Source organism: Lepidochelys kempii, chromosome 7 (genome assembly GCF_965140265.1).
Source record: "Lepidochelys kempii isolate rLepKem1 chromosome 7, rLepKem1.hap2, whole genome shotgun sequence".
In the NCBI taxonomy this organism is placed as follows: domain Eukaryota; kingdom Metazoa; phylum Chordata; order Testudines; family Cheloniidae; genus Lepidochelys; species Lepidochelys kempii.
Genome location: NC_133262.1, coordinates 19,601,709 through 19,723,604, shown reverse-complemented (window position 1 = coordinate 19,723,604; position 121,896 = coordinate 19,601,709). Strand labels below are relative to the sequence as shown.

The 121,896-nt window shown below is 40.7% G+C and overlaps 3 protein-coding genes and 1 long non-coding RNA gene across 12 annotated transcripts; 2 read left to right on the top strand and 2 right to left on the bottom strand.

Annotated features, from left to right (window-relative positions):
• The first annotated feature begins 655 nt into the window (after positions 1-655).
• Positions 656-67,000, top strand: NR2C2 (nuclear receptor subfamily 2 group C member 2). Of its 8 annotated transcripts, none has more exons than XM_073351279.1 (15): positions 656-940; positions 10,905-10,988; positions 24,786-24,896; positions 28,806-29,006; positions 31,756-31,858; positions 33,339-33,518; positions 36,213-36,360; positions 40,942-41,035; positions 41,761-41,894; positions 43,450-43,627; positions 45,550-45,671; positions 46,184-46,323; positions 51,516-51,653; positions 53,926-54,031; positions 55,647-67,000. In XM_073351279.1, exons 2-15 carry the CDS (start codon positions 10,929-10,931, stop codon positions 55,819-55,821), a joined length of 1,890 nt encoding a protein of 629 aa, XP_073207380.1. In that variant the 5' UTR covers positions 656-940; positions 10,905-10,928; the 3' UTR covers positions 55,822-67,000. The 8 variants fall into 8 exon arrangements, with proteins under 8 accessions (XP_073207380.1, XP_073207382.1, XP_073207384.1 ...); XM_073351280.1 differs by lacking the exon at positions 656-940 and adding an exon at positions 1,829-2,469; XM_073351281.1 differs by lacking the exon at positions 10,905-10,988.
• LOC140914141 (uncharacterized) lies at positions 66,862-73,697 on the bottom strand. Its single transcript, XR_012159782.1, has 3 exons — positions 73,468-73,697; positions 68,365-71,850; positions 66,862-67,853 (listed from the first exon to the last, which is right to left on the bottom strand). It is a non-coding gene; the product is annotated as an uncharacterized lncRNA (long non-coding RNA).
• Positions 73,698-74,022: 325 nt separating this feature from the next.
• MRPS25 (mitochondrial ribosomal protein S25) lies at positions 74,023-77,084 on the top strand. The gene is given in 4 exon segments (XM_073351289.1): positions 74,023-74,470; positions 74,752-74,858; positions 75,945-76,032; positions 76,678-77,084. Coding segments are annotated over 4 exon segments (522 nt in total). The 5' UTR covers positions 74,023-74,336; the 3' UTR covers positions 76,871-77,084.
• A 1,238-nt stretch (positions 77,085-78,322) lies between these two features.
• Positions 78,323-101,205, bottom strand: RBSN (rabenosyn, RAB effector). Of its 2 annotated transcripts, XM_073351277.1 has the most exons (12): positions 101,091-101,205; positions 98,591-98,906; positions 92,534-92,677; positions 91,023-91,123; positions 90,233-90,278; positions 89,958-90,119; positions 88,508-88,749; positions 87,416-87,486; positions 86,508-86,594; positions 84,153-84,255; positions 83,409-83,513; positions 78,323-81,874 (listed from the first exon to the last, which is right to left on the bottom strand). In XM_073351277.1, exons 2-12 carry the CDS (start codon positions 98,751-98,753, stop codon positions 80,726-80,728), a joined length of 2,373 nt encoding a protein of 790 aa, XP_073207378.1. In that variant the 5' UTR covers positions 98,754-98,906; positions 101,091-101,205; the 3' UTR covers positions 78,323-80,725. The 2 variants fall into 2 exon arrangements, with proteins under 2 accessions (XP_073207378.1, XP_073207379.1); XM_073351278.1 differs by lacking the exons at positions 92,534-92,677; positions 98,591-98,906; positions 101,091-101,205 and having other exon boundaries at positions 89,939-90,119; positions 91,033-91,115.
• Positions 101,206-121,896: the final 20,691 nt, after the last annotated feature.

Below are 121,896 nucleotides of genomic sequence, written 5' to 3'. Positions count from 1 at the left end.
CACACTCCGGAGTGACATGCAGTTATACTGACCTAATTTCCTAGTGTAGGCCAAGCCCCTAGACTAAAGATATCTTGAGTACGCCTACTCATGCTGCAGTCACACCTCTGATTGCTGTGTTGACACCACAGAAAAGCTTTGGGAAGCAGCCACACTGGCCTTTACAAACACATAGTTCACCTTCAGTTAACAGACCATCAATTATCTCGAAGTAGAAGAGTACAGGCAAACCTTATGGTCCAGGAGGTAAACCATGACTGCCCACAGTACCAGTCTGGGATAAAGAGTTTCTCCTCACAGCAAGGCGATAAGGGTTGGGAGAGGGTGATCTTCACGTCTGGGAAACCTCCTCAGATGCTCTCCCTGTCACAACAGTAACTGGGGTGAGTGAACGCATCTGCTCACCCCCCAACCAAACAACAAATGGAGGGACACACAGCTTTGAGCCGCCTCTCCAGCGGCACGTGTGCGGGGGGAAGCACCGCATACCGCACACCTCCCTCCCCGTCTCCAGCAAGGCCGGGGAAGGGGGGCGGGAAAGCGCCCGTTCGGCCCCCGGGGCCGGCTGGAACGTTGGTGTGCGAGCGTTCCACCCAGGCGCTCAGGTAGCCCCTCCCCGCCGCTGCCGTCCCCCGGCCCCGCCCCGCAAGGAGGCTGGAGGAGGGGGCTGTGGCCGGCGTGGGGCTGGGAAGAGGAAGCGGGGAAACGCTCCCAGGCGGCAGCAGCGGCGGGCGGGGTCACGAACTCTGACCTTTCACAGGGGCACGGCACAAAACCCAAACAAACCCCCCCCCCCCCATAACAAATAATACTAACCCGAGCGCGCGCCCCCCCTCCACCCTTCCCTCCGCCCTCTCGGGGCCGTCGCCCAGCATCGCTGCCGAACAGGCCCGGTTGGACCCGGGTCACCGTCGGGGCACGTTTGGCGCCAAAACCGGAGGTAAATGGTTTTTTCCTAAATTAAAATACCCCGCGCCGGCTGAGGTTAACGGGGCCGGGCGGCGGGATCGTGGCCAGGCGGCCCCTGGGGAAAAGAACACGCTCGGTTTAAGCGGCGGGGGCCCGGCTTTGCGAGCACCCTTGTTCCGATTCCGGGTGTCGGTGGCAGCTGGGAGCCGGCCGTGCCTAGGTCGGGGTGGGCTGACAGGTGGCTCCCTGAAAGGGTCTCGGGGAGCCGCCGGGCCGATCGAGCCGGAGTCCGCTCCGGAGCCGCTCAGCGGAGTCGGGCCCGCCTAGGTTCCGAGCCGGTCTGGCGTTCGTGCGAGCAGCTTGCTGTCCGGGCGGGCTGGGTGGCTGCGGGCGAAGGGGTCCGGCCACACTGTAGAGAAGCCCTGGCCACACACAAGGAAGATGGAGTCTGAGCGGGCGGAGGCGGCGGCTTGAACCCGACCCTTTTACCTTTGCCACCGGGAGGGCGGAGGGGAGGGGGCGGTGGGTACTTTGCATACGGGGCCGGGACCGCCGCCATCTTACCGGCCGCTCCCCCACAGCCGCGGCCGGGCCCTTCAGAGATCGACAGAGCGCACACCGGAGGGGAGGGGGGGTCGGTCTAATGGCGGCGGCTCTGCCTGGGACTTGGCCGTCAGCCAGCACCGCCATCTTGTGTTTTTCCGCGTCCCTCGAGTGTTTTTCCTCTGAGGCGGGAGGCGGGCCAAGTGGTCGAATTGGCGCACCCGTTCGCCAATCCGCTCTTTGGGGCTGGGCATTTTTGCCTCTAAAATGAGCCGATTGGTTGGGACAGGACGCGGGAAACGGAGGCGTGGTTTCCTTGCGCGCAGGGCGAAGGCGCGCTCGGGGCGGGTTAAGGGAGGGGGCGCGGGAAGGGCTGGGAGCGCGGCGCCCAGCGTCGGCCTAGGGGGCGCGCGAGTGTCGCGGCCGACGGGAAGAGAGCAGACCAGACCGGTCCTCCCTGAGGAGTATGCCCCTTCCCTGGGTCCTGCACTGCCCGCTCTTTCCTTCCTGTCCCAAGTAGCGAAGTACCGGGCTGCTGGAGTAACTGTGTTCCACTACAGGCTGTCAACCTCCACTCCGTGGCCTAACTGAGGAGAGCCGTGATGGTCTGGCCTCCTGGCTACTTTGTGTCCTGAGTGTCTGCTTTGAAGCACTCGGGTTTCTTGGGACCTCCAGGTGTAGATCCCAGCACTGTTGGACTAGGTGTCCTTCCTCCCTGAAATGACACAGCTTCACTTCCACCCAGTGGAATACATGGAGTATTTCACCTCAGCGCTTGGAGTTTGTGGCTGCCTTCTTCTGAGATTAAAGATTTGTGGCGTTTTTGGTAGAACAGATTTTACCCTAGGTTCTTGGCCGACCCTGTGTCCTTTGCTGCATAACGAGTTGGCTGCTTCTTCCACCTCTGTTGAGACTGCATTAGAGTGATGTTGTACTTAAGTATTTTGCAAAGCACATGTGGATCTGTCACAATGAAGTGTGTCACACAGCTGTTGGTTGACTACGAAGATAGAAGGGGTAGGGAATGAGCTCCTATTCGTTCAGTGTACACGCTTCTTGATTACTTGTTTTATTTAGCTGTTAGAATTTTTATAAAATACAAAAGGCACCAGGAATCTACACTATATGATTTTAAAAAAACTAATGGAGTGGGTGAGATTGCATCCCATGAAACACAAGCCCAGGGGGCCTTGAAGAGAATTTGTTACTGAATAGGGTATCTGGTATTCAGGTCTTCTTTCGTCTTTGTTACAGAACTGAAAAAATGTGATGAGCACATATTAATATCGTTTTCTCCTGAGCTAAAGATATTAAATGTCCTGATGGAAATGGTTTGTAAGCTTATATGTACAAGTTGAGCAGCCTGGGGAAAAAATGGAGAACTAGAAGACAATTCTGAGAAATACAAATACTGTATGGTTTTAACAGAAAACCTGTCTTATTTTTGGCTTTGTTTTGTGTTATGTCAAGTATTCTGTCATATTAACATATGCAAAGTCATTATTTGCATGTGCAACTGACCACATTATGATTCTTATTTTCCAAAGCTAATGTATTTTGACATTTATGTCTTTCAACAATGACATTTATTAATTTGGTAGCATTTATGCCATAAGGATTTTTTTCTTTATGTTGAATAAATGCATTTTTCTGGTAGAGTTTTGATACAGGTGGTCACATTTTTGGTGTAAATGTGCAAATTATTTTAAATATGACTAGCTGGTTCCCAGTAAAATAATACAGCACAATGTAGGGAGATGAGGAATTATTATCCCATTTAACAAGTGCTGCTGATACAGTGCCTCTAAATATACTATGGAAATTTTAGTGTATGGTAGCAGAATCCACATGACAATTTAGGGTGTGGCAGGTTAGTGTACTGTAGCTTTACACCCGTGCTTGCATGCACATGTCTTCGTGTAGACTGGTCCTAAGTGTGGGTTCCAGAATTGGACTTAATGATGTTAAATAATTTATCCAAAGTCACACAATGCCAGAGCCAGGATTGTGACTCGGGAGCCCCTAGTGTTCACATGCATGTTCAGTTTACTAGATAATGCTGCCTAGTTTAAAAATACCGTTTTCCAACTGTACATAATCTACAGATGTTTTTTAAAGGAAAGCTACAGCAAAATTAACATTCAAAAATCAATTATTTCTGAAAATCTGCAACTTTTCAGTAACTAGGTAACCACACATTCACGTATTCATGACTAGATGCAAGTACCATGCGTATGACTGTGTAAATACTTAGCTAGCTATGTGTGTTCTCAAGTCAGGCATTGGTACTCATGCATTTGATAGACAACAATTTGTATGCATGCATATGGCTATGTAAGTATTCACCGAGCCATGCACATACATGAGTCCGGGATTTGTACTCATGTACTTGCTAGACACCCATTTATGTATATGCAAATGGTCACATACCTATAGGCAGTATAGTCTAGTGGTAGGTCTCTGAACTTGATCTCAGCAGATCTGATTTCTGTTCTTAGCTCTGCCATTGGCCTGCAGGGTGACCTTGGGCAAGTCACTTCACCTCTTGCCCTCTGCCTCTGTTTCCCCATCTGTAAAATGGGGTTAATGATACCATCTTTGCTTTGAGCTCACTGATAAGAAGCTCTATATAAAAACTAGATATTATTTATTTATTACTATTACCGAAACTCAGTGCCTGCCAGAAAATGACAACATCTTCAGTGTGCTGGCAAATCAGGTGGATCTTAAATCCTCTTTTTGTGTGACATTTTCTTTGTTGAAAGACCCTGACCCATATATTTATTTTCTTAACTTCTTTTTTTCTGACAAACCTTTAAAGTTTCTTTTTATAAAAGAGTGTATGGTAGATAGTTGTTCAGATTGATTTGAAAGGATTGTAAGCTGTGGTCAACCTAATACAGTGAAACATTAATAAATGTTCTGTTCAAGTCAGAAGATTTCCCTAATTTAAAGTTTTGAAAACAAATATCAGAACTAATGCCTTTTTAATACTTTCGTTTTGAGTTAACTGTATCAAATGCTGCTAGACACTGTGCATATGTCAGCAGCAGATTTTCAATGGAATATCAAGCGGTAGCATGTATGTCATACCAGTCTAGTGGAACATGTTTCCAGATGTCCTTAATTGTACAGATCAGCCTAAACAAAACCTTGGATCTAAACTCTATCTCCATAATTCTGAGATGCAATCTCAATCCCAGATGCAAATCTGAATTTTTGGATTTGAAATCTGAATTTAAATTTCCCCTAGTTTTGGAATGTGTAGATCTAGTGTTCAGATTCTGTCCATTTTAGAGAAGGATTTGAGCTGGAAACTCTTAGCCAGATCTGGTGTTTAGATACAGGGCTTGGGGTTAAGCCTCTCTCTACTTAATATTTGATATGGAAGGAGTACATATAAACATGGATTTTAAATGTTCTTAGAAAAATCATATCATGTCCTTGCAAGTTAAGATAAAGATGAACAAAACTGCAGTCTTCAACTAACATATAGATCCAGGGTGGTCAAAATAAAGATTATAGGACAATAAACAAAAGCCTGCATAGAGATTGACTGTGTTTAATATTATTATTTATTAAAATTGCTTGAATTTTTCCATTTATTTATAGAAGTCAGTATCAGCCAGCAGAATTTTTAAATTTGATCTCATTTAGTATTATCTAAGACAGTTGTCACAGTCCAACAATTTTATATACTATCCAATGGATTGTGTTGTCTTTTCTAATTCAAAAGAAACCATAACCAGGGGTGTAGTTCACTTGTACTCAACATTCAAATTGAGAAGTTAAGTTGCTCAGTATTGAAAACTAATAAATCAGTGTAATCCACACTACATTCAGTGATTCCAAACATGTTTTAAGATGTTCTGTATCTATTGTAATGAGATAATATTTTGATGCCTGTCCCATCTTTCTACTGATGACGGTATGATAAGTGGAACAGGAAAAAGAGGGTCAGGCTTCAGGAGGCCTTAGTGTGGCATGACACCAGGTGTTCATGGATCCAAGTCAGGCCCAGGCTGATTGCACATAGAACTCCAGAGCTTCGTTACATAACACTGGCCACTCATCATGCTGAATAAAGTTCTCTTTTCTGTAACTCTGCATGCATGCCTGCCAGCCGCATTGCCTATTGCTAATGAAACAATAACAATATAAACACCTGAGAAAGTATGATATGCCAAGGAAGTGAAGAAGGATGGTACGAAGGAGAAAATATGTTTGCCTTTTTTTTTTTTTTTTTTTTTTTTTTTTTTAGATTATTTGCATTCAAAAGCTGTGGTTGCCATCAAGACAGATTTTTCTTCTTTTTGGAGAATGTGTGCTAACATTATGTCTGTCAATCAGCAATGGTTTTAATCAGAGGAATCTAATTTGACTAGCTAGCCACTTATATTTCTTGGAGTAAGCACTTTCTCTTATCAATATTCATCTTCCCTAGTGTAATAGTTTGTTTACCATCTCATTGCTTCAGTTGCGGCCCCATTTTCTCTCCCTTGTTAGAAAAATAGTTTAGCCCCCTGGCTAAGCCAAAAATACTTCACCCCTTCAGGATAATAAAAGTCCAAAACCTTCATCTAGACTTCCTTGGATCACAATCTTCCATGAATCTATCAGTCTTCTCCCCTCTCAAAGAATAACAACACCTCACCCAATCTTTCTCTGAGTCTGAGCCCTCCTTCAGTGGATTATGTATATTCTCTTTCCAGGATCTATATGCTGCCTATTTGGTCTCTCAAAGGGTTGCTCATGCTCTCCTTTTGCAATCTCCAGCTTTGGGCCTAGATTGCCACAGTTCCTTTATTCCTCTCTCAAGATATGGTTTACTTTTTGACTGTTTTACCAAATCAACACCCCCTCCTAAGGGTCCTTACTCATCTGTCTGGCTGTCTTTATAGGTCTTCTATTGGGCATTGTCACCTCCTTTTTCAAAAATCCATCCCACGCTTTCCCAGGTCCTTCAACTGGAGAGACTCTAGTCTCTATCTCCCTCTCTCAGAAGGGAGATTCACATTCTTTCCCTGTTTGCTCCCTGTTCTGAGGAAAGGATTGCTTATACCTCATAACACTCCTTACTGATATTCCTTGCTGCAAGGCCTACTACTGCCATCGGCCTTGGAAATTACATCCCTTCCTCCCTCCCCCAAAATTCCCCTGCTTGGGCTGAAACTGGGAACAGGGCCCAATTTTTTTAAAAGGGTTCCAGTAATTACAGGCCAGTAAGCCCAATTTCAGTGCTAGGCAAATTGGTTGAAACTGTAACAAAGAACAGAGTTATCAGATACACAGATGAACATAATTTATTGGGGGAAGAGTCAATACAGCTTTTGTAAAAGGATATCATGCATCACCAATCTATTAGAATTATTTGAAGGGGTCAACAAACATGTGGACAAGGGTTATCCCACGGATATAGTATATTTGGACTTTCAGAAAGCTCTTTTGACAAGGTCCCTCATCAAAGACTCTTGCTCAAAGTAGGCAGTCATGGGGTAAGAGGGAAGGTCTTCTCATGGATCCATAATTGGTTAAAGGATGGGAAACAAAAGGTAGGAATAAATGGTTAGTTTTCACAGTGGAGAGAGGTAAATAGCAGGGTTCCCCAAGGAGCTGTACTGGGATCAGTGTTGTTCAACATATTGATAGATGATCTGGAAAAATGGGTGAACAGTGAGGTGATGAAATTTGCACATGATACAAAATTACTCAAGATAGTTGAGTCCAACTTGAGTGTGAAGAGTTACAAAGGGATCTCACAAAACTGCATGACTGGACAAGAAAATTGCAGATGAAATTCAATGTTAAATGCAAAGTAATGCACACTGGAAAACATAATCCCAACTATACATACAAAATGAGGGGGCCTAAATTAGCTATTACCACTGAAGAAAGAGGTCTTGGAGTCATCATAGTTCTCTGAAAACATCTGTTCAATGTGAAACAACAGGCAAAAAAAGCAGAAACAGTATTAGAAAGGGATATCCAGAAAAAACTTCTTTTTCCGCAGACCACTTGAAAATTGCTGAGGGTCTCGGCGGACCACTTAATGATCTTTCCAAATGTTGTTTGTACCGTTAGCTAACTATTGTAAAGCGCTTTGGATAAAAGCACTACATAAAAAAAACGTAATAATAAACGTTTTTGTTCTACAAATAAAAGCACACAACTCATGTTTTAGTACCAGTAGTCTTATCTTTCTAATGCAATGGCTATGTCCTCTCTCCCCTGCTGTGGCAGCCCTCAAACTGGGGCTGGGAAGGAGGGGGGGTCTCTCCCTCTTTCTCCCACCTCAGGAGCCCCCAAGCTGGGGCTGGGAAGGCAGGGGGTCTCTCCCCCACCACAGCAGCCACAGACCTGAGGCTGGGAAGGAGGGCTGTCTCTCCCCAGCAGCTGCAGCCCTGGAGCTGAGGAAAGTCACCACTTTCTCTGCCCTCCGCAGCCCTGCACATCTCAAATTCTCCCCACCCCCTCTTCTCACCCCACTTCACCTACCCACTATTCTTCCCAAGGCCACTACCCCACCGTACATGTGTGTCTTCTCCAGGGTACAGGCACCTAATTTGTGGAGCCATGTCTGCACGCATCTTAGAGGGAACTATCTGCAGATCACCTGAATGGAGCTTGCATAACACTGGTGGTCCACAGACCACAGTTTGAGAACCTTTGGGATAGATCATAAGATAGAAAATATCATAATGCCATTATATAAATCCATGGTTATGGATATGGTTATATCTTGAATACTGCATGCAGTTCTGGTCACCCCCTCTCAATAAAAGTATATTAAAATTGGAAAGAGTACAGAGAAGGGCAACAAAAATGATTAGGGAGTATGGAACAGGTTCCATATGAGGAGAGATTAAAAAGACTGGAACCGTTCATCTTAGAAAAGAGATGACTAAAGCGGGATATAATAGAGGTCTATTAAATCACAAATAGTGTGGAGAATGTGAGTAAGGAATAAGTGAATTCTAATATATTTTTTTTTGAGCTGGGATGACCAGAACTGCATGCAGTATTCATGGTATGGGTGTACCATGGATTTATATAGTGGCTTTATGATATTTATTGTACAGTGCATAGCATAATGGGGCCCAACCTGTGTTAGGCTTTTTAACACTACTGCAATATAAATAATATACAACACCGTGGAAGTGAATTAAAAAATTCACAGGAACAGGAGAAGGTGGACCCCAAATCCTAAAATGTAAAGAGTTAATTCTTGATGAGCAGGACTTCAGCTGTGCAGTTTCATTTTAATGCTTAACAGGAGATGCACAGATAAAGCTCTGAACACTGCAATGTCTATACTCCTACAAATCACTGGTAAAGAGGAGGAGACCATTTAAAGATGAACTATGAAATCATGGCCCCACTGAAGTCAGTTGCAAAGCTCCCATAGACTTTAATGAGTCCACAATTTCACTTGGAATGTGTAGAAAAGGACAAACTTTATTCAGCTGTTTCAGCTAATCATTGGTAGACACTGCTCACCAGCGTTTAACAATGGCTAGCCAAAATGGTACTGAACATAATTTGTTCTTTTCTAAGCTTACTGCTGCACAATATTCAGCTGTTACTGTTGCAAACAACTGTCATCTATTTCATAGTATCAGCAGGTCCCAGTGCCCTCATGCAATCAAAACCACATTTTCCTTTGACTTCTAGACTTTTTCATACACTGTAAATACAGTATTAAAATAACCAGTTATAATTTGGTATGTTTAAGAGGTCTGTTTCTCTTTTCATCAGAAAGTTATTTAAATCCCTGCCCCAATCCCGCCATCTATTTACATCATAACATTGTATGCCTATCATATTAGCAAGCTCCACTGGTATATAATTCAGCATTTTATTTAACAACCTAACTCATAATAATGCTACAATAAAATGATGCAGCAACAATTTATAATTCATAATGTAAATACAGACATGCAGTTACAATAAGTTCTAGTGGTATCTTCTGTTGGGATAGTAATTGACTTGTCACCACTTTTCCACATATAGTCTGGCATCTAGTTTGAGGAATTAAACTGATATAATAACCAGGAAGAGTCCACTGAAATTAAGGTCATGACTTTCTCTAAAAATGACTTAAGATGAAAAATCAGAAATGTTTATTTTCACATTCCTAGCTTCCATGCTCTACCAGGGATTTTTACTACTCCTAGTCAATTTCATGCTTGACTAAGATGTGCAGTGATTGTCTGTGAAGACATGGTACAAAATATTACTGGAAAACTGGAACATTTTTCTTCCTCCTTAAATATTCATTTGCCATTCCTCCAATTTCTTCAGAATCGATGTGCAAAGCTTTAAAGCTCAAGGTGAATATTTTGACCTTTTGAATGGTTATTTAGGTTAGGGTTCGCAACCATTTTAGTAGCAAATTGGGACTAAAAATGATTACAGACAAGTAGAGAGTCTGTTTAACATGGATATTGCAAGAAAGAGAGGAGTTGATTATCTTAGCATTATCAAGCACTACATTTTGCCAGAACATTGGCCAATGGCCATCATTGGCTTTTGCTGATACTTAACTTTCTAGGGCTGATCATGCAAAGTTTTTAGTATAATCATTTTAAAATAGATTATTTCAGCTGTTAAGTTTTCAGAGAGGGCACAAAAGACTTCTTAATTTAAAATAGGAATGGAGAAACGAAACTGTATTAAGGACCATCGTTTTAAATTTTTCTGGACGTGCTTGTGTGCTGGTGATTAATCCCTTCTTTTTGTTTTACATCTTGTTTTTATTTGTGAGTTTGTCAGAGAATTAACTTGCAGTTACATTCACCAGAGTTTCCGTCTCACAGTTATAATGGTATCATAGTATCATTGTAAAATATAACATAGAAGTTAAAGATTGAAAAGATACATTAGATATTCTAGGCCATTTCCCTGCCAATGCAGGATTATGACAAAAACACAGGTGATAATGGTAGTCTGGCAAAAGAGTTCAATAAGAATGTGCTCAAATACCTTCCTCTGGTAGCCACCTCCTTGCCCAGCACAGCAAGACATAGAGGCTTTTCATTTAAGTGTATTTTTTTCTTCACCTCACAAACTAGGAATTAATTAAAGCTTTTTTAAGAAGTGTGAATTCCACAAATTGGACCAATAGTTGAAGTTCAAATTTGCCCTATCTCATTTTCAAAATAGAGATCTCTTAATTGCCAGTTTTTAAATGGTGGAATACAAATATTTTATAAAATTTAAAATTATAAAAGTAAAATTATATTTTTGCTTATAATTTTAGAATATCTGTGTCTTGAAAACAGTAGTCCCATATTTGCAGTGAATATGTGCACTGCTTTCTTATTTGTCAGATGTATTTGGCAGTGGTGTAAATTCATGTAAAGCTGCACCACAGATTTAATTTTAATTAATAACAGTGACAAAAAGTCTCATTTTCTTTGCCTGATGGAAGTTGCTGGCATCTTTCCAAACAGGTTCTCTAATGATCTTGCTTCACCATGGCAACCAATATGGAGGTGCTGGCTCAGCAGATAGTGGAGACACAGCAGGTGGCTGAGGTGAGTGGCAGATGATACTACAGTAGCTGGCATACTTGATTTTGAAAGGAAAAATATATCAGTGTTTTCCGTTGTTTACAACTGATCAGAAATGAAGCAGAAGGTAATTATAGAACAGCAATTATTTTACATGAGAACATGTAAGAAATGTAGCCAATATTTGTTTCAGTCACCTTACTTCATTCTAGTGGATTCCATATTAGATGTGTAAAACAAGAAAATTCACCCGTGACCTACATGGAAATTTGGTTCTTTTGCCTATTTTATAATTCTCATAATTTGAAATAAAAGATATGAGAAAACCAGTGTGTTTAAGTGACATAGTTTAATAAATAAGGGTTTCTACTCTTTAGTTGATATGCCGTTTAAATCTTGAACAATGTTTCAAGTACCATGTATACTACTATAGTGAATATGGTGAACATGCATTAGAGAGAATCTTGTGAATCAGAGTTTGGATTTTTGTCCCAAGTATACATGTATAACAGCACAAAAACAGTTTTAAGATAACATTAATTAATGGCCTTACTTATGTTTGCCATAACTTGGACAGCTGAAGGCTAAAATGTCTAAATCAGCTTCTCAGCACTGAAAATGCACTTTATCATGGAAATAGAAGATAACCTACATATTTATTTTAGTTTGCTAATTTTAATCAGGTCCTTAACTGTATAGGGTTTGTGGGTTTTTTGCTTGGCTTAATATTCTTGAGAGTTACTACAGCCTATCATATAATTACATAATGAAGGGATTTTGTAGATTATCTGTACTCAGTAGTCCGTGACATCTCCATAGTCAAGGCCATGTTAGAGATTTTAGTTCATAGATCTCTGACCCAGTGAACTGTAATTACACCTTGAAGATACTCGGTTTGGTGGGCTAATGTGAGAGCTGCATATCTGAGGTAAATCCACTGGCAAAAATACTTTCAGAAAAGGATTTGCAAATGTATTTTTATATCCAATAACTTTATTCTACAAAGAAATATTAATTTGTTCTTTTAAAAATATATTTTATGGCAACAGTGATTAAGTCAAAATCTGGACTAAGGGCTACAAAGTACAGTCGAATCACTTTTAAGGACTGTTTAAAGAACAAACTAAAATTTCACCTTAGAAACTGACAAATAGAATTTTTTTTTGTTTTATTTTGCTCTTTCAGGTGTTTGTATAGCAAGTTTCAGCCCAGAATTAATTTTTACAAACTAGTCCTAGAAGAGCCCCCAAAAAAGAATTTGTAATGGAAAGACAGGCAAACACTTAACTATTCTGGTATGAATGGTGATGCTATAATCACATCTAAGGCACATAAAATATGTGACATTTGTAATTCCTCGTGCAGGAAATGCACCGTGGTAACATAATGTGATGGTTGTATCTTGCCACTGGAGAGCTCGGTCCTTCCCAAGAGCATGTGAAGCTCTGTGATTTCTTCCTGGCCGGTGGGTAACTAGGGCTTCCTCTCTTTACACTATTCAATCCCTCCTTAAATTATATGCTTGTCTAATGCATAACACCATGATATTTTTGTTCATGGAAAAATATTTATAAAAAAACAGCATGGTCACAACATCTGTTAATTCTTAAATAGATAATGTTCCTTTTAAATCTTGAGCCATCTTTGTTATAAATGACTGGCTTACTGCTATGTGTCCTTCTAAGTCAGATACATTTTTAGTCCAGTTTAATAAATGACTAATCTTTTTGAAATATATTAGATCTGTGTATTTGTATTCATAGTAGTTTCTTGGCAAGAAGGGAAATGATTAATTGGTTTAGGGTAGTGTAAAAATTTGGCATTGGCCTTAAAAAATGAGAGCTTTCTTCATAAGCCAGATATTTCATCAAGGAAAATTGAATTGGGGGAAGGGAAATATAGCCATTAATCATATACTGAATCCTAAAACATGAATTTTAAGTGGTCAGTTATGAACAAGATAATTTAATGCAAATACTGGCATGTTTAGTTATATATACAGTAATTCTTCAAACTGATTGCTGCCTATGTTGCACGTGGGTTTACTGGGGACCAAGATGTCAAGCAGCAAACATTAGATTGTCCTGTAAGTAGAGAGTCAGCAGTGCTGTGTTTTTCAGTCCTGTGCAGTAATTTTTCAGGTTTTATTGTCTCTCTGAATTATTGCTCCAACATGGCCATTAATGACACAACACCCCAATACCGCTTGTATTTTATATACTCAGAATAAGTGAAAAACATGGAATCAGTTCTTGTTTTAAGAATGATTTTCTAAAACAGCTCCTATGATGGTTTCATCTACTGAGTAGTTCAGAGTTCACTGCTTATCTTTTTTCTTTTCTTTCTTTAGAGCTTATTATTGCTTGTTCCATTTCTCCAACTTTCTACTTCCAGCTGGATGAGATGGGATGACACTTTATGTCATTATTTACACCTTGAGCTGTTATTCAGTTGGTTTTACTCAGAATTCATCAGCTTGGAGTACAGAGAACAGCTATGCCCAAGAAAGGAAATGTCAGCAGTTGTTTCACATTTTGAGCAGCTTTTGCAAAATGTCATTCATATTTTATCCTTCGTGTATAAACTACTAACACTACTTTTCTCAAGGTTTCATCTTGTACTCTGAGTATGCTATACACTAGTAGTGTCCAATTTGTAGCTGAGGGGCCACTTCAGGCTTCAACTTCAGCTCTTGAGAGCAAGTCTGTTAGGAAGAAAATTTGTGTGGAAGTATGTTTTCTGAACTGTGTCCTGCAATTTTTAAACTGAAGTGTTTGAATCAGGCCTGTCACTCCGGACCGGAGGCAGAGGGCACTGCCTCCCACCTCTTTCCCTGAAGCCTCAGGACCAGCTCTGATGGGAGAAAGGAGCACTATGAACAGTTGCTGATATTGTCCCTTATCCTGTTCCAACTGCTCACTAGCTGTCCTTCTGCATCACGGTAGAGGGAGGTCAGGATAGCATTAGCTCCTCCTTTGCCTGCTTGCCTGCCAAACTGTAAAATCTAAGATCTAATTTAAGAAGTAATGGTTTTGAATACAGAACTTTATAACTGTTCCAATTAAATATTTACTGTAAGCTGTAAATTTTGTGAGAGTAAGTTTGTAAAATATTTTAAATTCCTGTGGAACAGTTGGGTACAATATAGTCTGGGTTTGCTGTAATTATTTCCTACTTTAACTTTTATAAGAATCTCTTTTGCACTAACATTGCTTATACCCAGATTATGACAAATTAAGAGAGATTGATCACTGTATTTAAGAAATACAAATACTTTTGATCTTTAGTGATGCTTATAAAGCAAATGCTCTTCTCCTTAAATCAGAAACACTAAGTGGCATCAGTAAAAATATCTGTAGAGATTTCTATGAAAAAGTATGAACTCAAAAATCAATTAACTGTATTGACTATTGATTTATTCTGTCAACATATTTCTCAAATAATGTTCTCATAATCAATGTAGTTGTTTGCCTTTGCAATGACGTGTCTGGTAATAAACTATTGAAAAAAAGGATTGAAGGTTCAGTGTATAAATGTGTAGAGTTATAACTTTGGAAAATGAACCTTCGTTCACAATTGCAAACTGAGATAAATATATATCTCTATATAGGTACATGTACATAAAATCATGGAAAAGTCACATTGGTGAATTAGCATATGAACTAGGTATGCAACTGCAGCTATGGAGAAATCTTGTTAGTTTCAAAGGATGTAAGAGTCATGAAATGAGTTTGGGCAATCTAGGTTTCTGTTTATGCAAATTTGAATACAAGTAACTAGTCCTTTTGTTGCTGACTGGTTTTTCTAGCAGTTTTCAAATATTTAAAGCGGTCAGTTTTAGTTCCACATTCTAGTCATGATTACCTTATATGGACGTTCCTAGTATGTAAAGTGGGGAGGGGACACGGGGAGAAAGATAAAAATCCTTTCTTTAGTATTTTACAGTGTGTATACTGCATGCAGATTTGTTCGCCCCATCTCCAAAAGGATACATTAGAATGGAAAAGTTACAGAGAAGGGCAACAAAAATGATTAGGGGTATGGAACAGCATCCATATGAGGAGAGATTAAAAAGACTGGGACTTTTCAGCTTGGAAAAGAGATGACTAAGAGGGGATACGATAGAGATCTATAAAATCTTGACTGCTGTGGAGAAAGTGAATAAGGAAATATTATTTACTTCTTCACATAACACAAGAATTAGGGGTCACCCAATGAAATTAATAGGCAGCAGGTTTAAAACAAACAAAAGAAAATACTTCTTCACACAACACACAGTCTACCTGTGGAAATTGTTGCCAGGGGATGTTGTGAAGGCCAAAACAATAACAGGGTTTAAAAAAGAACTAGATAAGTTCATGGAGGATAGGTTTATCAATGGCTATTAGCTAGAATGGTCAGGAATGGAACACCATGTTCTGAGTGTCCCTAGACTCTGTTTGCCAGAAGCTGGGAGTGGAGGACAGGAGGATAGGTCATTCGATGATTGCCAGTTCTATTCATTTCCTCTGAAGCACCTGGCATCGGCCACTGTCGGAAGACAATATACTGGGCTAGATGGACCATTAGTCTGACCCAGAATGGCCATTCTTATGTACCCAATGAATTCAGTTGATGGACTCAAACGTTGAAATGGGGGACGAGGGGTTTACATAATTTAGTCCATCATCATACCAGTGTAGGATTATTCCTTATTTGTAGGTTTTAATAGTGCATTGTGCAGTCTAGATTTAAATGACAAAGGTGACTTGGTAAATTTAAATAATACTGAATGTGAAACAGTAATCTTGGGTATTATGTATGAAAAATTAAGGTAAATGTTTGAGGTATTCGAAACATTATTTATGTTTTGAATACATTTACTGCTTGTCTGTATTCAAATAAGTCCTGTATAATATATATACGTTTGTTGTGGACAATAGATTGTAGAAGTATTTCTCATATTCCCAAACCATGACACTTTAAATCTCATCCTCCTTTCATTTGTCAGGAAAGGAAGAATAATTGCCATATCCAGGCATGTTTGTTAGTTTGAGGCTGAGTCCGCTGTTTATCTAAGTTCTCTCTACAGAGGCTAGAGCTGACATATTATCATGTCTTATAAAAATCACACATGGCTTGCTATTGTAGCTGTATATCAAAAAGAAAACCAATATACTGATTAATTCTGCTTAGAAAAATATTTCTAAGTTGTGCTCAATAAGCCTTCAATGTAGTAAATTACGAACTTTTGTTACTATAACCCTTCTATTGTATTTTTTAGGCACCTGTCAGCTAGGAATGCAAAAGACAAACATAGTTATGTAAAGAATTCACAGTTTCCAAGAAGTTTCAAGTTTTTTCTGTGTTAAGTTTATGAAGGAAGTTGTTGAGAGAGGAAGGCAGGTTTATCATAAAGATGGGACTACAGTTGTGATCTGAACACAGTTAGACTTGGTTGCACAGCTGGCATCCTGCTATGAGGGCACTTTGTCCCTGGTGCTGAAGAGTGGTACCCATGCATTTGACATTTCTGACTTTTTTTACAAAGATCCAGAATGGTATTTTAAAGACAGTAATCTAAAGCTATTCCTCAGTGAGATAAGTATTTTTTTATCCCTGTGGAGCTGGGTTGGATTCTAACTGGTGACCTACAGTTGAAAGGCATCTGCCAGTCAGACATTACAAACCTATCTAAACAACACTTTCCTTAGCAAGGTAGACACGTTAAGGCCCAGTTCAACATGGTATTTAAGTATGCATCAAACTTTAAGCACATGAGTAGTACAATAGACTTCAATAGGACTACTTGCATGCATAAATTTAGGCATGTATTTAAATACCTTTCTGAATCTGGACATAGGTTTGTTGACTAAATATTGCTGTTGGGTCTGTGCTGCAAATATGCACCTATAATGAGTGAGGAGAAATTATTCTATAGATGTTGCCTATAATTTTTAACCTTTCCAAATTAGTAATGTTACACAGTACATAAATTGTATCTTCAGTATTTCCTCACTGTTGTGAAAAGGGCCTAATTTTAACAGTGAGCTCATTTCAATACTCAGGTTAGGAGTCCTTGAAGTTGAAATAAAATATTTGTGTTACTTAAAATCAGCTAAGTCATGTAGTTGTTACATAAGCTTGTGTAATGGAAATTCACTGTAATGAAATTCATTATCATAAAACTTTTCAAAGAGTTCAGCTCCCCCTTTCCCCCTCAAAGTGTAGTCGATATTATGAGGGCAAAAAAAATTCCTCCTTGCAGATATTTCAAAATGTTCTATTATTAATAGTGTGTTGTTGCCTTAATTTGCCAGATTTCACTGTAGTCTGATCCAAATGTTTTGTCAGGGAATTAAAATAATGAATCATAACTTTCTCACATGCATCATGTATTTAATATATTAAGTCTTATATGTAATAAGACTGATTACATTACTACATGTGTGAGGGGCACATAGGAATTTAGAGAGGCCCATGTTCCTTTAAATACATTAGCTTAATGAACTATAAAGATAAAGATGCTCCACAGGGAACATGGTGGTTTTCCTTTTCCACTTACTGATTTGCAAATAATTCAAGAGCTGGGCAAACTCTTTTCTCATAGAATTCTCTTTTTCTGCCTTATGGAGAGGTAGCAGGTTTGGGGACTGAGGAAGAGAAACAGGGGAGAAAGCTTTGTAACCTGGGTACATCTTCTCCAAATGAAATTAATCGTATTATTAGACAAACTGCTTCAGCAGCTGGCAAAACAGCAGGAACACGTCGATTCTGCTTCCTTGGTTACAGGGAGTGATAGTACACTTGACCTTCAGAGGAGCAGGGTCACAGAGAGGGCATTTTTAAACAATTCTGTCTGGTTTCAGTGATTGGAATCTTCACTAATGGAACCTGGATGCAAATGTCTGTGAATAGATTGTAATTGACCTCTGTATTCTTGTTGGATTGTTTTGGCCTGAGAGGTTTGCTGAGAAAAAATGTAAATAAAGCTGCAGGAAGGATTTGACACTGTAAGTACTAGAGTCTGTACAAAATATAGGTAGGCAGCACCAGGAAGCAAACAGTACAAAGGTTATTGAAGCAGTTTTTCTATCTTCTTTTAAAATATGTATATTCAATAATTTTGCTTAAAGAAATCTATTTTTAAAGGCCTTTTATGTAGCAAATGGATTAATTTCAGAGCAAATGTTCATTAAAATATTTAGTGATTATTTTTAAATACTTATTGATTAAACATGTTTAAAATTTAGTATGTTGAAGTTTCTTACAACTTAAGGCCTGTTTTATTTATTTTATCATCTACTGATAGACTTCTAATTAGTTGATAATTTTTCTTTAAAAATGACAAAAAATAGACGTCATTGATTTTTTTAACTCATTTTCATTCTTTGCATAATAGATTATACCTACCTTACTTAAAATTGGTGGAGTAGATATTTGCTTACAGTTTATACAGCTTCCATTGTGGCTGCTTTAAACATGTGGTACAAGTTTCATAGTGTGTGATGTCTTTTGTACTATAAATTTGAATAGTGAATGCTAGTTATGATCTCAAATCTTAAAAATAAACTTAATATAAAGCAAAACTGTTATTTGTCTCAAATAAATATTCACAGACCCTTTTTGTTGAGAATATTTTTCTCATATAAGCTGAATTCTACTTACAGCCAAATATGGTAGAAAAAACATTCTTGTTATAATAGCCATATGAAGAGAAGCTGGACAGTTTCTGATAGTAACATTACTTAAATCCATTCAAAAAAGTTATATATTTTTAGAGTTGTATTATTTTTCTATTAAATATTTAAAACTTGTGTAGGTGTAGCTAATTGGTTAGAGTGGTAATATAGCATTTTAGTGTTATACATTGTAATCCTTTGTATGTGTGTGGCAATGGTTGGGGAGAAACTAAGCTTTAATATAGGAAGCTGCTTGATCTTTTCTCAATCCTATAATTTGATTATTTCAGAAAAACTAACCTTTTGTGCTTCTGATTCTCTAATACACATGCTGTTCTGCTGTCAACAATTAACATTTCATTGAAATCAGTGGAATAGTAAGAGGTATCTTGTATATTCCGTAGCACAGCAAGTGTGTTCTGTAGATGCACCTGAAATGTTCAGCAGTTGTGAGGCATATAAAATTATTGTTATTTCATATGGCATCATGTAGATGAGTCTAAAGAAGCTGTACATTAATAAGGACATAAAGAGAATCCTAAAATATAAGATATGCATTCAGACAGCAATTAAATAAACAAAATATGCAATATATCCTTTATTGATACAGCATATGTTTTTTCAACATAAGTTTTTGGGGAAAAAAGTGTTTTGTTTTTCAGGTTAATAAATTTAGGTGCATAAATATTTTTCGGTTTCTGAAGAAAAATGAAAACGACACATCAATACATCACTTACGCAGTGGTTCTCAAAATGTGGTCCACCAGTGGTCTACAAAGCCCTTATTGGTGGACACCTGGCTGATCATATTGTACTAGCTTTCTCCTTGTTGCTATCTGTTGAATTTTCTTTAAAATAGTTAAAAATAATTCCCATAAATACTTACTAATGTTGCTTTTTCATATAAACAATCCCACAGGGAAATTATGTGATGATGGTGAATAGGTGAGGTGATTTGTTAGGCACTATACAATACAGAACACAAAGGCTGCCCCTGCCCCAAAGAGTTTACAGAGGAGTTATACGCTAGTTCCTGTTTACATAGTGACATTATTTCATGCATGCCTGTGCAAATCCCCATACATTAGGGCAAGAGTAGACTCCAGGTGCTTTTGTAGTCTAAAAGGTAATTAAAATACTTCAAAAAGGATTAGCCTTCCACAGGTGAGGATGAAACATCTAAAAGATCCTAACAGCTAAAATGTACATCTTTTAAAATGTGTGGATCTCAGTTAATGACTTGGCACACAGGATAAGGAAATTACTGTTAAATTAGATCTTCCAGTAGCCTTCTGATACTATCAGTTAAATTTTTGTTGGTCAGACATCTTGTTTTCAGCTATAGGATATACTATATCTGCCAGTGATTTAGAGATCCTTCTAATTGTATTCCCCTCCCTACAATTTTGTGCCATTGTAATCTATGTATGTATGAAAGATAATTATATGAGGTATTGTCTTGCTCTTTCATGATTTAGTTTATTGGATTTGACTTCCACACTACACGTATTACCTAGGACTTAAAAGCACAAAAGAGTGAAACTGCCTGATTCAATTAACGTAGTGTTTATTTTAACAGGTTTGTCTCTGAGATATTATACAGTAATGTCTGACTTGTGCCTTAAGTTCTTTTCTTTTGTTTAAATCGTAGAGTAGCTAAGCTAATTCTTTATGTTAACCACAAAAGGTCACAGAAGATTAGGGCTTCCTATACAAACTCAGTTTATGACTAGGTGCAGAGTTAACTGTTCTCTAGCAATGCAAACATTGATCAACAGGTACTTCTGGGATTGTCGTCATCACTTAAATTGAATAGATTCATGTACTTCAGTTTGGAAACTCAATGGTTTTATCTCCAAGTAAGACCATTCAGGGAGATAGTGAATCCAAGAACAAGTCCCAAAACTACAAAAATAGTGTTTAATTATTCTCTTGAGAATTTCCAGAAAAGACATTTCCACTCAGCAATGCTAATATGAAGCTGTTAGGGTCAGTCATGCACTGTAAATACAGGATTACAGACTCTTACATCAGGACAATATAAATGTGTGTTTAAAAACTGTTTAAGAAACCCCATAATGTATATAATTTTATTAGAAGAGGGGACTGGCTTACATATGATTCTGAGTTAACCAACAATTCAAAATCTATGTGATAATGTTTGTGACAGGTGTCATTTAATATCGGGATAGACTTAACTAAGAATCCCAAGCTTTTAATTAATTAAAATGAAAGAACAGCTATGAGAAGGGCAGAATTGTGGACAATTTGTGCCTCATTGGTTTCAAATAAATAGATATGGCAGAAACTGGAATCTTCTGTAACCCTTATTATTTAAGTTAAGTATGAGGCACTATGGTTGTCTATCTTGTCTATTTCTATGGTCCATATCACCTTACTATCTGAGTTCCCTGAGTTCCCTAACTGACTGTTTAATTTGTAGATTAAAAGGGATATTTTAAAATAAATTGTCATTTTGTATCACCTGTAATAATAATCTACGGTATTAGTTATTCAAATTATGCCATGTATATAAAATCTATTGTCAGTTTTTCTACAACAAGATAAAATGAATCAATAACAATATTAATTACTCTCAATAAAGCATGTGACTGAAAAAAGTAAACATGTTGCAGACTATTGATTTGACAGATTGTAATGACACCTCTGGAGCTTCTAAAGTCTGTTGTGTAAATATTTATTAACTAATTAAAATTATATTAACTTCTTCTGAGAAGCTGTTACAATCTTTCATGTGAAAGCAGTGGCTTCACATCTATATAAAATCTATATGTTAAAGATATTTTAAGATTTTTTTGTGGAAATATTGTTGCACATTCATGATATGTGATTTTCTAATCAAATTATCACCATTGTTTTAAATTTTCTGAGAATAGGCAAAGGCATTTGTCCACATCATGGATTATTGACCTGCAAAATTTAAAAGTAAAATAGAGCCATTTTTCGTGAATTCTGCACAAATAAGTATATGTAATGTTTGTACAAAAATTTTCTATAATTTGGAACTAGCTGAAGGGATTTTTGAAATTTTTTACTGAAAGTATTTTAACCTGAAATATTTTACACTAACTGTAAGCCAGGGGATTCAATCTTGCAAGCCATCCAAGTGTAGAATTCCCATTGATTTCAGATGGCATCTTTTGTGTGGAAGGTTTGTACGGCCAGGTCCTGAATTATATATATAATATATACACAATGGCTGTGAATTTTATTTGGGCTTAAACACAAATAGGCTTGAAAATGTTTCTACAGCATCTTCCAAATAGTGAGGAATTGTATACTAGGCCCAGTTCATATTTAGATATGAATGAGCCAAGTAAGATTAAGTAAGCTGGTTTTTAAAAGGCCATAGTGGGCCCTAGAACTGAAGGAAATCTTAACAAAAAGAGAGTGTTGAAGGGCTCTGGGGATTAGTAATGGCATATAGGCACCTTTTATCTGTAAGTTGATTGTGACTGAAAGTTATTACCATCAGATAGTCTCTTAACTGGCCTTTGTGAAATCCATTTGGAGGTCTTAGTCTGTTTCCTCGGGGGAAGGTGTCTACCTCAAATAACCAACAATCAAAATCAGTACTAATTGTTTCCTCTTGTTGCCACTTGCATCAACAAGGGTGAAGATTGAATAGGACATGGAGACTGAACTTTCCGGTTGTGATGGTTCCTCCGGGTTGGGGTTTAATCACAATTGACCGAGTTGTACATGTGCAAATTTGCATTGCTTGTGCTGTATCAGTTCTGCGGATTAATAGAAGTCTTCAAGATTGTCAAGCCAACATCTTTCATTCACTCTTACTTCAGTTAAAGCCCTCACCCTCAAAAAATCTTCTATGGGGCATTCTGCCACCAACATCCAAATCATACATATCCTTCTAGGGTCACAAAATTCCTAGAGTCTGATTCCAGTTTATCCAGGATCTTCCAGGGTTTGAGATAGCTGCATTTCCTAAACATCCATGGGGCATCCTTCAACCTCAAACAACTGTATTTAAAATCAATTTCTGCTCTGAAAATTAACTGTAAAAATAGCACTTGTTATGAAATTTATCTGCTTCCTGCATGTATCCAGAGTCAGATATGCTTACTAACATGACAAAAATAGATTTATGCTGCATTTTACACCTGTTAGTCCTGCAGCAAGGCCAATGCAGACAGGTGTTGTAGAGGGAGATGATATCTGTTTGTTTTCACACACCAACAGAATTGTTAACTGAATTCCAATTGGAGGGTCAATTTTTACCCTCAGTTACATCTGTGAAACCCTCACTAAGGATAATAGTAATTAAACGTGTAACTAAGGAGAGAAATTGGTTTCCTAATATTAATTTCTAGTGATGGTGTGTGGGAAGGTAGATCCAAGTCTGCAGCACTGATAGCTAGTATAAAACCAACTTTTTTACATTTGCATACTGAGCAAACAATAAAATTCAAACTTTGCCAAGCCATTTTTATAGAGTTGCTTATCCAAACACTACTGTACTCTAAATAAATGTCTAAATAACACTCACTGCAGTTGAAAATTGCTCTCACAACAGCTTCGAAAATGAGGCTGCCACTTATTCCAGGCAGGCTACATAGTTTAACCAGATATTATGAGAGGCTTTAGATTGACCACATAAAATCAGGGAAATAAAAGGGGTAAATGCCAATTTGGGCAGATTGGAGGCATGTGGACTGCCCAGAACATTCTCCTCCTCCTCTATCCCCAAATACCTTTTTATTTAGGTCCAGGCTAAGAGTCAAGACATCTCCTGACTCCCAAGGATATTTTGGAGCTATATAACAAAAGGTAGGATGGAGGAATGGAATCTGAGACAGAAAAGTCTTTCTCTTCCATCTCCAACATTGGAGAGGGTGGCTTTAAAAGCATGGTCTAGTGGATAGAGCTGTGGTCTCAAAACTCTGCACTCTGCAGGTCACTAACCTCTGTATGCCCAACTTTCACCCCCATCTGTAAAATAAAGGTAACATTACTTGTCTGTTTCCAAAGGATTGTTGTAGGATCATAGCCAATACTTTCCAACTTGGTTGCTTAAAATTAAGCATCTAAATCCATATTCAGGCACCTAACCAAAAGCCGTAAATTTATTAGATGCTGAGCACTCACCCATTCCCTTTGAAATTAATGGGAGAGTCAGGCACTCTGGTCTCTGGAAAGTAGGCCACTTTTAGTTAGGGTCCTGAGTATTGATTAAGGTGTCTAATTTTTGGCAAACAGATCTGAAAATTTTGGACTTCATTGTTCATAAAACATTTTAAGATCCTCAGATGAAAGGTGATACATTAGTACAAAATATTATTACTAATATGTCGAACAGCTTTATTTTAAAAAGAAGCAAAAAAAGATTTATCAAGTAAATAACTGGAAGTTGAAAAAAGGTATGTTTTTTCATTTCAGTAATAGTGACCACACTGTTTAGATTATATGCCTCTTCTGAGAAGCTTGATCAAGTAATATTATACCTAGACTTGGAAAGATTAGATTTTTACTGGTAACTGTCGGTAAACATCGATTTCACACCATACACATACAAACCTATGAAAAAATATTTCAATTGATATTAATAGAAACTTACTGATAGACAAAGTAAGAAAAATGCTGCTTGACAACTTAATAGTTTGATTTAAGTGTATTTTACATTGTATATGTTGTCATATGAAGTTGACAATTTGTGTTTTAGTGGTTATGCAGCTTTAACTTTTTGACTCTCAACATCTATTATCATTTCAATAATTGTCTGACCTGCCCATAATTTCCTGCAATTGTGAAAATTTTAATAGATAAAAGTTGAAAAAATGCTTAATATCCATAATTTTGCACAACTGTGAAAATTAAAGTAGATAAAAATAGAAAAATACTTAAAAATAAACATTGATATTATCCATCAAAATAAAAAATAAAAATTGAATTCTGCCAAGTCTAATTATGTAGTGATTATTCTGGAGCATAATAGATTCATTCTTGCCAACAAAAACGTACTCTGACAATTCAGTGAAAGCAGATACTAGTGTGTTTTAGCTACTGAAACTTTTTATTATAAGTCTAGAATCCACGATGGAGTTGTATAATGTTTAAGATAAAAAATATCCACTATGTTATAATAGTACATTAAGTGAAATTTCTATCTTGTTATTTACAGGTACAGACTGTTCAGACTTCATTATCTGAATCTCCAGTGATGACCAGCCCCTCTCAACGCATCCAAATTATTTCTACAGACTCTTCTGTAGCTTCACCACAGCGCATTCAGGTAAATTCTTTAATTTAAATAACTCAATCAATGGGCCCTTATTATGAAAGCAAATATCATCCAGTTATTGTCCAATTTTATTTCTTTGTTTGAAAAATATAGTTAGCTCTTGTTTTTAATGTACCAGATATCACAGAGGTCCTTTCAGTGATTAGAATTCAAAATGACCTGTACAAATTGGAGAATTGGTATGCATTCAACAAGATGAAATTCAATAAAGATCAAGTGCAGATTACTTCACTTAGGAATGAAAAGTCAAATGCACAAATACAAAATGGGGAACAACTAGGTATGTGGTAATACTGATGAAAAGGATCTGGAGGTTATAGTGGATCACAAATTGAATATAAGTAAACAATGTGATGCACTTGAGAAAAGGGCTAATGTTCTGGGAAGTATTAACAGGAATGTTGTGTGTAAGACATGGGAGGTAATTGTCCTGTTCTACTCAGCACTGGTGAGGCCTTAGCTGGAGTAACATCTCCAATTCTAGGTACCACATTTTAGGAAAGATGTGGAGAAACTGGGGACAGTCTAGGTAGAGCGACAAAACTGATAAAAAGTTTACGAAACCTGACCGGTTCGGAAACATTAAAAAAACTGGCAATTATTTAGTCCTGAGAAAAGAAGACTAAGGGGGCACCTGATAAAAGACTTCAAATATGTTAAAGGCTGTTATAAAGAGCACTGGGCTCAATTGCTCTCCATGTCCACTGATGGAAGACAAGAAATAATGGGTTTTATCAGCAGCAAAGGATATGTAGGTTAGATATTAAGAAAAACTTTCCAAATATAAGGGTAGTTAAGGTTTGAAATAGGCTTCCAAGAGACGTTGTGGAATCCCCATCTTTGGGAGTTTTTCAGAACAGGTTGAACAAACACCTAGTCTAGGTCAGGGATGGTCTAGGTTTACTTGATCCTGCCCCAGTGCAGAGGGTAGTACTTGATGGCTTCTTAAAGTCCCTTCCAGCCTACATTTCTATGAATCTGTGATTCTATCATTGTCAGTTGTAGATAAGCACTGAGAGTTGTCCTCTAGTGTATATATATTACCTGCAGTTTTGGCCTATATATTCCCTCTAAATCTAGGAAAAGAAAAATCAGGCAATTTATGCCTCTTCACTGTCTTACTTTCTAGAGTCTATCACTATGGGAGGATTCTCCTTTGCAGACATATTTCTGGTTAAGTAACAATAGCAAAAAAACTTTTTTATCTACTGGATCTACAATATCAGCATATATCTCACCACCCCATCAAAGGATTTATATTTCCTCAACATGTATGACTGAAGAATACTAGGACATTCTGAAGTTCATAGAGCAGATCCTCCCAGCATAACTTTAGTTTTGGCCCACTTGGGCAGAACAATTAATCTTGTTCCTCATATCTCTACTGATTGTAAAGGAACTAACAGTCCGTGCTGAGGGAGAATACTGGAAAGGGAAAAGACAATTCCCATCTCTGTAAAAAATTTACAGGCAGCATCATAGAGGTATCAGTCTTGATCCCACAGACAAGATTTCACTGTGACTTCATGCTACCAGCTAAGATTTTCAATATAAAACACTGTGATGGCCAGTAAGAGCTCTGTGGAGCAGCAAGATAGCCCAGAGATCTTTTGCCTAGTGAGCTCCTTAATTATCATAATTGGCTATTCCATATGCTTAGATTTTTTTTAAATGGTGATGATAATATGTTTATTTGTTAAGGATTATGTGTTCTATGCTACGAAACTTTATTCACACAAGTGATCAGATTAGCATATAAACCTTAACTGTAAATTAACTACACACAAAAAAAATGTTTTGACATTGTGTATTTATTTTTAACCAAAACAGAAGAAATCTCAACTATAGTCATGAGGTGGAATGCTTTTAATTTTCTGTCTCTAGTATTGTGTGCACAACACCAAAAGACAAGCCTGGGAGCTTAAATTCATAATTCTGCTAGACACTAAAAATGATGGACTGAACAGAGACACTGGATTTATGGCTTATTACAACAATCTGTAGCTCACTAACCTCCTCTTTTTGTCCTATGACTCAGAGGCGTTAATGGGCCACGCAACCTCTAATGGTCCCTTAGAAAATGTGCTAACTACTTGTGCTAAACAATCTGTTCCACCTTGCATTTAGCTGTGACACTCAAGAGTACTTTCCGAGACCCAAAGAAGAGTTGTGTTTGCTCAGAAACTTGTCTGTCTCACCAGCAAAAGTTGGTTCAATAAAAAGATATTACCTGACCCACCTTGCATCTCTGCCTGTAGTATTGACCAGAAGAGGCTAGTTTCACAGTTTACTAATATGTTTCCCTTTTTCAGAATGAATGAGTTTGACCTCATAGAGTTTTCCAAAGTATTTTTACTTTCACTTTTAATTCTTTAAGTGAGGAAACTTTGTGATTATATCAGATTAGATTTTCTGTGTATGTGTACTGGATATGTGCTTGGTCATACATAGCCATGTACAATATGTTACATATTTTTCACTTAGGTGAACATAAGAACCTTGGTCATTATACTTCATTGGTATTCATTTTATACTATTTGGATCACATAAGAACATAAGAATGGCCCTACTGGGTCAGAACGTCCATCTAGCCCAGTATCCTGTCTCCCAACAGTGGCCACTGCCAGGTGCCCCAGAGAGAATGAACAGAACAGGTAATCATCAAGTGATCCATTCCCTGTTGCTCATTCCCAGCTTCTGGCAAACAGAGGCTAGGGACACCATTCCTGCCCATCCTGGCTAAAAGCCATTGATGGACCTATCCTCCATGAATTTATCTAATTCTTTTTTGAACCCTGTTATGGTCTTGGCCTGAACAACATCCTCTGGCAAGAAGTTCCACAGGTTGACTGTGCGTTGTGTGAAGAAATACTTCCTTTTATTTGTTTTAAACCTGCTGCCTATTAATTTCATTTGGTGACCCCTAGTTCTTGTATTATGAGAAGGAATAAACATCACTTCCTTATCTACTTTCTCTACAACAGTTATGATTTTATAGACCTCACTCGTATATCCCCTTAGCCATCTCTTTTCCAAGCTGAAAAGTCCCAGTCTTATTAATCTCTCCTCAGACGGAAGCCGTTCCATACCCCTAATCGTTTTTGTTGCCCTTTTCTGAAACTTTTCCAGTTCCAATATATGTTTTTTGAAATGGGGCGACCACATCTGCACACAGTATTCAAGATGTGGCGTACCATGGATTTATATAGAGACAACGTGATATTTTCTGTCCTATTATCTATCCCTTTCTTAATTATTCCCAGCATTCTGTTTCCTGTTTTGACTGCTGCTGCACATTGAGTGGATGTTTTCAGAGAACTATCCACAATGACTCCAAGATCTCTTTCTTGAGTGGTAACAGCTCATTTAGACCCCATCATTTTATATGTATAGTTGGGATTATGTTTTCCAATGTGCATTACTTTGCATTTATCAACATTAAATTTCATCTGCCATTTTGTTGCCCAGTCACCCACTTTTGAGAAATCCTTTTGTAGCTCTTTGCAGTCTGCCTGGGTCTTAACTATCTTTAGTAATTTTGTATCATGTGCAAATTTTGCCACCTCACTGTTTACACATTAGAGAGATTCCTTCTTGACCTGTTTAATGTGATTTACTATAGTTCAGCTACTTCCTCACCTTTCATATCACCAATGCTTCCCATTCCACAAGCACCCTTCTCTGCAGAAGCACTATATATACATAAAGGCCTGATTCCACTGCCTTGCACTTTGTGTCATCATTTACACCTATTTTGCACAAGTATAAATGACTATGTAAGTTGCAAGGCAGTGAAGAGCCATTATCAGGTAATAAGATATAATTCTGAGATAGAACCAAAGATTTTAGAATGTTAAATCTTATATTATGCCTTATAAAATCCTTCAACATTTCTTGCAGATTGTGACAGATCAGCAAACAGGACAGAAAATCCAGATAGTGACAGCAGTGGACTCATCAGTGTCTCCGAAGCAACAGTTTATCTTGGCTAGTCCAGATGGAACTGGAACAGGAAAGGTGATATTGGCAGCACCTGAAACCTCTAATGCCAAGCAACTTATCTTTACCACCACTGACAACATTGTACCAGGCAGAATTCAGGTAAATACAATAATTAAAATAGGCTATACTGCTTCAATTATTGATTTAAATAGATTTAATTGTATAATAGCCCTAAACCCCTAGAAGTTTTGATAGTTTTCTAAAAGCTAAACTTCCTGTGCACAGGTTTTTGAAAATGTTATATAATCATTTTGTTCATTTCCATGGCTAACTTTCCAATTTACTTCCTAAAATGCCACAGTAAACTGCAAGAGAGGGCTGTTATAGGTTCATAAAACAGCAAATTATAACACTTCATCTATGCAACCTTGTGTCCTTTTACTATTATTTGTCTCCCTCTTCTCCCCTCACTCTTTCTACCGTGTTCCAACACCCATTGTTGCATGTTCTCCTTATTAAGGTCCTAATTCAGCAAAGATTTAAGCAGATGCATAATTTGATGCCTGTGAGTAGTTCCGCTGAAGGCAATGGGCAAAGTTATTTTAATCTTTGCAGGGCTCAAGGCCTTGGAATGTAATCTCTTTGGGGCAGGGGCTGTCTTTACAATATGTTTGAATGGGGTCCTGGTCATGATTCAGATGTCTGGGATCTATCATAATACAAATAATACACATTAATAAACATAGATCAAACTTTTTCTACTAAAGTAGGAGCTTTTTTCCCCACATCCACCTCTTTAAAATCGATATCTACTCCCTGTTGCTATCAATATGATAGAACTATCATTTTATTTGACAGTAAAATTAAAAGAGTGATTTACAGGAGAGAAAATTTCCATCTGTGCATAAACATCTAAATAACAACAATTGTTTTTAAGAGATTTTTAAAATAACAGTTTATTGTAAATTACATTTCTTATTTAAATGCCTCAAAGCAGAAAACCTTCTGTTTTGAATCATATTTTTATTTAATGTCTGTGTTTAATGGGATGATTTGGGCATGAAAATACAGACAGACCCATAAAAGAAGGAAAAATAATCATGTTATATTCAGCACAAAGACAGTGGAAATGTACCAAAATAAACAACAACTCCTAGGAGTTAACATGAACTGTAAGTGAATATTTAAAGATGAGACCTTGTTTCTTTCCAGTACTACAATGGTCTGTAACATATTATAATACACTGATTCTATGCCCCAGTTAATAAAAGCCAATAAAACCAAGCACAGTGCTAGTATAAGCTGAATACTGTATATGGTTGGAAGTTTAATTTTTTAAATTAATAAACATAATTAATTTAAAGCTGTTTGTTTTTTAAAAGTTTTTTAAAAACTTTGTCAGTGAGATTAATTTTGTCAGGATTAACTTCCTTGCTGATACCATGAAAAAAGTATGAGTTTATTGGATTATACTCCCCCACTTCCCTCCATCCACTCTCTCTTCCTTTCCCCTCTCTTCCCTTTTCTTCTCTTTTAGGATTTAATCCTGCCTCTGATTTATTGGTTTCCAAAGGGTTAAGGACGGACTATTTTCATCCTGTATTTTGAACTGAACAGAATTTTATATTATTGCATTATTTAACTTCCTTTAATATAGCACTTTGTCTTGCCAAGCATTCTTGTTTGTATGTTCGCATCATTGAATGATATCCCCAAAGTTCTAAAACAGTGGTGGGCTTGCACCTGCCCACCTCCCAGGTTTTCCAATAGGTGCAGACAGTCAATGTAAACAAACTGTCTTACCTCCTGCCAGCGGATTACCCTGACAGGCTGCGTGCAGGCCGCAGGTTGCCCACCACTGCTGTAAAAGGAGTGGGAATGAAATAGAGCTAATGTGAGGTGCACAAAACGTTGTGGGCCAAGTCTTCAGCTGCTGTAAACCAGCATAGCTCTATTGAAGTCAATAAAGCAATGCTAATTTATGCCAACTGAGGATCTGGCCCTCTATTTTCATAGGAACTTCAAAACTAGTGGATATACTTTGTTTATGGTGTCTAAAAAGAGGAGTAATAACTTTAAAACAAAACTGGACAGGCCTATATTTTCAGAAGGCCGTGTTCCCTTTTGTGAGCAAAATTTGTGTCCACAACATTTGTACCTTCTTTTTTTTTGTACTTACTCTTTATTGCAGGTATGAGTATTAGCAGTTAGATGTTTAGCTATCTGATTTACAACTCCAAGTGACCAGTTAGCTATCCAAATGATAATATTTGCTCCTGTGGTGAAGTGCTGTCACACAGTGATCTACCTATGTGAATGGTGTCAGAGGCTCAAATGCAGTGAAAGGGGAGGAGCAGAAAAAAACTCAGATATTATTTTATAATATTAATCCACTTTGGAAGTTGATTAAGCTAAACTGGAAAAAGGCACTGTTATTCCAAAATAAAATTACCTATATGGGGAAGTTATTCCAGTATAGCTATTACACTTAAATTTCTTTATTCTGCAATAACTTCTCTATGTAGACAAGCCCCGAATCTTTGAAGGCTAATGCAAGTCTCTGCTTAAGATGAGCCCCAGTCAGGAATAAATCTTTCAGTTCTGGATCAGGCCTCTGCCTAAGCTAAACTCCCAGACTGGACTCTGTCTTTCTAAACTGCAACAGGCCTTTGCCTAAACCAGGCTTCCAGACTAAATTTAGGGGCAGATTTATAAAGGTATTTAGGTGCCTAATGGGATTTACAAAAGTGCCTAAGCAGGTTAGGTGCCAACTTCTATCGCAAGTACTAACCTGCAAGAGTTAGCAACGCTAAGCCAATCAGTTGATCTGAATATGAAATCTCTTTAGAGCTTGATTTGATGTGATATATCAAAGCAACACCTTAACTGTTCTGGCATTTTGTTTTAGATTGTGACAGACTCTGCTTCAGTGGAACGTTTGTTGGGTAAAGCTGATGTCCAGCGGCCACAAGTAGTAGAATATTGTGTTGTTTGTGGAGATAAAGCATCAGGTAAGCAAATATACTCTTGTAACAAATGTGTTACTAGTAAAGATGGAGTGATGATGTGTTTATGTATAATGAGAATAGCAATTGAGACTTGGTCAAAAGAGGATGAATTTACAGTACAGAAATGTGTTAGCTATCACCACCTATGGCTGGTATACTTGTGGTTTGAACACAATTGTGAACAAATAAGTTAAAGGACATGATACTTGATCATAATTATGGCAAGCTGTGCTTGGTATCACACTAGTTAAACCCTCCTTGAACCAGTACTAGTCTGAACTCCAATATTGGCAAGAAAACTTTCACTTTTGACCAGCTAGCAACAACACAGTGTGAGGGGTGTAAGTGCCAGGGAACCAGCTGCAGCATGGTCAGTATCCTAGCAACATACTGGACACAGCTGATCCTAGTGGGGCCGGGGAGGGGGGGAAGCTACATGATTGATTGCACTTCTTGATTGGTGGAGGGGAGGACCTGCCTATTATTTAGCACAGCAACAGAGCTCACTGGGTCCTCGACGTGTTCCATGTACACAGCTGCGCATGTTCCTGCTTCCTGCCCAGCCTGCTCTTGTGACTGCTTCAGCCCCTGCCCTTCTCCATCGTTGGCACCCCTGGCTTCCTGACCACATCTCTAGCTCACCCATTGGCTCTAGCATTCGGCTGTTGATCCCTGTCACTAAACATCAGCTCTGCTCTTAACTGTGCTCCCAGTGTATCCTGTAGTCCTGATCCTTAACTCCAGGCCTGACTACCTCCCTGGCTCCAACTATTAGGCCTGACCACACACATGCCACTCCTGTCCCTGAGAGTAAGTTTGGGGTCCAATGCTCTTTCATTTCCTGGGCTGGCTTGGGCTGAGAGTATAGTGCAGGGAGTTTGCAACTCAACTGGTCAGTGAACACTTTCCATCCATTTAATGCACTAAATGAGGCGGAGTCCTGTGAAAAAAGTAGTATGTGATCATGTAATTAAAGGCAGTATCACAATGCATACACAAAGGAATCTGAATTAATGTCCCCTGGATAACCTTTATTCTGGAGTTTTCTATGCTTTGAGTGATTGACTTGCAACTTTAATGTTCTTTTAATGTCGTTTTTGCATGTAATATCCTTTGTATATTTTGTATCCATGCATGTGACTTCATTAGCAGTTATGTAGCTACACTGATGGACTCCAAGAGGAACCATTAGTCCTGGGCAGAAGTGGGTGTTGCCATTATGCATACTCTTTGAGGATGGTGGGAAATGGGCTGATCCTGGAGGATCTCCTGAAAGAAATGCAAAACAAAACTGTGACATCAGACTAGAATAGTGCTTTCACCATCAGTGCCTGCAGATATGAGGAATAACCAAGAATATAAAACAAATCTAAGGTGTGATTTGTCAATAGGCTCTGCCTGCTATAAATAAAATGTTGGTATTAAAAATATAGATAATTTCCTTGTGGTAACCGAGCTGAACATGCATTTCCTTTTCCTTTAGGTCGTCACTATGGTGCTGTCAGTTGCGAGGGATGCAAAGGTTTTTTTAAGAGGAGTGTAAGGAAGAATTTGACCTACAGTTGTCGTAGCAACCAGGACTGTATCATCAATAAACACCATCGGAATCGTTGCCAGTTCTGTAGGCTTAAGAAATGCTTAGAGATGGGCATGAAAATGGAATGTGAGTGTTCATTACCCAAACCGATACTCTGTCTACCAAGTAATAAATATGTAGACGACCGGTACTGTTAAATATATTTTCAATTTTCTCTCTCTGTCCATGTGAAACACCAAGTTCTAAGACATCCACAATACTTTCCTGAATACAAATCAAGAAGTATCTTTGTTACAGAATTTTTGTCATCCCAAATATCTGCCTCACATTTTCTTCTCTAAACCTTTTATTTAGTTCACTTTTGTAGAGGAAGTTCAAGCTACAGTGATGAATAACTTTGAAATCAATCTCTTATGTGTGATATTATATCACATCCCCTAAGAAGGGGTAGATAGCGCCTCACTTTTAGTGCATTTTACAAGTACATTGTTTGTAATGGAGAATGACACTCCTATTTTCTGCCTGTGGCATGTGTTTGTGTGGTTTCCTGTGGGTTGTAATGCTTTGGTCTAGTTTTGGTTGTTGGGTTTAGTGTGTGGATGTTGGGTGGTGTTGGTGGCATGTGATACACAGAAGGTCAGACTAGATGATCTAGTAGTCCCTTCTGAAACTCTGTGGCCTCATTTTGGAATAACTTCTTGTGTATGGATAGATTATTTTTTTTTGCTGTCAGATTTGGGATTTATTTCTCCTGTTATAGAATAATGTACCATAAATCCCACTTGGTGCAGATTTCCCATTAAATAAGGCATGTTATGTTCTGTGAGATGAGGTGCAATGTTCTCTACCTTTGTGGCATACTATTGCATAACAATGTACTTACCCCAAATTTGTTTTATTAAAAGAAAAAACATAAAGCTAAGTTTTATATTCATTGCAAATATTATTCCAATACCTTCTTTACAAATCTGGGATTATTTTATTGTGAATATTATTTAACTCTAAAGTACCTGGAGTCAAAGGCTGTCACCAAAGAGTATACAATGCAGCTTAAGAGGGAAGTGCAAAGATATCTTTAAGACATCTTTGTGTTCTCTTGGTCCTGGGCTAGCTGTGTGCCAGTCCCCCCTTCATGTAAATTAGAACAGTCTGAAAACTGCTCTGAATTTCTCTGCCTGCCCATGATCCTAAGGGGCTGTTACACCTTCTGGGATCTATGGGGCACAGGGAAGCACCAGCCACTGCCTTATCACTGGCAATGGCCTCTGTGCCAGACACAGGTGGCAGAGAAGCTGTTATGCTAGCTATACACCATAACAGGATCCTTCTACTTTGGGATGGGCCTCACATGGCCAGCTATGCCAGCTGTAGGGCTCTTTTGAGCTGGCAGTTTAAAATGTCCTAATGCCACTTTTAGTGGCAAACTGCAGATGCTGCTGCATTTCTAGAGGTTGATCCAGGGTCCACTGCAACCAGTGGAAAAGACGCCCAATGATTTCAGTGGACACTGGATCAGACTTCTGGTTAATAAGTGTAAATTATTTGCACTGGCAATCATTTTACTTAATCCAATGTTAATAAACAATACAGCAAATCCTTTCTATCCAAGGTATTTATATCATGTTCATAACCTAGTGTCTGGGCCTTATGATTTCTAACAGACATTAGGATAATTTTCTCTCCATCCCCAGTCAGTGGGGAATTTTTTTTTTATTTCTAAATTTTATTTTTGTTAAGGTGGGAAGGCTAGGTCAAAGCAATGGGTTTTATATTTTGATTGGAAGAAAGTTAGTTTCATGAGGCCATGAAGAAGAACTGCCTTATAGTTGATTGCTGTATGAATGGTACAATAATTGTAGAGTAATGCTCTGTACTTATATAGTGCTTTATATTCTATGTAGTGCACTATATGTATATATAGTGTTGTACAAACATTAACTAATTCTCACAACACCCTTGTGAAGAATATCAGTTTTAATATCCCAGTTTTTGAGAAAATTTTTCAAGGGAGCACTATGTAGTTAAATGACTTACCCAAAGCCATGCTGCAAATTAGTGGCAGGAGCTCCTGGCTGCCAGTCCCATGCTTAGTCCACTCAACTATGATGACCCAGTGTTACAGGGGATACATTTAATTTTCTTTAAAATCACAACATTAATGTTGTTTTCTGATTCTTTTGCTTGAGATTCATCCATATCCCTTTTAGAACCTTGAACAATAAGTATTTTTTCCTACACTTTAAAACTAGAGGTATTTTTAATCCTGGAGAGATTTTTTCAGGAGCCCACTAGACCTTCTTAACTGGCCAGAATTTGTGCATTACCTTTAAATCATTTACAGATCCACTGTGCCTAGGCATTAAATGCTCTTCTGCCATATAGCAGTGCAAACATTTCCTCTCAGCCTGCCTGTCCTGCTATGAATTTTAGCATTGATTTTTTAAATAAAATGTTCAAGAAATATCATTGGTCCTAACAGCTACATATTCCTTTCCTCAAAATCATAGTGTGAAAATGTGTCGTCCCGAATGCTTAACTTGGTTAAATGCAATGCAGTAACAAGCTCTAACCCCAGTCCCGCAAAACACTCAAGAATATGATTAGTCCCATTGTTTTCTTATTTAATAAACGTGATTAAGTGCATTGCAACACTGGGGCCTATGTCTCTTCAGTTATCATACTGAATTTCCAATATTGCATTGAACTGAAATGAGCCAACACATTTCATGCAAACTGAAATCCTGCTTTAAGATTTTCCTTTATTTTAGTTTTTGGATGAATTATTTCCTTTCAAATCTGTATTTTTCTATTCTGATGCAGCGGTTCAGAGTGAAAGAAAGCCTTTTGATGTGCAACGGGAGAAACCAACCAACTGTGCAGCTTCAACTGAAAAAATCTATATCAGGAAAGACCTACGAAGCCCTCTCATAGCAACTCCAACATTTGTAGCAGATAAAGATGGGGCCCGGTAAGTTTTTAGGTGTAAAATGGGTCTGTTTAAAATGCCTTCAGGCTAGAGCTCTTATGGGGTCAGTTTTATAAACAATGGACTCCAGGGGGATGTAGGATCAGGCCCCAAAAGTATGGCCTTTTTTTCAATTCTAGAATGAAAGTTTCCTTCTTACATGATGGTGGTTATTCTTTGAGGGTTCAGATATTTCCAAACAAATGGGCATGGAAATACATTTGGATACAACAGTAATGAATACTGTATAATATCCTAACATAGATAGAAAATAGCAGTCTAGCTTAAAGGCCACATTTTCAAAAGTAGACACAATTGTATGCACAATTTTTTCTGGTACAAGTTTTGTGTTCAAGAGCACAGTGAATATGAGCAGATAGTATTTGCAATAAAAATTTAGTCATTTAGGAATCTGACTATCTGATTCACATATGCAATGACTTCAAATAAAAATGCTGTAGCAGTTTGGAAGGCTGGACTGGAGGCTCCTTCGAAAATTTGCTGCTAAATATTTGCATTCGTGTTATGCGTGAAACTAAGCCCGGGTCTACACTATGAGTTTAGGTTGAATTTAGCAGAGTTAGATTGATTTAACCCTTCACCCGTCCACATAACAAAGCCATTTTTGTCGACTTAATGGGCTCTTAAAATCGATTTCTGTACTCCTCCCTGACGAGGGGATTAGCGCTGAAATCGACATCGCCGGGTCAAATTTGGGTTATTGTGGACGCAATTCGACGGTATTGGCCTCCGGGAGCTATCCCAGAGTGCTCCATTGTGACCGCTCTGGACAGTACTCTCAACTCGGATGCACTGGCCAGGTAGACAGGAAAAGCCCCGCGAACTTTTGAATTTCATTTCCTGTTTGGCCAGTGTGGCAAGCTGATCAGCACAGGTGACCGTGCAGATCTCATCAGCAGAGGTGACCATGGAGTCCCAGAATTGCAAAAGAGCTCCAGCATGGACCGAACGGGAGGTACTGGATCTGATCGCTGTATGAGGAGATGAATCTGTGCTAACAGAACTCCGTTCCAAAAGACGAAATGCCAAAATATTTGAAAAAATCTCCAATGGCATGAAGGACAGAGGCTATCACAGGGACCCACAGCAGTGCCATTTGAAACTTAAGGAACTCAGGCAAGCCTACCAAAAAACCCAAGAGGCAAACGCCCACTCAGGGTCAGAGCCCCACACATGCCACTTCTATGATGAGCTGCATGCAATTCTAGGGGGTGCCCCTACAACTACCCCACATCTGTATGTGGACTCCTGCAAGGGAGTCTCACGCAACAGGGATGAGGATTTTGGGGACGAGGAAGATGAGGAGGAGGGGGAGCTTGAAGATAGTGCACCCCAGGCAAGCGGAGAAACCTTTTTCCCCGACAGCCAGGAACTGTTTATCACCCTGGAGCCAATACCTTCCCAACCCTCCCAAGGCGGGCTCCTGGACCTTGAAGGTGGAGAAGACACCTCTGGTGAGTGTACATTTGTAAATATAATACGCAATTTAAAAGCAAGCGTGTTTAATTATTAATTTTCCCTGAAGACTTAGGATGCATTCACAGCCAGTACAGCTACTGGAAAAGTCTGTTAACGTGTCTGGGGATGGAGCGGAAATCCTCCAGGGACATCTCAATGAAGCTCTCCTAGAGGTACTCCCAAAGCCTTTGCAAAAGGTTTCTGGGGAGGGCAGCCTTGTTGCATCCTCCATAGTAGGACACTTTACCACCCCAGGCCAGTAGCACATAGTCTGGAATCATTGCATAAGAAAGCATGGCAGCGTGTGGTCCCGGTGTTAGCTGGCATTCAAGCTCCATCCATTCTTTATCTCTCTGTGTTATCCTCAGGAGAGTGATATTATTCATGGTCACCTGGTTGAAATAGGGGAATTTTATTAAGGTGACATTCAGAGGTGGCTGTCCCTGCTGGGCTGTTTGCCTGTGGCTGAGAAGAAATCATCCTCGCTGTTCGCCATGCAGTGCGGGGAGGGGTGAAGTGATCATCCCAGAGAGAATTGGGTGTCCGGGGGGTGGTGTTAGTTGGGTTTGTGCTGCACGTTAATCCGAAAACATCAGCCTCTCCTTTTAAATGGCCGATATGTTTTTTTCAGTTTTACTCTCCCTTTTTTCCCTCCCGCAGCTACAAATGTTTCAAGCTGCCACTAGCATCTCTGTCCCAGAGGCTAGCGCAGATAAGAAGGCGAAAAAAACACATTTGCAATGAAATGTTCTCTGAGCTCATGCAGTCCACCCAAACTGAAAGAGCCCAGCAGAGTGCGTGGAGGCAGACAATGGCAAAGTCCAGGAAAGCACAAAATGAATGCAAGGACAGGAGGGACGCACAAGAGGACAGGTGGCGGGATCAAGAGGAAAGGTGGCAGCAACATGATGAGAGGAGGCAGTATGCAATGCTGAGGCTGCCGGAGGCTCAAACTAATATGCTCCGGCTTATGGTTGAGGTGCAAGAAAGGCACAGACCGCCACTGCAGCCCCTGTGTAAGCAGCCGCCCTCCTCCCCAAGTTCCATAGCCTCCTCACCCAGATGCCCAAGAACACTGGGTGGGGGTCCTCCAGGCACCCAACCACTCCATTCCAGAGGACTGCCCAAGCAACAGAAGGCTGGCATTCAATAAGTTTTGAAGTGCAGTGTGGCCTTGTCCTTGCCTCACAGCCACTGGAAATCATTCCAGACCTGCAACACTATGCGGTCCCACCAGTCTGTGCTTGTTTCCTGGGCCCAGAATCGGCGTTCCATGGCATAAGCCTACCCCATTGCCACCAGGATGGCCAAATTGCCAGGACCCGTGCTTTGAGAGAAAGACGTCTGTGTTCATGTCCTCATCACTCTCATCACCACGCTGCCATCGCCTCTTCGCCTGCTTTTGCAGGTTCTGGTTCTGCATATACTTCATGATAATGCGCAAGGTGTTTACAATGCTCATAACTGCTGCGGTGATCTGAGCGGGCTCCATGCTTGCCGTGGTATGGTGTCTGCAGGGGAAGCGGTGGTTGGATGACCAGTTTTGCAGACCTACTGCACCGTCTGCTGCCAGGACACAACAGCTGAGCGGGCTGCACACTTGCCGGGGTATGGCAAGACAAGAGCAGCCGAGCAGAGTTGCAGCAGAAGCGGCCCTGCAAGACCACCGGGAGAGCAGAGTGGCAGCAGAAGTAGTAGATGATGACAGTCATATAGAGGACCTGCGAAGTGGATTCATAGCATCGGGAGAGCAGAGTGGCAGTGGAAGCGGTGGATGACGACGACGGTTAGCAGTCCTACTGCACCATCTGCTGAAAGCAGTATGGCACCCGCACGGAAAAAAGGCTCGAAACAATTGTTTGCCGTTGCTTTCACGGAGGGAGGGCCGGCTGACGACATGTGCCCAAAACCACCCGCGACAATGTTTTTGCCTCATCAAGCATTGGGAGCTTAGCCCAGTATTCCAATGGGCGGCGGAGACTGCGGGAACTGTGGGATAGCTACCCACAGTGCAACGCTCCAAAAGTTGACGCTAGTCTCAGTACTGTGGACGCACTCCGCCGACTTAATGCGCTTAGTGCATTAGTGTGGGGACACACACAATCAACTATAAAATCGCTTTCTAAAAAATCAACTTCTATAAATTCAACCTAATTTCATAGTGTAGACATACCCTAAGTATCTGATAAATACTGCGGTCAAAGACATTTTGTTCTTTTATATTTTTTCTGTTGCACAGGCAAGATGTGTTCTCCTTCACAGCCCTAATAACCACATTGCAATCAGTAAGTATTATTATTAATATCATGTATTTGTTATTTATATAGAACCATTCGTTTGCATGACATAACACAGTTGAAAAATACATGACAGGTTCCTGCCTCAGAGAGTTTACCATCTCAGTGCCCGGCCCTGAGATGATAAACTCCCTGAGGCCTGAATCTGTCATGCATTATTCGTCTATATTGTGCTATTCAAACCTATCATGCTATATAAGTAACAAATACATCATAATTATACTATTTGACTACAAAGCACTTCATAGATCAAGCCCTAAGTTAGGTATGGAGAAAGAACATTAGACAAGGGGCATGGTAAGAGAAGGACAAAGATTTAAGTAAAATTGGGATATGTGGTTTTATGTAAACATTGTTCTTTCCTACAACACTTCTTCATCTGATATGATCCTTGGCTTTGCCCTGTCTCACTTGGAATGCCGTTTACTTGGGGCATGATCCTCTGTGAAGTGCCATGCAATTTACATAGCTAATAATGGCTTACTGGTTGTAATGAAGAAGACGACACCTGCCAGCATGACAGAAGAAATCAAATCAAAAAGCTAATGAGCGGAAAATCAGGTTGAGAAATCACCAGCACTTTAGCAAAAGAAAGAAAGGCATTAATTTGCTGTGGCAAAATCACCAACCCTCTAGTTAAAGTGCAGTTTCTTCCAGGATACAAACTATTTTTTGGAAATAGTTTTCAGCAGGACTAAATTCTGATGGATGAATTCTCAACATCAAAAATGGAAAGCCCAATAAAAGTAATCCTCATTATACTGCACTGAAATAGGTTCCCTCTTAGATTCTTTACATTTCTGAACAGGTCAACAGGTCTTCTTGATCCAGGAATGCTTGTGAATATTCAGCAGCCTTTGATACGGGATGATGGTACAGTCCTGCTAGCTACAGACTCCAAGGTAATATTCCTTTCATTTTTTTACAAATCTTACATTTTATTTACTAAATTATTTTGGGTATGTTTTTAAAAAGAAATCCTTCTGACCCCTTTACAGTCACAAAAGGTCCTTACCTCAGCCGAACATTTGCTGTTCCACTGCAAAGAGGTAGAGGGCATTAGGAATTGGAGAGACCACCACAGTGCAACAAGTGGCAGGTCTACTGGCTCTGTCTGTGGGGATTCACTCACTGATTATTGTCCCCTGAGGAAGAAGATGGAGTGGGGGGAGGCTGCTGCAGGCAGCCCTGAAGTTGTTGTTGCCTTTCTGTAACATGTAGTCTGAGGTGATAATACCACAGTGCGCTGAAACAAATCCTATATTTAAGGAGAGAGAGAACGGATGATCTAGAAGATCTTTTCCATCTTCAGCTTATCTGATTCAGTGGGATGTACTTTTTTCCCCCGGATATAATTATGCATGAATTTAGGTTGATAACCCTGTAGTTGATCCATCACAAAAATACACATCAGAAGTCAGGAGGAAAAGTTTTGGCGAATTTAATGATCACCCTTACCCAAATGTCAGCCACTGTCCTTCACTGTGGATATTCAGGAGGAAGTGAAACCTATGTGGGAACAGAGGAAGGAGATACACAGGATTTAATAATTATCAAGAGATTACATACAGCATTTCACCTAACTATATATAATTTTGATCCATTAATATGGTTTCTTTCTTTGTAGGCTGAGACAAGTCAGGGTGCTTTAGGAACACTGGCAAATGTTGTAACGTCCCTTGCCAGCCTTAGTGAGTCACTTAATAATGGAGATACTTCTGAAATCCAACAAGAGGATCAATCTGCCAGTGAGATCACTCGGTATGAATTTATATTAGCAGCTTATTTGGAAGGTGAACCTATACATTATAGGTTCATGCCACACTAGTAATGACCTTTTTAACTCACTGTATAATTTCATTAATGGTTTGGCTGCTGACATCAACCTGAACTTCTGTGACTCTGAAGAACTCCTTTCATTCATGTTACTGTTATAGATGCTCTCCCCTATTTAGTAACAAATGCAGTATAATAAAGCAGGGTTGTATTTCATATTTAATAAGTTACAGGAAAAGATAACTGGTTTGTGACACAAAAATATATTTCCTTCAAAAATGCTGAAAATCAGTAACAGTTTTGTGTTATTTCAGTTTTTTACTTTGAGTGTGCATGTGTGTGTGTAGTGTTTGTGAAAGTAAGGAAATAATAGCTACAGTGCTGTGTCAAGTATAGTACAGGCAGATGGTGTGCAAGCTTCTCCCAGACAATTGTCATGAACTTCAGTCCTGGCCTTTAATGTCTCCAGATTTACTCTTAAATTTTCCCTAGGACAAGGCTGACAGTGTGGTTTGTAATATGGAAAAAATTTGGATTAGGTTGAGATCAACAAACCTTGTCTTTTATGGCAATGCAAGGCAGAATTTGAACCCCAGCTCTCCAAAGTGATCTCAATCTCTTTTGTTTATTTCAAAATCAGGAAACAGGGAAGTAAAATCTTGCAGCTCCATTTTTTAATTGGTTTTTTTCCCCTCAAAAACGATAATATGTAATGCTAATGTATGAAAACAGGAAAAATTTGGATTTTATCCCATCTTTTCCATACAGGTTCCTAGGATAAGATTTTTAAAAGTAGAAGCTATATTTAGGCTCCTAAATAAGCTAACTGATTTTTAAAAGTGCAGAGCACCCGGCTGCTTCTGCTGATACCAACTATATACTTTTAAATCTTGGTCCCAAGGAATAAATAGTTAACTTATAAACAGATTGCTTGGAAAATAGTTGCATAACAGCATTATGAAATACCATAACGTGAATATGAGTATGAAATGGGCTCAATTCTCCTCAAAGTCTGAGCTCCAGTCATTATGGGAGAAGAGTTGTGGGGTAACCTCAAGGAGCTGTTTGCATTTTCCTGATTTTGCACTGGCCTAGCTGCAATTTTAGTTAGAAAGAAACCTAGGGGCTGCTGAAATATATGCCATTCCCATAACATCCCTAAGAGATCTTATGCCAGTGGAGGATCCTTGTAATGAAGCCTCAAGGTGAGAAAGGGGAAGGTGGGTGAGCAATGCAGGAGCCACCGTTACTAGAGTAGGAAAGAACAGCTGGTGCAGGGCTTATGCCAGGGGAGAATTCCCCTCTGCAAGGGAATTTTCCATCAGACATATATGGCCAGAACCTGCCTGGCCCCTTCGCACTGCCTGAGCAGAGTAAAAGACCAGAATGTATTGGAGAATATGGCCCAGAATCTGTACCAAAAAAGTTTCTGGCTCATCTTCTAGATGGAAAAACATGTAGTGTTTGATTTGCCCTCTACTCCAAATGTGTTAATGGTTGTAAGGAAATAAACTTGCATTGTTTCTTCATTTATTTGCAGGGCATTTGATACTTTGGCTAAAGCACTTAATACCACAGATGGCACAGTAGCTCAGAACTTGGCAGATGGGATGGATCCTACAGGAGGAGGGAATATTCATGTAATCAGCAGAGATCAGTCAACACCAATCATTGAAGTGGAAGGACCCCTACTTACAGATACACATGTCACATTTAAGGTGAGTGCTTCCTGAAATATCCTTTTGGCAAAGACGTAATCTGGAATGATTTTAGTATCATGTTTTTCTTCTATTGTTGTATTTTGCAGAAGTCAGTATTGTCTAGTACATTAGTTGTCATAAATATAAAGGGAAGGGTAACCACCTTTCTGTATACAGTGCTATAAAATCCCTCCTGGCCACAGGCAAAATCCTTTCACCTGTAAAGGGTTGAGAAGCTAAGGTAACCTTGCTGGCACCTGACCCAAAATGACCAATGAGGGGACAAGATACTTTCAAATCTGGAGTGGGGGAAAAAGGCTTTTGTCTGTCTGTCTGTGTGTGTGTGTACCTTTGCCGGGAACAGATCAAGGATGCAAACCCTCCAACTCCTGTAAAGTTAGTAAGTAATCTAGCTAGAAAATGCATTAGGTTTTCTTTGTTTTGGCTTGTAAATTCGCTGTGCTGGAGGAAATGTGTATTCCTGGTTTTGTGTCTTTTTGTAACTTAAGGTTTTACCTAGAGGGATTCTCTCTGTTTTGAATCTGACTGCCTGTGAGAATATCTTCCATTCTAATCTTACAGAGTGTTTCTTTTATCTTTGTTTTGTTCTTCTAATAAAGTTCTGTTTTTTAATAATCTGATTGGGTTCTTAGGATCCTAAGAAACCCAAGCTGGTCTGTGTTCAACTTGTTTATTCTCAGGCCTCCCCAGGAAAGGGGATATAAGGGCTTGGAGGGATTGTGGGGGAAGAGAAACTCCAAGTGGTCCTGTTCCCTGGTTCTTTGTTAAAGCGCTTGGTGGTGGCAGCATACCCTAGTCCAAAGGCAAAGATTTTGTGCCTTGGGGAAGTTTTTAACCTAAGCTGGTAGAAATAAGCTTAGGGGGTCTTTCATGCGGGTCCCCATATCTGTACCCCAGAGTTCAGAGTGGGAAAGGAACCTTGACACTAGCTATTGTTGTTAAGGACATAATAAAAGATTTCCACATTTCCCTTGCATTCTGTATCCTTGAGCACTGCATATGCAGTCTCATTGGGACCTTTCAGTTGACAGTGGGATGATGTTTGTTTTAGATTTAGATCTTACATATAGTACTACTGTGAATCACTTTTAGTGTTAAATATAACAAATAATATCAGATGTGTAATTCATATACATTGTTACTAAAAATTATTTTGAACTCTTGACTTTGGTTGTTTGAGGCATCCTCACATCAAGTATGTTAAAATTTGGGCCATTTTTTAAGGATTACAACTATGTTCTTGATGGTCGTGATTTGATGAACTGTAGTTGTGGGATTGCACTTTGAAGCAGCTGTATCTTCAAGTGAATTTGAGCAAGAACATCTTTTAGATGTATTGTATGGGAGAAACCAGTAAGGATTTTCCTTCTTTCTGCCAAAGTGCATTTCCTTTAAGCAGATAAAAATCATCAAGATAGTGAAATAAGCAATGTATAGGAAAGGTAGTCTGTGTACTTCAAGTAAATTTGTGTTTTTTGCAAGTGTAGATTCATATGGCATGGCTTTGCCAGAACAGTATAGATTTTAAATAAGTTGTAATTTTAAAGAATTGCACTTAGTTTAAGACCTGATTCTCATCAATTTTATAGTAATTCTGAAGCTAATAATGCTGCATGCTGCAATGAAAATTCAGGGATAAGTGTTATTGAATTAATACTAAAATACTTTTAAAGTAACCATCCCATTTGGTTTCCCATATTATTCCTTTCACACCTCCCCATTCCCAGCCTGTTCTATTTACCACTACTACTAAGTTATGTGCTGAAGTTTTACTAATCTAACTTCATGATAAATGACAGTTTTCAGCAAAAGACTCTGAATGCAGATTGCATGTTTTTATTCAAATTTATTTCATTCATAATAAACATTGATTTATGTCTGACCTGTACAGACTATACTGTACTCTTATTTCCGTGCAGCTAACAATGCCTAGTCCAATGCCAGAGTACCTTAATGTACATTACATCTGTGAGTCAGCATCACGACTGCTTTTCCTCTCAATGCACTGGGCTAGATCTATCCCTGCTTTTCAAGCACTTGGGTGAGTGAATATTTTTCTATTGAGTGATTATTTAAGTATTAAGCTGAACATTTTGCAACTGCGTGGATTTTTAAAAGATAAAGTTAATTAATTTATAATAAATTGTTTAAAATGTATAGACATTATACAGCATTTTTCTACATTTTTAAGACTATGAAAAACAAGATGACTAATGATACTTGGCATTATAGTGGGTAATGAGGCTGTATTGTGAAATTGAGTCAAAAGCAAGCAACTAATTTTTGGACATATAACTTGGCAACTCTAAGTAGCAGTATCTCCATTTTGCAGATAATCTGTAATCATTTCTCATAGCCAATGCATCCAGCCCCAACCATTTTTGTTGCTGTTTTTTTAATTTCTGTAATTTGTCAATATCTGCCTGTTACTAAGATGCCCAGAATACTATCATTATAATTTATAACCATAATTTTACACGTCAGATCTACAGGATAATACCAACATGAGTTTAATACTTGCTAGAATTGTTTGTTTGATTTGTGTCTTTATAGACAGGACTGTAACACAAGCCTAGTTCGTGCCTGCTGGAATGAACTGTTTACCTTAGGCCTAGCACAGTGTGCACAGGTGATGAGTCTGTCTACTATCCTAGCAGCTATCGTCAACCACCTGCAGAACAGCATACAGGAAGGTATGTGTTAGGTCACGCTAGATATTAGGTAAATGTTAGGCAGGCATGTGCTGCTTTCAGCAGTAAAGAGTTAAAAACCTGTGTCTGTACATTTTTTTTCACAAAGTATTTTCCAAGGGGGAACAGGTATTGTTCCCCCTGAGATCCAAACACAGAAGGAACCCTCCACTGTTCCTGCACGGGATGTGGGAATCAATCTCACCAACTTCACAAAGAGCTCTCCATAGTTCTAGGCTACATCTACACTACAGCGGGATCGAGGCTCTGAGATCAATCCACCGGCGGTCGATTTAGTGGGTCTAGTGAAGACCCGCCAAATCGACAGCAGATCACTCTCCACTTGACCCCTGTACTCTACCCGAGAAGAATAAGGTAAGTCAACGGGAGAGTTTCTCCCATCGACCCCCTGTAGTGTAGACCCTGCGGTAACTCGACGTAAGGTATATCGATTCCAGCTACTTTATTCACGTAGCTGGAGTTGCGTAGCGTCAATCAATTTACCATGGTAGTGTAGACATAACTCTAGAGATCAAAACATGGGGTGGGGCCCAGGCTAGAGGGGACACACACAGTATCTCTCCTTCCTCCCTTTTATCCAGCTGTGAGTCTACAAAAAAAGCTGATGCATCTCAAAGCTACATTAACTTTTCTGTGAACTGCGTTTATGGAGAGTTCCAAAGGAAGCCCCAACGCGGGGGTCTCTGGCAGCACAGAGGCAGAACGGGAGCTAAAGAAGCTTAGAAGGGCACTGTAGTGTGCTGATACAGGGTTTTAGCATAGATGCCCTTTCATGTCCAGCAGATTTCTCAAGATATGGGCTGAAATCCTGCACATCCAACAGAAGAATTCAAAGGAAGCACTGTAGAGTACACACCATAGAGTTTTCCTCCCATCCTAGAATTTCATATGAGTATTTTTCTTTGCTGGAGGTGATGAAACATACACGCCCACCACAAGTTGGTTACAGTTACACTTTTGAAATAGTTGCTGACCATCACTACACAATTATTACTGCAAGTATATCACACTACCAAAATATAAATGTTTAATAATTAATTAATGGCTGTGTCACAAAGTTATATCAAAAAGCTCAAAACAAACTGCCTCTGGCGTCCTTAAGAAGATAGGTATCTTTTTTGATTCTGTGTTAACCTGCTAATTTTTATCTCTAGAATGGAGGATGATCTGGTACAGCTGGCTTTTTTTACAGGGAGGGTTATGCAAATTAATATGATTGATATGGGTAACTTTTCTTTTTTTTATAAATGGGGGAAATTATTTTGTCTGCAGAAAAAAAAAATCAGTAGTGACAGCCTAAAGTGTGCAAATACAATTTATCTTTACTTACAGAAGTAGAAGAAACCAGATGTATATGTAGCCAGAAAATTACAGAATACTACATATGTCATGAAACTAGCAAGGATTAGTACCAGGATGAAGGTACAAAGATAAATACGTTTTTAAAATCTACGTAAACCATGAAAACATAGTTTCAAGGTGACTGCAGAAAATAGTCACAGTTCAAGATAGGCAAACCTCAAATGATTTACCCTCATTAATAATCATAGTTTTTCTTGGAAGGATTCTTCCATGGTGTGGAAAGCCTTTAGATACAATGGAACTGATGTAATTCCACTGTTTATGTGAGGGCAGCACACAAAGGGGTCAGGATTCTGTGTGCTCTATATTAGATCCCAGCACACCATGGGGTTTTGAGGGGATGATGGAGAAGCAAAACCAAGGGATCTGTGACTATGTTCACTGAACATTCTTTTTACCCTTCCCTCCATTACATCAATGAGGAGGATACAGGAGCTGCAGAGGTCAACTGCAGTTGCAGCTCTGAAGTAGCTGCTGTAAATTAGAGCAGCTCTTGAGGCTGTTCTAATATATTCCAGGAGCCACTCTTGCCACCAGCCAGTTCAGAATCTAGGCAGTAAAAAAACGTATTAAAGCCACCTTTGCCACTCCTCTTCCTGGGCTGTGCCTTCTATGGGTGCTTCTTGAAAGCTGAGCACAGAATCTGTCACATCATTTTTAAATCCTGTCACTAAAATTTCTTAATAATAAACTGACAGCCATAGCGTACAAACTGTCTTAGCAGGAGATGGCAAACTACGGCCCGTGGGCCAGACCCGGCCCATCAAGGCTTTCAATCCAGCCCGCGGGATTGCCAGCCCCATGGCGCAGTGGGACTAAGGCAGGCTCCCTGCCTGCCCTGGCCCCACGCCACTCCTGGAAGCAGCCGGCACCATGTCCCTGCGGCCCCTGTGGGGGGAGGGCAGAGAGCTCCATGCGTTGCCCTCACCTGCAGGCACTGCTCCCCGCAGTTCCCATTGGCCAGGAACGGGGAACTGCGGCCAGTGGGAGCTATGGGGGTGGTACCCACAGCAAGGGTAGTGCACGGTGGAGCCGTCTGCCCCACCCACCCTCAGGAGCCACTGACGGCCATGCTGGCCAGTTCCAGGAGCAGTGCAGGGCCAGGACAGGCAAGGAGTCTGCCTTAGCCCCACTGCGCACCACTGCCACCCCGGTGCTGCTTGAGGTAAGCGGCACCAGGCCAGAGTCCACACCCTGAACCCCTGCCACACCCCAACCCCTACCCTGAGCCCTCTCCTGCACTCCACACCCCTCCTGCACCCCAACTCCTTGCCCCAGCCCTACATTCATGGCCCTGCATACAATTTCCCCACCCAGATGTGCCCTAAGGCCAAAAGGTTTGCCCAAGGTTTGCCCAAAAGGTTTGCCCAAAGGTGCAATATGTTATATATTTTTAATTTCTACCACAATACATTTCAGTTATCAACAATGTGCATTTTTTTCATGAGTTTTTTTGCTTGGTTTGGGGAGAGGGGGGAAGGTATGTCTGGAAGGGGAAAATCAGCAATTACAGCACTTACTGATTTAAAATGTAATCCGTTCAAACCTAATAATCGTTGGCAAATCCAGCCCCAAAACCAGCCCCTCAAAACACAACACAACATAACTGGTGGTGTTCTACTGCAATGGTTCTCAACCAGGGGTCTGGGGCCCCCTGGGGGGCCGCAAGCAGGTTTCTGGGGGTCCTCCAAGTAGGGCCAGCGTTAGACTCACTGGGGCCCAGGGCAGAAAGCCTAAGCCCTACTGCATGGGGCTGAAGCCCAGGGCCCTGAGCTCTGCCACCTGGGGCTGAAGCCAAAGTCTGAGCAACTTAGCTCTGCGGGGGCCCTGTGGCATGGAGCCCCAAGCAATTGCCCTGCTTGCTACCCCGCTACTGCCGACCCTGGCTTTTATATGCAGAAAATCAGTTGTTGTGGCACAGGTGGGCCATGGAGTGTTTATATCATGTTGTGGGGGGCCTCAAAAAGCAAAAGGTTGAGAACCCCTGCTCTAGTGCACAGGGAGAGGGGCATGATGTGAAGAGGCCATGGAGGGGGGGCTTGAATACCCTGCATTCCCTGAAGAGTATGCCCTTCAGGTTTCTCTGCATCTGAGAGTGGAGGGGGCCTTGAAGATGAAGGATTAGGTTAATGCCCTGTAAGGGGTTGGAGGTTACAGCAGTTGCAGGAGCCATAAGGTGGCTTTACTATTCCATAGCCTGAGTGAAAAGAATTCCATCTTCAGCCCTGACCCTTCCACACCTCCTCAGTCAGTACCTAGCCTTGTTACTTGGGATTTGCATTGAGAAAAGTATTTGGTTCTATATAAGGTCATGTTATGTCACTCCAAGGTACTAAAGTAAGGGTATCAAGTTAAGTTTTGTATTATTATTTTAAAATGGTGAAGACAAAACACTAGAAATTTATGAGTGTTGTAACCATTCTGGGAAACTAGAATTCCAGCTGTTTTCCCTGTGTACTTTTGCACTATTGTTTCCCATACATTAAAAAAATAAAAATGTGGTAGCACCCGTATCACCCTGAATAATCGCAATACCAGAATCAACGTTTATCTATCTTAGAAATTTTATTGTATTTTCATTCTTGTTTTCAAGACATTATGTAAAAATGTCTAGTTTTTTTTCTTTTCAATTTTTTATTGCGGTTGCAGAAAAAATATACAGTTATCCTAAATTGCATCAAAAATCCAATTTAAGACACACAGGGCTAAGCAAATCTATGCAGCCATTAGCAGTACAGATGAAGGCAAAAATACTTAAGTTATAATGATATGAAATATAAGTATTAGAGGTCATGCATGGAGTAAAGTTCTTTTAATTTGTATTTTTTCAGCTGAAAAGTTTCATACATGGTAGGTTTCTTGACCTGACTTATCTTGATGAAGTTAGTGAATGGAAATCATGTGTCCAGATATCTGTCTTAATATAATCTCATGTTTCTATCTGTCATATTTCTTTGACTGGTCTATAAATATACAGTTGGGGGAAGGGGAAAAGGAAAACTGTTTCTCATTTTCTTACCAAAGTAGGAGTCTTTTCTTCCCTTTTTTAGCTAATGCTTCCTGAAACACAGTGCCCCTCATATATCTCCTCTTAAGGCTCAACTAAAACTGTGAAATTTTAGAAAATTCATAATTGGTGTAGCACTTTTCAAATAAACATTTTTAAACAGAAAGGAGATGAAGCCAACACAAAGGACATGGTAATATGAAAGGCTGAGGGATCAACCTGTGTGTAACCGAGTTAATTCTACTCCACAAGAGGGGAAAAGGGTACATACTATAGTGAACAAACAGTTTATTTCTAAAGGAACAGATATGGAAAAAGGTGGCACAGTCATATTGCATTAGCCTTTCACTTCCGGACAGCCAGACTGACTCCCGATTGGGTCACAAGTTACAATAAGGTAATATGGTAGTCTTCACCTAATCTCTTACTTTTGTCCACCTCCCCAGAACCCCAGTTTAATTTATAGCACCATTCAGCACATTCTGCTTAGGAGAGGCTCATCATCAGAATAACATGGGTGTTGCTGGTTAGGATTTAGATATATTGGCAGACCTTTGTGGAAAAACATTGCATTATGTTTGCCAGTACTGTGCCTGACTCAGTTTATTAGATCCTCAGTCCTCACTGCCATGAGTATTAATTCATGCACGATATATTTTTATATGGTCAAAAAAAGTTTATAGTACAATTCAGAAGGTTTAAAATTTCATTTGATCTATTCCTATAAAGGGGATGGGTGTTGGTTTCATTAATTTTTCAAATGTATTTGAACTCTCTTAAGAGAGTATGTAATGTCTATTTGTAGATAAGCTTTCCGGAGACAGAATAAAGCAAGTCATGGAACACATCTGGAAACTTCAGGAGTTCTGTAACAGCATGGCCAAGCTTGATATTGATGGATATGAATATGCATACCTTAAAGCTATAGTCCTCTTTAGCCCTGGTAAGGCATTTGGCAACCATTATAATGATCTTCCCCTGTGTTTCTAACTGCAGTTCAGATGCTGAACTTACAAACTATTAATCTTTTGGCACCAGGAGATTTTAAAGAGAACCAAATATCCAGTGATGAAGAAGAGACTGTTCTACTGAGTTGTTCATAAAATATCTCACAGCACCATAAGACTTTATCATCAATAACGCCTTTTAAAAAATCACTTTTGGGGTAATTGATTTAAGGCTCCACAAATTCCACATGTTGTATACATACTTACATATATTTAAAGGCCAGATTCTCAGTCCCCTAGCCCTTTCCCAAGCTGCTTTGTGATACTCTGACAGCACAAAGAAGCCTGAAAGCTGCTCTAATAGTGCAGCTGGGGATTTTCTTGGTGTAAGGGGATCCCTGAGTGGCATAAAGCTGTGCTATCCATTTCCAACCCCTCCTCTGTGCATGGGTCATGTCAGGATTGGGAGTAGGCATGTGTGACAGATGACAAAATTTGTCAGTTTTCGTTTAATATGGAATATAATTAATGGTAAGAATGGTGTGGGGAAATATATCCTCTGGCTATAAGTGACTGTAAGGAATTTGATTCAGTGTTTACATTCTTTTATTAAGAATGTCCAAGAGGAGGTAGAAGATGCAAATGTGAGTTGAAAGTCTACTATGGTTTAGATACATCCTCCAGTAAACACAATATCCCTCCCTCCACCAATTTGTTAATAAGGACAATGAGCATAAGAGCTGATAACTAAAAAATATACAATGGACATTGTGTATGAGATCTGAGGATTTCCTCAGAGAGGACACCTTAGTCAGGGTTATCCATAGGCATATCAAAGTACAAAGTGATAATCAGGCAGGGGAAGGGGAGTTAAACATGTTCCCGGGACATTGAAAGGGTAGAGAAGAAGTGCTGACAGGCTGAGTGAGAGGGAAGCTCTCTCTTAGAAATGTAGGGTATTTACTTTTATTTCCACTGTAACTAATTCTAACCTATCTACCTCACTGAGTTTTGCAAAGTATTCAGACTAGGGATGTCGGGCAAGCCTTTTCTTTTGCTTTAATATTTTCTCTATCTACTCTTAATAAATCTTATTTTAATTAGATTAATTTAGGGTCTTGGACTGTTGCTTTGGGGAATTTCTCACAGACTGTGCCTTGGGTTTTTCTCTAGTAATAGTAATAATAATCCATAGCTCTTATCTATGAGCTTTTTATGAGCAGATCTCAAAGTTCTTTACAAGGAGGTAAGTTTCATTATCCCCATTTTACAGATGGGGAAATTGCGCCACAGGCAAGTGAAGTGACTTGCCCAAGGTCACCCATCAGGCTGTTGGCAGAGTGGAAATAGAATCCAGATCTCCTGAGTCCTAATTCAGTCTCTCTCCACTAGAGACTAGACCACACTGTAAGAGATAGACTCCAAGCATAGGCCTGCTCTAGTCCTTTTCGAGGGAGAACAAGAAGGAACACGACACTTGTGGCCCTATGAGCCTGTCGCTGAAGAAGTTTTGGCATAGCCACACATATGCCATTTTGTGCCCTTCTGATCATTTGACTGCTCAGTGAGGAGCTGAAAGCATCTGGAATTGTGACAACACAAACCAGTGGAAGTTTGGAAGTCCAAAAAAATCTTGAAAGCTAGAAATTGGTTACTCTACCTAGTGAGTTCAAACAACAGAGGGAAACCCATTTGAAATGAGGAGAAGCAGAAACAGATGATTATGCCCTCAAAAGCTGTCCACCCTGTAGCCTGATTGGACCCATTGGTAGCAGGTGTGCACTCAGAATTGTTGTGCTCCCAGTTCTGTTGGCCCAGCCAGCTGCAGAAGGAAAAGTGAGTGCACTAATTCTAAAGCCAGGAATGAAATTTTAGCCAAATACACGTATTACAGAACCAACAGTGAGCAGAAAGTACAATTACAGCATCAGCCTATATATTAATGAGCAATATCTGTTCATATTACAACTCATAACAAAATTATATTAAGCATGTGTATATAAATGATAACGTTATGTATTGTGTCCAATACATTAGTTGGCAAATAATTCATTTAATAACATATATATGAATGTCTTTTAAAATAATGTACATCATCTCAGAATGATTTATTGAGATTTAATGAGGTACTCCTTACTGCAGCTATCATATCAACCATGGTACCCAAGAGGAAGAGTTGAATGAAATTAAGTGGAAGGTTCTTTGTAAGTACTCATGACTTATTTTATGATTAAACCATACACATTTGGAAATGTTTTCTTTCTTTAGATCACCCTGGTCTGACGAGTTCAAGCCAAATAGAAAAATTCCAAGAGAAGGCACAGATGGAGTTGCAAGACTATGTCCAAAAAACCTATCCGGAAGATACTTATAGGTATTTTTTTTTTTTTGATAAATTCTGTGAGCAATGGTTGCAGCATAAAGACATAAGATTGTTGTTAAATTTAGTTTTGTGGGGACTCAGATAAAAGATTGAGGCCCTCATTTGCACATTTATAAAAGCAGACATGTTTAGTTTAAACAGGGCAAGAAGCAGGATTGGCGGCCTGCAATTTTTTTAATTTTATAGAGCCTGGTGTAGGTATGTGGGAGGGAGTGTTGCAGGAGACTCTTATTATTTTTAAGTTAGAAGAGCCAAATAGTCTGAGATCATAAAAGGGCTGAACCAATTCCTGTCCTTTTAAAGTTTAACAGATTATGTATGGTAAGTTTCATCCATCTTCAGACTACCAACATATAAACCTTTGAAAACCAAGTTTTAGATGGCAAATAGTAACTAAGCCCCTTAAGCTTGTAATTAGAAGAAATTCTACCTACCTGTGTTTTTAATTTTTGCCTCCATTTTTTAATTTCCAAGGACATTTGTCTGAAATGTTGGTTGCACAGAATTTCCTTTGTTTCCTAATTACTCTGGCTTTATCCCTCAGAAGTGAAAAATAAAACTGAAAAATAAAAATCTTCTCCCATACAGTTATACTTCTTAATAAAGAATGAGGGAACAGAAATTCATAAATGGCCAAATTTCCCAAAGATTGGCTTCCATTTTTGTGAGTGCAGTTGGCACCCTCTTGTTCACTTGTGGGTGAATTCAGAATACTTGCACTTCTAAATAATTGACTGCAGGCATAAATCAGATAGATAAAGTATTCAAATTTATGGCTACAAAAAGAGATGCCAGACTTCAATCCCTTTACCCTCACATTTACAAGAGATGGTGTGTTAGCAGAATTGGTTCTACACATAATGTTTTCCACAGCTAGCGATGAACCATCAACAGGTCTTGTTTATTGCTAGAGGGCTTTGTTATTATGTGCTTAAAATAATTTCTTCAAGAAACTCACTTATTTTGATTTTTTTTGTCATGGGATCCTGCTATTTAAACATGGTAGATATGCCACAGAATTACTGTAAAGTAAAACTCCTTTTAAATGTCAGCAGTGGTATAAGGTTAGCTTCTGTATATTTGTAGATTTTAGTTACTGTCTGTACATTAACAAAACATGGGGTTTGGGACTAGCATAAAAGGGAGCAACAGACCCTTCAGAATTCCCCTTTCTTTTCAGATATTTCTGCTTCCTTTTTTATACATACTCATGCCCCTCTTGCTATCTGGTTTTTCATTAACAAGTTGCTAGGCAACTGAGAGTGTTGCCATATAGATTATTTAAACTAATTAAGCATTTTGCTCTTAAAAATGTGAAAATGTCCTCATTACTCAGTATGAGACATTGTCCTTAGCCATAAAACACTTGCAAAGCTGGGAATTTCAAAGACAGTAGACTTAAAGAACTGCGCATTTTTCATTTAATTTGCAAAGTGGAAGAATAAGCATAGACATCCTTTTCAGAGTAGCTAAATTAACATAAATTGCCTTTCTTCTCACTCATGAGTTACTTTAACAATAAAAGCAGGCCCGGCTTTTTAGCTGCACAGTAGTTTAGATTTATTTGCATTATACCTTTTCATAATCTTCTGAACTTCTTTTCTAGGTTAGCCCGGATTCTGGTTCGCCTGCCAGCACTTAGACTGATGAGCTCTAGTATTACAGAGGAACTTTTTTTTACTGGTCTCATCGGAAATGTTCCGATTGACAGCATAATCCCATACATCCTCAAAATGGAAACAGCAGAGTATAATGGTCAAATAACTGGCACATCTGCATAGTGGGAACAATGCACCTTGGTGGATCAAAGTAATTTTAGTAAAACAAGTAACTACACAATTAAGAGAGATAAGTTTAAAAAAAAAAAAGACATTTTGGTATGTACAAATATTTCCAACATGTTACCAGTTTCCTACCAGACTGCTCCTTGTCTATTTATTTCCAGTGACAAAGTATAAAAAGCTATTAAAACACCTCCGACTAGGACCCTTTTCTGCCATTAGGAGTGTTTTGATGCCTTTCATTCAAAAGGCTGTAGATTACTGAACATACTTTTAACATGCTTTGTATTTAGAAATTATCAATGGGCAAAAATAGAGTTTTATAATGTCAGAGATTAGTATAAAAAATTGCTAAAAGAAGAACAGTATGTACATATTTAAATTTTTCCTTGGAATTAATATCTAATAATTACCAGGATATAATGATGATAGCACTTTCTAAGCACTTCTTGTCAAAGCGATAATGTCATCAACATTTTACTTATGAGCAGGGCAAATGGAAAATTGCATATGTTTTTGGTCAAATTGCTAGTGATTTCTGTGAAGGCTATAGGAGACAATCATTTATACTACAAAATATTGCTATGAATAATGTTATGTATTTAATGGTAAAGTGGAAATTTAAAGCAAATTTCTACACTGTTAGCACTAAACTCTGCTAAATTAGTGAAAATGAGCTTTATTTGACATAAGCATAATGACTATAGTATAATTAGCAACATTAATAAATGCTACAGAAATTGCCCAAATTGGAAGGCAGAATACCAATTTTTTGCCATAGTAATAATGAAACTTTCAGATTCCTTAAAGTTTCAATTCCAGCCTGGCATAGATGTTTACACAGTCATGATAGACGTTATTCCAACAGGACGACTTTTGGTTGTGGCGGAAATCAGTCATTAACTGGCAGGGAAGCAATCCTTCCAACTAGAATCATGCACTCCTAGTCTCTGTGTATACTTTTTATACTTCCAAATTCATTCCTTCTGTCTGCAGCCGTAAATGACCCTCACCATCCTAGGAGCCAAAGGGGATGATTGTGACTACGTTAGAGCCCATAACGCTGCTGTCAGATAAAGGATAAGTGCAGAACATGAGGTTCTCTTCCTTCCCCAGGAACTGAGCATCCTGTCTTTGCAGTGCTCCCTACCCTGTTCTGATCCAGTTCTAAATTGGAGCGTCAGCTGGGTTTTTTATATTCATTCATGTGCAGTTACAGTTAATGACCGATTGTTTGGAGTTATAATACTAACTATCTTTGTTTTTATCTTGGGTAGTAACCTATCAAGTCGTTTTCTAGGATTCACCTTTTCCTGCTAATATTGCATTTATTTTAGTATAATTTATTAATATTAACACTGAATATTTTAAACAATCAAAATTCATAAAAAAGCATTTTGTCAGAAGAGTTATAGCTGCATTAAGCTGATTCTTGCTTATTACATACATTCATTAATTAGTTTAATGAATTTACATGGCAGCGTCATTTTCTACTTGCATTCTTGTGACAAAAATATAAATAATGAGTTCAGCACTTTTTTGTTTCTGGTATTGACATTGATTTAGAAACATTCCAACAGGGTTGGTTTTTGTCTCTTAAGGGTCTGAGCTGTAGCCCAAGGATTTTGAGCAACTCCTTGCTACTGTATTAGTCAGTCCTGTCTTGGTACAATTCATCCTTATAGTAAGGCTCTCATTTGTAACACTCATTCTGACAAATAAGGCTATGTAATTTTAGCTCCTAAGTACATTAAACTCAATTACAATCTCCATCTTTATAAAGTTCAGAAATCTTGGTTCTCAAGAACAGTGGTATAGACAGAGTGCAATATAAAGGCAGACATCTGAGATATTGTACCATCTTCTTCCTAGGCTTTTATTATAGTAAATGAAGTTTGTCATTTCTTTAAAAGTGACAAAAGGACTATATTTTGAACATCCTTAGGCCAACTGGAATGCAGACCTAAGCCTTAGCCGTTATATTATAGTATCACTACTTGTAGGTTTGTGTCAGCACTTCCGATATAAAACCCCTGTTTTAAGGGTTTACTTCTTGGCCTTAGAAATTAGTAGTAGCCTGAATTTTAACATACAAGTTACTTGCCTTGGAAACAGAATTTCAAAGAAAAGTTGTGGCCATTTTTGTGCAAAAGTGAATGTTAGAGGTTTACTGTTTTGATTGTTTAAAAATATAGCGTGCACATTGAACTGTTTTTAGGGGGGCTATGGCAAAAGATTAGCAGGTGATATAATTTAATCACTTGTAATGTGTAGTAAAAATCAATCAAACAGTCAAGTAAGCATTTTTAGAGGAGTGTGAAATATTCATAAACAAAAAGTATACTAAACCACTGGAAATCAACGTTTTTCCAAATTTTATTGTAAACTTGAGACCATTTTCCATGAAAAATGTTGTTGGACATGTACATTTCTCTAGTAAAGGGTCTCATTTGCTGATAAAGATGAGCCCATGTTTGAGTAAAAATGGCTTCTCTGTTGAAAACGTGCAAAAAAAGTTTTGTTTTTTTTTCATTGTGAAAATAGCCATTTTGAAAAAGGTAACCCACAAAAAACTAAGCTGTGGAGCAAAATCACATGAAACTGCTAAAATTTATGCATTAAATTTCATAAATAAAAAACGATGAATTTTGCACAGCACTGTTAACATGTACAGAATGCATCCTACAAACATAGGACTATACTGTTTGTACCTCATTCTGCAAGTAGTCTCGTGGACTTCAGGAAGACTTTATGTAGAGTAAAATGCTACTCGGTGTGAGTATGGGTATTGCAATCGAGCCCATTCTTAGGATTTATTTTTAAAAAGTGTAAATGTACTTAATGTACTTGAGAGTGAAGCAGTTCCATAATTACACTTTTATTTTAAAACCCTCAAATTACTACCTTTAAACTATGAAGACTCTGTTTGTGTAGCATCATTGGCATGGTTTGTCAGAGCTGAGCTAACATAGTCCCCATGTCATTAATAAAAAGGAATGTTTTCTGTGATCATATGTTGTTTTGATTCTAACACTAACAGTTTAGATGGTAGAAATTTGTACAGCAGGTGGTGGATCCCACAGCTTAGGAGATATTTAGGGTATCAGCTATTTGAATACAAGTTACAGATAATAGAATAGGTGTGGATAATAAGCTTCATGCTTCTTTTTCACATGCTGCTCAAGAGCTACCATTAACACTGAGCCAAGGAATTGGTATGCTGCAGGGAGAGAGATGGTGTAAAAGAGGCACTTAAAATATTATTGTCCTATTAAAAATGATGGGCCAAACTCCATTGTGGTGTGGCTTTTTTTGCACCAAACCACTGAGGTAATCTAGCTGTGGAGCCATCTTAACTGGATCCAGAAGGACTATCCTAATATAAGGCTGATCTACCAGAGGGGTGGGGCTGATTTAGGGGTTCTTGTGCCGTTCCAGCCACCTGTGGCTGGGATAGCAAGGGAAAAAGGCATGGCTGGGGAAAATGGGAGATGACCAAGTTGCTCCTGCATTATGCTAATCATTGGCCATATTTTCAGTTCCTTGTGGCCATTGAAACTCACATGCTGTTTTAACATAGCACGGGAGGAATGGCCTGCACACAGCAGCTACCAAGATCATAGGAGTGCAAAGGTGCGCTTTCAGTCATCTTTGCACACCTTTGACCAACACTCTTCACAATTTGGCTGCCACATGGGACGTGATCCCATATGTTCAAATAGTAATTTCCTTGCCTATGTTACTAATAATGCATTTGATTATTAAAACTGAAAGAGTATTGCAAGTGTAAATTATTTTCTGCCATTTATTGGCTTGTTTATGTACTCTTTCCATTTCTTAAGGATTGGGCAATGAGAATAGACTAGTCTGGTTCCCTTTGGTTTCTAGTCAGTTTCACTTTAAATTTCTCCTCTCTAAGCACAAGACTGCACTTTTGTATTGTAAATATAGATTGGGAATATTTGTGTTTGTTTTTCTTTTGAAATAACAACAACAGAATTATTGGAAATATTTGTGTTGGTCTTAAATTTGGTAAAAACTTTCTTTTACAAACCTAATTGTGTGGCCAGATTTGACCTGACAAAACTAGGAGCCAAAGTACCATAGCCTGATAGTGATTCTAGAAAACCTTGCATCCAAGTAAAGTTCCTGCTACTGCCTCAGAATTAACGCTTCTTCAAAACCTGATAAAGTCTCATTGTCCTACTTTTAAAAGTAAAGAGTTTTTAACTCAGTAGAAGTGTCATGGTGAATCGAGCTTGACCATCCGTATATAGCAGTAAGATTTAGTTCATACAAAAACTGGAATTCTGTGTTGGCTGAAATTGTTTGGAATGCAGTGAGTGATAATAATTCCCAAGTCTGTTGACCATCAGGGTATGCTGTGAGGCCTGTCTGTTTTCCCATTCTTTCGAGAAAGATGTGAGTTTGGAATTTGTATGTGGGTATAAAGGAATGCTTATTGATAGTTATGAAGGGTTAATTTGGGTAAGCAATATTTGGGCTATTTTTATAAGATTTGTAATTGTTTTTACTGTATATGCACCTAAAACAAACAGCCATATTTAAAAAATCTAAATAAAAGTAATTCTCCTTAGTCATATTGACTTGTCAAACAGCAAGCAGGATTAAGATTAAATTAATTTCCTTTCACTTCCACTATTTGTAAATTAGAAATCACCCTTGGAAGCCAATGGTGTTACTCTTATGTAAAACTGGTGGAAGGGAAAGGAGAATCAGATCCCAAATTTTTAGGTGGGTCACACAGACCCAGATTTTGACTCATCTTAAAACTGATAGAATGTAGACAATGTTTAGATTATAAAGGCCCCATGCAGCAGAAAACTGACTGCTGGCCAATGGAAGTTTTGGCTCGCTGTGTAGTCACAGATGGCAAGACTTATCATTGACCTACAGCCCCCTTGCACTCTAATTCCTGACACAAATGGGCTGTAGGGCAGGAATAAAGTCCACTAATGAATAGCATTGGCTCGAGGGGGTTTCTATGCCAGGAATCGAGCTGGGTTTGCCCTGCCCCCCATAGAAGCCTTTAACACAGGGTGTGTTCTGCGGTATATTGGGGTAGGAGGAGGCATGGCCAGCACACTCCTTTGCCCTGATGATTTCCCAATGTTGCAAAACCCATAAGGGTCCTATGCTGCACAAGGGACTAACCAATCTCTAGCATGTCCTTATTATGAGATGTTTTTTTCTTTGGTAGAGGTTGTGTAATGCTGAAAACTGCACCCTTTTTGTTGCCATGTGTATGGAATGGGGTTGTTGAAATGTTTCTGGGAAACACTGAACATTTTCAGAATATTCTCCCACCTCAACCTCCATATGGGTAGGAGTGGTGATTAGGATCTTTCCCTGACTGACTGACATTTTTAATCAGCGAAGAATTTTAAAAGTACTACCTAGTTTAAAGAACTGACTGACAATGCCGTTGTGAATGGATTTCAGCCCGGCTAAAGATTCACCTATAGCAAGTGGAGATCAGGAAAATCCATCTGCAACAGCAACAGGGATGGGGCACCCAGTCCATATCAGACAATGCAGGAGTTAGCATTGGTATGTATACACACACACACACACACACTTCAAGCAAACTTTTTAACACGCTAGACTATCAGAACTGTGCTGACATCACTGCCATTCTCAATTACATTTAAGGCACCACTGACATAAACAAGAAATTAACAGATATCATAATTCCACTCATGACATCAGATGCTCACTGCTGGTATTGTGGGATGTCTGTACATACACAGGGAGACAGCTAAATACATGCCATAACAATACGGCTCCAAGGCTTAAAATGCAGAGTTATCAGCAAGTACTTGCAGATTCAAGTCTCCCTGTAGGCAAAGGATTTTCTTTTTAATTTTGTTTTGTTTTTCCTTAGTTTGATTTGACATTTCTCTTTTCTCTTTCAGTCCTTATCTGGAAAATAAAAAAAGGTTATGTGGGTGTGTTTTTCCCTCCTCCTCTCTTACCCCTGAAAAAGCAGAGAGATGGGAAGAAAAGCAACAAGTAGCCTCAGGTACATCTCAGAATTTAGTTCCAGGAGTGCAACAGACCCACCTGATAGCAGCCGCGCTGCAGCTAGCATGGTTGGCCCCCTGTGTAAGGATAGACTTACTGTGATAGTAGCAGAGAACATCTGCTGTCACAATACATCTTTGTACACAGGTAGAGCCAGCAAAAGAAGCTATGTTTGCTTCTACTTTATACAAAACAGAGGATGGGGGAGGTCAGAGTTACCATATACAGAAAGATAAACTGAGTAATAATAGAAATGTTACTTTCAAATTTGCAAGAGGCCTTATAAAGAGCGAGGAGTGAAAAATCAAAAACTATTTTAAAAATGCGTTTGACATTCTCTATTTAATTCTGAAGTTGCTATGTCAATTGAAAAGTGTATTTTATAGGACTGTCAAGCCCTTTAGAAATAAGGCTACGCTTATTGTTTTACTAAGGATGCCCTAATCCCTCTTTTTAGCCTGTGTGATATAAACCTACCTTAATGGTTATCAGTATTAAATGTGAAATTATTTTGCAAACATTTAAAATGTTAGTCTTATGAAGATGGAAGTTAAAATTAAATACACATACAAAATTTTTTAAAAGTTAAGTCAAATATATTGGAATTGAAAAGCGCTATCGCCTATAATTTCCTTATTGTAGAGCTCTCTGTTTGTTGTGAAATCTGTACTGTATTTATCATGGGAAATATCCATGTCAGTATGTCACAGTGTTCCATATTTCCCAATGTCTAATTTATTATTTGGGTTATGTGAGGGCTTTGAAAATGGATTACTAGATCTTTAAGTTCATGCTTTTCCTCCCCCATCTTTTTTTTTTAATATAGTTTTTTTATATATTTCTTTGTGCCTTCTATCATTGTACATTTCTGCATGTTTAGTAATAGAGCTCACTCGTGGAGCTAATGCATATGTACATAGTTGTGTGTATGTGTATGAATGTGTTTATATCTATCTCCGTGTAATATATTATGTACAGCGTATATAAAGTGTGTATGTATATGTACATATATGTAGCCATGGTATTCATACATCTTTATATGTTAAAGAAAGTTTATGATTGAGTTGCTAATCTGGGCCTTCCTAATCTTCATTTCTTGGCCCAGGCTCAGCCCTGCCTTAAGCAGGATCATCTCCATTAACTTCAGTAGAGTTCTACCTGTTTCTAAACCAAGGCTGAATTTGGGTTTGTCACTTTGTCCTCAGTGCTTTTTAAAAAAATCCAAGTCATTTGAGATTTTCAAGTTATTTTCTCAGCCTTTTCTCATAACTGGTAGGAGCCATCCAACTGAGAGTTAGTAGAATCTACAATTCCCAAGGGAAAACATGAAATAAAAATAGAAGGTAAATATTCCCCTATATTCTTGATAGACACAGAGGGGCTTTTTCTAGCCTTCTGAGAGAGGTCTATTTGTAAATTTTTTAAGTGATTTCTTTAAGTCTCCATTAGTGGCTACTTAGAAGAAAGGTTGCCATGTATCTTTGAACTATACCCCACAGGATAAAGCAAAAGGCTGAATGCAATGCATGGTGCAATAAATGTCATTTCTAAAATCTTCAGCAACAAGATCATAACAGTCATGTCATAGAGTTTAAGGCCAGAAGGGACCACCAGAGCATCTAGTCTGACCTCCTGTATATTACAGGCCAAAATCACCCAGCACCCGCACACTAAATCCAACAACTGAAATTAGACCAAAGTATTACAGCCCACAGGAAACTAAACTATCGTGTACCATAGGCAAAGAATAAAAGGGACTACGGTGTACAAGTACCTGAGGCCCCTGCAGTGGCAGGGAAATGATTTAGTGAGATATACCCAGATAATCCTGGCAAGTGATGTGCATCGTCATGCCACAGAGGGAGGCAAAGAAACCCAAAGGTCGCTGCCAGTCTGTCCTGGGGGGAAATTCCTTCCTGATCCCACATATGGCAATCAATTAGACTCCGAGCATGTGATCAACAACCAGCCAGCTGAACACGTGAGACAGAGAATGTTCAGTGCCACCTCAGAGCCCTGCCCCACACTGCCCAATGTCCCATCTCCAGCCATGGCCATCCCTGGTGCTTCAGAGAATAGACATTAAAAAAACCACCCAGAATATACTGGGGGAGGGAATCCCTTCCTGACCTCTGCAGGTGGCCAGCTGAAATCCTGAAGCATGAGATTTTAGGAACATGAGAAATAAACCGAAAATGAGCCCCAGGGCTACTGAGTCCTGCCCCCTACCATCAGAAGCAACCCTGAAGCTGCACTCAACAATTTGTCCAACTCTCTCTTAAAAATAATTAAGTTGTTTGCCCCCAAAACTCATATTGGAAGGATGTTCTAGAGCCTCACCCCACTGATGATTAGAAACTTTCTTCTAATTTCCAGCCCTAATTTGTTCAAGGCCAGTTTATGTCCATTTTTTCTTGTGCCAACATTGTTCATGAGCTTAAATAGGTCTTCACTGCCCGCTCCCTTCCCAGTATTAACTGCCCTAATGTATTTATGGGAAGTAATCATATCCCCTCTCAACCTTATTTTTGCTAGATTAAGCAAGCCAAGCTTTTCCAGTCTTCTCTTGTAAGATAGACCCTCCATTCCTCTGATCATCCTCGTAGCTCTTCTCTGCACCTGTTCCAGTTTGAAATTTGCATTAATCATTTTTGAGCCTGGGTGACCGGAATAGTATACAATATTCCAAAGGAGGTCTTACCAGTGCCTTGTACAATGGCATTAATACTTCTCTATTTCTAATGGAAATGCCTCGCCTGATACGTCCTAGGATTGCATTTGCCTTTTGCACAGCCATATCACATTGGTGGCTCATAGTCATCCTGTGATCAGCCCACACACTCATGTCTCTCACTTCCTCTGTCGCTTACAACTGATGAGCTCTTGGCTTGTTGCAGAAGTTCTTATCATTAGTCCCTAAGTGCATGACATTGCATTTTGTATTATTGAATTTCATCCCATTTCTGTCACTCCAGTCTTCCAGGTCATCCGGATCTTCCTGTAGAATATTCCGATCCTCCTCTGCATTGACAGTGCCTCCCACCTTTGTGGTGTAAAATGTCAGGGTTTTTTTATAATCAGTATGCTAAACTATCTGTTTATATGGAAATTGAAATTAGAGTAAGCTCCAGGTTTAGACTACATTCCTCTGTACTATATTCCTTGTTTCTATCGCAGAAGGGCTGAGAGGAGTGTGCTGAAACAGTCCCCTCACATGCTCTGTTTCTATAAAAATAGAGATAGGTGGCAACTACACTGAAGGAAATGATCAGTCAGAAGTATGTAAGGGTACAGAATTGTCCATATGAGTTTTTAATTCAGTTTTTAATGTTGTTTCTTCAATTGTTTAAAAAATAAAACAACTTCAGTTAGTTGTGCAAGTAACATCTGATTATGGATATTAAATGCTCAAAAAACTGAACAATTACATTATTACTGATAAAGACATGAGAGGCACTGAGAACTCCTCTATCACAAATAATTTCTTAAATTCATTTTTTTCTGAGGTTAATGTAATTATTTTTGCACAAGGCTTTTTATGTAAATCCAAGTTAGCAGAAAGGAAAATTAACAAGATCTACAGACCTTTCAGTAATTTAAGTTTTTAAAATATTCTCTCTTAGAATAATTTTGTACATATCTTGGACCCAAATCTTTGAACACTCCATGTGCTCAACTCCCATTGCCATCTGATGTCAAGGGGAACACCTCACATGCGTAAGCTTTTGCAGGATATGGGCCTTGGTTGTAAAGTCTTTGCTGTGAAGAATACTAAGAATGTGTTCCTTTTTGCCATACTGTTTAATAAACATATGTAGACTGTTTGTTTCAAATATCGATTTTGTGAAACATCCATCTTTTTAACATTTCAAGCCCAATTTCTGAGGCCTTCTGCATGTAAAATGCCCATTTAAATCAATGGGAGCATTTCTTGCATAAGATGGCCCTTCCTTTGGTGTCATGACAATCACACCGTTTGAATATTCTTCCTTTTCTGTTGAAAATAGAATGTCAACCTTAATGTCTTTAAATGCTTTTTTATTTCAAGAACATTTTTTAAGGTTAAGAAATGGATTGGGGTGTTGATCAGAATTGCAGCCATTTCAAAGAATAATAATTAAACTGCGAATTTAAAAAATAATAGCCATATTCTAAGACTGAAGGGTTATGGAACTCACAAGTTTGAATTTTTTCTCTTTTGAAAGACAAAATGTGTTAAATATAAATGTGGATGAAATGTGTTATGTACTATCTTGCAGGAACTACAGGATGTGAAATCAGCTTCCTGTAGTGATCACAGACCGCCAAATTCTGAGAAGTGCTGAGCAGCTTCTGTTCCCATTGTAGGTGCTCTGCACCTCTCAGTAATTGGCTCATTGCATATAAAAATCTGTTTCTAGAAACATCTATTACTGCAAAGCAAGTACAAAGCCATTTGAAGAGTTTTGTTTTACCATTTAGATTTTAAAAAGGGGAATTAATAGATTTCAAGTTAGACATGGGGATATCCTTTAGAAAAGTATGTTATTTATAGAGCATATTTGTTTTTTTTATCATCTGTGGTATTAAGTTCAAATTCTGGAATATTTTCCTATAATCCATCTGTTCTTTAAAATATATTGTAAGCCAGTGTTCAAACACTTTTATAACTGAAAAACTGCACATTTTTCATTGTATAATTGTATGTATTTGGCATACCTATGAGCTCTGAGCTCTTACAAAAATACCCCACTTGTTACAAAGGGAATTGTCTGCTATAGTTCCTTGGGATATTTTTTGTAACCCTCTCTTCTTCATTGTTTAGAAAACTGTTGTTTATGCTATTGCATTAATTACAGGTTTAAAACCTGTTAAAGCTGTTGCTTTCTCACAGCTTCTTTGTGAAATCAGCTTTGTATATGTGATGGCATTTAAAAATAATAGCATGAATTTTTTAATCTGAATTTTATATCTAATCAGTGTCTTCAGTCATGAAGAGAAATTTGCATTGTTGTGTTTGTATATAGAGTATTGCAGTGCATGAATTAGCTTATGCATTTTATTAAATGCAGTTTAAATGTGGCATTACATTGTTGTAGCTTAATACTACTACCTAAATGAGGTTTATACTATTAAAGTGAATTACAAACCTAAATGTATCTTTGATATTTATAAATGCTTTATTTTTTTCTTGAATCACAAGTGATCATTTCACATCCGTGCCAAAATTTCAGTTTTACCTGCTTCCCTTTTGTCACGCTATCAGGAGTGGCTCACAACCATGAGTGCTAACCTTAGGGCAGACTGTTAAAAGCAGGGCAGACACTCCAAACTGGTGGTATGTTTTATAATTAGATTTCACCAACCCAGTAACAAATGTGAGCTCCTAGATCACTGTAACAGTCTTACCATAGAGTCACAAACAGTCCCCTTGGGCTCTCCAGTCTATCTTAATACTCAGTGGTCACTTACACCAAAAATCACAAAATATTCCAGTTGCTTCCAGTCCCAAGAGATCAGTCACTTATCCCAGTTCAATTTGTGCCTTACATCTCCCACCAAAAAAAATGCCTGTAACCACACCCTGCAATAAACTAACTAAAGGTTTTTTAACTAGTAGAAAGAAATCAGAGAATTATTTACAGGTTAAAGCAAACCAGTATATATGCACAAATGAATTTGTTTGTGATTTGAAAGCCGACAGAGATGTAGTAATCTGTCAGCATGGAATGTCTTTTTAGGACTTAATCCGGGTCAACCCTGGGAATCTCTCCTTTTTGTTTCTTAGCTCCAGCCTTTGTCAGAGTCCAAATAGCAAAGTGATGAAAAATCTCCATGTTAGCTATTTTCCTTTTCCTCTTCCAGAATTCACACAGATGAGATGATGATGCCTTCTACACATACTTCTCCATGGGTGGATGGGGCAATCAACAAAGTTTTTGTCCTACAATGGCCCACTTATTTTTTGATAGTCCTCCTGGATGGGTGGGGGAAGGCACTCTTCTCATCTGAATTCATAAATTCAGAGCAGGCATTTTTACAATTATAAAACAAACTTTTATATTTTATTTGTAGCATGCAATACAGACATTACAAGTAAGATTAATGGATGCGACAACTTAAAAACATTTCATAGAGTCTAAACACTAAATATATTCTTATAAGACTAATATCTATTTGAACAAAACTAATGTATGGGTGAGCTAGTCTGGTTTCTAGCTATGAGTTTGTCTGCTCTTAGCTAACACCTATGGCCTTGACCAGGCTGGCACTTGTCTTACTGATGTCATGCCTGTCTTCAGAAAGAAACAATTTGATAGTTTCTCCGCATTTGGTAAAAGTATCCTTTTGGAGTGGTCATTTAAACTATTCTAATAAAAAGGCCCAAATCCTCTTCACCTTACTTGTGCCTATGAACAAGTTGAGCAAGATTTGCCACTAAAGATATTCATCTTTCTGTGGTTTCTCAGATTTTCCATCTGAAAGCATATGAGATTATTTATTGAGAGTTATATTTACCCTTAAGAACATAAGAATCGGCATTCCAGGTCAGACCAACGATCCACCTAGCCCAGTATCATGTCTTCACACAGTGGCCAATGCCAGATGCTGCAAAGGGAATGAACGGAACAGGGCAGTTATCAAGTGATCCTTGTCCTACACTCCTAGCTTCTGGCAGTTGAAGGTTTAGAGACACTCAGAGCATGGGCTTGCATCCCTTACCATCTTGGCCAATAGCCATTGATGGACCTATCTTCCATGCACTTATCTAATTCTTTTTTGAACTCTGTTATACTTTTGGCTGTCACAACATCCCCTGATAATGAGTTGTATGAAGAATTACTTCCTTTTGTTTGTTTTAAACCTGCTGCCTATTAATTTCATTGGGTGAGCGCTGGTTCTTGTGTTATGTGGAGGGGTAAATGACACCTTCTCCCTACCATTCATGATTTTATAGACGTCGACCATATCCCCCTGTTAGTTGTCTCTTTTTCTAAGATGAATAGTTCCAGTCTTTTTAATCTCTCCTTGTATGGAAGCTGGTCTATACCCCTAATCATTTTTGTTGCCTTTCTCTGTACTTTTTCCAATTCTAATGTATCTTTTTTGAGATGGGATGACCAGAAATGCATGCAGTATTCACGGTGTTGATGTACCATGGATTCAGATAGTGGCATTATGATATTTTCTGTCTTATTACCTATCCTTTTTAATGGTTCCTAATATTGCGTTAGCTTTTTGACTGCTGCTGCACATTGAGCAGATGTTTTCAGAGAACTATCCACAAAGACTCCAAGCTTTTTCTTGGGCTTGCAAGTATAACCAGTCCCTCACTTTTATGAGCACAAAATTCATTCTTCATATTTGACAGAGGTGTATGTCTTGCCACTAACAAAAATACCGTATTCATGTCAGATATCTCAAAAAAGAACAGAAATTCAACAAGCTGCTTTTGAGCCTTTTGTGGCCATATGAATGCAAAGGAGAAATGAAATGCAAAATTTGGACTCTTGCATGTATTCAAAATCCAATTTGCATCAATAGGACATTATAATGAAGGGGACACACAACCGAATGATAGAAAACAGCAAGAACTGTAATTTGTTTCAGACTTAACAGCAACCTCACTTTCCTCTTGATCCATACACCCTGTGCCCTCTTAGACTCTGTTCTCTCCGGTCCCAAATTCCCATCTCTTGTTAACTCCTGTCACTTCTGCCTATGTTGGCTTTCATACTATGGTATCTATGTCCATCTTAAAAATTCTGAGTCAACATATTCTTTAATATATTCAAATTTCTCCCCTTTTGTACTATAACCATTGCTTAAATCCTTGTCTGAAACCTGATCCATCTCTTGCCTTGATTATTACTTTTTACTGAGTGGTCTCACTGCTTCCAGAATAATTTCCCTATTCCCTTGCTCCAACCAAGCAACTCCTCCATTAATCTTTCCTTTGGCTTCCCATAAAATTCAGGCTCTTCAGCCTCATTTACAAGGCCCTACATAATCTTGATTCTACGTTTATCTCAGCTTTCATTTATCTTTAATTCTCTCTAGTTTTCCCTTACTCCTGTCTTTATCATCTCATCCTTTCCCATTCAACTGCATGCCTTCTGTCATGGTATGCCTGGGACACTGTACTTGACTTCATCTCCAAACTGGCTTTTCTTTCCTTCAAATTTCTCTTCCAACTCTCTTAAAGCTATACCTCCTCATAAATAATTCCATATCCTCCCTCTCCTGTGCTGTGATCCCAAGTCTTGTATCTGCCTTATTTACATTTTAAGCAGAGAATTAGTCTAATCTTTGGAAAATATTGTGTATGAATCAGTGTTCTCTGCTTTCTTCCTCTACGCCTAAACCAACTTGTCCATAATGGATTAGCTTAATAGCAAATTCAGTTGCTCATAACCGCTATTGACATATAGAAAGGGATTTGACTTTATATAGCATCTTTCATGCCAACATCTCAAAACCCTTTAAAAAATAACAGGACAGACATGGGCAGGTTATGAGGTGCTTATGGTCTGTGGGTTAATTGACATGCAGAGGACCCTCAGCTCCATGTCTCTGTTTCTTCATATGGCAATGGAGCTGTTTCCTTGCTCTTTTTCAATATCTGGCAAAGATAGGGACATGGATAAAAGGCAGGTTTTTAGTTCAGGCTCAATTTGTGAATTGCTTATATTGACCTGGGGAAGTCAGTAACCACTTCCTTAGTTGAAGGCATCTGCCCAGTCATTTATAAAATAGTTCTCAATCTCAGGTGATTCTTTTGCAGACTTTTCTCTGCTTGTACAAACCCAAATAGCATCAAAAGCTAGAAACCCCATCATCTGTCTTATGCTGGCAAAGATATTGCTTCCTTTCTTCCAAGGCAGATCTAGCCACAGTCATCTGTATCTTTGTTATTCAAAGCTGGACTGAGGGCAACTCAGACACTTCAGCTTGTGAAAAATACTGCTGCTGCTCACTTCATGTACGGTCCTGCTAGTTTGTCCTACTCACAACTTCTGTGCTCAGCTCTTCACTGCCTAGCAATCCACACAGCGGACACTCAGGGTGCTGATCTCTTTATCCAAAGCCATTGAGGGTCTACATTTTCATAATTTCCCATGTTGAACTGGAATTTTTCAACTATCTGGCCCAAGTATAAAGTTCATGGGAGCAGAGGTTAGGGTGTTTTCACTATCATGCCCGTTCAGTTGGAGTTGAATAGAAATAGACTGTTGGCCGCATTTAGCACATAATAAACTTGTTCATTTCAGCTTTCCCCTAATTGCAGGCTCTGGAATCTCTTGGCACTTTGCCTGATGACAGGGTTTTCCCAGCTCATTTTTCTAAGGTTAACTGCTCAATGCTGGGTAGACATAGGGAGTACATGCTCCTCAGTTGAGAAAATTACTGTTACTCTGAACCATGCAAAGGGAACACATACTGTAATATCATGTAAATGCTTGTAATCATATTGGTCACGCAATCACTGCAGGCAAAGATAGGAGCTATTGGATATTCCTGAATCAGGCTATCAAGCCTCAAGTTCATATTGTGTAAATAACATTGAATAAAACCCCTTTCCACACCAATTTTGACTGTGGAATTACTAGATGTTAGTAATACTTCAAAATTGTTGGACAAAAAGTGCTACATAACTGCAGAGTGTGTTATGAACAAGTAGATCACAACCACACAAGCTAAGCAAGTGAAGAAATGGGCACAGAGTAGCTGTGGTTTCAACAGTTCATACACCTAGTTAATAAGTAGCAAAGAGAGAAATTAAACCCAGGAGTCCTGACTACCAGTATCCTGCTCTAATCACAGATTATCTCCCCATAAACAAGTGTGTAAACTACATACATGCATAACCTGATTTCAGCGTTAACTACATACATGCATAACCTGTCATTGATTTATGCTGTTGGCTTCTAAAATAGGGTCTCGCTGTTTCAGTGGTTTTCAGATTGTAGTCGCCTTTCTTCAACCCATCGCTAGTAGTAATTACTGAAGCCTAACAGAAAAGGAGTACTTGTGGCACCTTAGAGACTAACCAATTTATTTGAGCATGAGCTTTCGTGAGCTACAGCTCACTTCATCAGATGTTTACCGTGGAAACTGCAGCAGACTTTATATACACACAGAAATCATGAAACAATACCTCCTCCCACCCCACTGTCCTGCTGGTAATAGCTTATCTAAAGTGATCAACAGGTGGGCCATTTCCAGCACAAATCCAGGTTTTCTCACCCTCCACCCCCCCACACAAATTCACTCTCCTGCTGGTGCTAGCCCATCCAAAGTGACAACTCTTTACATAATCAAGTCGGGCTATTTCCTGCATAGATCAAGGTTTTCTCACATCCCCCCCACCCCCATACACACACAAACTCACTCTCCTGCTGGTAATAGCTCATCTAAACTGACCATTCTCCAGGTTTAAATCCAAGTTAAACCAGAACATCTGGGGGGGGGGTAGGAAAAAGCAAGAGGAAACAGGCTACCTTGCATAATGACTTAGCCACTCCCAGTCTCTATTTAAGCCTAAATTAATAGTATCCAATTTGCAAATGAATTCCAATTCAGCAGTTTCTCGCTGGAGTCTGGATTTGAAGTTTATACTCACCAACAACCACATACCACACAACAGAACCACTAACCCAGGAACTTATCCTTGCAACAAAGCCCGTTGCCAATTGTGCCCACATATCTATTCAGGGGACACCATCACAGGGCCTAATAACATCAGCCACACTATCAGAGGCTCGTTCACCTGCACATCCACCAATGTGATCTATGCCATCATGTGTCAGCAATGCCCCTCTGCCATGTACATTGGTCAAACTGGACAGTCTCTACGTAAAAGAATAAATGGACACAAATCAGATGTCAAGAATTATAACATTCATAAACCAGTCGGAGAACACTTCAATCTCTCTGGTCACGCAATCACAGACATGAAGGTCGCTATCTTAAAACAAAAAAACTTCAAATCCAGACTCCAGCGAGAAACTGCTGAATTGGAATTCATTTGCAAATTGGATACTATTAATTTAGGCTTAAATAGAGACTGGGAGTGGCTAAGTCATTATGCAAGGTAGCCTGTTTCCTCTTGCTTTTTCCTACCCCCCCCCCCCCAGATGTTCTGGTTTAACTTGGATTTAAACCTGGAGAATGGTCAGTTTAGATGAGCTATTACCAGCAGGAGAGTGAGTTTGTGTGTGTATGGGGGTGGGGGGGATGTGAGAAAACCTTGATCTATGCAGGAAATAGCCCGACTTGATTATGTAAAGAGTTGTCACTTTGGATGGGCTAGCACCAGCAGGAGAGTGAATTTGTGTGGGGGGGTGGAGGGTGAGAAAACCTGGATTTGTGCTGGAAATGGCCCACCTGTTGATCACTTTAGATAAGCTATTACCAGCAGGACAGTGGGGTGGGAGGAGGTATTGTTTCATGATTTCTGTGTGTATATAAAGTCTGCTGCAGTTTCCACGGTAAACATCTGATGAAGTGAGCTGTAGCTCACGAAAGCTCATGCTCAAATAAATTGGTTAGTCTCTAAGGTGCCACAAGTACTCCTTTTCTTTTTGCGAATACAGACTAACACGGCTGTTCCTCTGAAACCTGAAGCCTAACAATTATACTAGTAAACCAGTATTGCCAAGTCCAGCTTTTCCAAAATCATGAGTCAAGCACGCGCGCGCGCACACACAAAATAGTCCTGCCAATAGCTCAAAAGTAACAAGATTTTTTTTAAATAGTAAATTTTAGGCTCTTTATTTGCCTTCTGATTTCTGAGCATTTAGCTGCACAAACTTCATTTTCAAGCTTTTATTCACACCCGAAAGGGCTAAAAGCTTACTTTAAAAAAAGAGAGAAAGACAAACGAAAGAAACAAAGCTGAAGTCTCATAAAATCTCTTCTCTCCAGCAGCTGGAGCGCACTAATGCCCCCGTACCAGGCTGGATAATGCTTTCTTTTCCAGTATTTGTAAGGCCACCAACTCAATTTCCTCCTGGGGTCAATTCAGTGGAGCCCCACCTGGTGACCTGAGCAATACTGATGAGAGGTGAGGTTGAGGCGAGCGGGCAGCGGACCCAAGCCCACAACGAACAGCTGAGAAGCACCGTCCGGTCGCTACAAAAAGCAAACAGATGCGAAGGCGAGCCAGGGAGGTGACTCCTACTGCAGCCTTCCCCTAGCGCTGCCCCCTCTCTACCCACCCCCCAATTCTTTTCTTCTTCCCGGATCCCAGGGTGGCCGGGTCCACGCACTGTTTCCCTTCTCACACCCTCTTCCCCGTCCCACCGTTGCGGCTGCAAATCCCCTAGCTCCGCTTCCCGACCCCGGGGCAGCGAAACTACGCCTCCCGTAGCCCTCCGCGGCCGGGGCGGAGAGCACGTGTTTCCTCTGCCTGCCTGCCGGGCCGCGCCGCCTCATTTCCCCCGTGCGCTGCGGGCTGCGCCGCCTGCCCGGGGGAGCCAGCTGCAGCCATGCCGATGAAGGGCCGCTTCCCCATCCGCAGGACCCTGCAGTACCTGACCCAGGGGGAGATCGTCTTCAAGGGCGCGGTGAAGGTGATGACCGTGAACTACAACGCCCGGGGGGAGCTGAGCGAGGGGGCCAGGTGAGTGCAGCGGTGGCCACCCCGCTCACGGCTCTAGGACACTCCGGGGAGAGGAGGCTGCTGGGTAGCCCGCCGCCGGCCCGGGGGAGGGGACCAGGTGAGTGGGGGGGGGCGGAGAGGGGCTTCAGAGCTCACCCCCCCCCTTTCCCCAGTCCCTGGGGCACCGCGCCCGGTCTGTCCCGGGGGGCGGGGGGCAGATGTTGCTGCCGGCTGCTGAAGGGCTGTGTGCGTTTACACTGACTTGCTCGCTGCGAGAGACTCTGGCTTTCTTTTCCCCCTAGGAAATTTGTGTTTTTCAACATCCCTCAAATTCAGTACAAAAACCCCTAGGTCCAGATCATGATGTTTAAGAACATGACCCCTTCGCCGTTTCTAAGGTTCTATTTAGGTAAGTGCTTTATCCTTGGGATGCCGGGCACCCCGGCCCCACAGAGGAACAGCGGATTCTCCTCTCCCACGAGCTGCTGGCTGTCCCAGCTGCCTCATGATGTCTGTGATTCCCTGGGGGATGTCGTACATCCAGGCCCAGGGTGGGCCAACTTTTTGGCCTGAGGGCCGCATCTGGGTGGGGAAATTGCATGCAGGGCCGTGAATGTCGGGTTTTGGGGGAGGTACCTCCAGGCGAAGGCAGCGCGTTTGGAGCCCTCTGCCCCGCCTCCCCCAGGGGCCGCAGGGATGTGGTGCCGGCCGCTTCCGGGAGCGGCAGTCCCACGGCCTGGAGTTTCCACACCCCTGATCTAGGCACTGCCAAGGACTTCTTAGGATAGGGTAACTGCAACCTCCCCTTTAAAAGGGCCTAGAGAGCAAAGATCTCTGAGCACCCAACAGTTGTATAAGGGGCCTAACAGACTTGCTGGATCAGGTGCTGATCTTTAAAAGAAGCTCTACAGTGTTGCCTGCTCACAGCACTTCCGTGTCACTATTTGAAGCTGTAGGGGTTTGTTCCATTCCTGCAGAACAGGTACAGTCTACTACAAGGGTAATCTTAATAAGGACCTCACATCATACCTGCAGGTATATCTGTAAAGCCTTCTCGTGGCTCTCTCTTACTAGCCCATAGGAAGATGTGAGGTTGATGGATTAAGGCAGTGGCTTCCCATATGGCTTTCTGGTCCTGAGATCCATTTATAAGGAGGCAGTGTGGCCTAGTGGACAGTGCATTGGAGGGGAACTGGGAAGACCTGGGTTCTGTTCCAAGCTCTGCCCCATCTGTAAAAAGGAATAATGTTTACAAGGAGCTGAGTTTTACCTGCTAACACCCACCCCAAGACCCCTTTAAAAGTTTAGCTTGCACCCTTGAGAACTGCATACAAAAGTGAGGTTACTGACCAAGGAACAGGCAGCACCTTGGGCTGTTTGTGATGGTCTTGCTGGTGCTTCACACCTTAAAATATTTACTCGATCTAATGCGAAATGGTAGACACGTCTGGGTAGTCACCTCTCAATACTTATTCTATACCACTTTCCTCTACAGATAGTGGTGAGCAAGTCTTGGTTGATGTGGAAGATAAAAGCAACAAAGAGATAGTGGAGCATGTTAAAAAAATCTTGGGTAAAAGCGAGTAAGTAAACATCCTTCACAGCCTGAAGAGTCACTGTCTCCTCTCTGACAGAGCTGTAAGATGTCACAGCACTGACTGAGGGGTTGAAAGTGGACAAGGCCTCTTAAACCAGGAGGTTTAGAACAGTGGTTCTCCACCTTTCCCAACTACTGTGCCCCTTTCAAGAGTCTGGTTTGTCTTGTGTACCCCTAAGTTTCCCCTCACTTAAACTTACAAAATCACATATAAAAATACAGAAATGTCACAGCACACAATTACTGAAACATTGCTGACTTCCGAACTTTTAACCATATAGTTATAAAAAAATCAATTGGAACATTAATATTGTATTTAAATGTCAGTTATAGAGCAGCACAAACAAATCAGGGTCTAGTACGTTTGTTTGTACTGACTTCGCTAGTGCTTTTCCTGTAGCCTGTGCTATTGACAAAGTAAAGCTGCTCCAAGCTAAGTGAAGGGGAATTTTTTCTACAAGGCAGTCCTGGAAAGGTGGTTTCGCTGCTAGCAGCCATTACTGTGGGAGATGCTGCCCTATGAAATTTTGGTGTATGGAAAAAAATGCACCACCATGCTTTTTAGGCAGCAGGGGAGAGGGTGGAGAAGAAATACAGCCGCCTTCATAGCGAATTGTTTTTCCTCTTCCAGGGAAACGCTACAGAAAGAGGAGCAAGAGAAAAAGAAGCTGTCTCATCCTGCAACCTTTGGACCTAAAAAATATCACCTGAGGGAATGTATGTGTGAAATCGAAGGCCAGATCCCTTGCCCTGGTCTAATACCGCTGCCTAAAGAGATGACGGGCAAATATAAAGCTGCCATGAAAGAAAAAGCCATATCCTGATTTAACAGAGGGGGCAATTCTGCTGCCATTCAAGGTGCAGATAGGATACAAGGTGCTTCAGTAACTGAGGCAGACTTCACAGCCAAAAAACTGGTCCATGTTATTAGTCCTTGATTCACGAGAGGTCTTTTCATAAATATGGTTGGACCCATTCATGTTGGTTACTCAGACAAGTGGAAGAAAATATTTTTAAATAAATCTTTTTAAAACTTTAGCTGCTTCTATTTTTCTGTACGTTCTCCTGTCCAGCAAAGCTTCCTCTCAGCCTTGTACCCTGAGTTGCTTATATGTAAGAGGGAGTGCTCGGTCTCAAGTTCATCTACCTTTAATCAAAGAACTATCCTGTGAGTAGGGACTGTAACTGAAGGGTGACATGCCCCAATAGTTCTCTCTCAATTTCCCCACCTGTAAAATGAGACTATTACCAGAGACAAGTAGATATTTGTAAGGGGAGAGTTCTGCAAAGGGGAACTAAAAGAAGCCAGCTTCTGTAATTTGTTTTTCAGGGTGGAGGAGGAGTGAATTGAGGACATGAGAGAGAGCTTCGATGTAGTGAGAGAAGGAGCAACAGGATGCTGGTGAGAGAGGAGGTCCAGTATGTGAAAGGCAAGGAGTAGCAGAAACAAATTTGAGACTCCTGAAAGAAAACAAGTTACACTGCAGGTGACTAAATACAGGGAACCTTGCAAAATTATCATGACTAACTGCCCAATCTACTTTTCCCTACTCCCAGGGTGAAACTAATGATATTTACTTACTAAAGTAAGTAGCCTTAGGATGGATTTTCAAACTTTAGTCAAGCAGGGTAGGTGTATCTTAACCTTGTTCACCCCGATCCCACCAGATACAATTCCCATGTCAATTGACAGCTAAGATGTGGCATCTTTAAGAAAGAGGTACTCACTAGCTCTTGGTAGTACCCTATATGTTAACAAACAAGTCTGATTTTTTTTTTAAAATGGGTCAAAGCTGGGCTCTAGTATTGGCAGCAACAGTGTTACAAGAAATGAAATGCAGAACACTTTTAAAAGATTAAACCTATTCCCTAAACGGTCTCCTACTTCAAACTAAAAGATTGAGCTATGTAGACTCAACCAATCCGTTTTCACCAAACTTGTATCAACACCCAGGTCCTGCTGAATGTTGCTAGATGACAGCATACACCACAAGCAGTAACTTATTTTGGTTTGAATGTGCTGTGAAGTGGAAGAATCACTCCACATAAAATTAAAGTTTTGACTACTCAGGACATGAGAGGAAAGGGAGGAGGGATAACTGTGTAGCTGCACATCTTAATTTAAAGCAGTTTGATATGTCCCCAAAAGAAAATTACTGTAATGGCACTATATTGAAGTTCCCCTGCTATTGCACACTTAACGTTGGCCCCTATCAGATCCTATTGGGATCCAGACCCACATTTAAAAGCATTTTCCATCTACTGCACACACACACCAAAATAAACATGTTATTTTATTTCTTTACAAATTTTCAGTATAGAGTAGTGCATGCAAGTTTATTAACAAATGCTAGTTATTTGACAATAGGATGTCTTCGTTTTGCTTTATAGTGTAATCTCCACAGCAGTCCATATACAGATAAGGTTTTCACTTTGGAGATCACCTTTACAGTTAAGAGTTCTAGTCTATCACATTTAACATTGATTGAGCTCGTGAGGTACACTAGCATCTTACCTGCTTGTAAAAATACATTGTTACATGTACAATACATATACTTTAGTGTATTAGACTGTAAAACACAAACAATGCAGGATATTTGCAGCAAAGGAACACGCTTTCTCCCCTCACCTCCCAATGTAAAAAACTGAAGCCACGGAACCATTTTTTATTCTTAAATTGAGAGCAAAATAAATTTTGGATTGCAGCCGAGGAGCCAGTTCTGGTTTGGTACAGGAAACAATTTTGCCTTAAAAGAATAACTGCTAAATTGTTATGCTTTTAAAATGTAAACAATTCCATGCCTTGACTAATCTCAAAGCTACAGGGACATGCATCTAACCTGCTTTAATTAATCCGGTGCTAGCACCAGATGTGCATTTTTCAAGACATGCCATGAAACACCTCCCCACAATCAGTTACTATTTAAAGTCACTAAAGGAAATTTTATACATTTACGGGAAGGTATGCATTACTCTGTGCTTTTACTCAGACTGAAACAAAGCTTAAAGAGCCTACTTTTGACTTTCAGGCAGTAACATTACTTATGCCTGTTGAGATTTTAAAAAGGCATACATAACTTATTTAGGCACAACTACAAACATTGTTCTGTCACATAAGAGTTTGCATTTTCATATTCAGTGATCAATAAAATTTGCATGCTAGTGTTAGCATGGTCTGTTTTAACCATTTGCTCTATTTCATCTAAAATTATACACACACAGTTAGGCCAAAACTTTCAAACACATGTTCCTAAAGCTAAGCACCTAAACCTAGATTTAGAAAACAAGAGTGACTTAATTTTTTAGAGATGCAGGCACGTGCATCTTCCATTGAAGCAAATTCTGGTACCCAAATCAAGATTTAGGTGACCAACTTTGGGCACTCACACTTCAAAAGTGATGACCTTCATTCATGTGGATCCTAACAAAGGCTCATACCTGGCGCTTAAAACACATCCAACCTTATTTTACATAAGGCAATCAAGTTTGATTCACTGATGTAGATTCACACTCTTTTAAAGGAAGTGAATCAAGTAGTAAACTGAAGTACTGAAGGGCATTATACAGCCACAAACTTTGTCCTTCAACTTTTTCACAAAATTTCAGTTTAGTGGCTTTTCTATTGCAAACAAGATTTCTGTTCCCTAAGTGCTATGTAAACAGGGTTCCAGTCTCACAAAACACACACATGATCATTCTGTCACCCAGAGTTTACAAAGGAATGTGCAGGTTCCAAAAAAGGAATTCGAAATTGGATGGTTTTCCCTAATGTTTTATTTTGCAGTGGTACTGCGCTTTCTTCCTGAAAAGAGGGAGTTAGATGTTTATTTTTATAAAAACTATTCACCTCTGAACACAGCTCAGACCCCTCTACTTTTATTCTGCAATTTATGGCCAGTGCAATGGCAGCAGCTTTAAAAAAAAAAAAATGGGAAAATGAAATGGCAGTATAGAAGGCTTTTATATTTAAAAAAAAATCTCAAATACACCACCTATGAGATCAGTTATCAAATTTGTTTTTAAATCCCTAAAAATCCCTTTACATATTTGCATTGCACAAATTGATCTGTAGCTTTTATATTCTGCAGCTCAAAGAATCATAGCAGCCTGCTTTTTAACAGCACTTTCTTGTAGCACAATAAGGCAGTTGAACTAGCTGTAACAACTTGCACGGTGTCATTTCCACGGGAAACATCTGATGCACAAAAATTTTAGAAAATAATGTTGGTCACTTATTAATGGAAGTCCAGTTTTAAAGGCTGACCTATAATATTGCAACAAAACCAAAGGAAGAAGGAAAGATGGCAGACTGATGTCTGCATTGTCAGATTTTTTTGAATCATCTATTTCCCTATTAGCACTTTCCCATTTTGCCCAGAAATAAGCATGTGATGATAATCAACAATTTAAAAAAATGTTGTGACAAAGTTCATCATATTTAAAGTTTGTATTATTAAACATGTTTGAGAATAATATAATAGTATTAGAATATTCAGTTTTATTCTCCCAATCCAAATAGTAGTGGAAAGACCTAAATGAAAGTGCATTGCACAAAATTCAAGATTCTTCTCATCCTTCCCTCTTGTAACCTGTGCTCCTTATTTTTAAATTCAGTCTGCTTCATCCTCCAGCATTAACAGTGGACTATAAAGTTATTTTTATGTGGTCATATTATTGCTTCAGCAATTGGATTTCTCTTTCTGCTTTGCTAATGTGCGCTTCAGTTCCTTTAAGTTCTCTGTCAGTACCTCCACCTCATCCATCCGTCCGCTGTGTTTGGCATCAAAAATATAAGCCTTGATATTATCAATCTGTTGGAGAAGGAGTTCTTCTTCTATAATGTCCTCTCCTGAGATTTCATCATCATCAACTTCAAAAGGATTGGTAGAAGACAACCCTTCAAATGGATTACCAGAACTCTGAGCATTCACAGACTTTTGAAATGGATTTCCATTATCTTCAAAAGGATTTGGAGCACAAACAGTTGCCTCATTTTTTTGCTGATCTTCCTCCTCATCTTCAAATGGATTATATTCTTTTTTATCACTGTGCAGGGCTTTGGTGGGCAAAGAAACCACCTGAGAACTGCCACCAGCCAATGTGTTAGCAGGGTCTTCTTCTACTGGACTAGTATCTGCCTCATCTTCAAAAGGGTTTAGGAACACTGTCTGATTTTGGTCGGTCTCTCTGATGTATTGTAGGGCATCTCTGGGTTTTGTTGGGAAGACTGAGTTCTCTTTAGTTACCTGTTTCTGGACAGCATCTGGAGACGGAGTTTTAGAACTTAGGCTGCTTTTGATCTGAGTGGTATCTAAGTCCAAAGCATGTGCTATCTGGTTCAGGTTTTCTTTTCCAGATTCATGCTGGTGCTGCTTCACTTCTCTGAAGTCTAGAGAACGTGTCCTTGAGTGTTGAGACATTGCTTTGTGTTGTTCCCTTTCCCACTCCTTCTCACGAAGGACCTGAAGCTGCTCCCTCTGCATCTCTTCCTCCTCTGCCTGCCTTTTAGAAAGCTCAATAGCTTTCAGAGTTTGCTGCTGATCATATTCATCTTGAAGCTGTCGCAGGTTCTCTTGCAACATACGGACCTCATCTAACCGATTAGCTGCCTTTGCTTGCTTAATAAAAGATGTAATATTGTCAATCTGCTGAAGAAGTGGGTCAGCTATTTCCCTTTGGCGAGGTAAGCTAGATGTAGGTAACCAACCTTCAGATTTCTTTACTGTGCCTCTTTTTGGATAAGGTACCTCACCATTGGGTGCAGCTGTGGATCTGGAAGCCAAATCTTTCTGCTTTTCCTCCAGTCTTCTCTGTGTTTCAAGTGTTGCCTAGCAGAGACAAGATTTAAAAGGAGACCTATGAACGTAAACTCCCATTTTTGCCTGAAATTTCTGTGCCTATATGGTTCCAACACCTGAGATTATTGTAACTGAAAAGTGTTAGTCACTTTTTGAGTTATTTTGTGCAGTTGACAGCATTTGTATCAGGTCAGTTTCCCCTTTGCTGAAAAAACTCAAACATCAAAGGACCAAGAAAACCCTATTTTAAAAAATTCAGTGTGCACTATTTGAAGGTTGTTCCATCAAAAATGAAATATTTTTTAAAGTAATTTTAAAAAGTTGACAGTGTCCATTTCAGAACTGGGCAATATGCACAAGTCTCTCAAAAAGGGAGGATTACTGCACTACTTTGTTCTGTGACTCATTATTTAGATTATAGGAGCAACGTAACAGATTTTTACCCATTTCTACTACAATTGGAGGAATGTACAGGGCTCAAATAAGATATTAATGTTAAGAGGCTTGTCTTGGTGTCACCCTTGTGTTCTGTGTTGATCAAACAAGACAAAACTCAGAGCCACAATTTAAAATCTACACTCAGTAATTTCCACCCAAAAACTAAGATCAGGTTGCTACAGACCTTCTGACCTGCAGTTATGCCTGGGGCAGTATTTGTATTATGCAGAATATACTGTTCCTCAAACAGTAACAGCCTGTTAGTAGTGGGGGTTAAAATACCTTTTCCCATCCTAGTATTTGCAATGAGTTCAGAAGGCCAATTACATGGAGATACTTCTGGATCATACAATGATGTGCCCATCCAAACTCACAACATGAGCACATCCCAGAGAGAAGCAATTATCACACTTCAGAAGATGCTGGAGTTCCTAACAATAACTAGATGGTTTTTTCCTTGAGTTGATTAGGAGTTTCACAAATCAACTCAAATCCCACCACAGCTGCCTACATAAACCCTCTCCTGCTCTACACTAGTAGTAGTGTTTATATATAAAGTATATAACTGTCATCCTCTTCACTGAAGGTTGTGTGCACTTACTGAAAAACGTGCCTGATGAGACTGCAAAGAGCAATCCTAATTTGATTTGGGTATTAAACTGACCAAGCCTGTCTCTAACAGATGCTCTTGTAATGGAATATCACACAGTATTAATTTAAAGGAGTCATAAATATAATGAAACCTACAGAAATCATATACATTAAATCTTAGACCAGAGGGCAAATGTGTTCTCCCTCAGGGAAATGCACTGAATTGAAGAAAAAGATTCTCATTCCTCTCTCTACTCTTACCCCAAGACATACGCAGCCTGCTCTTTGCTATTGACTCCTTTCTCCTCACAAGACATGCCCTTTCTCCCTCCAGGGAATACCAAAACCTCATTCCACAGGGATCCATAGAGAAATGGGCCAGTTCCTGAAAGACTAAATGAGACACAAAATCCAGTGCTGCGAACAGTTACTCACGTACACTGAGGCACAATGGAGTACTAAATGAGTAACTAATACAGGTGTGTGACTGCAGGAATAGGTCCTAACACAGCTAAAGCTAGATCCACATCCTCACCTGTTTTTCCATGTGCAGTTTTCTATCAATCTCCTGTTTTCTTCTCTCTTTCAGTTCTTCATACTTGTCTTTGGTTGGCAGGGACATCAGACCCAACAATTTTTCCTAGAGAAGAGTATAAATAGTAAAATACTACTGATAAACTGCAGGTTTTTAGCCTACTCAAAAACAGAAACTCTATTTAAAGAGTAAGGTGATCTAGTGCAGTGTTTCTCAACTTTTCTATACCACAAACCAATGCTCAACAGAAAAAAGTTTCCCTGCAGCAACTTAATGCTCAGGAAAATAATGAAAGCACATCTTGGTACGAATATACACTATTCTGAAATAATCGGTTTCTGGAGCACACATTTTAGTCTAATATCTCCTCAGAATTAATGAAAGTCTGAAAAGTTTAGCTTACAAAATAAAAAAAATAAATGAGTTTTCTATATATTGGTACTTAAAATATTAATAAGCAAAAATTGGTGAAACTAGATGTGTAAAGTATGCTGTCATTTCAAGAAGAGCAATTAAACATGTTGCACAAGTGTACAGTATTAGGTTTCCAACACAAGTTATCTTCATGCCAAGGGAAAGCCTTAAAAGGCTCATCAGGTCAGACTGCAGGATATTCACCATTTAAATAGCCTGAAAAGTTATTCTTCTCCAATACGTAATTTAAGTCTAGTCATGGTTCCAATTTTTGCTTATGAAGAGAAAGCAGCAGAAGAATCACATATGTGCAACCTATGCTTTGTTTACCTGTACAAAAAGGGTAGCTGAGTATCTAATCATTCTCTGAAGTTGTAGAGTTTTGGGATGAGGTTGAGGCTCTTCATTCAAGCCTAGACTCAAAATCTTCTTACTGAATCAGAATACGCATACAGTGAATAAGTACAAAAATAAGGGCCAGGAGTAAGAAAAATTCAAAGATCCAGGTGTTAGAGACACACTGTCAACCTACATTCAGACAGAAGCATGATTTTTCTTAATATATTAGTACTAGGGCTGTCAAGCAGTTAAAAAAATTAATTGCACTGTTAAACAATAATAGAATAGCACTTATTTAAATATTTTAGGATGTTTTCCACATTTTCAAATTTCACAGTACTCACTTCATATTTATTTTTATTACAAATATTTGTGCCATAAAAAACAAAAAAATTGTATTTTTAAATTCACCTCATACAAGAACTGTAGTACAATCTCTTTATCATGAAAGTTGAACTTACAAATGTAGAATTATGTACAAAAAAAACTGCATCAAAAAATAAAACAATGTAAAACTTTAGAGCCTACAAGTCCACTCAGTCCTACTTCTTGTTCAATCACTCAGACAAACAAGTTTGCCTACATTTGTAGGAGATAATGCTACATGCTTCTTGTTTACAGTGTCACCTGAAAGTGAGAACAGGTGTTCGCATGGCACTGTTGTTGCTGGTGTCGCAAGATATTTACAGGCCAGATGTGCTAAAGATTCATATTTCCCTTCATGCTTCAACCACCATTCTAGAGGACATGCATCCATGCTAATGAGGGGTTCTGCTCGATAACGATCCAAAGCAGTGCAGACTGACACACGTTCACTTTCATCATCTGAGGCAGATGCCACCAGCAGAAGGTTGATTTTCTTTTTTGGTGGTTTGGGTTCTGTAGTTTCCCCATCAAAGTATTTCTCTTTTAAGACTTCTGAAAGCATGCTCCACACCTCATCCCTCTCAGATTTTTGAAGGCACTTCAGATTCGTAAACCTTGGGTCAAGTGCTGTGGCTATCTTTAGAAATCTCACATTGGTACCTTCTTTGCGTTTTGTCAAATCTGCAGTGAAAGTGTTCTTAAAGCAAACAACATGTGCTGGGTCATCTGAGACTGCTATAACATGAAATATACAGCAGAATGGAGGTAAAACAGCAGGAGACATACTATTCTTCCCCCAGGAGTTCAGTCATAAATTTAATTAACAAATTATTTTTTTAACATGTGTCATCAGCATGGAAGCATGTCCTCTGGAATGGTGGCCAAAGCATGAAGGGGCATACAAATGTTTAGCATATCTGGCACGTAAATACCTTGCAATGCTGGCTACAAAAGTGCCATACGATCGCCTGTTCTCACTTTCAGGTGACGTTGCATATACAAAGCCAGCAGCATTATCTCCCATAAATGTAAACAAACTTGTGCGTCTTAGTGATTGGCTGAACAAGAAGTAGGACTGAGTGAAACTTGTAGGCTCTAAAGTTTTACCATTGTTTTGTTTTTGAGTGCAGTCACGTAACAAAAAAAAAAAAATCTACGTTTGTAAGTTGCACTTTCACAGTAAAGAGATTGCATTACGGTATTGTATCATCTGAATTGAAAAATACTATTTCTTTTGTTTATCATTTTTACAGTGCAAATATTTGTAATAAAAATAATATTAAGTGAGCACTGTACACTTTGTATTCTGTGTTGTAATTGAAATCAATATATTTGAAAATGTAGAAAAACAAAAAAATATTTAATAAATTTCAGTTGGTATTCTAATGTTTAACAGGGTGATTAAAATTGTAATAAAAAATGAATCATGATTAAAATAAAGTTTAGTTAGTCGCGTGAGTTAACTGTGATTAATCGACAGCCCTAATTACTTCAACTAATACCTAAGATTACTGAAAAAGTTTACAGAAAAATATTGTTCAATTGGTTAATTCGTGCCTTTGGCAGCACTTTATGTATAGTCACTTTCACTATAGTTAATCTCCCACGTGAGTGGAGGTCACACAGTAAGAGGGGAAACAAATATTCTTACAAATTAGCAAGTGAACCTGTAAAACTACAAAATATGGATAGGGTGGACAAGAATACTATTTAAACTTGTTTTTAAAACTGAAAATGAAGCTGAATGTGTCCCTTTAAGTAGACAGAGGTGCTGTGCGCATAGCAGATTCATGACCTAGCATGATTGGTTTTTTGGTTTGTTTTTTCATATTCTCACAAACTCTATTAGAAGAGGTGATTTTTCTTTTTCTGTGTTTGATTAAATTAAGTACAGTACATTTCAATTTCAAACATTGTGTCTCTAGTTTAACCCATCCACTAAATAGTTATAGAAATCTCTCTCAACAGTTTGTTCCTTACCTTAAAGCATCTATTAATTCATACACTTTCTGCACCTCCACCCTCAGGTCATTAGCATGTTCAAGATTGTAGGTCATCTCCCCAGCACTAGGAAAGAAAGAAAGAAAACACATCCTCATTTACACTAAGTTATGTCTTCCAAGCAATCTATACAATAGTAAGAATTAACAGGAGGCCTTTTAATATTACTTATCTCTTCTGTCAGATAAAAGGACTACTGCAGCTAATAAGATTTCAGGGTGAATGTTCTATGTTAAACTCATAAGTGAAAAATTTCTTATTTGCAAAAATGAAGACAATGGTTAATTTGTGAATTCTAATGTTTCACAGAAGAGGTTTACTGTATGATTTTGCCACAGCTAGCCTAAAGTCAAAGCCCTTTGGGATAGCATCTATTGTACTTGTCTGTAAAGTATTATGCAGACTTCTCAGATGAAATTCTGACCACTGACTTAAATAGGGCCAGAATTTCACTCATACTGCATAATAAACATTCACTGATTCAAACCCTCTACCTAACACCCTCCCCTCATTTTCACAAACATGTAACATCACTGGTACATCACACCGATGTACAAAGTATCTCTCCAGGCCACCTAGATGAGATATTTATATTTAGCTTCAGACATTTTAGACTGTCATCTGAAATCTCACCAGAATTAAGCTAAAGATGAAACCTGTCAACTCTAAGATATGCTTTAATAATTTAGGTCATTCACATTTACTAGCTTAGCTTCAGCCACTGAGCTGTGTCTAATATTTGGCTATAATGAAATCTCAGTGTCTAATATTTGGCTGTCCTCAAATTTCAATAGAGAATAGGTTGCCAGTTTTAATTACTGTAGACTTTGTATTAAAAACAGATTTTTAGGGGGAAAAACACATGCAAGAAAATCACACAGGCTTACTTTAATGATTCTGCCATCTTTATGTATTCCGGAGCCTTCTGGTCAACCTTCTCCATGCAAAGCCGGAGTTTCTTGTTTAATCAATCAATAAAATCAAGAGATTAAAATGCAGCTCTCCAATATTAGCTATACACATACTCTCCTCACATAAAAAAAACAGACATTTGTATGGCATAAACCTTTCATCTGGGGCATGTGCATGTGAGAGTTTAGCGCTGATGAATGCTCTCAAATTGACTACCTGGGACAATGAGGTCCTCTATTTATTATCCACACAACAAACGCAGAATGCGCAGTAGCACAGCAAGCTTCCCTACACTGCCCCACCACTGAACCAAGTTCAGAGACCATTTCTAGGGCTGACGGTGTATATCTGTCATCATGACTTCTTCAGTCCTTGGCCTCTCTGCTGAGATTGCTGACAAGAGGACCAATTAGCGCTAACTATGATGTTCTGATATGTGATATTGACATCTAGCCACTACGAACGGAACTAAAACCCGTCAATCCATTTCAGAGACATCACCAAAGAGCCATCAGATTATGACTTTTAGTCACTAATGACTTGGACTGTATTTGAACCCATAACCTAGAACCAAAAGGCTCCTGTCATAGCCTATTACTAATTTCCTGAGCCATCCTGTTCACCTGCCCTCCAGCCCCCATACAAGAAACAGTTAAAAGCAAAAGGCATAGATTCTGTACAATCCATTAATGTAGTGCAGACACACAAATACGCACATACACATTTCTTTTAAAATGCATTTTATGAGCAACCCAGCTGAGGAAGACCAGAATTTAGGGGTCACCTCAAAACTACTGTCTCTAGATGATTAGAAATAAAACAGGTCACAAAGTGAGATGCTTCTTCATCAGGCTAGGGAGAAGGAACCAATTATTACACAGCCCTACGTACATTTAGATCCCAGCGAGTGGACAGAACACCATCCTGTATTCCATTCTCCTAGAGTGGTGAACAATGAATGGTCCACGGATAAGGGAAGTCAGATGAGGGAGAATAAGGCAGGAACCACCTATAGTTCTATGCCATCTCCCACACCCACCCTGAGCAGGTAATAGGTTTTATTTTACCTCATAGAGTTTCACAATATCCGGTGTGTATTCTTTCTCATCAATCTGTTGCTCTCTTTTGAGTAGGGTGTCTTTACAGTGCCTACAGCAGCGGATTCTGTCATCGTCCTTCTCATCCAGAACTGAGCTCACACTGCTTACACTGCTAATGCTGCCACGGCGGGAGCTATGGATACTGTTAGGTGAGGAGTTTGGACTAGTATGAGAGGCCAGGGCCTCTTTGCTGGCACTGGTGAGTCTGCCTGAAAACCACACACACAAACAAATGATTCTGTAATACCCAAAAGGCCAGGGGTTCTCAAACTGGGGGTCATGACCCCTCAGGGAGTCACGAGGTTATTATGTGGGGGGTCACAAGCTGTCAGCCTCCACCCCACACCATGCTTCACCTCCAGCATTTATAACAGCATTAAATATTAAAAAAAAAGTTTTTAATGTATAAGGGGGGGGTTGCACTCAGAGGCTTGCTGTGTGAAAGGGGTCACCAGTACAAGTTTGAGAACCACTGCAGAAGGGAATGAATATTTCCAGTTTCTCATTGGAACCAAATTGATACACATGTTCTACACATGTCGGAGAGGAAACCACCTTGCTAGGGAGGAGGAACTAGCTATTGGGACATCCTACATCCCTTTGTAAGTAAGCAGTTTATCAGATTAGCAAGCCGCTAATCAGATAGATGAGGACCTTATGTTGTAAGACTCTCATATCCAATAATAATTACCAAGATTATTTATATATTAATAATTAGCCAGAGTTATCACAGCTCCTCTCTGGAACTATAGGACGGGCCTGAAGACACAAAGGAGAATTAAATTAAAATGACTGTATGATCAAGACCAATGTTAATCAAGTGATTTTGTGAACTAATCCACATTTAACTCATAAAAGGGAGGATAGTATTTTTGTCACAGTAGTGTCAGTGGGTTCATTACAGACTTGATAGCTGACCACCGCAGAACACTATCCACCTGTCTTCTTCCCACTGCTCTCTTAAATAGTCATTAGTTCTAGCAGACCAGAATATAAGGGCTGCAGCAACAATTTGTCTTGTTTAGTCAAAGCTACCAGGTGCTACAGCTGCTAGGAGAAGACATGGTGTAGCTGTCAGAGCACATCACTAGGAACCAAGAGATCTGGATTCTAGTTCTGTTTACCTGGGTCTAATACTTATCTAGCCTGCAGTAAGGCTTAATTCATTAATGTTTATAAAGCACTTTGAGCTCCTTGGAAAGATGCTACAGAAAATGAAAAATTACAATATTAAAGAAATTCAACTGCACCACACTGGGAAATCTTGGGAACTGGGAATACCAAATGGAGAATCATAGATAGGAACCTTTGATGAAAACAGACATAAGCAGCTCAGATGGAAAAAGCTGAACCCCTTTAGTTGGTGTTCTCAAAGAGAGGACGACAGGAGTAACTCACATCTGCCCACTGTACTCACTCGCCAACGGAAGGCTGACAAGCTCCATACACTTCTTGCACATGATAGACCCACAAAGGCGGCAGTGATGACGTCTGTTCCGAATGCTGAACTTATTACCACAGTCTGGGCAGAACGGAACATCCTGATCATTGACCCAAGGCACAACAGACTTCTCTATAGCTGTTCATGGGGAAACGGACACAAAAACACTCCACCTTAGAACCACCATGAAATCCATTTATCAGCTGGTGTGAAACATCAGGAAAGTTAGTTTGATGTAAGCGTGTACCAACCTCTTATTTTAGCTGACTCTGTATTTGTTCTGTCAAATGACGTAAGCTGGCAAAGGACACACAGAGGAGTTAATCAGGTCAACTGCATGCTTCTCATAAGACAATATTTACACACCTCAAGAATGGCATTTTTAACAGCTTGGACTGCTCAGTCTTGACAGCATTCTCTTATGTACTAAAAAGGTAATCCGTCATTTACAGCAACCTCCCTGTACTTTCCCCACTATTTCTACAGCAACACTGGTGTAAACAGCACATGACACACGTAAGCCAGGTGCCTGACCTGAGGACTCTCACTAACTTCGATGAATACAACAGATTGCTCTTGTATATTCTTCCTACAGCACCCATCATCACTGTACCTATGAAAAGATACAAGTAAACTAGAGCTACGAGACAGGGTCCATAACAGAATATGAATAATAAAAGATTTGGTGCAAAAATATGAAGCAGACAGTATGGGGGAGGAGCTTAGCACTGCAAAACTAGAAGAAAATAGTAAAGGGATGGCACTTGGCCCATTGAGAAGAAGAAGTTCTTAAAAGTATAATGGACAACATGGAATAGGGGCATTAACTCAAATTGAAAATGGAGCTCTTAGTACAGGACACACAAGAAAATGAGAGCCAAAAAGGAGAATGTATGGGAGACAAAATATTTATGATTAAACCTTCAACATTTCTGAAACAATTTGGGCATTACACAAATTGTGCACATTACAGATTCAAACAAGGTTTTACATCAGGTCTTCTATACATTCACAGGAATAAACAAGAAGTAACAAATTTACCTTTTCTAACCTGATTATTAATTTATTGACTTCAACAACATAATGATCAATTCTAGCTGCTCGGTGTTTCTTGAAATCAGAAAGATGACTCCTCATGGCACCTGGTCAGAAAAGACAGATTAAGAAAGTCCCCAGATTCAGTCACATAATCTTGTAAATGTCAGTTTAAAAGAAACGTTAATCTCTTTTCACTGTTTGCTACTGAGGTTCAAATGGAATTTTAAAGACAGATTGGAATCCTGTTTTTTAACAGCACTGCTTTGAATAGAATTGTAGATTAAACCTCTTATCTGCAAACTGGCTTTAGTGATAAACGGAGCACTCTACTTCTACCACTAAAATTACTAGCATTACTTTAAAGACAGCAAAAGCAACCAAAAAACCTCTTGCTATTACTCTCTTGATCCCTCAATTACCAGTCAACAACAGCTTACTAAATGTAAGAGTTACTTCCTTTTCATTTGCTGACTACCACTGGAATTGGGAATAAAGCTGTCAAACAGATATTAAAAATGTATGCAACTGCAATTCCTCTTTCAGATTTCTAACTTCCCTTTTTTAATCTTCAAGGATTTTAAAATCTGACTGCCAAATACATAAGAAAAATCAAAACTGCATAATCACTTCAAGAAAAGTGCAATTCAACACAGCTCAAGATGTTTCTCCTGGTTCATATTATATTCTCAGATATGCGGACAAATCATGAAGTAATTACTTTTTTCCTGTAACACTGTTGATGGAGCAAGAAATCAATGCTGAGGTTACACTACAAATATTTGTTCATAAATATAAAACAGCATCTGTCGCTTCACCTCCTCATACTAGTGCAAGCCAATCATCACATACAAAATATGGGTCTCTCTGAAGACAAAAATTCCTTATGCCTTGCTGCTGAAAGAATAAAACATTCAAAGCCTAACTGAACAGTACAATACACCATGAAGCTCACCAAACTTAGGCTCTGGCAGACCAAAGGGACTGAGTTCCAGAGGTGTAGGTCTGCCATCAGTCCTGTGGGATTTCATCCCACGACCCAACAGCAAAAATGCCCCATAAAACAGTAAGCATAACAACAGAATACAGCATAAGAGGCAGTCTCCAATAATGATATTAGAAGTAGTTCGAGGTCCAAACAAGATACCCTTGAACTTTAAATAAGTCTTTGATATGGACCTGAGCTTTACCAAGCAGGCCTGTCTCTAACAGTGCCGGGCCCCCGGACCTCCCCCACAAACTCAAACCCAAGCAATACAGAAACATTGAGAAAATCTGAACCTGAATCCATACTTAGTAGCTCAGGGACAAAGTAACACATCTGTTTTTTAAAATGTTACTCAAGAGCCTGAGTACAGTTTAATAAAACAATACACAAGGCATCAGCTCTCTACACAGTGGACCAAATTCTATGTAGACTTACAATCTGTGCAACTCCAATGAAATCAATTGGATTGTACTGAGTGTAAATTAACAGAAAACCTGTCCTACTACACATGGCTTTCCTGTTTTCTTACCCAGTTCTTGGGGCTCCCACATGTATGGATCTACTCCACCATAACTGAAAGACTCGTATCGCTCCTGAGCTCCAGTATCAGTTCGGTCATCTCCATCTCGTTTCAATAGCTTCTTCTTTGCTTTTTTGGCCTTTTGGACTAGATCTGAAAAACAGATCGAACACTAAGCAATCAGTCCCTGAACATTTGTCATTTGAAGCCACTATAAACTTCATCTGCTCATTTAGCATAATTCAATTTCCTTTAAAACAATAATAGTTTTCCTCCTTCATAAAAATAAGCTGGCCTGGTGTACAGAACCAGAAAGCATCCCCATACTTATGTCAGACAGCGGTGAGGCTGGACATAAGGAGATGCTTGGCATTCACAGCTCCTGTTGATAAACTGGAGTTACAGGTGCTCAGCACTAGCATCAGTGTTTGATGACAGAAAATTATGCAAAGAAATTAATCTAAATAGTGAACTGTTGACTAAAACATCATTGCAGGGGTCCAATCCTGCAAGTGGTGCACACTTTGCAAGTGTTGAGGACCTCTCAATTCCCAGTAATTTCTCTGGAAGATGAGGTTACTCAGCACTTCACAGGATTGAACTTCAAGGGAGAGAACCCTGTCCAAAGTCAACTTACTAACCCAACCCTAAGGAAAGCTACAAAATAATGATCAGCAAATGCCTTATTATCTTCATTAAACATTATAAAGGCAGCTACTTAAACATACCACTATCTTTAGTGCAGTACCTTTGTTTTCGAATATTCTGCTTATAAATGGCATTGCTTTGCAGTACTTAGTTACATTCTTTGTAAATTCACACAAAAAACCCACAAGTAAAAAGATGACATTTAGCAATATTGTAATAGTGAACATATTTTAAATATTAATGAATTCTACCAGACTACTTCACATGAGATGAATATTACTGAGAGGGGGGCATGGTCTAGTGCAGAGGTGGGCAAACTCCAGCCTGAGGGATCGTCCTACCCTGCCCAGCCTCTGAGCCCCCAGCCCCGCCCCTGCTGTCCCCCCTCCTCTTCAGCCTCACCTCGCAGTGCTGCCAGCACTCTGGCCCGCCGCTCCTGTCAGGCAGTGCAGCTGGCTCCAGCATGGTAAGGGGGCGGGGAGGTTGGATGATGGGAGTCAGGGGACAGGGAGCAGTTGGATGGGGAGGAGGTTGCAGGAGGGCAGTCAGGGGACAGGGAGCGGGGGAGTTGGATAGAGGGTGGGGTCCCGGGGGGGGGGGGCGGTTAGAGGTAGGGGTGTGGATGGGGTCATGGCAGTCAGGGGTCAAGGAGCAGGGGGGGTTGGATGGGTCAGAGGTTCTGAGGGGGGTGGTTAGGGAGCGAGGGCCAGGCTGTCTGGGGAGGCACAACCTTCCCTACCCAGCCCTCCATACAGTTGCGCAACCCCAATGTGGCCCTCAGGCCAAAAAGTTTGCCCTCCCCTGGTCCAGTGGACCAAGCAAAGGACTGGGAGTCTGAAATTCCTGAGTCTTCATCTGTATTGCCACACTTGCCCCTGAGATATTGGCCAAGGCATTTTAGTATTCTGTTTCGGCTTCCCCCTCTGTAGAGATATGGGAATACTTAGCTACTGACACATGGGGATGTTATGAGAATTAATCAGCTGAATGCAAAGAGCTCTGAAGTTGAAAAGCACTGTAAGTACTATGATAATATTGGTCAAATTCTCTTATTTGGCTCAACCTGGTGTGAATATTAATGTGCCAGTTAAACCATCTTCCCAATTACCAGCAGCTCACAGGAATACAGTGTACCCTGACAAAGACTTATTTTTCAAGCAATCTGTGAAATTAAAACACTGGACAAAGTACTAGATATGAGAACACACAAGTCTGATTCACTTAGCAGCTATTAGAGTGTAGGTAAGCAGCCTATTATGTGGAAGTTACTGTTCACTGCAGTGAATTGCCTGCAGACCCTCCCACATATAGTATTTTAAACAGAACAAGTGTCACATTTATCCACCAGCTAGCAATAATTACATTTTGTCCTTCTAAAGCACCTTGCTTCCAAGGATCTCAAAGCACTTTATACAAATATTAAGACTCATAACAGCTGTGGGTTGAGGTCACAGGTATGATTAGCCCCATTTGACAGATGGTTAATTTGAGGCACAGAGGATTAGTTTCACATAGGTTCAGAGTCAGTTGCAGAGTTAGGAATACAGCCGAGAAGTCCTGACAACCAAGACTTTCCTCTAGACATACTTCATTTCTAATATTACTGAAGTGTGTCACCAAATCTATCCCCTGGCTGTTGGCAATAACTAAGAGGGTGTGCCACAGATCAGGGGGGCTGCTAGGGGTTTATACTGTTTTTATAGACAGGAGCCAACCTTAACTTTCCAACCACTGCCTATGCTGTAGGAGGAGCTACAGTCACTAGTCCAACCAATTAAATAAGAAAACAATTACTATTAGCATATTACAGATGAGCATTAGTACCAATCCTATAATTAAGGTTACGTTGATACTTTCACTTAAAATTAGGACTAAAATCCCTGTTTCACATTTTAATGATGAGACAGTCTCCAGTTTATCACAATTACTGTTCAAAAAAAAAAACGAACTTTTCTAGAACATTTTCTGGATAGAATACTTGATAACTATACAGGTAAAGAGAAAACTAAGAAATTACAGTTTTGAATTTCAGCCTCCAGGGTTTTTTTGTTTTGTTTTTAGCAGTTTTGGTTTTTGTTTTGTTTGCAGGACACAGGGAGTAGCCCACAGCCACTCCAAACTACACACCATACATCTGCAATACCACATCCCAGAGACAGGCACTTTTGACATTTAAAAAGTATACAAAATAAAAATTATTTCCCTTGATGAAGTCATCCGGAATAATTTAAGCAACAGCCAGAGCCAACGTGTGGCTAATATTAATGTTTATTAATTCTGTTTATAAAGACCTTTGAAACCCTCAGGTGAAAGGCTCTATAAGAAGTCCCGAGTTAATGGGGTAACTAGGGCTGGCTTAGACTTGCTGCGGCCTGGGGCTGAAGCCTGAGTCCCACCACACAGGGCAGAAGCTGAAGCCTCATGGCTTCAGCCTTGGGTGGCAAGGCTCAGGTTACAGGTCCCTTGCCTGGGCCTGAAGCTTTTGGGCTTTGACCCCCCGGCCCGGGGTGGTGGGGCTCAAGCTTTCCGCCTTCCTGCATCCCAAGCAATGGTGCTTGGGTGGGCTCAGGCCCACCTGGGTTCATGTAGTAATTTTTGTTGTAATAAGGGGGTCACAGTGCAATGAAGTTTGAGAACCCCTGCCTTAGTGAATCACAGCTCTTTATCAGGTCAGTACCACTAAAGTGGATATTAAATTATTTATATTACCAAAGCCTTAGGAACCCTAGTCATGGACTTGGACAACATCATGATAGGTGCTGTACAACCACATTAGCATCTTAGTCTTTGCTACTCTGATATCTTCATAGAGAGACAACCCAAATCTGCATATGCAAACAGTGAGGAGGGAAATCTGTGAAGATTATTTTGTTCAAGGAACTGGAGTCAAGGGGTTAGAATATGATAATTCAACACTGTTGGTTCCTGAATGCTTTTTGCTAGCATATATATTAAACAGTTTCAATATGATTGTAGACAGGGGCCTGAGTTAGCACCACCAGCAGCTCCTCAATGGCCACTATTTATTTCTTTGTCTGTGAAGGGAGGGAAACTTGGTTTCTCTTTGGCCAGATTTAACCTTCAGGTTATAGGTTTAGTATCTTCACCACTGGCATAACTGATTTACACCACCCTACACAAACAGCCTTGATTTACACCAACTTACATAAATAGCCTTTGTTACACTTGTTTAACAAAGCCTTGTTTAAGGCTTTCCAGTCTCTTGAGCTGTGAATTTCCAGTAAAGTCCTTGTTTAGAAATATCTATTTACTATCAAGCTACTATCTGGCAGTTTCTAACGAATATTGTAGGATAGAAATCCGTCACACAAATAATATATAACAAGTGAAAAGTGAATAGTAACATTATAATGCACTTCAATAGTTGTCATACAGTATCTACTAAAGATAGAAAAGTTATGTGATTGCATGGTACTATCATTTGTCATAAAAAGTTTAACACATATATTAATGCGTCATGGGATACATGCAAATTGGAAACCTGCTGTACTTTTCCTCATTGTTATCAGTTACCCAGCACATCTCAGTTAAAATTTACAGTCAAAAGGGCTACCTGAGGAGTAAGGTACTACTCGACACAAGTGAAGATATAATCTGGTTTAGAGATTTTTTCTTGTGGACCACTTCTCCTTTCAGTCATAATGGCATAGACCCATCTCCTCCATCCATTTCCTACTGTGCAAACCATCTCCCATCTCATTCCTGATCTCATAGATAAGGCAAAATTTTTCTCACAGAGGTCACGGAAGCCTGTGACTTCCTGAGACCTCCATGACTTCAGCCCGCGACAGCTGGGAGCTGCAGGGTCCCCTGCCTCCCACGTCGGCTGGGAGCTGCGGGGTACCCTGGGGACTTTGAAGGTTGGACAAAAACAAGAAAAAGTATGGGTTCCTCATGACTATCAGAGACAAAAGGTTCTTTCACATCCACTTCATCTCCCCCCACAATAAAAACAAATAAAAAGTTTAAATTTAAAAAAAACATAGTACATTAACACAGGCCCATGTAAAAAGCATATATAAATGATTGTCTTATCCACCCACATTTAGGACACTTTGAACTCAGCAAGAAATCACTTAGAAATATTTCTGATGTGTAGTTTGAATACTACTCCCCCACTTAATATAAAAGCAATTTTGTTGTTTTCTACGCTAGGGTGAGTTTTACTGGATATGGCTTGACATGAATAACTATGACAAAGTAGGCAGATAAAAACAACATCCTTAAAAATGCAAATTAAAGAAAAATCTGAAAAAGTGTGACTATTATATTTTCAATTAAAAGGACACTACTGAGATAGCAGAACCCAAAATTTAGGTGTTTTTTGTTTAAAAGCAAAAAAACAGTCAGGAGAGCTAACAAAACCTAACACAAGGTCTCTTTTTCTTAAACCAATGAAAAGAATATTGTTGTTTTGGTTTAAATATTCCAGAGCGGTGCTTGCAATTCCAATACTACAGCATTGTGCGAGTGCACAAGAACCCCAAGAGCGAAACTGACTAGTCTACTTTAATTGTCCAAACTGAGTGAATGGCTAAAAGCAAATGAGCCGCTGAAGTGGTGAAAAGTAAATCAGATTTATAAAACTGAATTTTAATAATCTAACAGGGGCTAAGAGTAACAAAAGCTATGCTTTTAAATAAAAAAGATTGTTTGAATATATGGCTTTTAATCTGTGTCCTTTTAAGCGGCAGTGTCAATTATAGTTACAAATGATAAAAATTCAAAATTAAGGAAAAACAATTAAGCAACTTTCCAGAAAAACACTCAAAAGACTGTTTCTGCACATTTTACTCTACACATAAAATGAAAGTGTATATGAACAAAAAGCTACGAACAATCTTTTATCATCACAAAAATGGAAAAGTATGATTATCTAAACAGAAAAGAAATCCAATATAAATATACTCAAGGCACCCAACAATTAAGCGGTTTAATTGACAAGTTCAAGGCATCCACATTGTAGTCAGCTGACAAATCCAGTCAATTTTTGACAGTATGCCCAGGGAAGTTACAAGGAAAACTGCTATTAATTCTAACACTATAAATCATCCATGTACTGACAACTTTCACAAAAGTGAAAAGCCAGCATTTTCTAACTTGGATGCATAAAATTAGGCATCTGAAAATCAAGCCACTTATTTAGGTGCCTAACTTTAGGCAAGCAAGGTAGAAAACATTTTTGAAGCTTTCTGTTGGAAACTGTACAGTAATTATTCTTTGGCCTAAATCCATTTACACATAAACCAACCCTACTCCTAACTCATTTTAATCAATATTTTAGTGAAGTGAAATTTATAGGTGAGATGCTTTTAGGAATCTGTAGTACAACTTAAAGATTTTTCACTGTATGGAATTTTACAGAGCAGAAGTTAAAGCTGCTGTCATGACTCTTACTTCTGAGCTGTCCTTTGACATCTCTGTCCTCGCTTGAGTGTTCTTCTTCATAGTGAGACTGAAGCTGATAGAAAGACTGCAGATCCTTCAGGCACAGTGGACACAGAAAACCCTCTCTCACTTCTACAGGGTCATCAAATGGAGGAGGGTAGCTTGATGCCATGGTGTTTTGTTCACTCGTGGGATACTGCTGTCCCCCAAGTCTTAGCAGCAGTGGAACAGCAATATGCTGTTTATGAGCATTATGTCAGATGAAGCAACTGAGCTAATGAAAAGAAAGTGCCATCGTCCCTTGTAGCTTGTGCAAAACAGCACTCTGAAAGAGATCCACAGAGCAGTTTTAAACAGGATGAACAGTTTTAACTCAGTAATTCTCTCTGATCTTTTAATACTGATACTTTTAATAATCCAGTTACAGCCTAGAACACTGCTCCACAGAGGACTGAAGGGCTCTCAACCTTTCCAGACTACTGTACCCCTTTCAGGACTCTGATTTGTCCTGCATAACCCCAAGTTTCACCTTGCTTAAAAACTACTTGCTTACAAACTCAGACATAAAAATACAAAAGTGTCACAACACACTATTAATGAAAAATTGCTGACTTTCTCATGTACCATATAATTATAAAATAAATCAATTGGAATATAAATATTGTACGTACATTTCAATGTATAGTATATAGAGCAGTATGAACAAGTCATTGTCTATATGAAATTTTAGTTTGTACTGACTTCACTAATGCTTTTTATGTAGCTTGTTGTAAAACTAGTAAATATCTAAATGAGTTGGTGTACCACCTGGAAGACCTCTGCGTACCCCCAGAGGTACATATACTTCTGGTTGAGAACCACTGGACTAAATCACTACTTCACCTCTTCATATCACATGGTGCACAGGACCCTCAAATATTTTGTGGGTGGAAAAAGTGGACCCTTCCTTCAGGCAATACTTTGGCGTAACACACAAGTTTCTCATAAGCTCCTTCACTTGGGAAGAAAACTTCTATGAAGAATGACAAGGAATGCTAAAGGAAATAAAATTGTGTGTCTGACCCAGAATGCTTGGAATACTGGAAGCATTCTGGTAAATATTTTTAGCAGTACCAAATGTGACAGAGGACAATTTCCTGGATATACTGTAATGAATTAAGTTAAACCTTAATTAAGTTTAATATCTTTGGGATCCATTGTATAAAAATGTAATTGTTTGTGTGTTGTTACTGTATGATTGTATGTAAATTTTCTAGGAGACTGACTAATGTAAACCTTGGGGAAATATTAGGAACTTCAAAGAACCGTTTGGGACAATGGAGGTGAAGTGGGTTTCCCAGGTGGTACTTGGGAGGCTGTTCAGCGTAGAAATACTCCCTGGGAAGGGACAGAGACATGCGTCTCCACCCAAAAGAGGTGTCAGCCAGGGGTTTGAAGCCTGAGCGTGGGGTGCTTTTGCTGGATCAATGAGGGGAAATACGGGTGCTGTTGCCCTGAACTGATGCCAAGCCAATGTACTAAACAGTTGAATAGGACAGTGAAGGATCTTTATTGCGGAGAAGAGTAGGTCAGGAAGGTAGGCACACCTAAAAGGGAGGCAGCCTGGTTGAGGGTCTGCTTCGAGGAAGGAGGTAGATCTGGTCCAACATGTGTTTGTAGTATAACTTCCTGACCTGCTCCACTGTATTCAAGAAAGGGCTTAATCTATTATTCTTTATCTGATTCTAACTCCTTCCTACTCTGTAATTTAGTTTCTGTTTATGTCCCTGCCTGTACATTACATTGCTTTGTCCCAGATATTGTTATGCCATTAGTTGGCTCCCAGCTGTTGGAATTCCTTCCTAATGCTCTCATCACCTCTTATCTCGAATATTCACATCTCGATACATGAGAAAGCTGCTTTGAAAACTATCATCTCACTTGTACATAACACTTTTCATTCCCAGAACAATGTACACATCCGAACTCCACAACACGCTTGACATGCAGCCACCTCTAGGGTGGCGCGGCCAACAGCGCAGAGCAACACTGCCCCAGTTTGTGAAAGGAAGCGAGGAATGCCACACCCGACTGGGTGCGTGATGGGCATGTAAAGTGACCCGGCCGCGGCCCAAACCGGGACAGCCTGGCAGTCGTGAAACTCTGCCAGGACCAGGTGACCCGCCTGCGAGACCTGCAGCCCCCGCCCTGGGTTCAGCCCTGACTCCCCGGCACCGGGGCGCTCCCAGCCGCGCGCAGGCAGCAACGTCAGCACCCCACCCGCAGCTCACCCCACTGAAACGGGCGGGTGGGGGGGGGGACTACAATACTCTGGGGCCCGGCAGCCGTTACTCGGCCCCGCCCACTCCCGTGAGCGAGCGGGGAATCCCCCCGCCCTGCGGCGCAAGGCAGAGGCGGGCGCGCGCCCCAGCCAGGGTGCGGGCAGGGGCTCAGCCCCGCCTCACAGGGAGCCCAGCCCGGCGGGCGGGAGCTAGGGGGAACTCGGAGCCCACCCCGGGGCGGGTCTCACCTCGGCTCCCGGGCGCGAGAGGCCGTGGCCCAGCCGCGTCTGGCGGCGCTCGGGGCTCAGGCCCAGGATCCGGGCAGGACGAGCGCCGAGCCAGCGATGAGGGAGTGAGGCGGGTTCATCCGGGACAGCAGGGAGGGGCGGGGCCCGGCCGAGGCGCCGCTGCCGAGCGTCGAGTCATGGATCGAGTAGGAGGGGCTGCTGGGAGAGCAGGGAGGCTTGCAGCAGAGCAGGGCCAGGGCTGGAAGGGATTGGGCGGGGAGGCCAGGGCCTAGGGCAAGGTGTACCCTGGGCTAGAGCATGGGCAGGCTAGGGGCTGTGATCCCTGTGGAAGTGGCATTGTCAGAGCCCATCTCCAGCATTGCCAGCCCGAACAATCATGAGATTGAACAATGGGGAAGGGCAGGGGTGGCTGGTTTCTGGTTTCCGAACCTTTAGGCTACACTCCCGGCACATTTTCATGCTTTTCTCTGCAACCCTGAGGGCTGGGGACTTACTGTTCTCATTTAAATGAGAGCTGAGATTCTCTTGTAATCAATTGTCTTCACAAGTTGGGGCCGTGAGCAGAACATCGTATGCTGCAAGGCTTATGATAAAATTGCGAGAGTTGGCACATAGCTCCCAGAGCTGGGGTACTACGCAAAATAGGACATATTACAAGAGTGGAGATAAAATTGCAAGTGTTGGCAGTACTGTGTCTTGCTCAGCCCCCTTCCCCTTTTGGAGTAGCTTTGGTGGCCATGGTGGTGAGGATGGGAGTGTGAGACAGAGATTCCCACCTGAAATATCCTATAGTCTAGGTATAGTTGGCAGGAGATCATAAATTCTAGGCTTACCTCTTCCACTGACTGTGGTTAATTCTGCAATTCACAGTCTTGTTACTGAGCATACCGGAAATAACCCAGGTTGCTAACATTACAGATCCAAGTCTCATTCTCTGATCCACCCTGTCATTCAAAGAAAGTATGTCAAAGCGAAATGCTTGACTGTGCTGTCCACTGGACCACACTTTACTCCCAGAGCCAGTAGTAAAACCCAGGAGTCCCAGTATTAAATTTTCACTGCTGCCTCACAAATAGTTGTGTAAACCACCAGCAAAGTGTGTGTCATGTCCCTTTTCTGATACCAGTTACCACCTTATCTCAAGTGGAAGAGGTCTGTGCTGTGGATCTGAAGTTTCCTGGGTTCTAATTGCTAATACAGGTGTGGAAAAATAGTGCATGATCATGTAAACCTGTGTCTGTCTTGTATGTTTAAGTTGTAAACTCTATAGGGCAGGGACTGGCTGCTACTCTGTTTGTACAGTACCATGTCTAATAGGGCCCCATTCTGGGTTGGTCTTTAGGCACTACAATAATAAACATGATTATTATTATTCTATCAACTACTGCCTCTTGCGAGGGTAGATTTACTACAGCAAAGGAAAAGCTCCTTTTGTTACTGTAGTCAGCATCTGTAGTACAGTGATGTAGCTACGGCGCTGGAGTTGGCCACTGAATAGCATCCCCCTCTACCACATGAATCCCTCACTGAGGATGGATTGTGGTAGTGGCCCTTAGGGACTACATAGCAGCATGGTTCCAAAGAGGGCCCTGCTGTGGGGATGATCAGGAGAGACCTGGCCTCTGTCAGTGTCCTAGTGTGCTAGAGCACTATCAGCAGCACCCAGACCACTGACAGTGTTGTAGCTTGAAAAAGGCTGCAGGCCCAACTGGAGTCTATTATACACTTTCTGTTGGGGGACTGTGAGCACCTGGATGGTAATCAGTGGGGTAATGAAAGGATATAAGTCAGAGGAACAGGAAGCAACTGTAGGTTCAGATGGTGAAGTTCTGAAGATGGGATGGCTGGGTCTCCTTGCTGTAAGCCTGCATCATAATGAGATAATTTGTAAGAAAATAATAAATATGTATCTTAGTGAAAGGATAATTTGATGTGTATTTGTGACCATGAGACTGTGGGAACTGGCCAGGCAGTAGGATACATGTGGTAGTGACAGATGCCTTGTGACACCAAATTTCAAGTCATTTATAGGTTTAGGGGCTGAATGTGTTGCCCTTCTGGCAAATACTATCTCACTCTCTGGCTCCTTCCCTAATGAATGTTTCACAGGAACTTGAAAAGGAAAGATGTGTGGTGTGCAGGGGCATTTTCAGTTGTCCACATGGGACCCCAAAATCAGTGCAAATGGTAGAGCAGCATCTTTCATGTCACTGAATTTAGCCCATTTTGCTGTTGGACAACTATCTTACAAATTCCTAAATGGAAATTAAAGGCACAGAACTGATCTGATTTAGCTGTAGGAATAACTGCTTTTTTATAAATAACCATACTAATTGAATTTTTAAACATCCACTTTCTTGTATCCATTACTCCCCAATCTTTGAAACAGTACAATCTTGGTTCAGTTATGTACAGCAAATCAAACAGCTATGAAAATAAATGCAGAATCCCAGTTATGATCACTTTCCTGTTTAGCATGGAAAGTGCAGGCTCAAAACCTATTTGCTCTGAAAAGCAGAGGAGAGATTTTTATGGTGCTGTGAAAGAAAGAATTCCCCCAGTCAGATACTGCTCCCCCATGTTAGAAAATTTTATTATATATAATAAACTGTTAGCTGATTTTTAAAAGTGTGTATTCTTTTATACTACGAGGCCACACTGATCAAAAATTCTGAAGAACTTGAACAGTTTAAAAAAAAAACTATTTTACTGGTTTTATTTTAAAACTTAAGAAAAAGCCTCAGCCCATATGGACTGGAAAGAGGGAAATAGGACAGTAAATTGCTGCACTAAAGCAAGACATGACAATTGAATTAAGTATAACATAACAAATTTGGAGGACATCCAACTTCACTGCTTATCTGTTTTTCATCCTGTATAGCTGCTTATCTATTTATCTGTCTAAGCAGTGTTAGGCTGCTCTTTACCCAGGTGTCTAGGGGCCATATGTAAGGGAAAAAATTAAAAGAACGAGAATGAAAATGGGATCAATCTGGAGAACTCTTTAACTAGCTTATTTGTCATGCTACTATTGTATTATACAAAATACCCTCTAGCTTCTTTGAGTCTTAGTGGTAAATAAATGTATACATTTTAATTACAAATTTAATAGAACCATGAAGATGTGTGCATGCCTTACATCCCCAGTTCTGCAATTGCTTTTGTGCTGGTGGATCCCTACACCTGTGCGATCTCATTGAAGTCTATGGGAGTCTACCTCTGCTGATCGAGTTTCAAGATCAGGCCTAGATGAGTAAATATCTGATTTTATTACTGACCTTTTTCCACGCCTCTCCCTTTCCCTGGTAGTTGTTTACTGACCTCATTTGTTGTCTCACATCTGTAGTTAGCATCTTTCTCTGCAAACAATGAGGCATGTTAGTCATCAGCCTGAGCATTTGCAGATTTGAGCTCTAAGGCCTTAGTCCTGTGACTTGATCTACCTGGTAGGGGTCAGCCTGTACTGATCAATTTACAGGGTCCAGACATTAGATTGTAACCTCTCTAGGGCAGGGAGCATGCCTTTACTTGTTTCTGTAAAGCACTGTGATGAGGGTGTCTACCACACACAGGGCAGAGCTTGTAAATTAGGGTAACTAACCTGATAGGCTGTCCCTGGAGAAGAGCCAGGGACTGAAGGACTGATTGAAGATGGAGTACAGTTGGGGAGGAACAGGAGGGACTGGTATAAAGTCAGTAAATTGAGAGCAGAAAGGTGATTGCATTAAGAAAGTCTGTAGCCACCTTTTATGCATTAGAGGGAATCCAGGGAAAGAGTAAGACCCTGGGAGCCTGGCCCTGAGGGAAAGGCATACCCACAGAGAGAAGAGTGGAGAAGAAAGCCTAGGGGAAGCAAGTAGGAAGCAGCCCAGAGGGAGAGCAGCAAATCTGGGGACTGAGCAGATTTTGACTGTGTCTTAGGGTCCCTGGGCTGGAATCTGGAGCGGTGGGCATGCCTGGTTCTCCTACTAGCCACTGGTGGAGTGGTATTGTCTGGACGGCAGGTATAGTGAGACTCTATACTCCAGAAGGGGAAATCACATAGTGACCTGGCCACAGCTCCTGGAGTGAGAGAGGGACTTCAGAGTGAGAGAGAAGATAACAGGAAAGAGACTGCAAGTGGATGCGTCAGACCTGAAAGAGAGAATTCCCAGAACAGCCAGGAAGAGGTGCCACTGGTGGTGAGTGAATACCCTGTGACAGGCATCTTACCCACTTTGGGGTACTCACATAGTAATAGAAAACCCAATAAGAGGTCAAATGATGGCCTTCCCACAGACAAGTGCCACACTGGAATAAGCCAATGGTGTTGTGCCTCTGAGCCAGAGATAATTTAACCTCACAAGTGGCATCTCAGTCAGGTAAATCCTAGTTTCCTAATTACATATTAAACATTCCAGTGATGTAGATGAAGTGGATTTGATTATCACACTCCCAGGGAGAGATCTTGGTATTATCTAAATTTATACTAGGCAACACAAGGCATTTATGCAGACAGTATGAGTCACTGGGCGAGGAAAATGAGTCTGTGTAAATGCAGTCCTTTTTTTTTCATTGTTACACCAGAAATTGTTTGTTCCCACAGAACATGGCTACAGGGCACAGACCTCACTTAAGTTGGCATCACTCTCATTAAAGTCATCATGATACGCTAACAAGAATGTGAACAAGAGATGGGCTCAAGATGCAAGGATTTGGATCCAATTTTGGAATTAGCTGTTTGGTGGGGTTTGGATCTGGCGCATTGGTTCTCATAACTGAATGCTCAGACTGGATTTGCCATTGTCAAGTTCTTTGTGGGCAGGGACATCCTTAATACAAATGTCAAGGGGCTAATATACCATCACTGGATGGTAGTCACAATGACTTCAAAGTTGTCTCTTCTCCTGTACTTTGCTGGTAGCCTTTCATGGGGGAATATTGCTTGCAGAGCACTAAATAGCAGGAGATCATGGGCCAGATTCTCAGTTGGCACAAATCAGCATAAGTCCACTGTGGTCTGCATTGATTTATACCAGCTGGGCATCTGACCCTCACTGTCCATTTTGGCTCCACTCTGGCTAGCTATGTCTGAGATGATGCTCAGTTATGCTGAAATGAATTTGAATTCTCACAGATGCCAGTGGCATCATTTAGACTTTTCATCTCCCATCCCCAGGGTATTTCATATTAATTGTGGAGCTGTTTTCTTTTTTTCACAGTGTCTGGAAAAAAATTCCTTAATGGCTTATGTCTTTTATGAATATATTGAGGGTCAATTTGCTATGTTAAACATATTGGAATACTGTGTAGTGTATGTGTGTGGCCACCCTCTACTGGATGGCAGCAGAACTGCTCAGTTGTATGTTATAGACCCTATATTGCTAACAGCTAATCTAATGGTATATAGTAATAGCTTTAGTATAAATGGTATGGGGCCTATATTTCTGGCACAGGGGGATCTGAATTCTGTCTGTATAACACAGAAGCGATGGAGCAGAACTTGACAGCAATCCTGAAGTCCTAGGTGTCCATGAATTAATTTGTTTGCTGTATTTATTCTATGGTATGAACATAGACATTCCAGAATACTAGGAACTGTATCCTGAAGCTTGACTCAGGGGTGCTTGATACAAGTTGGAGGCAAAGGGGGGGTGAAAAGTTGATTATTTTTTTTTAAAGTTATCTTTATGTTCTGATTCTGGGCTGTTCTACCCTGGACTAGGCCCCAGGTACAAATTAAAGCAATGCGGGGGCTGATCTAAGTAGTAGTGGCAGCTTGGGATCACCAGGATGCAGGGAGGGAATGGTGGCTCTATGCCATCCAAGTGTCCCCCTGTTCTGACTATGGGGGATCCTCCTTCGTCTGGGTTAGCTAGCTTTAGGACAGGCAGCTTTGTGCTGGTGGAGGGGTGCACTGGGAACTCTCAGGTGGAATCAAACTGCTGATTCTCATTTATAACCCTGTTGTTACCCCGCTGTTTTGCTCGGCCAGGCCTGTGTTTTAAGTCTGGCTGAGCCAGTGAAAAACTCATCTTTCATACAAAGAGGTGGCTCAAAATAGACCAAGGGAGGCTAGAATTTCTGGACGGGCTTAAAGAGCTCTAGGATGGCTCAAGAGCTGTGATCTGAACAACCTTTGAGTGAAGTTTGGATGTGAAGAGAAAAGTACAGAAGAGTGAAAGAACTTGGGAATGTGGGAGAGAAGGGAGAAGAGAGAAAATGTTGGAGGGCAGAACTGGGGATGTGTTCTATGGAATTAAAAGTCAAAGTAACCTATCAGGAGTAAAAAGAAAAGGAGGACTTGTGGCACCTTAGAGACTAACCAATTTATTTGAGCATAAGCTTTCGTGAGCCACAGCTCACTTCATCGGATGCATACTGTGGAAAATACAGAAGATGTTTTTATACACACAGACCATGAAAAAATGGGTGTTTATCACTACAAAAGGTATTCTCTCCCCACACCCCACTCTCCTGCTGGTAATAGCTTATCTAAAGTGATCACTCTCCTTACAATGTGTATGATAATCAAAGTGGGCCATTTGTAGTGATAAACACACATTTTTTCATGGTCTGTGTGTATTAAAAACATCTTCTGTATTTTCCACAGTATGCATCCGATGAAGTGAGCTGTAGCTCACGAAAGCTTATGCTCAAATAAATTGGTTAGTCTCTAAGATGCCACAAGTACTCCTTTTCTTTTTGCGAATACAGACTAACACGGCTGTTACTCTGAAACCTATCAGGAGTAGAATTTTAAATTAACGTGGGTGTATGCATGGAAATAGATTATGAAAATGCAGAGACTGCCTATGATATGATTTGTAAATGCCACCAGATGGCGGAATAGGCACATCTAAAATAGCCTAATGCTTAGTGTACAACTACATGGAGATCATTTCACTGCATGTTGTTCTACTTAACTGTTAACGTTAGCTTTCATTATTTCTCACATTTATGGAGCACATGAGATAACTTGGCTTGTCTAGTTAGAGCACCAGGCTCAAAATCATCCTTGCAGTCTAGTCCTTTTACGCTTAGATTTTCCAGAGGATGTGAAAGTCAGTAAGAGAGCAGCAAATGGTTTGCTTTAACTCTGTCCTCCTCCAGTACTTTACCAACAGGTAAATCAAATGCTGGCACTGTTAAATACTTTAAAAGGCTTGTTGTAAAAAGTAGCCAGGATGGTTAGAGATTAAAAAGGTAATTGATTATTCATGGGATTGTCTAAAATCTGCTATAAATGGGGCGGGGATTAATTACACAGGCTGATGGTGGACATGGTACAGGTCAGTAACTGAACACATTGACCAAGCAGCGTACGGAGCCCAGAAGTGGAATATCTGGACTGTTGCTGACCAGAACTGCAGTACATACCCAGAGGTAGCTGAGCATGACCGCTGTCTGCATTATCCCCAGCTTAAGCCTGTGTAATCGGTTCCCCGCTTCTGCAAGCATCCAATTCACCACAAACAGTCAAACCAAACCCGTCCTCTGGGAAGGAGCATGTCATGTCTCCCAGTCTGAAATCAAAGATTTTCAAAGAACTGGTCTCTACTATGTAGGGATCACTGTGCAAAGCTCCAGGTTTTTCAGTTTTCCACCAGTATAACTGAGATTATGAGAGAACCTCTTAATAAATGAATCTGTTTGAATTAGAGATAAAAAGCCACAATGTGTCAGTCATTCTCGACAGAAATTTTTCTTTTCCTAGTAGTTTTAAAATGGAAGTCTGTTAGTGTGCATGTTGTTGAACTTCTGTCTTGATTTTGGAGTCTTTCATCAAGTACCCAGACTCCTTTACATCAGTGGTTCTCAATCAGGGGTACTTGTACTTCTGGGAATATGCAGGGATCTTCCAGGGGGTACATCAACCCATCTACATATTTGCCTAGTTTTACAACAGGTTACATAAAAAGCACTAGCGAAGTCAGCAGAAACTAAAATTTCATGCAGACAATGACTTGTTCATACTGCTCTATATTCTATATACTGAAATGAAAGTATAATTTATATTCCAATTATTTTATAATTATATGGTAAAAATGAGTAAGCAATTTTTCAGTAATAGTGTGCCGTGCAACTTGTATTTTTGTGTCTGATTTTGTAAGCAAGTAGATTTTAAGTGAGATGAAACTTGAGGTTACGCAAGACAAATCAAACTTCTGAAAGGGGTACATTAGTCTGGAAAGGTTGAAACCCAGTGCTTTACATGGCTGGCTGTTAATACTGGTCCTGTAACTACAAAGATAGGTTATACTGAGAATTGTATGTGTAATAGCTAGTATAAAATTGGTAGGCCAAATTCAGTTGTGATCTGTAAAGTGTTGGACTCCCCCCCCCCCCCCGGTGTAAATTCTGGCTCTATTTACACTTGCATAAAACTATTAGTCATTGGAGATAGTTTGGTCTTAGACTGGTGTAAATGAGAATAGAATTTAGCTGCCTTGCACTTGTTCAGACTCCCTAACACTCAGGGGTTTTGGTAGACCCAAGAGTGTAGGACAGACCATGCCTATGACTAAGTTTTGCAGGCATAGGCAGTGGTGAGCTGGAGCTGGAGCCAGTTCGCCAGCATGTCATTCACTCACTCCAGATCTTCGGCGGCACTTTGGCGGCAACTCTGCAACCCACCCCCATCACCCCAAATAGCCAACTGCAGTATCTAGAGAGAACTCACAGGTCTCCTCACTTTGTGTGACTCAAATCCTCTCCCACTCACGTCGATTGGTGGGCAGACATCTGCTCTATTTTCAAGTTTTGCTCTATTATCACTCAAACCCTGGAGGTGGGAACGCTGCAGCATCTTTAGCTGGACACAAACTGTTAACGTTGGATATCCCAGTGTATTGGGGTGATCCTGCAAATCTTAAGACCCACAGGGGAATAAAAAAGGCAGATTACATTATTTTTCTAGCAACTGGCAAATCCATTTAAAAAAAAACCCAAAACTGACCAGGCTTGTCAAATACTAGCCAGGTGGTAACCTTAGAGGTGCCTGACCCTCAGGCAGATGGTAGTGTAAGGAGCCCTGTCCCCATGCTAATGGATTTGTGCCAACAGTCCCAGGCAGTGACAGCGGGGGGTTGGCAGGAACCACAAAACACACACACACCAAGCTTGGCAGGTGCATGAGGCGTTCCCCCTTTCTGTGGGTTCACTCTTCCCATTCTCCCAAAGCCACCCAAGAGACCTCAGGGTGAGGGTGTCTGCACCAGTCCTTGCCTCCCTGCTATGGTGGGGGTCTCTGGAAGTCTCCCCATGTCCTCCCATCTCCTGGAGGCTGTGTGCTGCGGGTGGGGTGGGGTCAAAGCCTGGTTAAGTTCTTTTTATTGTATATTTAAATCACAGTCTGAAAAATTTGCCCCCGCCCCCCCCCAAATATCTGAACCAATCTAAGTTATACCACCTTACACACATTGCAGTACAAGCAGGTACTGATGGGAAATGTTGTCCTTGAAGACATTTTGGACCAAATTCACCCTTGGTATAATGCCACTGAAATCAATGGAGCTATTTCAAGGCTGAATGTAAATCAATAACACTATACATTGGGCTGAAGACCAAAAACAACAAATGAACAAAAATCCAGTTTTCAGCAGCTAGTACTGTACTTTAGTTCTCAAAGAAGCTCAGCAGCTAAATGACCCACAGGTATTTCAGTAAGAGTAATGCATGTATCTGAGTAGTGGTCACAAGTGACATTAATATGAAAGCTTCCCAGATTTCAAGTCCTTCAGACTGGATCCTTTTAAAATGATCACAACTGGAATGGGAGGGAGTGCTGCAGATCAGGATCAAAGCATGGGGAAATACTGTGAATTAGAATTGAGTTCTGGAATTGCAGTGGATCCTGCTGATCAGGACTAACCTACATTCTCAGGACTGTGTGAGCCCAGGACTTTAACAGCAAGTACGGGGTGGGAGCAAAACTTCAGTAGCAAGACTGAGGGCCCAGAACTGTAATAACAGAGGCTACTACAGGGGGCTGTGTCATCTGCCCTTCCACAGCTGGGGGGCCCTGTGGCCACATCACCCACTCTCTCGTTGCCCCTTCCACCTGAGCCCCGCCCTGTCGGAGCCCCTCCCCTCCCATCACAGCCACCAGCACCTGCCCCAGCTACTGCCCACAGCCCTGGAGTGCCCCCAACTCCCCCAGCCCCGGAGTGACATAAGGGCGGGCGGCGTGTAGGGATGCCAACTTTCTAATGGCACAAAACTGAACACCCCTGCCCCTTTTGGAAAGCCCTGTCCCTGCCCCACCCCTTCTCCGAGGCCCTGCCCCCACTTGCTCCATCCCCGCTCCCTCTGTTGCTCACTCTCCCCCACCCTCAATCACTTTTACCGGGCATGGGTTGGGGCAGGTGTGTGGGGGGTGAGAGCTCCAGATGGGGGTGCAGGCTCTGGGGTGGGGCCAGGGATGAGGGGTTTGGGTGTGGCAGGGTGTTCGGGATCTTGGAGGCACTTGCCGCAGCTCCCAGGAAGTGGCTGCCAAGTCCCTGCAGCCCCAGGCACATTGGTGGACAGGGAGGCTCCACGCCCGCAAGTGCTGCGCCCACAGCTCCCATTGGTTGTGGTTTCCGCAGCCCCCCACATCCCTGGAGCGATGGGTGGGCGGTGTGGCCACAGCCCTCTCCCCCCGCCACTCCCATCCCCGGAGTGATGGGAGGGCGGGTGGCATGGCCCAAGCTGGGATGACCCCACAGGGAGACAGTGAGCTGTGACAAGTCAGAAGGTGGGGGCAAATGGGGGCAGAGCATAGGTGGGGCCACACCTGGCTGTTTTCGGGGGTACAGCTTCCCCAAGCCTATGATACCTGCTGCCCATGGCAGAAGGTGCTGCAACTTGTCAAAACTGAGGTGTTGTGTGACAAGAGTGCCGAAATCTTGCCCAACTTCTTCCTGTTCTAAGCATAATCAACCATGACTGCAAGCCCCTTTTTTTTTTCTTCCCAAGAGCACTAAATTTATACATTATTAAAAGAAAAGTGTGTGAAATTACACACACCACCTGGAAATGTCATATTCTGTGGTCAACAGCAAAACATTTTAAAAAAGCTTACAGATGTGGAAAACCCTGTGTTATGGTGTGTCCTACTTCTCCCACTGGAGTGCAGGTATTCCACAGTCACCTTCGCTGCTCTTCTAGTATCAAGTATCAGCCTCCAGGATCTTGCATCCTGTCTCCAAGGCTGATGCAAGCTTGTTTTGCCAGGCTGAGAAGCTGGCAATCAGGGGGCTATAAGCTGTCTAAATTCTTGTGATGGGGGTGAGTTGCCAGGAGCTGTCTAAGGTGGTGTCAGTCAGCTCTGACATAACAAGAAACTTTCTGAAAGGGCATTAGTCATTGCACTGTCCCCGCGTGGAAGATGGGTAGATACCTGGCAATCGGGTGTGCTAATAGGCTGTTTTATTGTTTATCATCTGTTTTCTCTGGAATACTTTTGTTCTAAATAGCTGATACTGGGCTTCCAGGAGGCTGTTTGGTCAGTAATTATCATTGTCATTACTTTCCGAGGGAACAGAATAGCAGTGTCTGCACATAAATCCATAATCCTAGTTGATACACCAGGGGAGACAGAGAACCATGTGATTCTACTAAGAGACAGGGGACTGCTAGAGAGGATTGAGACTGAGGGGTCAGAGGTGCAGTTAGTCTGGTAATTGTGACACAAACATGCTAGAAATATATCCCACCTACGTTGAGTCATGTTATTTGCCTTGTTTTAATATTCTCTAAGGCATTTAGGATGTTAAATTACACAGAATCTAATCCCATTAAAAAAGAGTTAAGATACAAACTGAAGATGCTCCTTGATGATCATCTGTCTAGCTTGCAAGTTCCTTTTAACACATGCTCAATAAACTGGAGCTGTTTGTTCTAAACACTTTTATAAAAAGCAAAATTGTTTGATCGCTCGGCATGGGAAGGACTCCATAATTCTTCTGTTGTTTGAAGAGTCATCTCTCAAAAGTGACAGCATGATGGTTTGTAGGAGCTGCAACTAAAAACTTGTCAAACATCGTTCGAATCATTTGCCCATTAACTGCTTCAGTGTTGTCTAACATTCCTGTCTAACATAACTTACCTGGCCTGCATCTTTGTGCTAGCTGACCCTTCCAGTGCTGCTAGAAGAATTGGGGGGAGAGGGGGGTATGTCTACGCTGCAGTAAAACACCCGCCACTGGCCTGTGTCTGCTGACTGGCTCACAGGGATTGGGCTTCAGGGCTATAAAATCGCAATGTAGATGTTTGGGCTCGGGCTAGAGCCTGGACTCTGGGACCCTCCCTACTCACAGGGTCCCAGAGCTTATGCTTCAGCCTGAGCCCAAATATCGACCCTGCAATTTTTATAGCCCTACATTCTGAACCCTGTGAGCCCAAGTCAGCTGACCCGGGCCTGCCACAGGTGTTTTATTGCAGTGTAGATGTACCCTGGCTCTCCCTGCCCTCACTGATGTACCAATGTTGCAGTGGAATGTTGGTACTTTAAAAGAGGCTGAGATGTATGTGAAGAAGGGGAGCAGAGGAAGATTCAGAATCCACAAATGTTATCATTTGACTAGATAAAATATAATGATAAATATAAAGTAATAATTAGAGGGGAGACAATGGAACAAAATTCAGTTCCGGCACCGGACCCCTGTTCAAATGTCAAACAAACCTACATTTGAGAGTCTTGGGACCTGGGTTTTTGGTTCAGCTCTGTCTCCATTAGTCCTACTTGTCATCTTTTCCATACCGATTAGCGCAGCGACCAACTCAAATCTTGAAAGCAACATATCTAAAAACAATATGCAGATTGCACGTTGGTTATCAACTTACTGCTAGACAAAAGGAGCTACCTGCTTGACAGTGATCAATTTATATTTCTCACAGACCATTATTGCTGTCACTTTCAGCACAATCCCCTCATTCAAAGAGCTTGTTCAAGTGATGTGCTTACATTTTGCCTTGACTGTGTCTACTTTGAGAGCTTTCATAAAAGTATGATTATAACTTTCATTTCTCTTTGATCTTTCTCTTTCGTCATCTTCCCGTCTTACAGTAGCTTTGGCAATAATCTCACAAATCAACATCAGCTTCATAAGTTAGTCAAGTGGTTACTTGGTGTGTCCTATGTTTTGTTTTGTTTATGTTGTGGACAATGTCTTAAAATCAAGTTGCTTCCATCTCAGTTCCAGTCCTAATCCCACATTGTCCCTGCAGCCCCCAAGTGCTGGGCTAACTGAACACACACAGTTAGGACAGCATTAGACAGAGGAGAATAAACCAACTCCTTTTGATGTGGTGGGGGTGGATGCTGGCTTATGTCCACTCCATTTTGTAGCAGTGCTCAAACTGAATGTAGGACTCTTCATTTATTAGGACCGAGGGGTGACCAGATAGCAAGTGTGAAAAATCGGGAAAGGAGGTGGAGGGTAATAGGTGCTTGTTATAAGACAAAGCGCTGAATATTAGGACCGTTCCTATAAAATAGGGACATCTCATACCCCTATTAGGACCAAATCTCCACTCTTTCCTGAGAGTCTTCATTGCTTCACTGCACACAGGAAACTTTGCAGTTTGGTTTTGACCCTCTGACACTTTGGCTTTGTGTATGTGTGTGGGAGAAGGATGTCGCCCTCTAGTGGCTGGGCCTACAAAGAGGTTGGACAATCTAACTAGCAGTTAAGGCCCCTGTTCAGTAATAGGTAATAGGACTGCTGAATAGAGAGGTCCTATTTAGCTCAAGTGAGAGAAGTGGGAGTCTTGTCTCTTGTTGGCCAGCAGGAACATGATTTCCCTTCTGTGTGTTTGCTTCCTCCTTCAATGTTGATGTTGTTCACAAATGTGAATTCCCCCCCTCAAAAAACAAAACAAAACAAAACACCTGAAGAAGAAAGAAACAACACAGTTATACAGAGCTGTTTGTTTAGTTGTTGTTAACTTGGGGCCAGAACCTCAGCTGGTGTTAATCAGCATAGCTCCATTTGACTCAATTCACTGATTTATGTCAGTGGAGGGGAAAGGGGCCGGGGGGTCAGGCCCTTGTTTTTTGTCAGAGGTCCAGCAAAACCCCAAAGACATGGGGTTTGGTTGGTTTGGGGTTCAATTACAAACTCAGTTTTGTCAAGAGATCTGCTGTGGGTCACAAGCCTGGGCCCAGTTCTGAGTGAACATGGGGCTAGTATAGTGTTTGGCATCAAAGCCTTGAGCGAGGAGTTTCCCATACTTCTGATGCAAAACCAGGAAAGACTCCTTTATTTCCCCTAAATCGTGCTTTGGCATGTAGGGCCTAATTCTGATCTCACCAGCATAAATCAGGAGCAACTCTACTAAGTCATAGTTTGATCTTAATCAGAAGGCCAAGAGCATATTTCAGTCACTGAGGCCTGGACTGGCACCTTGCAGTCAAGCTCAAGTAAGGCATAACACATACAGTGTAGCTGTGCTGTCCCAGGACCAGGATGGGGAGCAATCAAACCATTTAATATCTGACATGTCAGGGGGCTGTGTCTAGTCTATGCAGGCAGACAGAATCTGTCCTCTAAGACATTTCCATCTCTACCTCTTCTGACCTTTTATGTTCCATGTGAGCTGCCAGAGTGGGCCACCGGCTCAGCCACGAACGGGCATTGCATCAGCAAGTTTCTTCTTTCTTTAGATCTTTAGACAGCAATGGTTTTATCAAGAGAAACAGACCTGAATGGCTTTATGCAATCCAGAAATACCCTCCCCCAGTCTGAATTACAGTGCAGCCCTGAGTACAGTACAGTACTCCAACCTTCTCAGTGACCTTTCCCCTTCTAACCCTTTTCATAGGGGTTCCTTGTATTCCATTTGAGAGCTTGATGGAGCCTTCAGTCTCCAATTCTCCCTCATAACTCACTGCTGACCCATGCAGAGTAAACTCCATCCACCTCTAGCCAGCCACATTTCTATTTCTTAAAAACAAGCTGATTTTCTCTTTGCATCCTCTCTGTGCACTGTCACTGGTTATAGGAGAACTTGATTCAGCTTCAGCACTTCTGGTGTGTGGTGCCTCCATTTGACTTCTCTGGAGCAGTGAGTTGTTCACTAGGATGGTCTAACTCAGTGGTCACCAGCCATTAGATTGCGAATGACCTTGTCAATCGTGGCGCCTCTGACAGTCAGTCTCAGTCTACAGTTGCCAACCCTCCTGCAGCCAAACTGGGAGATCGTTCACTAACAGTCCAGCGGCGCAATGGCTCCCTGCCTGCCGTGGCCCCATGCCACTCCCAGAAGCGGCTGGCATGTATGGCAGCAGCTCCTGGGGGGGGGTGTCTCTGCTCACTGCCCTTACCTGCAGACACCACCCCCGCAGCTCCCATTGGCCAGGAATGGGAACCATGGCCAATGGGAGCTGTGGGGGTGGTGCCTGCGGACAGGGGCAGTGCACGGAGCCACCTGCCCCTCCCACCCCAGGAGCCACTGCCAGACATGTCAGCCACTTCTGGGAGGGGCGTGGGGCCAGGGCAGGCAGGGAGCCTGCCTTAGCCCCGCTGTGCCCCTGCCTGGGAGCCACCTGAGTAAGTAGCACCCGGCCAGAGCCCATACCCCACACCTCTCCCACACCCCAACCCCCTGCCCCAGCCCTGAACCCCCTCCTGCACCCTAACCCCCAGCCCTGAGGCCCCCTGCACCCAACTCCCTCCCAGAGCCTGCACCCTGCACCCCCTCCTGCACCCCAACTCCTGATCCCAGCCCTGAGCCCCCTCCTGCACCCAAACACCCTCCCAGAGCCCGCAACCTGAACACCCCCACCCCCCATCTCTGCCCCAGGCTCAGCCCAGAGCCCCTCCCACACTCCGAACCCCCCAGCACAGAGCCCACACCCCAACCTCCTGTCCCAGCCCAGTGAAAGCGAGCGAGGGTGGGGGAGAGCGAGTGATGGAGGGAGAGGGGTGGAGCTTCAGAAGGGGCAAGGCAGGGGGCATTTGGGTTTGTGTGACTACTGTTATGTCTAAGTTTTCTTTGAGGTAGATCCTGGGTTGCACTTAAATTCAAAAAGTGATCTTGTGCTTAAAAATGTTGGAGACCACTGGGGTAAGTATTACTTCAAAAGTGCAGTTGGCAATGTAATGTTAGCTGAGTGAGTCACTGGGTGAGCAATGACTTCTAGCTTCCTTGATGCTGTTTCATCAGTTCAAGGAGTTTGAGCGCCATTTAAAAAGTAATAATAAAGGGTTTTGTTCGGACCGCATGTTCCTATGAAATGCTCAGCCCATGCTAATTATAATGATTTTAAATGGAGGTTGAGCATTTGTCACAGCATCATGTTCAGGGGGGTGGAGGGGCATGACTTTAGTGATGAGAGCGGTTTAAAATGTGTTGAGAGGTATTAATTACGCAGCTTGTCCCCATCTCCCCCCAGCCAAAACCCAAACTCATGTTGGAGACGTTTGTAAGGGATGCTGCTAGGGAATCAAACTCCTTTATGCTTCAGTAGTTCGTGATGATTCTGGAATGTGAAACTTTAGTGGAGTTGCTTAGGTCTGCAACTCTGAATTGTAAACATTCCTGTTACAGCTGGACATATGACTTTGCATTATTGTGGTTCCAGCCAAGAGTCAGTGCACATATTCTGATCATGGACCTAATCCAATTCCTGGTGAAGGCAATGGAAAAATTCTCACTGACTTTGAGCATTGGAGTGGGCATTATAATAACTATTATTCTGAAAGTGCCACTGGTTTGTATGCAAATAAAAAACATAGACACTGATTTAAGGTGCTGTTAAGGCTGAATCCCCACTCTGGCACTTTGAGTGCAGAAGGTGGGGCCCACAAGAATTCTAAAAATTAATACTTGCCACTCCAGGCTTGTATTAAACTCCCAAGGTTACAGCTTTTCTCTGACCTTGGCTTGGTAAATGCTGCCACCACCCAAATGTAAAAAAACCTCCTTGGACCCAGAAAGGAGCACCAGGGAATTCCTCCCTGTGGGGTACCCTCAAGCCTTTTTAACCCCCCTGCCCCCACCACCGCCACTTTGGGGAAGAGCTGAGAAAGAAAACAAAGGAAACCAGCTAATCAAACAGCATATGCACAAACCTCTTCGGACACCAAAAATCCAATCCTGTTCTTAAAAAGGTAATTTTTATTAAAAACAAAAAGGAAAAAAATACATCTGGAACTTAGGCTTTTGCTAGATTTTAAAAGAGCAATTCCAAAAATTAAGAACCCAAAATAGCTTTCTTGGGGGTTCAGCTTAAAGGTTAAAAGCAAACAAAAACATCTGAGGTTAGCACAGAGGAGATCCACAAGCCAAAATAAAGAAATAAGCCTAATCACATTTATCTAAACATTTCCTATCCAAATGATTCCTTCTAAGTATGGAAGATAATTTTTCATACCTGGTTCAACCTTACACAGCATTCCTGCTTATAGCATTGCTGCTCCGTGTCCCTGCAGCCCAGAGAGAACAACAGACAAAGGGAAAGTTTCTTTCCCAATTTTAAAAAGTTCTAGCCTTCCCATTGGCTCTTTGGTCAGGTGCCCACTTTTTCTACTTTACCTGGGGGACTTTTTAACCCTTTACAGGTAAAGCAAGTAGAGAACAGCTACCAAGAGGGATTTTACAGCTAGCTGGCTGGCTGGGTGTCCATCAAAGGGAGCTGCCCCCCCCCCACTTTATTTCTCACAGGTGCTTACTACTGAAAGCCCTGATCTTGCAAACACTTACCCAAATTAGTACCCCAACACCTGTAGTTTCATGGGGTATGTCTATGCCGCAAAGAAAAACCCATGACTCTGTGTCTCAAAGCCAGGCTCACTTGACTCTGGCTTGTGGGGATATGGGGCTAAAAGTAACAGTGTAAACATTAGAGCTCAGGCTGTAGCTTGGGCTCTGAACCCCTGAGAGAGAGGAGGGTTAGAGTCTGGCCCAGTGCTGGAGTCTGCAGATCCTAGTGCAGAGGTTGGCAAACTATGGCCCAGGGGCCGCATCCGGCGCTTCAGATGTTTTAATCCAATCCTTGAGCTCCAGCTGGGGAGTGGGGTCAGGGGCTTGCCCTGCTCCGCATGTGCCATGGCTCCAGGAAACAGCGGCATGTTCCCCCTCCGCCTCCTACGCATAGGGGTAGCCAGGGGGCTCCACACACTGCCCCCGCAGCACCCATTGGCCAGCAACCGTGGGCAATGGGAGCTGAAGGGGCGGTGCTTGCGGATGGGGCTGCACACAGAGCTGCCTGGCCGCACCTCCGCATAGGAGTCGGAGTGGGGACATGCCGCTGCTTCCGGGAGCTGCTTGAGGTAAGCGCCACCCAGAGCCTGCCCCCAACCCCCTCCTGCGCCCCAACCCCCTGCCCCAGGCCTGATCCCCCTCCCACACTCTAAAACCCTTGGTCCCAATCTGGAGCACCCTCCTGCACCCCCAACCTCTCATACCAAGCCCCAGAACCTGCACCCCCAGTCGAAGCCTTCACCCCCTCCCACACCCCAGCCCCCAATTTTGTGAGCATTCATGGCCCTCCATAAAATTTCCACACCCAGATGTGGCCCTCGGGCCACAAAGTTTGCCCACACCTGTCCTAGTACATGAAATGCATATAGAACATGATCCCAAATAACTAACCAGGTTCAATCCCCTTGCTGGCCATGGTGCCACCTTCCATGGGGGTTGCTTACATCAGCTAATTAGCTTTGTGCTCTTCCCAGTGGCTTTGCACCCCTTGCTAAGTTCCTTTTTATAGTCTAGATAAAGACCATCCTGAGTGCATTTCTCTTCATTATCCTCTTGCTTTAATTTAAGCAGAACAATCAAATATAGCTTTATTTTGCCTAGTGCCCTTCATGCAAATTGCATCCTCTGAACAGCTTTACAGAGTTTAATAATACCACTTAAGTCAAAGGCTCTTGAGCCAACAGTGCCAAACTTATGAGTAGGGGCATTAAGAAGACAAGCTTCCTGGAGACTAGAGAGCAGATCTGTGTGAGTGATTGAAGCAAGTTCATTATCAAACACAGTGACAGGTGATGGTCTAGCCTCTATAAGATATACAGTGAGACAACATAAGCAATAGCTGTGTTATAAGCAGCATCGTGGCTATTAACCTAGAGTGTGAGGGCATGCAGAGAAGAGAGGTAGTAGCATAAACTGAGTGATGCAGAAAGCAGAAGAAATAGTATGGGTCAAATTTGTGTAGTGCAAAGGGACCTGAAACCAGCCCAAAGGGGGCTTCACAGGCATGGGAGAAACCTGGACGGGAATAAAGTCAGCATTGCAGGCTTTATGTCAGCCCCTCCTGTCTCCCTCACCCCAGAGTAGGAGATAAGCAAAGGATGAGAAGGGAGCAGGACCAGAGTGTGGTACGCTCCACTAATTCCTGGCTGGCAGAACAATCCTTAAGGGATTACTCTAACTGGTGCAGCTTAGAGCAGCCCTAACTTGTACTAGGGGCTGCTTTGCACCCCTTCTCCCCCAGCCAGACAAGGGTTAAGGAAGGTATGAGGGTGACTTAGTCACCTTTTGCTTTTCTCCCCCAGCTGCCCTGTGCATGAGCTCAGTAAGGGTAAGATTTTTTCAAAGAGCTCAGGGCCAGATTGCAGGGTAGTGGTGAGTCAGTGAGCTCTAACTGTCCAGCTACTTCACTTGTATGATTATTTCTAATGATGTCGGCCATGGCATAGTGAACTTCTTTTCCTTTGAAAAGACTCAGAAATCCAATCAACTATGGCTTTGACAAAATAAACCCTGATCTCTAGCCTCGACTACTCAAGAAGGTGAGAACATTTCCTGACACTCACACCATGAGTCTCTTCGTACTCATATGGCACAGTGGGTTAATACTGGCAGAGGAATGTCTCCGGGTCAGATTGTCAAGGGCTCAGCACCCTGCACTGGCTGGGGCTATATTTTCAAAAGAGCTCAGCTCTTAATTAGGCACCTAAACAAGCGCCAGATTTTGAGACGTGCTCAGTACCCAATATGACCACTACATTTAGGTCCTAACTAAGAGCTGGTGTGGATATCAGGATATATTCTTGCCTTCTTGAGAAGCTGATGCTAGAGATCAGGGTTTATTTTTCCAAAGCCATAGTTCTGACTGGATTTCTGAGCCTTTAGAAAGGGAACGAGGTTCACTGAGCCAGGGCTGACATCTTTAGAAATAATCATGCGTGTGCAATGGCTTGACAGTTAAAGATCTCACTGACTCACCACTACCCTGCAATTATATAAACGCATATGGAAGAGATTAATAGTGTCCCAACTCTGCCTGCTGGGCTCTCTTCTCAGGCTTGCCACAATCTTTGGTACTCTCTGACTCTTCCATCCCTGTCCTACGTGCTCCATTGTTCACGTTATTAAACAGTGTCACCTGGAGGGCTAACCTAGTGCTAACCTAACTGCAGTATCATATTTGAAATACATAGACTCGATGGGACTATCGGGGTGCAGTCAGCTTTACAGCCTTTCAAGGCTGAGAAGCTGCATTCCGTGTCTTTTCTGGTGGGACACGATAAACTTAGGTCCGTCTGCTGTGCGTGGTGATTAGATATCTCATAAGAATAGGGTTCTGCCCCAGTGCCCTGGCCAAATTCCTCCCCCACTAAGAGCTGAGAGTCAGAGTAGCTGCTACCCTGCGCCTCAGAGGTAGCTGAAGTTCAGTAATAGGTTCAATGATGCTTGTATATGTATGGGATGAAGGTTGCTACATAACTGAAAAATGCTATTTAGCAATTATACTGACGTGCAAAGTTTGGATCGGGCTCCAAACCTCCCCCTTCCCAACAAAGTTTGTGGATTTTCAGATCCAGGGCTCTGATCCTCCCTAATATTATCTCATGTTTCATCATCCAACCTGCACACTTCACAGCTG

Bases quoted from the DNA above. Each gene is read 5' to 3' on its own strand.
- NR2C2 (XM_073351279.1), top strand. From the start codon at position 10,929: ATGGCAACCAATATGGAGGTGCTGGCTCAGCAGATAGTGGAGACACAG. The intron at 41,895-43,449 runs GTATGAATTTAT...ATTTATTTGCAG, and splicing joins TCTGCCAGTGAGATCACTCG to GGCATTTGATACTTTGGCTA. The intron at 45,672-46,183 runs GTGAGTGAATAT...GTGTCTTTATAG, and splicing joins CCTGCTTTTCAAGCACTTGG to ACAGGACTGTAACACAAGCC.
- RBSN (XM_073351277.1), bottom strand. From the start codon at position 98,753: ATGGCATCAAGCTACCCTCCTCCATTTGATGACCCTGTAGAAGTGAGA. The intron at 88,750-89,957 runs GTGAGTACAGTG...TGTGGTTTTCAG, and splicing joins TGTCAGCCTTCCGTTGGCGA to GCAGACTCACCAGTGCCAGC. The intron at 87,487-88,507 runs GTAAAATAAAAC...TGATTAAACAAG, and splicing joins ATATTGTGAAACTCTATGAG to AAACTCCGGCTTTGCATGGA.